Source organism: Amblyomma maculatum, chromosome 9 (assembly GCF_055883805.1).
Source record: "Amblyomma maculatum isolate TAMU_Amacu chromosome 9, ASM5588380v1, whole genome shotgun sequence".
NCBI lineage: Eukaryota > Metazoa > Arthropoda > Arachnida > Ixodida > Ixodidae > Amblyomma > Amblyomma maculatum.
In genome coordinates this window covers 118,341,613-118,485,791 of record NC_139352.1, presented here as the reverse complement: position 1 = coordinate 118,485,791, position 144,179 = coordinate 118,341,613, and the positions used below count along the sequence as shown (strand labels likewise).

At 47.4% G+C, this 144,179-nt stretch overlaps 1 pseudogene; it reads right to left on the bottom strand.

Annotated features, from left to right (window-relative positions):
• Positions 1-134,222: 134,222 nt before the first annotated feature.
• Positions 134,223-135,436, bottom strand: LOC146180226 (uncharacterized; annotated as a pseudogene).
• Between the last annotated feature and the right edge of the window lie 8,743 nt (positions 135,437-144,179).

Here is a 144,179-nt window from a genome sequence, read left to right as displayed (position 1 = left end):
TACCTCCGGCAGCGAGCTGCGCAGAGCAGCCTCCCATCTCTCCTGATGTCTTGGCCCTTGCCACGGGGGCTTGGGTTTGTTCGGGCAGTTCAGGAAGACGTGAGTAAAGTCGGCTCTGGTGCTAGGACACAAGTGGCAGTGAGCAGAGGTTTCGCCACGGTTTATAATAGAGAGAAGGAAAGGGGTCATGACTGTGGCCGTCTGAAGTCTGCGCCAGAACGCCTGGTCGCTTTTGGGAAGAGATTTATGCGGAGGAGGGTAGAGCAGGCGGGAATTTCTATAAAATACGGTGACGTCGTGGTAGTTAAGAAGCCGATCTCAGGCACTGCGAGACGAAGGCACCAGGTCGTTCTCAGCCCGGTTGACGAGTGGTCGGGCTTGGGAGTGAGCGGCCGTGTTGCCTGGGTGTTCGCTGTGCGCAGGGACCCAGAGGAGGGTGATGAGGTGATTCGGTGGAGGGGATGATGCCAGAATGTTTGCGGCCGGGGAGTTGATTTTGCGATGGGCTAATTGCTGTTTTGGAGTCTGGGAAGATATACTCAGCCGAGGAGTGTGTGATTGCTAGGGCAATTGCTGCTTCTTCAGCTTGCAGGGAATCGTGCAAATTTGGAATGGACGCACTGACTATCGTGCTGTGGAATCCATCCACGACGGCTAATGCGAAAGCTGGTCGGTTTGAATATTCGGCCGCGTCTACGTAAACTGCCGGAGCGCCAGAAGGGTAGTGCTTGTGCAAAGCCTTGGCTCTAGCTTTTCGTCTCTCACGATTATGCTCCGGGTGGGTATTTTTGGGAAGAGGCGGAATGTAAAGATTGTTGCTAACAGCGGTGGGAGGATTGCGCGTGGCCGAGGTATGACCGGGTAGGTTTATCCCAATTCGGTGCAGAAGAATTTGGCCGGTTTCGGTATGTGAGAGTATGTGGTACTGACTAATCAGGTGAGCTTCTACCAGCTCTCCCAAGGTGTTGTGAACCCCTAGTTGAAGTAGTTTTTCAGTAGGCGTTGATCTAGGGAGGAGGAGAGCGCTTTTTTAAGCTGTGTGGATAAGTCTGTTGAGTTGTTCGGTCTCCGTGGGTGTGAGGTAGAGGTAAGAGATGGAGTAGGTGATCCTGCATAGGCAAAATGCTTGAATGAGGCGACGTCTGTCTGCTTCCCTCATGCCGCGATGGCGATTGACGATACGCTTAATTAGTGAGGCTGTATTCAAAATGGCAGCATGAATTAATTTTATGGTCTCGGCGTTGGAGCCGTTGTCAGAAATACTGATACCTAAAATTTTGATTCTATTGACCCTGCGGATGGGGGTGTCGTTTAATGTGACTTGAACATTAGGGAGGTTTCGTTTTTTTAGGTCTATGACTATGAGCTCAGATTTAGCTGCCGAGCAGCTTAGACCAATGCTGCTTGCATGCGTAGCCACAGTGTTAGCGGCCAGCTGAAGTTTGGATTCTATTTCGCCATGGTTGCCGGTATTGACCCAGATGGTGATGTCATCCGCATACAAGGAATGGTAGATGGAAGGAATTTTGTCAAGATCCCTCGCTAACGGGATAAGAGTAATGTTAAAAAGAAATGGGGACAAAACTGCTCCCTGGGGCGTTCCCTTACTGCCTAGCGTGAAAGGGCAAGTTTTTAGTGTGCCTAATTGTAGGCAGACGGATCGGTTGCTGAGAAAGGCAGCAACATAGTCATGCGTGCGGTAGCCCACGTTCAGGTCGCTCAGTGATTGTAAAATGGAGGAGTGGGCGACATTATCAAAGGCCTTCGTCAGGTCCAATGCAAGTATAGCGCTGGTGATGTGAGGGAAAACGGGATTGAGCACATCCTCCTTAAGTTGTAACATGACGTCTTGAGTTGACAGGCCTGCGCGGAAGCCAAGCATGGTGGTGGGGAAGAGCTGGTTTTGCTCCATGTATCAGTTAAGTCGATTTAGGAATACGTGCTCCATGACTTTACCTGTGCAGGAGGTGAGAGATTGGTCTCAGATTCTTAAGGTCTAAAGGTTTGTTAGGTTTTGGTATGAAAGTTACCTTGGCTGATTTCCATTCCGGGGGCAGCGTGCCCTGGTCCCAGTGTTGATTCATGTACCTAGTGAGAGAGGCTAATGATTTGGCGTCTAAATTTCGTAGCGCTTTGTTAGTTACTCCATCAAGACCTGGTGCGGACGTGGTGCGGAGCCTTCCCAGGGCAGCCCATACCTCCGCCTCTGTGATGGGAGTGTCCAAGTCTGAATTGGGGGTTCCTTTGTAAGCCGGTAATGGTTCCTGCTTTAGGTCGGGGAAGTATGTGGCTTTAAGAGCTGCTTCAACGTCTTGCCCCTGTTTCTCCGCCTCATGCAGTAGTTTGGTGATTTCTTTATTATTTTCTGGCCGTGAGGAACAATTCTTAACTTAAACTTGAGGAGAAACATGGCTGTATAAATGCTTTCATAACAAAGGCAAACCAGACAGACGGTTCCGCAATCCTCCTTAGGCGTCCCTAAGGATTTTTACCTCGCCTCCGGTGCTAAGACCAACTCAAAGAGCACGTCCAGGTCGTAGTCCATGGCGAACGAGATGAGAGTCGCGAGGACCTCGGCCGTGGCGTTCTCGCTTCCGGAAGCGGCGAGGAAGTGGCCCTGCTCGCCCTTTCCGATAAAGAGCGCGCTGTCGATGAGCCATGGCGCGTCGATGCCCCGGTAGACCACCTCGGCGCACGCCACATAGCTCAGGGCTGCTTTGTCGAAAGCGGTCAGCTTCCTACTCGGGTCCAGGTACATCGACTGGCGCTCCCGCAGCTTGTCGTTCGCCGCCCAGTACACCCTCGCCTGCAGGACGAGAAGGTGCAATGCAGCCAGAGTTATTTGGCTCTACCGCTGGCGCGAATGCGTGAGAACTGCTGCTCGCCATCAGTCATGTATACGTGCAAACCCACCATGAACACGGTGTTGAGTCCAACATTTGGAGATTTCATCTATCTGTTTATAAGCTATGCTTATAGAGCGGGGCACACCATACGGACGCACTATGCTGGTTCTTCGTTTGCTCGAAAATGGAGGACTGATTTATCTTTTGGGCAGACGAAAGAAGCTGCAGAGGAGCGCATGGTACGAAATGTAATATGTGAGGTGAAGAGGAATCCTTCCAGCGATGGATCGTGAAAAAGCACTGATGCATGCAGTGCTAGTGCCGTAGTAATTTAGAAGCCACGAGCAGACCAGAAAAGCACACAAAATTGAAGAGTCAGTCTCAAGAGCTGCATGTACGGGCTTCTAGAAAACATGTCAATTGAGATGAAACCATATAGCACAGTATAAGATATCGTTATGCCCATGTTGATGCGAATGGTCTAAGCTTCGATGCGGGGCCAAGCTTTCTTTAAAAAATGTTTGTTTGCAGGTATAGAGTAGGTAAATCTGCCACAGAACAAACAATAGGCTGCGTTTTTGATAAGAATGGCGAGGCAGAGGAGTGTCAAAATTTGGGGAACTAAAATATGCTTTGAACCTAGTGATAGAGCCAAAGCTGTGAGTGTTGCAATGATAGCGCTGTGAAAGGGCAGACAAAGAAAGAGGGTTCATAGTGGAGGGTTGCGGAGTTTTTTCAACCGAATGGCGATGTTTGACGTGTACTGACATCACACATCACACAGAAGCCTCTCTCTTTCGCCTCCACAGAAACGCAGCCGCCGGCGGTCGGGTTCAATTCCAGGTACTCCGGAAAAATAGTTGGACATCTTAACCACTCGGCCACCGTGTTGGGGCCTGCCGCTCCATATTAGTTAGGTTTTGGGTTAAGGAAAGCGCAGTATACATTTGAGTGGATACTCATACTTAATTAGCTCAATTTCACTAGAAGGCCAAACTATAGTGCAACACAAAAAACGGCTCATCGTAGTCAAGCTTCGCTCCCCAGTACTATTCCCCCCAGTACTATTCACAGCTTGCTTAGAGGAAGTGTTCCGAGACCTGGAATGGGAGCAGTTAGGGATAAGGGTAGATGGAAAATACCTCAGTAATCTGCAATTTGCTGATGACATTGCATTGCTAAGCAACTCGGGGGATGAACTTCAAATAATGATTGATGACCTAGATAGGAAAAGTAGAAAGGTAGGCTTGAAAATCAATATGCAGAAGACTAAGGTAATGTTCAAAACCCTCGGGAAGGAACAGCAGTTTACGTGAGGTAGCGAAGCACATGGAAGTAGTAGGCGAATATGTCTACTTAGGACAGGTAGTAACCGCCGATCCGGACCATGAAAAGGAGATAACAAGAAGAATAAGATTGGGATGGAGCGCATTTGGCAAGCACTCGCAGATTATGATTGGCAGCTTACCGGTATCGCTTAAGAGGAAAATGTATAACAGTTGCATCTTACCTGTGCTCACCTATGGGGCTGAAATGTGGAGGCTAACCAAGAGAGTTCTACTTAAGTATAGGACAACCCAGAGGGCCATTGAACGAAAAATGGTGGTGGTAACATTGATGTTGGGAAAGGTTGATGGTCGCCGGAGAAGGGGTAGGCAGCGAACGCGATGGTTAGATGGCATCCTCGAGGCACTGCAGATGAAGTTATGTGATGTTAGGAAGATAGTGAGAGACCGGAAAGCGTGGCGTGAAATGGTCCATAGGGTCACGAAGAGTCGGACACGACTGAACGACTGAACTGAACTGACTGAACATTAAGAGATAGGAAGCGTGCAGATTGGGTCAGAGAAATAACTCAGGTTAGTGACATTCTAGTGGAAATCAAGAAGAAATGGTCATGGGCAGGACATGTAGTGCGAAGAAAGGATAACCGATGGTCGCTTAGGGTAACAAACTGGATTCCAAGGGAAGGAAAGCGTAGCAGGGGGCGGCAGAAAGTTTGGTGGGCGGATGAGGTTAAGAAGCTCGCAGGGGTCAAGTGGATGCAGCTAGCCCAGAACCGGGTTAATTGGAGGAATATAGAAGAGGCCTTCGCCCTGCAGTGGGTATAGTCAGGCTGATGATGATGATGATACCTAGCGCCGTGAAGCTTCTGCTTCAAAGTCACCCCCACACTTCGATGTACACAGGGGCTCCACGGGAGGCACCTGTGTACACTGAAGTGCCAACTATGCGGCAAAGAGCACTACACCTGGGACAAGTGGTGCAAAATTATTTTTCGCATCCTTTACATCGTTAAGAAACGCCAATTTTTGGAAAACCAAACAACAAGAGCCTGAAGAAGCGAAGCAACAATGCCGAAGGAGCTGTCGCCCTAGGGATATATCAAGCAGCACAACGAGAGACCGATGAACGTCCTTCCCTCAGCTACAAACAGGACTGCAACAACAACGCACGGAGTCAGCTGCAAAGGTGAGCTTGTCAGCTATAGTTTCCCAGGGCTCCGACATAGTTAAAAAATTCAGAGAGCTCATGAAACAACAGGCAGAGCAGATTAAGTCTCAAGCTACTTGTATTCAGAAGTGAGCGGACAAAATGACGGCTAAGAAATCCGCGGAATTGACAAGCCAAACAGGCACAGGCAACGCAGTCTATGCAGTTGAAGCAGAATAAAGAAGCAGAGGTTATGAAGGTGGAACCCCCCCCCCCCCCCCCCCTTAAAAATAAATGAAGTGGACTCAGATCTCGAGACCGAATTCGAACAACTAAATGACAAACAGAAACAGGACATGACTACTGAATGGAGCACTAATGCAATTCATGAAAGAAGCGAGAGAAATAATCACAGTGGAATATGAAAAGTCAGACGCAGCTCTCAAGGCGGATTTTGAGAGAAGAGACTAATAGATATGCGCGGAATTCCCAGCAATCAAAATGCCTTGACCAAACAACAGTAAAACTATCTGGCAATGGAACTGTAGGGCTTCCTGCGTAAACGAGCCGCTTTACAATCATTCCTTGCAAACGGAGACAATCGCGAAATTATTGTTTTACAAGAGTGCGGGAAAAACGCTAAGCTATCCTGTTAGAAATCGTACCTGACCCGAGCGGACAAAAAGCAGGTTGCCACCCCCATCAAACGGAACATTGCCACACGATACAGGACTCTTACACTTAGATCACACTCTCATTGAAATGCTACCGCGAAAGCGGAAAGAGAACATCTTATATGTTTTAAATGTATACAACTCTCCGAAACAGAAATAACTGCAGCTTCTACAGGCTATTCTAAAAAATGAAACAGATTGCGGGCAAAAATTCAATCGCCCTTGTAGGGGACGTTAACGCGCGTAACCCCGTATAACTCACAATAACTCACATCAAGGGGAGGGAACTCTGGGACAGCATTTTTCAGAATGAGCTAATCTTAATCACTGACTCCATGAAACCAACAAGACAGAGAAATAGCGTGAGCAGGGTCACTGCCCCAGACTTAGCACTTAACACTTCATATTCATTATAATCAACATAATCATCATCAGCCCGACTATACCCACTGCAGGGCAAAGGCCTTTCCCATTTAACCCGATCCTGTGCAAGCTGCATCCACTTCACGCCTGCGAATTTCTTAATCTCATCCACCCACCTAATTTTCTGCTGCTGCCTGCTACGCTTACCTCTCTTAGAATCCAATTGGGTACTCTAAGAGACCATCGGTTATCTTCTCTTCGAACATGCCCTGCCCATGCCATTCTTAACGGAGGCCAAATCGCGGCCAGCTGGTGCAACACGAGGGTGGACCTAGGAAACTATAAAAAAATTATTGAGATCGTGGTAGAAGCCAAGCCACCTGTACCGAAACCCCAAAATGTCGAAGCGCGGTTAACTGGGACTTATTCAGGGAGAGCCTTCTACCGAAGACAAAATCGCAGACATAGAATCTTGGGGCAGAGACATTCTCGCGGCAGTTAAAGAAGCCACTGAAGAGGTGGAAGCAGCCGAAGCGCAAGAAGAGATGGACAAGCGCTTGATAGATCTGTGGCGCAAGAAAAGGGAGCTAGAAGCTAAGCTTGCCCAAAACAGGGGAAACAGGAATGTACGCAAACTCCTGGCAAATTAGAATAGAGATATTGAGGAGCATGCGCTCTACTTAAGAAGCTAAACGGGGGCAAAATCTTCCAGCAGATAGACCGCGGAATCAGCAAAGCTAACATGTGGAAAATGTTGACAATTTTTAGACCCCCATACGACAAAACATGAGGCACGCAAACCACTACAGAAAGCCGTATATAAATACGAAGGCACTATAGCGACCAGCTAATTCCTGTAGTGAGGGACAAGTACTCACGATGGATACCCCCATACCCCCTCCCCGAGTACAAGGGCGCAGGGAGTCCAATTTTGATGGGCCCATCACCATCGCAGAGGTTAGGACGGAATTAAACATACTTAGAACAAGAACAGCGGCAGGTCCAGACAGAATCAGCAATAACATGCTAAGGAACTGGGATGATGCTTCTTACTAAGCTAACAGCGAGCATGATGGAATGTTAGGAGAAGAGCCAAATTCCGCGTACGAGGAAAGAGGCCAACCGAGCATGATGGAATGTTAGGACAATTAAAGAGCCAAATTCCACGTACGAGGAAAGAGGCCAACCAAGTGTTTATTGCGAAACAAGGTAAGAAACAATATCTCGAAAACCTGAGGCCCATTTCGCTTTCCTCATGTGTAGGTAAGCTAACGGAGCACATAATTCAAATGAGATCAAGCCCCGACACGAAGATCGGATTTAGGACACATCTTTCCATGCTTCAATTCAAAGAGCAAGTGCTAGAGAATCAAACTTTAGACACGAGAGTAATAGACAGGTTTAGATGCGGCCAAAGCTTTGGACAGCGTTAGCCACTTAGCCATACTAGAATGTATAGAAAGTCTAATGTGGGTAAAAAGATATAAAACATCAAACTTACTATGAACTAAAACAGGTATTATCTGCCTAGGAGGGAAGGATGAGAAAGAAATAAGACTATACAACAAAGTTACTCCCCAAGGCTCGGGTCCTGTCACCAACACTCTTCAGCAATGCAATGATTGACCTACCGTAGAAATTGGCAGGTATAGAAGGACTCAAGCACACAATATACGCGGATCACCTCACCCTATGGGATACTAAAGGTACATCGAAAACACCCTTGAAACAGCGATCGACGAAACGGAGTCGTACCTAAACAAAAAAAACTGAAATGCTATGCGAAGAAATCGAAAGCGCTCTTCCTCGATCCACAGAATCGACAAAGAAAGCCCAAGGACACGGGGTGACGCTAACGGTAAACAGGGACAACATACCTTGGGTAGAAATCATTAGAGTGCTAGGTCTTTGGATAAAATCAAAAGCTGAGAACATTGAAACGACAAAAAACCTGGAATAGAGTGTAGGCCAGACATGTAGGAAACTCAAAACAGTAGCAAACAAACACGCGGAAATGAAACAGAGTAACCTATTGAGACTATTCCATTCATTCTAATCATTCAGATCACATACGTGGCCCCATACCTACGGCTAGCCAAAGCAGAAAAGAAGAAGATTGAAATCCTAATGATGAAATGTGTCCAAACCATCCTAGGTCTCCCTTCGTACACATCCACCCAGGCTATTCTCAACATGGGGATTTCAAGCACACTAGACGCGTTTATGGAGGTTAAAATAGTAGCACAACCGCAACGACTCCTAGCAGCCGATTGGGGCTGAAATAGTAGAAAAGCTAGGCTTCGAATCTAGAGCAAGGCAAAAATTCACTGAGGATATGCGAACAGACATAAGAACAGAATAAGAATCCCACCACTCTCAAGGAATACGCATCCGATACACCATGAGTATAGAAAAAAGGACAGAGCGAAAGCTTTGCACGAAAAACTACCAAACAAACAGGACATGGTTTACATGAACGCGGCAGAATAAAATGCAGGACGGGTTTCGTAGTCCTACAACCAGGGATGATTGGGAACGATTATCTTGGTGCAGCATTCGACAGAGAGGCACAACTGCTGCGGAGGAGGTTGCCATTGGGCTGGCCCTAGCTCAACAGAATGTAAGGATGATTGTATGCGATCGCCAATCGACTGTCCGAAACTACATCGTAGGCAGGGCATCTGCCAAACAGTTAACATTCTGACTGCCGGACCATCACCGGCGGAGCTAATTAACCTCGTCTAGACTCCGGCCTACGATTGCCTGCGAGGTAACGAGACAGCGCCCGTACAAGCCCGAGGGCTCTCCAATTGAGATACTAGTGTGGTCTCGTCGAGCAGAGATACCCTTCAGAGTGAGAAACTGAAAACATATCAGGATATTCTAAATCATTACAGATCATAAAGATAGACACTACCTCAACCAGGCAAAAATTTGAGCGGAAAGGAAGAGGTAACATGTAGAAAGTTTCAGCCGGGGTTTTTTCCCAACCCACTCGCACTAAGCAGATGGCATCCGGCGATACAGCACCCGCGATGTAAACATTGTAACGGAATTGCAGGCATGATACACATGATCTGGACATGCTCTAGCTACAACGAGCCGGGCCGGAATAGGAATCCCGGGAGGTTTTCAATGATGCTATTTTTGATGGACTTGACGACGTGGGAGTTGGTCGCTGGCTGTGCCTGGGGATTGTGAGCTATGTCAGTGGCCGCTCAGGTTACATGACTACGCCTGATAGAGATACTACCCGCTATCAGGTCGGTCGTGGAGTTAAAAATGAAGGAGTCCTCAGCAAAACTTTATTAACGTTGCGCTAATTGGCCAACTAACATCCACATCAGTGTATACGATGACATCTGCATATGGCCTTCTGGTTCGACGTGCCCATAACTGCACGCGAGCTGTGTCATCGACATCGATCTACTTACTGCGTCAAGGTTTGATTATAGCGGCAGAAAAGTGTGCAGCAATCACATTTATAGGAAAATGTGTCAGCCGCTACCTGATTACTCATCATGGAGTCGTAATACCGTACGAGTCCAGGCACACATTCTTGGGAGTAATTATTGACCAGCGACTATTTTGGTCGAAACATGTTAATATGGTGAAGAAAAGGCTAATCAATTTTTGCCTTGAACTTCGTTTCATAGCTGGCATCAAATGGGGTCCAACTGAGCGCTCTTTAATACGGCTTTACGAGACTGTTTGTTGGCCACATCCGGTACAGTCTTCCAGTACTATCTAATATGAGCATTTCCTGCTTGCGGACTTTAGAGAGTGTGCAAGCGCAGGCAGTGAAAATATGCCTTGGAAGATGCACCTCTAACAAAGGCACAGTTGAAGAGGCACATGCACGCCCAATATCCATATACTTGTCACACGAAGCACTTCATGTATATTTACTAGCACTTACAAGACACAGGTTTCACCCACTCAGTAAGATTCTGGATGAGCGGCCGGACTACAGTTTTACAAGTGCACTCCGCTGCCATCAGTCGCAAGTACCGACAGGATATGCCCTCCCATATCGTCCCGCCCAACCACCATGGGTGATGTATAAACCTTTGGTACACCTTCGTGTTCCCGGAATATCAAAGAAATCAATGGTGTCACTTAGTGGTCTCACACAACTTACTATGGCACACATCTGGCCAGAATATTCTAATTACATTCACGTATACACCGACGGGTCAGAGTTAGCATAAGCATCCGCTGCAGCTGTGGTGATACCAGCTCAGAAAACGACTCTACATTTTCTTATGGGACATACTTCTACATCAACCCCTGCTGAACTTGCAGCCATTCTGGAATCTATTCGCTACATATGTGGGGAATCATCTCAAAAATGGTGTTTATTCAAGGACTGAAAGACTGCAATGCAAATTTTGCAAAACATCTTACGCCGCACTGCCTACCAATTCCTGTCACTAAACATTATGGAGCTTCTCACATCTTCCCAACTGTAAGGCCACAGGATAATGTTTCAATAAATACCTGCCCACTGCGGGCTCCATGGAAATGAACAGGGCAGATATTGAAGCGAAAAGCGCACTCAGCAATGGCCTCCAAACAACTGTGCCTTTTTCAAAAGCGGAAACGACGTGCCTTCTTACGAACTGTATGAAGAATCTACGGCAGATTACAGGGCCAAGCCAGACGTCCAACACATTCGTCTAAAAAGGCTCGATGGAACATCGAAATTTAGTGTTCCGTGTGATATTCTGCGTCATTATGCATGCTTGGTACATAAATTTTGTTTAAACGTGACTGTCATGCGCAGATACTCATATTTATCTGGACAGGTCGACTCCCCGGAATGTTCAACTTGTGGCATCCCCGAGACTGTGGACCACATATTAGTGGTTTGCTCAGTATATGCGCGTGAAATAAATGTGCTAGCCGCTTCCTTGAAGCGTTTGGACAAAAGGCCTCTGTCAGAGGAACTGCTCCTGGGCGCTTGGCAGAGCAAGGGGAAGGATGTCTAGGCAGTGCGGGCTCTTTGCCGTTTTTTGTGTGCCACTGGACTTGATTCGCGCTTATAAAGCAAGTTGCTGTGCCTGTATATATTTCATATGCCTTCTCCCACATCGTCACCCATCAATGATCTTCTTTCTTCTCCCCTTCCCCTTTTCCAGTGCACAGTAACAGGCCAGATTTTAATCATTCCGGTCAACTTCTCTGCCTTTTCTTTCAATAAATCCATCTATTTATGTATCTGGGAGGTTAACAATCAGCCAGAACGAAGACGTCCAAAATAGTCAACTATCTGGCTCTGGATACCGCTGAATCCCAAGGGATTCCAGCCTGCTCAAGGGGAGAAAGATTTCTTGAGGGGCTATACTTAAGTTATTCATCTGAAGAAGATGGTCAAATTACTCCATAGCCCTCAAATACTGCTTCTCTTTCTTTCTTTCTTTCTTTCTTTCTTTCTTTCTTTCTTTCTTTCTTTCTTTCTTTCTTTCTTTCTTTCTTTCTTTCTTTCTTTCTTTCTTTCTTTCTTTCTTTCTTTCTTTCTTTCTTTCACTCCTCCCTTCCCTTTACGGCGGGGTTCAGGGGTGCCAGCAAAAGAGTTTGGCATATACTGCGCCTTCCTTTTCCTATAAACCAACTTAAGTATGTCCTGCGCTTATAACGAGCAAGACCGCCACACTGAAACCCAAGGAGCGCGTTGCTGAAAATAAGCATAAATCTATAAGCTTGTAGAATGAGGATGTGTGAATATAATAGTTGCTAAAGTGAATATATACATGGGCAAATATCACATTGAAGAAAGTGTTTTGTAGAATTTGATGAGAATTCCTAGGTGTGTGCTTGTGTAATATCGCAGCCACTTCTTGGTTTTGATTCTATCAACGCTAAATTTTCGAAAAACACTTCTACTTATAGTTCCATCATACTAACAAAGATTTTTCAATGACACATGTACATTACCTACGCAATGGAAGATTGGGAAGATGGTTCCTTTTCATAAGTCGGGAAGCAAAAACATTGCCAACAATTATCGCCCCCTGTCTCTAACAAGTACATGCTGTAAGTTACTAGAGCACATAATCTTTAAAGCACTGACAATTTCTAGAATCAAACTCGTTCTTTACAATGGCACAACATGGTTTCCGTAATTCGTACTCATGTGAGACTCAGCTCTTACCTTTCACGCATAAACTGCACCATATTATGGATAGATCCTCATTCGCTGATTGCATATTTTTAGACTTTTCTAAGGCTTTCAACAAGGTTTGTCATAAACTGCTGCTTCACAAACTTCATCATCCTAACGTTGAGCCGAACGTTTTAAAATGGATTGATTGCTTTCTTACTAACCGCTCACAATTCGTATCAGTTAACGGTCATAACTCTTAGCTTTCTGATGTAAACTCCGGTGTACCTCAAAAATTCCGTACTAGGGCCTTTACTCTTATTAATTTACGTCAACGACCTGCTCTTTGAGATAACTTCTAGCATGCACCTCAATGCCGATGATTGCGTTATTTTCTGCAAAATTAAAAACCCAGATGATATTAACTGTCTTAAAACTGATCTCACTGCGATTGCTACCTGGTGTGAAAAATGGTTAAGGCAACTTAGTATTAGTAAATGTAAATGCATGCGTGTAACAAGGATTTCGAATGACTCGCATGTTTACTATTTGAATCATATTCCTTTGGAATCAACAAACTCATATAAGTACCTGGACATAATTTTTTCATCTTACCTCACGTGGACAATCCATATTGAATATTTAATTAGCAAATCTAACCGTATGCTTGGTTACTTACGCCGTAAGTTTTCCAGAGCTCCATCCTCATTAAAGTTATTGCTATATAAAACACTAATCTGCCCTAAATTAGAGTATGCATCATCTGTATGGGATCCAGGTTATGAAAAACTAATCACCGCTATAGAACTTGTTCAAAATAACTCCGTCCGTTTCATTTATTCGAATTACAGCCGAACCGAAAGTATCACAGCCATCAAGTCCGACCTTGAACTTCCATCATAAAGATGACGTCTCAAAATATTTCGCTCAGTCCTGTTCCACAAGCTCTATCATCCTAGCCTGAGTGATGAATTCTTTCTTCAACCACACTACGTATCCCATCGCATTGACCATCATCATAAAATCGGCCTCGATAGATGTTATACACACGCTTTCTTACAGTCATTCATACCCCCAACATGGAATGAATGGAACCACCTTCCCGCAGGTATTGTTTCCCTCAATGATAACTCAAAGTTTCGTACTGCTTTAGCTAATATTGTATACTGACAGTATTTTTGCACTGCTTCTTATTGTATATAATGTTTGCATTTATTGTTGTATTTTAGATATTTTTGAAATTCATACCCTTGTAAACGTCTCGGTTATGCTTATTTTGTTTTGTTATTAACCCACTCCCCTCTTCAATGCCTTTAAGGGCCCTGAGAGTATAGTAAAAAAAAAATAAATAAATAATGTGTAGCGAGTAAGCTGGAATGCCCAGTTTGTACACAATGTGTACAGTTTTTCAAGCTGGCGCCGCAAAATAAGCAATAATTGGTTTACAGGAAAGGAATGGCGCAATAGCTGTCAGAATGTTTTTTGTGAACACCGGAACCGCGCCTTCACGTGTCCACACAAGAAGTGTGACAGATAACGCGCGTTTACTTTCCTGTGAACCAATTATTACCAAACCCGCGCCATAAGTGAAGGAAGTTAAGTAGGATTGAAGGTGCAAAGAGCTAAAGAGGAGCTGTTACGGACTAATTGCGACCAGCCGGGGATCTTTATTGTACACTGACATCGCACACCACATGGACGGCTCTGTTTCGCCGGAGGCTGCCGAAACAGCTTCGTTTTGTGAGGCTGTTTGCCCACTCATTCTTTTTAAACCGCACCAGTGATGCTGGAATATTCAGTGGCAACAGGATGCTGAGAGAAGAAAATATGCGAAAAACAGCGTCCGCTTGTGAAGGCTTCATGTAATGCTGAACCCTTAATTGTAGACTGTAGGGAGGCAGCTCGGGAAATTGCAATAAACAAAAACGCCAAAAATTGGCATTCGTGCCCTACCGCTTTTTTTATGACCGCAGCAAAAGGTGCAAAACAACCGGGTCTAAAATCAGGCTATCTGCATTTCAATAATTCGCTAAGGAACTACTTTTTCTTGGCCTTTCTCGTTTTAATTCCTTTTTGGTGTTTTCGCCGAGAGCTCACCTCCATGTATCGGAACTGGTCTTCGAAGCGCGGGTGCGCTTCGGGCCAGTGTCCGCACACGTATTGGTAGAAGTCGTCGCACGGCTCAGCACCCAGGTCCATGGACTGGTGCAGCTCGGCCTGCAGGTTGTAGCAGTCCAGGCTGCTGCAGCTCAAAAGCAGCGCTCCCGACTGCGGCCGCGGGCTCCAGTAGGCGTACGCGGCGACGCCGACGAGCGTGATCAGCTCGAATACGGCGAACACGTGGGGACGAGCCTGCAGGAGCACGTTGCGCGTTGGCGGAGGAAGACTGTCGTCGCCCTGGCTGTCGCCCTGGCTGTCGGCCTGCGTTGTTGCAGCACGGAGTTAGCCCTTAGAGATAAACGTATATGAAGATGATATACTTTAATCGCTCATGCTCGCGGGCACGATAGTGACCGTCCGTTCGTCTGTAAGGCTTTAATTTGCTGAAGTCATCAATCATGTAGAATGTCGTACTGTGAAACAAATGATGACGCCATCAGAGGTGTAGTATGTCGTGCCTTGAAATTAACGATGATGTCATCAGGGGTGTAGTATGTCGTACCTTAAAATTGATGACGTCATCAGTGCAGTATGTCGTACCTTGAAATAAATTATGACGTCATCTGTGATGTAGTTTATCGTACCTTAAAATGAGTGTGACATGATGTCTATATTGGCGACCGTGACTTCATCACGACGACATATCCGGCCATACATAATAATCAGAGGTAACGTCACAATGACAATACATCAGGTCATGACGTCACGACTAGCGATGATGAAACCAGGCGATTAATAGTCGAAAACTATAAACAAAGCAGAAACTGGTGCCACCTCCGGATAAGAGTCTGAGCAACAAAGAGGCGACCGCATGACGGCGTTTACAGGCAGGAAATTACATACATCCGGCCTGACCCTATCACGTCTAGAAAGATGAGAGACAGGACGATAAATTTAAACAATGTGGGGAGACAGGGACCCTCAACCAGGTAACTTTGGAAGGCGCTCGCTTCCCAGGGGCTAATACAAAATAGATAGTAGAGAAACCCGGAAAAAAGCTTTCTTTGCCTTAAAACAAGCAATAACGAGTAAACCTGTGCTGCAGGCGCCTGACTACTCGAAGCCATTCGTTGTGCCGTGTGATGCAAGTGACCGCGGCCTGAGCGTGGTATTATGCCAGGGAGGTGGCGCAGATGGAGAGAATCCGGTACTGAATGCTAGCCGTAAGCTAACTCTACGGAAGGAAGAGTATAGCGCTTCGGAAAAGGAGTGCGCATGCCAATTGTGTGGGCAGTGCAGAAACTTGCCTGCAACCTCGCAGGCTCGAGGTTCATCATCGAGACAGACCAATGCCCTCTAACTTGGTTGCAGACTGTCTTTCAAAAACGGCCGACTGCTTCGCTGGAGCGTCGCGCTGCAGCATTACTCTTTTGACGTTGGGTACAAAATAGGTAAACTAAATGGCAATGCCGATGGCTTAAGTCGATGCCTTTAGTGTTATTGATGGTATCGGAGAGTCTGGCTTGGGTATGTTTTTTTTTCCTGGCATAGGTTTGCATTATCACCATTTTTGTTTTAATCTTGAACATTTTGTTTGTGTGAACCAATAATGTTCATGTTGTCTCAAGTGCTGAAGTACTAGTAAAAGGATTAAAATAATATTGGTATGAAAGCCTGGTGGGTCTCGGGGAGAGAGTCCTGGTGCTTGCCGTCTTTGCGGCTTTGTGATTTTCATGATGTTCAAACTGATGCTGTCTTTCCTGTGAATAAGCTGGACTTCAGAAAGCAAGAATCCCTCAATAGTCTTGACAAGAAGCAACGTGGAGCTGCAGAGACCGCCGGGGGCAGCAGAGCATCAGCAACAGTGAACCCAACCAGAACGACATCGTGTATCCCTCCGGACAATGGGTGCTAACCTTCGTGCATCGGGATCTTCAACTGCCGCCGTAAGAGCTGTTATGTTTCGAACTTCCAGAGTAACGAGACTGTCCACGTGTCGAAATGAGCGTTTTTCTAATAAGACTGCACGCTACCACCTCGGAGATCGCGGACCAGTACCACCGAGGACGCAGCGACGTGGTGTCGCATGTCGGCAGCGGCGGCAGCAGTTGTCCCAGTTTGTGTCCGGAGGATAGTGCACGAAGGCGTTAACGAATTCGATGTGTTTGAAAACAGCGGCGCTGCACCTGCGTGTTAGCACGAGGATAAAGCGGGTCAGCTCCCCTCCCTTGTTGAGAAGAGCGGTCACTGCATTCCTCTCCCGCGGAGTGCTTCCGCGCGAGGGGCCGCGTGGGTGGCGCACGGTTCCCACCTTGGACAGCCAGCAATCTTCATTGGGACCTCCATGCCTGTCTTCCCCCGGCGGAGTTGCCATCGTACGCGAGTGGAAAGAGTGCGCTGGGAGGACGTTTCTGGTGGGCGGTTCCCGAAATGTGCGCATTTCAGAAAATGGAATATGATTGGACTTTTATCAAATAGGCTAACTAGATATTTGGGGTAAAAAAAAGTTGTAAAAAACGAGACCACGAGTGCTCTCATGCGTGTACCTTCTCATATGTTCACAATGTAAATAAACCTTCGTTCAGTTCTTTTTAACTCTCGGCCAGTCTCTGCTTGGGCGACCATGCCCAATGTTCAAGTGCTTGCAGCCCGACGTCTGATTCGGCGTTTCGCTACCCGTTGGTCCGCTACTGGAGCAGACGCAACGCAACAGCCCTTTGGCAGCGTCGGGATGGACTCCTCTGGATTCATGGTTGCAAGGTTCAGTTAGTGCTTGGTTTTTCTTCACTGAGGTTTTACAAGGCTTTGTAGTAAGTAAGTTTACAAAAGTTGTGGGAATTGTTTATCGTTGTAGGGGCTTGAAAGTACGTGACGATAAAAGATTTGTTAAAGGAAGAAATTGCAGTACTCTGGACAACCATGAATTTGAAAGCGCTGAAAAAGCCGCTTTTACTGCAGTTGGCCAAAAGTCTGGGTTTGGATCTTCAGGACCAAACGAGAAAGCCAGATATTATTGAGGCTATTGATGCGCTTGAGGCAGACGACGATGAGCTCTAGAAATGTCTGGAGCTGATTGCTGAGAGAGAGAAATCAAAGAGGGAAGCAGAAGAAAAAACTGATTTATCTATAAGAAGGGAAAGACGCGGTAACTGTCTCACTCGTTTTTTGTGGACACCGCAACCACGCCGTAAGAGAAGGGAGGAAGATTGGAGTGAAAGTAGAAAGGGAGAAAGAGGAGCCGTAGTGGAGGGCTACGGAGTAATTTCGACCACCTGGGGATCTTTAACGTGCGCTGACATCGCACAGCACACGGACGCCTCTTCGTTTCACCTCCATCGAAACGCAGCCGCCGAGGTCGGGTTCGAACCCGGGTACTCCGGCACAGTAGTAGGGCTTCTTACCACTGCACCACCCCGGCGGGGCAAGCAGAAGAAACAAATGAGAAACGCATGGCAGAAGAGAGTAAGCGCTTAGAGCAGGAACTGGAGCTGAAGCGTCTCAAACTGCAGGTGCTAAAAGCTCGAAATGAAAGTGACGAGAGCGTAGCATCGGGCACAGTAGAACGCAAGTCGTTCCTCATGAAAGACCTTATGCAACCTTATCGGGAAGGAGAGGACATAGGTCCGTTTATGGCAAACGTCGAGTGCACGTGCAAGAAGGCAGGGTTTAGCGAAGAAACTTGGCCACAGTGCTTGATGACACTGTTGCCTTGTGAGGCAGCCGACGTGATAGCCTGCCTGACTAAAGAAGATGCTGACGATTATGACAAGGTTAAGTCTAGTCTGCTTAAAAAGTATAGGATGTCAGCGGAAGGTTTCCGGCAAAAATTTCGCAAAGCTCAAAAGCAGAAAGATGAGTCTTTCCCGGAGTTCGCGTATAAGCTCATGGCTAATTTAGGGGAATGGCTCAAAGAAGCCAAAGCTTATGACGAAAAAAAAAAAAGCTGCAATGCTTCGGTGTCGAGCAGTATTACGCTGGCTTGCCTGATGATGTAAGGCACTGGGTACAAGACAGGCCGGAAGTTACGACTGATTCGAAGGCAGCAGAACTGGCGGAGGAGTTTGTGTGGGGCCGTGCGCTGGACAGAAAGGAAAGTTGGAAAGAACACCAGAATAGGAAAGCAGCTGGATGGAGAGGGCAACCTTTAAAAGAGAAAGAGCAAGCACGAGGAGTAGGCGTCTCAGAAAAAAAGGCGGTTGTAAGAGAAGAAACACCAGAAGCGGAAGACCACCAAAAGAAGGCTTTTGAAAAGAGACGGTCATTGGTATGCTTTAACTGTCAAAAGCCGGGACATGTGGCGGCGGCCTCAAAAGCCTAAAGATAGTTTGCTTGTCAGTGGGCAGCAACGATGAAAATATGCGGCTTCTAGAGTCATACATCCCAGATTTCGTCGTGAACGGAAAGCCGTGTCGCGTGCTTCGAGATTTGGCAGCCACAGGAAGTGTGACAAATACTGCGCCTTTCCCTCCCTGTGAACCAATTATTACTATTATTACAATGGATGTAGTTCATCCCTCGTATGTAGAGCCAGGAAATTTCACTGGAGAGTGCGCATGAATTAAACAAGCTGTGGAAGCTGGTAGCGTGTGCATTCCAATCGCTAACATCAGCGTTCAAGGTCCATTTGGCGCACTTCATACGGACGCTGCTGTGTCTGCCAGTTTGTCGAAACAGTACCTCTATCTTTTTTCGAACCGATCTGACGAACTCTTGCAGCAGAAGGGGCTGGTGTTTGGAGAAGGGGCTGTTCACGCGTTGACTCGCTGGAAAGCACGAAAGCGGGCGCTAAATCCATCACACTGGAAGCATCAGGTGACGTTGACGCGACATAAAGTGAGCCGTTAGACACGACAGATGCAGTCCACGCTCCGACTAGCGAGGAAGTGAACATCCCAGACATGCCAGAAAGTAGCGAGGATTGCATTGAGTATAAAGAGGCCTGCGGTGAGCTTCTTATAACGCCGGCATCTGACAGCTAGCAAAGATTGCTGGGGGTGGACCGATCGTCCCTGACAGCCGAGCAAATAGCCGTTTCCACATTGCAGAATCTTAAGCACATGAAGAGAGGAAGTATCGCGAAGAAAAACGTGATATTTCTAGAAAGGCATGGGGTACGTTAACGAAAGTATCTTGGTCGCAGAGGAGTGCAGTTCGACCGATTGAGCGTACTAAAACGCTACCGCGGTGATCTTTTGCACTTGGTTCTCGGGAACTCGTGGTTGGGTCATTTAGGGCACAAGAAAACAAATAATCGTTTGCTGCAGGAATATTGGTAGCCGGGATGTTTTCGGGAGGTGTTAAATTTTGTAAAGGCCTGCGACTCATGTCAACGGGTGGGCAAGGTGGGAGATAAGGCGAGAGCTCCAAAGTAGTTAATGCCTGTGATCACGGAGCCATTTCGACGACTCGTGATCGACACTGTTGGTCTCCTATCAAAAACTTAAGACTAGTTACAGCCACATTTTGACAGTAATCTGTCCTACCACTAAGTTTTCTGAGGCAGGGGTCCAGAAAGAGTTAAGCTCGTTGGAACTTGGCATTTGACTTCACAAGACGTTCTCTTTGCTTACCTCCTAGTTGCATCCGAAAACATGCCTGTGAGGTATTCATTACACCTAAATCTGAATTTGGCTGCACATTGTGGAGTCATCAGCATCACCTAATTGATTCACTTGAAAGCATCCAGAATCGGCCAGCTCGCTTCATTTGCTGAATATATGATACAACGGTTAGCGTTAGTATCATAAAATCGTTCATTGATCTCGACTCATTAGCTCATCGAAGAAAGTCATCATGGCTGGGCTTATTCCATAATATGTATTATAACCGCCCTGACCTTCGAGCCACCCTTTTATTACCACCCGCACCATCATCACGCCGGCGTTTTAATTCCCTTAGTCTGCAGCGCATAACTGGCTTCACGAATGCCTTCAATACATCATTCTTGTCATTGTCTATTGATGGATGGAATTCGATTTCTGAATCTATTGTCCGCAAACGGGAGAAATCGTTATGTAGAGAGTTAATATCGACACATTTTGGTATATTAAAATATAAAAACATTTGGTTTATCAGTTTTTCTTCACTACTTTGCTCCAGCCTAAAACTGAATTTCTGCTTTGTTAGCTCTTTTTCACTTCACTAACATACTACCTGTTATTTCCGTGTTTGCATACTCTTTTTTTGCATATTTGATAATCTATTTTAAATATTCTGCCAGCATTTACCGGCCTGAATGCATTGGTGCTCTTATGTGTTTTGCATTTTTGCGTTGCTGAGTTGCCTAGAAATGTCCAAAGTTACCATACCTTTTTTGCTAGTTTTTTCTCTGTATAAACATTTATGACCATGAACAATATTTTCTGCTTCTCCCTCTGTCCCCCTTCTAATATAATGGCCTGCCCGGGGCCCTTACGTGTCAATAAATGATGATCATCATATGAAAGAAGTACAAATAAAGAAGAAAAATACAACAGAGGAAATACAGAGCACAGAGACTTGTAAAACAGGGGAGTATGGCGTATATCATAGAAGAGCGGCTGCAGTCAAATAAAACTTTCAATGATAGAACTTCTGATAGCTTAGAGTGTAGAACGAAGAACGTCAATGGTCAGATCAATCAGCCTGTTTAAACGTAATCGTAGTGTATAGCTGAGCATTTGATGGCTGTAATTTGTGCGTGCAACGGGTAATGTCCAGTGTGGTTTGTGACGTCGGGGTTATGGACTATGAAATTGCTGCAGTGAGGCTAAGTGAAAAATTTTGTTCAAATACATTTTTGTGTACACATATTCAGTACGCCTACGCTACCGTATGCACAAAATGAGTGTTAGGTTGCGTGTCTGTATTGCAAGTTATGGGTTATTCTGAGCACCACTTCTCTAGTCAGGATGATTCTTGTAGGTTAGTCTCAGCTGTCGTAGGCCACACAAGTCTAGAATATTCTATGTGAGAGCAGAATAAAGTTCGGCAAAGAACTAATTTAGCTATGTGTGGCAGGGCGTTTTTATGGCAATAAATGAGACTGACACATCTTGATACTTTTATTACAACACCACGGATATGTTCGAACTACTGCATATTTTCTGAGAATACTACGCCTAATGATCTTAATGATTTTACAGAACGTATTTTCTCGGGGTTTTAGTGCAATCCATTGGAGACGTTGAATTGTTTATTCTCGGATTGGAAAATTACAATCTTTTTCTTTCGCCACTTAACGGAGAGTACACTGACATTTGAGCAGGATTCTAATTTCTTCGGCATAATTTGCACAGAGATAAATATGCTCGAATCGTGCACATAAATAATGGGTTTTCTAGTGAGTAACGTAATGTAATAATCAGCAAATGAGTTAGCAAATGCTTTGAACTGGGTTAAAATTTGCCTTACTAATTTCTGATCATTGCACCTGAACAGACGGCTGTTCCGTGCGAGATCAGGTTTCTGAAGGCGAAAGGCAGGGTGATATGAAATCATTTTTGGGAGCCTCAGTCGCGTATCACTGATATGCGACTGACAGATATTTGTGGTGATCAGGGATATCCCCCATATACCAATAGCGCCTAGTGAATGCTTTCACCTGAAGCGTCACTCAGGCACAGGGGTTGGGGACAGCACCGAGTGCAGTAAGACGCAAGACCACGGTATGAGAACATCATGATGGGGAAAGGTATTACCCGTTGCGCCAGCGCACGTTATAGTGAATCTGCTGGTCCAGGGATACCTCTGGCTCTTACTCTAGCCGCTCTAGGCGATTTGCATGAAAAGCGCAGACATAATTCGCCTCGGCCCACTATGAAAAGACGCTAGCAGAAGTTGCTTTCTCTCTCAAGTGCAGAATGTTGCCCTTACGTCTTCTTCTGGAATTTCTTCACCAAAGTCGCTGTCTTCAGTGCCCTCTTCCTCCTGCATTGTTAAAGACGCCTGCGCTTGCAGCGTCCGAGAACAGCCCCTGCGCAAGGCCGCCAGAGCAGTAAAGATTATTTCGCTTTGGATGCAGCATTGGCGACTTCGACACAATCACACACTGGAGCACAATCATTTTGAGAGTAAACATCTCAAGATGTGTGGAATTAGATGGTGTACAAGTAGAAATAGAAGCCAAGAGTCAGCGCAGCTAAAGAAAACCTACGGGATTGTGTTATAACGTAGATATCTGGACGAGTTAATAGGAATTCATAGCTGAGAGCATAAACACTTACGACAGATAAAATAAAAAGGGCCTGTCTTGTCCCCTATTGTCTCTAAGGTCTGCGCTTATGCGCTCTTGTTAGCGATGGATTCTGTTATTTTTAGTTTTTTGCTATTGACTTGAATCATTAAAATTGCCACACCGCTGTCATCTTCTGGTGCCACCAACTGGCCGAACTATATCTTGACACGTGGCCGAGCTTCGTCTTCTCTCTCTCTCGAGCTTCGCCTCATTAAAAAGGCCAGCTCGGTTGTTCTGCTGCTTGCCACGTTTGTCGGTGACATTCGGTGGCCGTGGTGCTGGGTGAAAAATCTAATGTACGTTGGCCCCGAAGACATCAGTGACGTTGTTTACCGATGCGTGGACGCCACTCCCGTCCATAAAGCGAGCCATTACCTCCGAGGCCTCCAACCCGAGTTCGAACCACTGACCACACCGGTGTGAGCCGTGAATTCACTACGGGCAGCCAGACAAGTCAGTATTCCAGCAACGCCGCACCGTTCGTCCTTCTCACATCTCGATCACCCCATCATTCCACGGTGACCGGTTCGAGGATGTAGAAGACTAACTGGCCAGGTTTGTCCGTGTAGTCGCGTTCAACCAATGAGACAATGAGCGGAAGCTGATGAATGTCTAGTTCGCGCAGCAAGACTAGGCCAAGACATGGTTTGAGAACTGAGGGGCGTCTTTTGACAACTTGGCAGCTCTCACCGTGAGTTGCTTGCAACATTCAGCTCAAGCGCGCGGAAGGAAACGCAGAGATAGCCATTCATTACAGGTCTCGCAATCCAATGAGATCGTGGCCGTGTTTGTCGCAGACATGACGCGACTTTTCAAACGGGCCGAGCCTACCATACCTGAGGTAACGAAGTTACGGCGCCTCATGCGTGGGGTGAAAGAACAGCGTTTCGCTGACCTCATTCGCTACCCTCCAAGAACTGTCGCAGATTTCGCGAGAGAAGCTGACAGTATGGAACGTCCAGTGCAGGACCGGAGTGCCCGATACTTCCGTCAGGCAAGCGTAGCGTCCACACACTACTGCGCGTCCGTGCCATCAGCCAGGGACAAGGCATTGCGAGTGCTTGTGAGGAGCATTGTCCACAAAGAGCTGCAGAACCTCTACTCGGATGCTCCACCTGGAATGAATTCTTGAACCGGGGACGTCATCCGTGATGAAATCCTGCGAGTGGTGCAGCCGCCATCCGCACCATTTACCGGAGCCATGCATTATGACTTATAATGATGTTCTACGTCGACCTGCTCCCGAGCCACACCCATTCATCCCCGTTGCCGGACCACCTCCTCGCTACCTGCACCCCGTCGAGCAGAAACAAGACTGTGCCTTGTCGAACCGCAGAAAGAACTGCATCTCGCTATCAGCAAAGCGCACTTGCGGCGCACGCCCAACAGACGGCGGCTATGTCATCCATATTCTTCGCAATTGCACAGTCCGCAGAATAGGTTTGAAGGGATTTCCACCGAATGCGCCTCGGCCCCATTATGACGAAAGACCACAGGAGATGAAGATTACCTGACCGCTCACGATGTGCAGCCGACATCGCCACAACAGCACTCGCGATCGTCATCCCCGAGGCGCTTTGCTTCACCAAGCCGATCCTTCTCCTCTGGGAAATTCAGAGGCATGTCCCCTCGCCGGGAAAACTAAACATGGAGACCTACTTATCCCACCCATCGATTTCACGCGACGACCCGAGCGGCGACAACCCGAGCCGACGAACTCACCGACGTGCTATGAAAGCATGGTTTGCGCTGAAATTTTTGTAACCACCGACAGTTGTGATGGGACGGCACTCGTGGATATTGGTGCCGATGTTTTTGAGATGAGTAGACAGCTAGCCACGGCACGATGATGCGCACCGCCGGTGGCCATGCGATGACGCTGATTGGCATGCGCACTTGCCGCATAGAGCTCCGCGGCTTTACTTTCACTGGCAGCTTTGCCGTATTACAACAGTACTCAAAAGGTTTGATTCTCGGCATGGATTTCCTTCAGTATGGTGCGGTTGCAGACCTTCTGCAGCATCAAATGATAACGTTTTCAACCAACGAGCAGTTGATAGCGACACAGACTTCAGGAAAACAACGTTGCACGTCTGTGACGCCCACGTAACGATCCCTCTGCGCGCGAGCAAGTTCGTCCCTGTCGAAGGTCATCACAGCGCCGGCATGCGTGGCATTGCTGAAATGAACAATTCATTGCTTCTTAGTCGACAAGTTTGTGCAGCTCGGGCCTTTGCCGAATTTGTCCATGGGCGAACTGAAGTGCTGGTAACAAACTTCACGTGTGAATTCCAACATTTGCGGTGACCACGACAGTAACTAATTTTGAAGACTTGGAGAGTGTTCAGGGCAGTGCGCTTTATCCAACACGTAAGACCTGGACAATGCGACGTCTACACCCATTAAGACTGATGTGAACCCTCACCTGTTGACCAGTCAGAAAGGCTGTGTAGTGGATTTTGTCAATTATTCCGCGGTTGTTTTGCATCAACCTCCAATGTCCCAGAGACACCACTAACGAAGAACCGAATTATAGTTGCCGATGATCAACGTCCACTATGTCAACGTCCTTACTGGGTACGTGTCTTCAAATGAACGTTGTGCTATCCGCTGCCAAGTAACCAAAGTGCTCCAGGACAACGTCATCTAACCATCGACGATTTCCTGAGCTTCGCCTGTTGCCCTCGTTACGATAAAGGATGGAACCTTAAGGTTCTGTGTGGATTATGGAAGCCTCAACATCGTCACGAAAAAGATGTGTACCCACTGCTACGCATTGACGACGCCCCACAACTGCCTTCGACTTCCACTTACTTTTCGTCACTTGACTTCCGCAGTGGGTATTGGCAAATAGAGGTTGATGAGGAAGACCGAGAGACGACAAACTTTATTACGCCGGACGGATTGTATGAGTGTCTGTAGCTGAGACACCTCTGCTGCCTCGTGCGGATAGAGGAGATGCGGAGGTGGCTCAGCAAAACCTCAGCAAAAAGCCAGTAGCCGGCCCGTGCATTTACGTTTCCTTTTTCCTATAGTCGCAACAACAACGTTCCAATTTAATTAGGGACACTGCTTTTTGGGTGAAGGACTCCAACGTAGAGAACTCATCACTTCCAGACCTCTAACAGGTTTTAGGGCGTAACCTCCAATATACTCGGGATAAATGAAAATTAGCTTAAAGTAAAAGTGCAAAACCTTAGCGGTCACTGAAGAAACTGCACTGGGAGAATGCGAAATACCCGGCATGGTGGCGCAGTGGTTAAAATGTCCGACTACTGTACCGGAGTACCCGGGTATAAACCCAACAATAGGTTGCGGCGTTTCAATGGAATCTAGCAAGGTTCAAGGTCGTCTGCGTGTGAGTTGGTTGGCAAGCGTCGTCATCAATAATTGTCCGCATTCCTGAGCGGTGCGATGAGGCGAAAGGTTTTGTTTCAAATGCCGATGAGTCCCGCTTTACTGCGCCTGCTCCTGCATGCTTAGCGGTGCGGCGTTGGAGGAAACGCCAATGAAAGGCGCAGTTCGGTCGCCTGGATGAGACGCCTGGCGGGGTCACCTTCATATCTGTGAATCGCCTGGTGATGTCAGGTCATGATGACGTCACATCCGGCCATGACCGATGAAGGTGTCAGGTGATGACGTCTTGCGATATCCTGCAGAATCTCGCGAAGGGCGACACTTCTCGCGCACGCACACTCATAAGCCTATAAAGGTTTTCGCTTTAATACGTTTATCATGTGCCAGGTGATGACGTAACATCTCGCGATATCCTGCAGAATCTCGCGAATGCTGACACTTCTCGCAGACGGACACTCATGAGCCTTTAAAGAATTTCGCTTTATTACGTTTATCACGTGTCTGGCACGGCTGTCATGATGATTGGCAGCTATGACGTCTTTTCGATTTGCCTGCACTACCTGAACTAGTTCACTTTGTGCTGCACTTCGCCATTCGTTTCCCGAGTGCAGCCTAGCGCCCTCTGCACGACGGTATTATTTTCACGCAAGTGCAGATGTCGTGCAGGCCTAGTTCAGCAAAAATCTGCACTTTCTCGACAGCACGTGCTGAGTGCGTGCAGCAGTTCAGTAGCAGACAGCAGCATGGGAGCAGATGACGGCGGCATATATGCGATGCTGGATGGAGTGAGCACGTTAATGTTGCCAGTATCGCGCTACGCCTGCACGTCTGAACTCGCGCTGCATGAGTGTAGCATTTGCACGGCACTTGCTGTGCACTGCATGAACTAGTGTAGATCGTGCAGGGTGAATCGAACGGACCTATAGTGTGACAGGTTTTGCCAACGGACGGTCATCAATGAGCCATTAAAGGCTTTCGCCTTAAAACCTGCATGACAGCTTGGCTAGATACAATGATGCAAGCAGTGGGCTACTTTGCGCAAGCTTTGCAGCCACCACCCACGAGCTTCCTGCCAAAGGGTCTTTCAGGTTTTGGGACTTGCGACTCGAGTTCAACAGATGGCATACTTGCTGACCTAATGAGTCAATAGAGAAGCCAGTACCACTACTATTTAAATCGGCTGACTAAAAGGTGACCAACACAGCTATGTTTGAATTAGCGCCTATCAAATGCCTTGAGGAAGTCATGTGCCGACAAAATAGAAGCCAGCCGTAAAAGAGCACGGCTTGGCAGAGCGGGTTACCTCCTGCACTTGCTGGTATCCGTTTCCAAGCAGATGAAAAAGGCCTTGATGCAGGCTAAAAATAGCAGCAGGTTGAACAAAAAAAAAGGAAAAAGGCCTGTAGTGGCCATACCTTATATTAACAACGCTTTACATCGCTTAAAAAGAATTGGCCGAAAAATGAAAGATGGCGCAGCTCTGCTACGCCTTGATACACGTAACGAAAAGCAGTGAGTACCTCGAGATCTGAAGAAGCAATTTCTCCAGTCTTCTGCGCCGTTCGCCAGCCGCTAAATTCTCCTTGGCTTCCATATCGGGCGCGTCTAAGTTTACCGACGTTCTATAATTCGTTTACAGGAAAGGAAAGCCGCAGCATCTGTAACTCGATGGAATGGATGGATGGAATATAGGAGCGTCCTCTTTGAAACGGGGTGGTAGCAGTTGCTATGATGCTCATTCCCCCCCCCCCTTATATCTTAATTATAATTTTAGATTGGTCAACTCTACCATCATTCTATTTATTGAATATTTCTTTATACATTACTGCCATAATGTCACTTTACTGCTTTTAAGTCACCAATCTTTCAATCGTTTTTTGCTAGCTTCCCCCGCAGATTCATTCCGCCGGCCATTGGTATCTCGAAACCCCACAGCTTCAGGAAGAGTGACTGCGCCAGCATCGACTTTTGGATGGATACCATTACATTCGAGTATAATATGGTTAATTGTTTCTGTGGATTTACCACATACTGCAAGTGTGTCATCTTGCCTGTTAAATTTCTTGTTGTAGCGGCGTGTTGTAAGATACCCTGATTTAGCTTCAAAAAGTAGGGCACTGCCACTTGAGGTATCAAAGAAAACTTCCTTCCAGATCTGCCTTTTTCCTTTTCGGTATAGTTCCACCCCCTGTTTCTTTTCCATTGAATTTATCGAATTTTAACCTTCTGTGTTTTTCACCTGTTGCTTCATCATCATCATCATCAGTCTGACTATACCCACTGCAGGGCGAAGGCCTCTCCCATATTTCTCCACTTAACCCGGTTCTGTGCTAGCTGCATTCACTTGACCCCTGCGAACTTCTTAACCGCATCCGCCCACCTAACTTTCTGCCGCCCCCTGCTACGTTTTCCTTCCCTTGGAATCCAGTTTGTTACCCTAAGCGACCATCGGTTATCCTCTCTTCGCACTACATGTCCTGCCCATGTCCATTTCTTCTTCTTAATTTCAACTAGAATGTCGGTAACCTGAGTTATTTCTCTGATCCACTCGGCACGCTTCCTATCTCTTAATGTTACCCCTACCATTTTTCGTTCCATAGCCCTCTGGGTTGTCCTCAACTTAAGTAGAACTCTCTTGGTTAGCCTCCACGTTTCAGGCCCATAGGTGAGTACAAAGTAAGATGCAACTGTTGTATACTTTCCTCTTGAGCGATACCGGTAAGCTGCTAGTAATATTCTGCGAGTACTTGCCAAATGCGCTCCATCCCATACTTATTCTTCTTGTTATTTCCATTTCATAGTCCGAATCTGCGGTTACAACCTATCCTAAGCAGACATATTCGCCTACTACTTCCCGTACTTCACTACCTGATGTACCTAATGCTTAACGCTCTTTATTTCTTCGTTCGTGGGACCAGCATACTTACTGGTTAGTTTCCTGGTTCTTTTCCTCCATTGTGAGTCAACGCTTTTTACGTACAGGTATTAAATACTTTAGCTGCCCATCTGGTTCTCTCCAATTTCCTCAGGCGTTCCTCATATATTTTACTCTGAGCTTCCCGTACTCCGAAAGATGCCCAGCCCATATCTCCCTGTCGCCTCATTCGTGGTTTTGCCATGAGCACCCAGTGCTAATCGTCCAACGGCTCTCTGATTTATTTCTAATTCCAACGGCTATCTGATTTTAGGCCCAAAACCTGATTTCCGAAGTAAGCCCGGGCACAATAATTCCTTTCCAAATACCCCTCACTCGCGGAAGGCAAGAAACGCCGCTAGGCGGCTTTGGAGCGCACTCGTTCTCGCTTGGTCCTCATAGCTGACGGCAGACGGGTGACGTCACAGCCATGACGTCACCCTAATTGAGTGACTGAACTGTACTTTCAAATTGCGCGCCAATCGCAGTATCTGTCACCCACGTCTCGCCTGCTGGCGATGGGCGTCCACAATACTCTTTCAGAACTTGTGAGGCCCACCACGTGGCACAACTCGATCGTTTATCTCGCACCCCCCTGGCAGAGGCCTTATTACTTCCCTTCGCTTGACCCCTGTCTCCCCCGTCTGTGTCACCCATCCCTTGCTCAACTCCCTCTACTCCATGCTCACTGTCAAGCCCCTTCCTAAGAACATGCACCCTGAGCATCATGCCGCTCGCCATCTGCCCGCGCCTCCACCCTCTGGTGCCAGTACGGTACATGGTCTGACGCTGTGTATGTTGATGCGGCACCCTACCTCTCGCACCCCACCTATGCCCTGGCCACTGTTCCCAATACACGAACCCTCCTCTCCATTCCCACTATCCCTGCTCTCACTTCTACTGCCGCAGAGAAAGCAGCCATCACCCTCGCCATTGCCAACGCAACGTCCCTTTTCATATTTAGCGAATCTAAGACCGCAGTCCGCAACTTTGCAAAGGATAGAATCTCTTCCTCAGCGCTCAACATTCATAAGCACTCCCCCACCCCCCTTCTTATCCTATCCAACTCTTCTTGGTTCCGGCTCACGCACGGCACCCTGGAAATGAGGCGGCAAATTCCCGCTCGCGAGATGACCGACCGAGCTGGCCCCTCCACTCCAGGATGGATACGCGTGACTCCCTTCTCACGTTCCATGACATCACTCTCCACTACTGCAACTCCCGCTTATCTTCCCCTTACAAGTTCCTATCTAAAATCGAACAGAATACATGGCGCTATTTAGAGGCCCACACTTTCCTCTCCCCTGCACGCCTTGCTCTTATTCACCTCAGGGCCTTCTCGCCCAAATGCATGCTTTGCAGCTCTCCCCAAGCAGACTATGCTCACATTCTTTACTCTTGTCTGGCGCACTTTCCCCTCGTCTCCTGGCGAATAAAGAGCCCACAGCTGTGGAAGGCTGCTTTGGCCAGCTCGAAGTCGCATATACAACAGCGGCTTACGACCTGGGCAGCGGAGATCACCGCCAGGCCTGTCCCGGAGGCCACGCCCAGCAGCCGGAAGGCCATCCATGTAACGGCGGCAACATAATTTTATTTATTTTTTGGCCTTCAATTAATAAAAGTTTTACCACTACCACCCCTAACAAACTGAAAAGTCTTTCCAAACGAGTGAATGCTAACGCTGCAAAAAACAAAACAAAAGAAAGTGATGCACTATAAAACATTAGTCCTCATCTGTAGAATGTTCCAAAGGCCTTGTTTCTTCGTTGCCTGTGAAATGTGGGAAGAGTACGTTGGAAAGAAGAATAGGTGCACGAATTAAAGACTTCTAGAACACTAAAAGAGAATCTAGTAACCATCCAGAAACCTAGGGATTCATTGCAGAGACTGGCCCTCAAAAATTTGAGCACGTGAGTTCAGCAAATGCAAAGCCATTGTCAGACAGAGTGCTTGCTCTGAGAAATTATAGACGCAGCTTCGATAGCGAAGCTGAGCAACAGTTTTATCAGCAGAATAAATTTAGCGTGTTAAAATGTGATTCGCCTATTTTATTGTAAATCGTTGCTTGTCATTTCTTGAATGATATGGCTGTGGCGCATATGATTTTAAGTATGACGTAGATGTTATAAGTCATTTAATAATAATAGTTGGTTGAAAAAACAATAACAAGGGTTCAACGCTGCTGAACCAAATATTGAGCGAAAACATTAGCTGCAGGTGACCGAGTTCTTCTTCTCTTTTTCTTCTTTCTTAACCCACATATAAAGCCCCACTTTAACCAAGCCATATGAACGTGCCTTAGTGGCCTATAGGCTGATTCTGACATAACAGTCCCATGTGAAACGAGCGACCCAAGTTGGCAGTTCCTGCCGACCGCTTGTGTTGGTAGCCCAGCTCTCAACTTAGTGTAGCGTGGGGTGTGACGTCACAGCGTCACGTGGGTAAGACGTGGCTACCAGCCGCGCTACGCTGAAGGCTCGAAACCTATAGCAGTATTGCTTTCGCAATAAAAAAAAAGGAAGGGCGCAGTGTCTGTCGCTCTTGTTCTGTACCCCGCCGGGGTGGCGCAGTGGTTACGGCGCTCGACTACTGTTCCCAAGGACGCGGGATCGAATCCTGGCCTCGGCGGGAGCTTTTCGGTGGAGCCGAAAAGCAAGCCGCCGGTGTGCTGCGCGATGTCAGTACCCGTTAAAGAACCCCAGGTGATTGAAATTTCCGGAGTCGTTAAGCCCCACAAAACCAAAACTAAACACTTGTTCTGTGAACACTTGACCCGCGCTGCAAAGGAAGGGAGGAAGGTTGAGTGAAAGTGGAAAGAGAGAAAGAGCAGCCGTAGTGGAGGGCTACGGAGTAATTTCGAACACCCGGGGATCTTTAGACGTGCAATGATATCGCACAGCACATGGATGCTTCTTTGTTTCGCCTCCATCAAAACGCAGCAGCTGGAGGTCGGGAACGAACTCGGAACTTCTTCGGCTCTCTAGTCAGGCGTCTTAATCTCTGTACCACCGCGGCGGGGCAAATCGTTTTCTCGAAATATGAACTAAGTTGTAAGTCAGCGCTTGTGTGTTGTTACGGATGTAGAAAGAAGGAAAAGAAAATACATGAGCTTGCTACTGGCTCTGCAGCTAATTGATAATTTTAAGGGCAATATGCACCAACTTGCACATACTCTACGGGATCAGTATCTGTGTCAAGTTCAAGACACCCGTGGACAGGAATATCTCTAGGCAAGCAGAGATAATCTGGATTTGGATCGTCCGTTCCAGCTCCATGATCTGCGGGCAGCTCTTGCTAAAATGAAACGGGGTACCGCTCCCGGCAGGGACAAGGTTACAGTCAAACATTTGGCCAAGCATCCTGATCCGGCGTACTAGTCCCTGCTGAATTATATGAACGCAATCTGGAAAGAAGAAACACTCCTCCCCCTAGAACGGAAAACAGCGCTTCTCACCTTCATCCCTAAGCCGGGTAAGCCGATCAATACCGATCACCTCCGACGTCTTGCGATCACCCTAACGTCTTGCGAGCCAAGCTCATGAAGGCCATGGTTCGAGATGGCCTCTCTGAATATCTGGAGGCCCGCAATACTTTCCCAGACACGATTTTCGGATTCCGACCTCAGAAGTCAGCACAGGACATTCTGCTTCAACTCAGCGACGAGGTACTCATGCCTGTCGAGCACCCTCACAATGACAAGCTGGTTCTCTTCTTGGATTTCAAGGGTGCTTTCGACAACGTGAAACACTGTCATCCTCGCTCACCTCAGCGAGACACAATGCGGACACAACAAGTTTAATTACGTAAAACAGTTCTTAACGGACCGTGAAGCCTTTATCCGCATTCAGGACAGGGAGCACGGTCCTTGCACTATGGGTACGCGGGGCACGCCTCAAGGCGCAGTGCTGTCCCCACTGCTCTTTAATTTGGCAATGCTTCATCCCCCTGCCCAACTAGGTGAGGTTCAAGATTCACAGCATGCGCTGTATGCTGACGACGTAACCATCTGTGCTACAGAGAGCAACATTGGTCAACTGGAGGACTGCCTGCAAATAGCGGCGGGCATATTGGATCACTATGCTACGTACTGTGGTCTCCAGTGCTCTCCTCAGAAATCAGAATTCGTGCATCTACGCCCCTCGCCGAGAAGAAAGACACCAATACTTCTCTCTCTGGCTAGTGGACCCATACGCGAAGCCACAGAGATTAGAGTCCTCGGACTCTTTATTCACCAAAATCGTCACGCTCACACAACACTAGCCAAGCTTCGCAACGTTGGCGACCAAGTGGGCCGCATGGTCCGCCGCGTCTCCAACAAGCGTGGGGGTCTCAGAAGCAGGGATGCGATGCGTGACGAGTTGAATTCTTTATTCAACTCCATACCTGCACTTGCGCAAGCATGATGAAGAGATCCTGAAGGTCACTCTCCGCAAGATGATCAAGAGGGCGCTCGATCTCTCGATCTCTACCTCGAATGACAGGCTCCTTGCATTGGGGGTGGTGAACATCTATCGGGAGCTACGAGAGGCGCACCTCACTAATCAATACACGCGGCTTGCCCAGACCGTGTCCGGTCGTCGCCTTTTAGACCGGCTACATATACAATACAACAATCACACCGAGGAAAGGGTATGAGTGCCAGAGCTATAGAGAGGCGCCCTCCGTGTTCGACCCCTTCCTACCAAATTGGACAGAGAAGACCACAATGGACGGCGTCAGGCGCGGGCGAATGCCCTGCACCGCCATTATGGCTCTAAACACTATGTTTCTATATGGATGTTGCGGGCCCGCACCATTCCAGGGGAGGATGGTACACGGCTACAGTCGTTCACGAGGAAATACAGGTGGATGGTCTCAGTTTTAAGGCCCCTAGCGAAACCCACGCGGAGGAGGTAAAAATCGCCTTGGCTGCCTCCCACCCTAAATCTAAATTCATCCTATCCGACTCGCGAGGGGCCTTTCGAATTATGAGCTGGGCTGGATAACGCCTACAGCACAAAGAATACTTCGGAGAGCAGCTCGGGATCAGGATCCCCAGGCCCGATTTCTCATTTGGACAGGCCACCAGGGCCTACCAGGAAATGAGGCCGCCAACTCGGCCGCCCGCGCACTCACTAAACGGCCCACCAGCGATCTGGACCAGAACCTGTGATCTGGACCCTACCTATCTGGACCAGGACACTTATCCTCTCTTACCTTTTCAAGAAATCTGTGCCTATTACCGGAACTCGCGCCGTCAGTACCCGGCTCCTCTCAATGGACTAGGGAAAGCGGCCGAAATAATACTTCTTAGACTTTTTACTAATAATCTACAGCGCCCGGCAGTACTCAAGCATTTCGACCCTTCCTGTTCTGGCTTCTGCCCTTTCTGTGGAGAGGTGGCTGACATCTTTCACATGGTCTGGGCATGCCAACTAAATCCTTCTCTTTTACTCATAACCCCTTCCCCTACCCGAGAGGACTGGGAGGCGGCCCTGCTCGGCTGCCTGGATCTAGCGGCACAACAAGCGCTGGCCCACCGAGCTCGTGTGGCGGCCCAGACCAATGAAGTCCCGGAATAAGGGACTCCACCTAGAACCTCTCCTTTTGCAATAAATGCTTTCTACCACCACCACCACCATCACCGCTGCCTCACGCGGAAACAGCAGGAAATAGAGAAGAAAAAGGAAAAAGAAGAGAGAAAGAAATACACGCGTTGCAGTAGGCTTCATCCACCATCTAAGCAATGGCGGGTGCAATGACGGCCTACAACAGGTACAACCGCCGCTCGAAGGCGAGGCCCCGCCGAAAACGGCGGGGGCCTACCGTTTTCAGCCCCGTAGGGCCAAGAGTAGCCACCCCCCTTTCTCTTGTCTCACGTCCCGTTGTTTTCTTGTTTCGCGCTGTTTTGCTACAAATGAATAACCACCTTGCCCAAGCTGCTGTCCTGGTCACAGATTACCATGACGCGATCTTTTATTCCGAAAGCATTACTACTCTCATGAACGGCCTTTCGCGTAGCGGCGGCCGGTAGCCCACGTTTGACCCTTAGAATGACCTCTGACGTCATACCAGGGTGAGAGACGGGCTACCAAGTCGACATGTCGCGTAGCGGCGGCCGGTAGCCACGAGTGAAGACGCGGTGCATTGCGTTCCTCCCACGGAACAGCGGCAACATGTTTTTTTTTGTCTTCACTAAATTAAGTTTTTATCACCACCACGTATTGAGTTCCATCTGTTGGAGGCGCTGTGCTCGCTTTGACGTCACAATAGAGAGATAGGTGGCGGAGCCGGGGATATATATACTCGCGTTCACCATCTGTCAAGTCAATCGCCATGCCTCCGCACAAGAAGACGCGCCGCCTGGCTGCTTTCGCAACCTACCAGGCTAAGCCCCAGCCAATTTTTTCCCGAAGCCCATGATTATTACCAACATGCTGTGCAGACTACTGCTACTAATATACTACTACTACTATTACTACTATTACGACTACTACTACGACGCCGACAGCATTTCGACCGAACGAGCTCTGTAAAGTATCGCTTAAAAAGCAATTTGGAGGGGAGAAATTCTTACGCGATGCGGGCTTGCGCTGCAGAGTGCGGCCTCAGAAGAATTATGGAACGTGTGGTGGCTCAGGGCCTGTTTTCTTCTTCTGGTCCTCTTCTTCGTCGTCTTCGCTTTAGCCATCAAGTTCGTGACTACTTTTAGGAGAGAATTATTCGTGAGAAAATTCGAACGTAGGTAAAACTGCTATATTGCATGACGATGACAGACGGTCAGCAACTGAACCAAAGAATGAGAAACTATACAATTCAGTTTTAAATGTTGTGAACAAATATAGAAGATGCATATTATCTGTTCCTACCTGCGATATGTTTTAAGGTTGGCGCCAGGGTAGCGTGCTCTCAGCTGATGAAACCTCTGCTCACAAGGCGCATCTATCCGAAATTCATCTAGTGCATTAATTCTATTGCTAGTACATGGCGCGTTCGAGACTCCAGGTGACCATAGCGTCTAGTGCCAACTGTTGAATTCCACGAGATATTATAAAGGCACCTTGGTCAGTCAAACAACCTGTCTTCTACGGCATCAAACAAGCAGGGTTCACTTGATAGGTTGTGCTTTGATGCCAGTGAAACTCAAAGCCCAGAAATCCTTTTCTACTAACCGGAGAAGAATTAGCTGATTGAATTGAGCTGCCTAGGCCTATGAGGCAAAATGGTCATACTCAGATGTTCATGTAGGAATAGAAGACACTGAGGGTTCAAGGACATTTTATTGCTTTAACGCTAGCCAATGCTGAGCCGATGGCGAGCCGATTTTGAGCGTCGTGGAATGGAAGGTTGATGCTTCATCTTTGCTACCAAGAAGGTTGCATGATATTTGATGCGGCCTATTATGAAGCACTTCGACATGTAGATGCGACAAATTATTAGTCGATTGTGTTTATTTGCTTCAACTTAATAAGAAATGCCTAAAGTTCTGATGTGAAAAGACTACACATACTAATTTCGCTATTTCCAAAGCAGGAAAGCACCGAATGGAGCGATATGTTGAAGCGTACATACATTACATGCATTGAAAACGAAAAAAATAGCATTTGACTCAGTAGAAACATCGGCAGCCATGCAGGTAATGCGAAATCAGGGTGTTGTTGTTGTGGATGTAAGAAGAAGGAAAATAAAACGCTATGGCCCGCTACTGGTTCTGTAGCTGAGCCACCTCCGTTGCCTTATGCGGAACGAAAGTAGAGAAGAAAAAAATTTCCCACGATTACGTTACTTCCTAAGGCGAAATTTGAGTGCAGCTTATCAGCTATTTCGCCTTTTCGATAGATTGAGGAAAAGATTTTGAGCAAAACACGTATTTAAAATTACAGACAGCTTTTTAATTTTTCGCACGTGTTCCACGAGACCACTCCACTAATAGTTCATGGCTCATATGGGCATCTGGGCTCATCTGCAGCGCGGGGCTCATATGAACGTTTCGCGACGATAGCTGCGGCTAGCGAGTGAAGCGAGTGAGAACGGGATGCACGCACTGTGATCCGCTAACAGCGAGCCGGCGTTTCGGCAACCGGAGAGCACCCTCGCCGAAACGCAGAAAGAGGGGGACACCCTGCTCCTCTTTCTGCATGGCGGCGACAGCATGAGGCGAAACGAAGAGGCGTCGTGTGCTGTGCGATGTCAGCGCACGTTAAAGATCCCCAAGTGGTCGAAATTACTCCGTAGCCCTCCACTACGGCTCCTCTTTCTCTCTTTCCACGTTCACTCCCATCTTCCTCCCTTCCCTTACGGCGCGGTTGCGGTGTCCACAGAAAAACAAGTGAGACAGTTGCCGCGCCTTTCCCTTCCTATAAATAAATCAGTCTTTTTACGCAGTCCTATGCAGGCCTACGCAGTCAGCCCCCGCCGGGGTGGTGCAGTGGTAAGACGCCCGACTACTGTGCCAGAGTACCCGGGCGCGAACCCGACCTCAGCGGCTGCGTTTCGATGGAGGCGAAACGAAGAGGCGTCCGTGTGCTGTGCGATGTCAGCGTTGTTGTTGTGGCAGTATAGGAAGAAGGAAAAGAAAAATTTGGAGGACGCTTAAACTTCGCCTTCAAGAGTGGAACGCGATAGCGTTATTGCACCTCGTCGAGAAAACTTATTAAACGCAAGGGTATTGGGTCATCCTCGCGCCGGTACCCGCGCGGCCTGGAGGGGAGAAGCGGGTGAGCGAAGATAGTGATCCAAAGAAAGGAAAGACGCTTGAATCTACAACCCATGAGGGTGCACGGCGAAACGTCAGGGGCGAGTGGTGCGCCACGTGTCGGGGCAGCGCCGCACATTGCGAGGAGGGGTTCTTCTGTGTTTGCCGCAAGATGGCTCTGCATGTGCGCAGAGCGCAGAAGAAATGTAGCGGAAACGTACTTCGCTACTCGTGTAACTGCGACTTCTGTAAGTAACATGCTGATAATTACCGATATGCACCGCAGTATAACGTTCTACGGCACGTTTCTAAGGCAACACCGCATTCACTAGAAGCGCTTTTGTACCGCTTTCTAGCATAGAACTCGTGGCTGAGAGGTCAAAGCAGGTGGTCAACCGGTTTTTGTTTTTTCGGGATGCTTCGGACCCTTTCTTACGCACCGTCTGCCAAGTTAGGCTACGGCGCCTACTGCCGGAGTTTGTTGTCTCCACCGAAGAAGCTACGGGTGGGATTTTTGGTTATTACAGGGAGGTCGTCGCTAGTGTAAGATTTCTTTCAGTGCGTTTTTCTAATGAATATTTGTCCACTGTAAAACGAAAAAAGCTGTATCGCGATTTATGTGACATTGTTTTGCCACAACCCTTGTACAGAACCTTATACAGTGGAGGTCCGGGAAGAGATGTCTTGAAGAGAGTAAAGAAAATGCAGGTGTCGCCAGGAGCTAAGACATTTTTCTTTAAATTACACACCGGAACATTATCAGTAAAGAAGTTTTTGGAGGAAAGGAATTTTTTTTTACCGTGGGGGGCGCACTGTTTAATCTGCAAGCAGCCGGAAACAATAGACCATGTTTTTTTGCATTGTTGGGAAGGGGTTTATTTCTGGGATGTTTTGCAACGTACGATAAAGAAAGAATTTCCACTAGACTCCCACGGCATCCGGTATTTAAGCATTGATAATGAAGATGGCGTTCCGTATGATTTAATCATGCTCATGGGCCTCCACTCTATATGGCGCTCCAGAATGGCGGGCTATCACTGCGACAGGGATGCTCGACCCGCTAGAATATACTTTCGAGAAAGTGTGAATTGGTTTATTGCCATACAGAAAGTGGCTGCTGAACCTCCCGAATGGCTCTCAAGGGTAGAGCCTTTGCTGTCGTTGCGGGAGTTTTAATGTACTGAGACGAAGCCAGCCTGACATTGGCTGATGATGACCTTCCAATATGTACTTTGTTTTGTGTTATTCGTGTTGTGTTCTTGTGAAATGGTATGAACCAAAGCCAGGAAATAAAGAAAAAAAAAAAGAACTCGTGGCTGAGTGGTAGCGTCTCCGTCTCACATTCCGGAGACCCTGGTTCGATTCCCACCCAGCCCATCTTGGAAGTTGCTTTTTATTTATGAAGTGCATGCCGGGATTTATCGCTCACGGCCAACGCCGCTGACGACACCGGCTTTTCTGCGACACGAGCTCCTTAACGCTACCGCGTTAAAATGCTCGGGCCTGCTACTGGCTCTCTAGCTGAGCCACCTCCGCTGCCTCGTGCAGACAGGAGAAATCTGATTTATTTATAGGAAAGGAAAGGCACGGTAACTGTCTCACTTGTTTTGTGTAGACGCCACAACCGCACCGTAAGGGAAGGGAGGAAGGTGGGAGTGAAAGTGGAAAGAGAGAAAGAGGAGCCGTAGTGGAGGGCTACGGAGTAATTTCGACCACCTGGGGATCTTTAACGTGCGCTGACATCGCACAGCACACGGACGCCTCTTCGTTTCGCCTCCATTGAAACGCAGCCTTCGAGGTCGGGTTCGAACCCGGGTACTCCGGCACAGTGGTCGGGCGTCTTACCACTGCACCACCCCGTCGGGGAGACAGAAGAAGACAGAAGAAATAGAGAAGAAAGAAAAGGAAGAGGGAAAGACGCGCGCCGCCACAACAGCCGTCGTCCACCACCGAAGAGGTGGCGGGTGCAATGACGGCCTACAATAGGTAAAAATTCGGACAGGCTAGGCCCACCGCAAGCGGCAGTGACCTACCTGTCCCAGCCCCAACAGGGGATTTTCCTAAAGATCCCCAGGTGGTCGAACTTACTCCGTAGCGCTCCACTACGGCTCCTCTTTCTTTCCACTTTCACTCCCACCTTTCTCCCTTCCCTTACGGCACGGTTGAGGTGTAAACAGGAAACAAGCGAGACCATTACCATACCATTTCCCTTCCTATAAACCAATCAATCATTTTACGCAGTCTTGTTGTCTGGACTCGCTAGCGGCGGCAGCGGCATCAGTCAGTCGCTGCTAACGCTGTCTTCGGCGACTCCCTCCCCTTTCCTTTCCTCGTGCTCTACTGTTGCAGCACGCTCTCCTGCCCTTATCCTTCACCGCTGAGTGTACCCCACTCCCCTGTTCCTGTGAGACCACGGTTGCCGAAGCGCCGGCTCGATTTGGGGGGATGGAAAGGGGGCGGAGCTGGTTACGAGGCCGACGCGGTCGACGCCGACGCCGACGCGAAACCCAGGCACGGGCGCCAAAGAGTTGCGCTCTAAAAGAAGAGGGAGAGGAAGACGCGCGCCGCAACAGCCGTCGTCCACCACCTGCAGCTGGTAACGCATTCATTATCGCCCGCATTACCTATGTCATGCCATACCCTCCGCTTCGTAAGCAGGAGAACACTCTTGTCAGAAAAGCGGTAAAAACAGCCCTGGGGCTGCCCCAATGCACATCTACTGACCGCTTACTCCAACTTGGCGTTCATAACGCCATTGAAGAGTTACATGAAGCACATCGCCTGGCGCAACTTGTTCGCTTAGCGGCCTCGTCTACTGGAAGACATGTCCTTCAAACTCTCAATATTGCCCCGCCCTGTACCACCCAAACCACGAAGATCTGCCACAGTATATCCGCCGTCATTACCGTCAAACTTCTCCCCAAGCACATGCATGCAGAATATCACCAAGACCGCCGACAGGCAAGAGCCACTCACCTCTCTCGAATATGGGACAGCCAACCGAATACTCTGTACGTAGACGCTGCTGGCCCTGTTAACGGACATATGGCCATTACCGTGACATCTCCAGCGGGCAGTCTCCTCAACTATGCCTCTCTTCGCACCACCGAGCAGATTATTGCTGAAGAAGCAGCCATCGCTCTCGCCGCCGCCACTAATGCACAAGCTACCATCATGTCAGATTCTCGCACCGCCTGCCGTAACTATCTTCGCGGATGCATCGGGGCCGCCAGCCCCCGAATCCTCGTCGCTAATCCTCCGAAAAGGATCGGTGTGATCTGGATTCCGGGACACCAGGTGATGCCCGGCTATAATGCTGCCCATCGACACGCTCGCGCGCTCCTCCTCCGAGCCTCCCCTCTTCCGGATCACACGTATGCCTCCGCGATACTTAAGTACACAGAACTGCTTGAACACTACAGGCTGTCTCGCCATACATCACCTCCCCCTTCTCCCACCCTGTCTACTTAAGAAACAGCAACTTACCGCCGCCTGCAAACTAATACCTTTATTACACCATTTCTCCTAAACCTCCGGTACCCCTCCCTCTGTTCCCCTGACTGCCCACATTGCGGTGAGCAAGCAAAGCTCTACCACATGGTTTGGGCGTGCCAAGTTACCCCTTCTCTAAACCCTCTCCCACCCCCCTGCATGGAAGATTGGGAGGCCGCCCTGCAGGACCCCTGCCCGAAGCGCCAGCAATGGCTGGCTCGCCGCGCTGTTACTGCAGCCACGGCCAATGGGACCCTGGACTGAGGGTCCGCCCCCCCCCCCCCTCGCTGAATAAATAAATCAATATGTTTTGTCCTCCTCCTCCACCACCTAAGCGGTGGCGGGTGCAATGACGGCCCACAACAGATACAAATTTGGTGGCTAGCTAGCCCCCGCCACAAACGGCGTTGACCTACCGTCCCAGCCCCGTAGGGCCAGGAACTGCCACCCTTCACCAGCTCCCTTCAGGGGGTAGACGAGCCGTACGTGAAAGTGCTGGGAGATATCTGTAGTGGCTGCAACGGAACCATAGTTCTGCATAAGGTAACCAGTGTCATAAAGAAAGGTGTTAGGCCAGGACACAATCTCCCCTGTACTATTCACAGCTTGCTTAGAGGTATTATCCAGAGACTTTGAATGGGGGCAGTTAGTCTGGCCGTCTAGCGCATTTCAGTCGGTTATAGCAATAACAGTCAGACAAGCTTTTTCCAATTCCAAAACAGTCTTCACGAGAGTTGACTTGATTCAATATTGACTACAAGAAGAATTTGTGCTACATCTTTATATGCTGACAGCAAGGACTTGGTCATGAAGACATGCGCTCTATTTGCCGTTTCTGAAGAATTTGACGCCGTCCCAGCCAGTGATTCCCCTTTGAAATAAAAGAAATATAATAATCGGTTAACGGGAAAGGCAAGGCGCAGTATCTGTCACACTTGTTCTTTTTTTTATTTTTTTATTTATAGGAAGGGAAAGGCACAGTAACTGTCTCACTTGTTTTTCTGTGGACACCGCAACCGCGCCGTAAGGAAAGGAAGATGGGAGTGAAAGTGGAAAGAGAGAAAGAGGAGCCGTAGTGAAGGGCTACGGAGTAATTTCGACCACCTGGGGATCTTTAACGTGCGCTGACACCGCACAGCACACGACGACTCTTCGTTTCGCCTCCATCGAAACGCAGCCGCCGAGGTCGGGTTCGAACCCGGGTACTCCGGCACAGTAGTCGGGCGTCTTACCACTGCACCACCCCGGCAGGGCGCGGGGCAAGGGGACACCTGCAGCGCACCTTAAGGGAAGGGAGGAAGGTGGGAGTGAAAGCGACCAACTGGGAACCTTTAACGTGCACTGACATCGCACAGGAGAGAATGGGTGGCTGCTCCTGCGCGTACGGGGCTAGGACTGGTAGGTGATCGCCACTTAATTGCAGCGGGGGCTAGCCAGCCAGCGGATTTGTATCTGTTCCGCCACCACTTCGGTGATGGACAACGGCTGTTGTGACGCGCGTCTTTCTCCCCCTCTTCGTTGTCTTTCTTTCTTTCTCTACTTTTTCTTCTGTCCGCACGAGGCAGCGGAGGTGGCTCAGCTATAGAGCCAGTAGCAGGCCCGTGCATTTTCTTTTCCTTCATATCCTTCTTCGTGCAGTCGCAGCAACGTCGCACAGCCCACGGACGCCACTCCGTTTCGCCTCTATCGAAGCGCAGCCGCCGGTGGTCGGGATCGAACCCTGGCACTCCGGCACAGTAGTCGGGCGTCTTACCACTGCACCACCGCAGAAGTAAAAGTATTGCTGCAGATTAATTTCGTCGACCATCAATGTGACATATCTTAAAAACCCTTCATCGTTTGGATCCTTTGCAGGGCTGGCATTGTAATGACTACATACCCTCGTGAATGTTGATCAGTGTTGTAGCGAGATGTGCTTCCGTAAGCACGAACGCCAACCAGACACACCACCGCTCAGCAGGCCAAAGACCCCAGGCTTTATTGCACCCAAATATATATCCGGGGAAGCAGTGGTGCCACGCAGCGTCACTCGCACACACTACATCCCCCTTTGTCCAAGAAGGAAGTATTCACAGCAGAAGAACGGAAATCTGAGCTAGTTGGTGCATTGCAAGATCAAAAAACAGCGCGGCTACTTGGGACAAACAGCTTGTCCCAAGTAGCCGCGCTGTTTTTTGATCTTGAAGTATTCACAACACAGCACCGCGCGTCTAGTCCCTTCGGCACTCTCTCTCTCTCTCTCACACACACACACACACACACACACACACACACACACACACACACACACACACACACACACACACACACACACACACACACACACACACACACACACACACACACACACACACACACACACACACACACACACACACACACACACACACACACACACACACACACACACACACACACACACACACACACACACACACACACACACACACACACACACACACACACACACACGCACACACACACACACACACACACACACACACACACACACACACACACACACACACACACACACACACACACACACACACACACACAGTCATTTTAGCCTCCGGATTATTCTCCCAAACCGGAACACACGAACGGGTGAAGTAGCTTGTGAGTCGTGTGAAGCAGACGAAGTCGAGGTGGTGGGCCCTGCAGTAGTGGACTCGCTACCGGATGGCTCTGTTTCGGGCAGCTCCTTTCTGGCGACAGGTTCGGCAGGGCCGTCTCTTACCCTGAGGAGTTGGTCATTGGGACAAGGTGGAGGTGATTACGGTGGAGGAGACCCTTCGGGGTCTCCACGACGTACGACCGGATGTGCTGGGCTGGTCCCAGAACCATCGCAGAGCTATTTACACCCCGCCTCCAGACTTGCTCACCAGTCCGAAGTGGGCGCTTTACTTGGGCTGCATGCCTCCGGATAAAATCCCGTGCCTCCGTCCTCCAATCAAGTCCTCCAATTTCGCTGGTTAAAAGAATGCGACGAGAGCCAGCCTGGCTCGAGTTGCTGTGCTATCTTGGGAACTCTTGTCTGTAGGCATCTGCCCATGAGAAGTTGTGCAGGACTCACACCGTTGATGCCAGGATTGTCCCTGTAGGCCAGCAGAGGGCTTTGTGCAGTAGGTTTTTGACGGTTCGCACCATCCTCTCCACCTCCCCATTGGACTGCGGATAACGTGGGCTGCTGGTGACAGGCCTGAAGCCATAAGCCTACGCAAAGGCAGTCATTGCATGCAAACTGTGGACCGTTGTCGCTGCGGACGACGTTTGCATAGCCGTTGCGTCTAGACGCTCTTAATGGCTGCGATAATTGCCGGTGCTATTGTAGAATGCAGAGTGATGACTTCTGGGAAGTGGGACCTGTAGTCAACCAGTAGCACATAATCTTGACCATTCAGATGGAAAAGGTCTGTTCCTACCTCTTGCCAGTGCCAGGGAGAACTTGGAGTTTGTGAAGACAACATCGATTCTGCGCGTTGAACGCGTTTTTCAGCGCACTTGGCGCAGTTAGAAACGAGCGTTTTGATGTGGCTGTTTATTCCAGGCCACCATACTGACTCTCGAGCAATAGCTTTGCAACGGTTAATACCTTGATGCCCGTCATGAATGAGGTCAAGCATGGAACGCTGAAGAGCCAAAGGCACAACAATGCGGCCTCCCTTCAAAAGCCCTTCACAAACATTGAGGTCCCCCTGATGCTGCCAGTACTTCGTAATGTGAAGAGGCAGTCTTGACTACCTGGGCCAGCATTCAGTGCAGTATTCAAGCAGAAGGGTGCACTCACATCAATGGCTTGTGCCAGGCGAAGGTCTTCTTGATGTGTAGAGACGAAGTCTTGGAGTGAGCGAAGAATCGCTTCCACAAAGAGCTCAACTTGATCAGCTTGCCTTGACAGTGAATCATCCACTGGTGCCCGTGAGAGCATGTCAGCAGTAGCTAACAACTTGCCGGGTACCTAGATAACTTGGTACTGGAAGCGCGTAAGCTTCATTCGGAAACGCTGTATCCGTGAAGGCAGTTAGTCTATATCCATAGATCCCATGAGCGCCAGAAGTGGCTGGTGATCAGTCTCCACGAAAATGTTTAGTCCACGGACATATTCCTCAAAACAACGCACTCCCCAGCTTGCTGCCAAAGCCTCCTTCTCAGTCTGGCTGTAACGGCGTTTCGTTGAAGTGAGTGAACGCGACGCGAAGGCAACTGGACGACGCTAACCGGAAGGCTGCTCTTGTAGTATACGAAACCAAGACCGAAGGAGCTGGCATCAGCTGATACTGCCGTCTTTTACGCAGTGTTGTACCGAGCAACGCAAAGGTCCGAGCAGAGCAGTTCCTTGAGGTTGGTAAAGGCAGACTCTTGAACGTGGCCCCAAGTCCACTCAGACGCCTTCAGCAGCAAACGTCTACGGATACCTGTGACGTCTTGCGGCTCCGGCATCGTTTTTATTGCAGCGACCTCGTCCGGATCAGGAGAGATTCTCTCAGCGCTAACAATAACACACAGAAACTTGACACTGCTGTTTAAAGTGATCCCCGCTTTCGTTAGCCGATTTAGAACTTCCTACAACCGACGGTCGTGCTCTGCATGCGTCTTGTCAAAGACGAGAATATCGTCGATTATGTGCGCAACACCCCACTGGCCTTCCAGGATACGGGCGTCACGAAATCGGCCCACATTTTTATTAAGCTGGCGCGGCGCGAGGCCTACGCGGCGTCGCATGGAAAGTTCGAGAAAAAACCTCCTTCCCCGCGCGATATACCGTGTAGCTTTGTACGTGTCGCCGTCGCCCTCTTTCTCATCACCCGGCGATGACAGTGACTCATCACTCTGAAAGATGCCAGAGGTCTCCAGAAATTTCTACGGGACCTGGCCAATGACGACACGCAGCTCGACGGGAGGGAAAGGGAGCGCTCTAACCAGTGAAGCTAAGTGTGTGTGCGCTAGCCTTGGCACGTGTTAACAGACAGACGCGGTGTGCCCTATTTATTGAGGCCGCGCCGCTTGTATAGTCAGTCAGTCAGTCAGGGTTTGCGACGTGTTCGCTAGTGCTTCGGCTGGACTCCCGGGGATCACCCGCTGCTGGCATGCCCACGGACCTGCGAAGGAGCGGCGCTCGTCTTGTATGGCGGCCACATCTTGACTTTCGAGGCGTCGGACTGCAACAGTGCCCGGTGAACAATTTGGTGTTCGATTATGTGACTCTCTCGCGTTTGATCTGTGTTCTAAAGCCTCTGTGTTATTGAATACCTCTGTAGTTGCATGCTTAGCGTTTGTTTTCTGTGAGCCTCTCGTCTGTATATTTTTAAGTGCTCTTGTGTATTCCTCTGTATCGTCTCTTGCTGTGCATAAAGTGTGTTTTGTTTGTTACTTCTGCCTCCGACCCTTACTCTGGCTTGAAACGGCGACAGCTGGGCACCAAACGGCCACCCCCTTCTGTCACTACAAGGTTTCGGTTGAGCTTGCAACGCAGGTCGAGGGCATCTCCTTTGCGACCGGAACAGCTACCCCCACTCACTCTAAGGGTGTCGGAAGTGTGCGGGCCGTTAAGGGCGCATCGTTAATAATACCTTCATAATTATTAATGCGTGACAATTATTCTGGCGTCCGCGACAGGACGTTTTGGTGCACTCAAGCTCAGAGGACAGAAAATGATTGGGAAGAGTTTACGAAGAGGTCGTAAACAGTGTAACAGCAGAGCGGTAGCGAGTGGTACCGCACTGAAGCGGTTGTGAAGGTTCATTGAGAGTGCTATGTGTTAGCATTAGGCAGTTCAGACTGAAGATGAATCTCAAGGAGATTATTGCGTTGGGCATAGAGAAAGGTCTTTAAGGAGATGAACTGCTTGAATGGGTGGACCGAAAAGAAGGGGAGGTTCTAGAACAAGCTAAGAAGGAAAGTGAAGAGGCTGGGAAAGAGAGGCAAAAAGAAGAACGAGAGAGAGAGAATGGCAGAGGAAACAAGCAGAGGCAAAGAGACAAGAAGAAGAAAGAGAGATATAATGGCTCAGGAAGCAGGCAAAAAAAAAAGAATTATTAAAAGAGAGAGATATCCTTCTCAAGAAGCTGGCTGAGGTTCTGCGTTTGAAAGGTATTACCGAGCCTCCGGAGGTTATCTTTGCTTATATTAGGAGGTGCAGTGAAACGAGTGATTCGTTGACAGCCACAGGTGCTGTGGAAACCAGCTCCGGACGTCAGAGTAAGGTAGCAGAACAGCCCGTTCCTGCAACTGAAAGTTCAGAAAAAGAGGACATAACTGGAGCTAAGGTTTCTCAGGAAAGTGATAATGTGCCCTCCGAAATGACAGGTTGCGCCGAAGCTGCGAAGGCAGTTGTCGAGCCAGAAATCTCATTCATGTGCTCGTCGCCTGAAGAGGAAGGGCATGATTCTAGCTCCATGTCGGAGTGCATGAGTGACCCAGAGGAAGAGCTGTCGAATAACAGCCAACAGGAAAGCTCAGATGGAGCCGAAGCTCAAGACAGTACTCTTTCCTCCAAAAATTCAAGAGCCTTTTTCTAGCGCTGGCTCGAATACCGAGGAGGTTCTTCGCACTGAGAAAGATGAGAAACCCCTTCCCACCGAGGAAACAGAGCAAGCCTTTTTCTCAGAGGAGAACGGCAGCGCAGATCCAAGACTGATAGATTCAAAAATGGAGGAAATCGAGGACTGCACTGCATGAAAGATTTCAAGGAAAATTTTAGTGAAGAAGTAATACAAATTGAGGAGAATGAGTCTCCAGTGGAAAATGAGCCCTGCTGTAAAGAGGTACTAGCGAAGGTCGCAAAAAGAAGGAAGAAATTGGAAGGAATTCATAGTGTGATTTTAGAGAGGAAACATCCGATGACTGCGAAATCGGAGCAAACGGGTCGCGTCAAAAGGTTAGAAAGAAACCAAAGATGAAGAGAAAAGAAGCCAATTCTGCCAAGGCAAGTGGAGAAGAGCAGGAAAGCTCACGAAGAAAAGCAAGGAAGAAGTTCCTGAAGGACTGGAAGCGCAAGCGCAGTCACAGGTCTGTTTTCACCGCCATGCAAAATTTTTTACTAGAATCAAATCGTTTGCCGTCCTAGATATTTAAACATCACTTGTTCTACAATTGCAGTGTCAATCTCCCGTTTGTGTTACCACTTTTCATTTTATATTTAACTTATGTCCCGTTTTGTTTCCTTTCCTCTACCCCTCAAATTATTTTTTTTTATGCAAGAATATTTCAAAACTTTTCTTTGCTACGCAATTCTTGGCCGATCCCCCACTGTGGGTATGTACCGTAAGTTATTTGGACAACAACAACAACAGCAAGCGCAAGGAGAACAGCCCAGGCCCAGAAGAAGAGAAACGGTCGACAGGAAACCGTACTAAGCATATTAGCGCTACCACTCTCCGCAAGCGTCATACTGGTCGCACGAAAGACAAAGGCCTAATTTCCAATCGGGGAGCAGAACTCAGCAGTAGAGACAGGAGCGAGAACTCAAGATGGAAAAGTTTCTATAGTAAAAGGAAAAAGAGCCGAACTCGCGAGAGGAAGAAACGACAGTCTAGTAAAAAAAGAGTACCTCGAAGGTGGAGAGGAACTGATACGTTCCAAGGAGCAGGTGCATCCCGAGTGTGGAAATATAGGCGAAAGTATGCCTTAAGAGGGCTCCTCATTGAAAAAAAAAAAAAAAAACTGCGCTTCTGTGTTACAAATTTTTTTGGGTATCTTGACAACACCAAGTTGTGTTTGTGAACATCATGGTATTGATGTGTGCATTGTAATGTATTATTGCAGTTTGTGAAGTTGGTGCAATGTATTTGCGTGTATGTGTGCCGTTGCCCGATTTATGCTGTTACTTTGTGAGCGCTTGCATCTGCGCGCGATGTTCGTGGGTATTGTGAATATTGCAGGACAATATTCGTTAATGGAGGGGCAGTGTCACGAAATCGGCGCACATTTTTATTAAGCCGGCGCGGCGCGAGGCCTACGCGGCTTCGCATGGAAAGCTCGAGAAAAAACCTCCTTCTCCACGCGAGAGAGCGCGTAGCTTTGTACGCGTCGTCGTCGCCCTCTTTCTCATCAGCCGGCAATGACGGTGACTCATCAGTCTGTAAGATGCCAGAGGTCTCCAGGAATTTCTACGGGACCTTCGCAAGTGCTTCGGCTGGACTCCCGGGAATCACCCGCTGCTGGCAAGCCCACAGACCTGCGAGGGAGCGGCGCTCGTCTTACAAGGAGGCCACATCGTGACTCTCGAGGCGTCTGACTGCAACAGTGCCCGGTGAATAATTTGGCGTTTATGTGACTTTCTCGTGTTTGATCTGTGTTGTAAAGCCTCTGTTATTAAATACCTCTCTAGTTGCATGCTTAGCGTTTGTTTTCTGTGAGCCTCTCGTGTGTGCATTTTTAAGTGTTCGTGTGTTTCCTGTGTATCGTCTGTTGCTGTGTATAAAGTGTGTTTTGTTTGTTACTTCTGACTCCGACCCTTACTCTGGCTTTAACCCGCGACTACTGGGCACCAAACGGCCACCCCCTTCTGTCACTATAAGGTTCCGGTTGAGCTTGCAACGCAGGTCGAGGGCATCCCCTTTGCAACCGGAACAGCTACCCCCACTCTAAGGGTGTCTGGGAGTGTGCGCACCGTTAAGGGCGCATCGTTAATAATACCTCCATAATTATTAACGGGTGACAACGGGACATCTGTCGCTGGAAGTACTCCGGTACAGTCGCGATCCCAAACGGAAGCAGGAGAAAACATTAACGCCCGAATGGAGTTATGAACGTTGTGTACTCTTGCGACTCGGGAGACAGCTTGACCTGGTGGAAGCTCGACGTATCATCCAACTTTGAGAAAACAGTGGCATCCCCCAGCGGACCAAGTTACTGTTCGACCGTGGGCAACATATGGCGTTCCCGCGAAATGACTTTGTTGAGGCGGGTTAGATCAACACCTTCTCGACTTTTACAAGGCCTGCTCACATACTCCTCTCCCCAGCTGTCTACGTCACGCTAGAGGTCCTTTTCTCCCAACACCGTTGGCGTTTCGACGGTACACTCCCTACAGCCACCATAGGTACACCATCGCTCCTGTCGCGTGGCGTTCCTTGGCGCGCGTTGTGGGATTGCAGACGGCAGGAACGCTAAACAAAATGAGACTCCTGGTTGCTCGCTTCAATTTTGGTGGCTGGTGATGCCACTTCTCCGTCGACCAATCAGGTGCGCTGCTCGCTCGGACAGCTTTGTTCGACAACAGTATGAGCCAATAAAGGCTTTCTCCGAACGCTCCCGGAAACAGGTTCAAGCTAAATTGTTTGAGCAACTGAATATCAGCTTTTTAGTCGTCGCTGCCTACTCTCTTGGTTACGTTTGGTGCAGAGTAGGCGGGAGATGCACAAGGGCTTGCACATAAAACGTTTGCCCAAGAACATGCATCCAATACATCACGAGGACCGCAGGAAGGCAAGAGCCAAAGCTTTACATGCTAAGTACGGGAAGTACAACGGGGCAGTCTATGTAGATGTCGCCGAGTATAAGGACAAGAACGCATTTTCAATTGCGGTGGTGGACGGGCGGGGGCGCTTTATCGCCTCCGGATCAGTGAAAACCCGCTCCCCAGAAACTGCAGAGGAAGCGGCGATAGAACTAGCTATTACTAGTAGTAATGCTGACCTGATCTTCAGCGATTCAAAAACAGCCATCCAAAATTTGGCGAAGGGCAGAATATCTGTCACAGCGGCGAGATTGCTGAATTGGGCCGCGGGGCGAGGGACTACGGAGGCGGAAATTGTCTGGGTACCTGCATTCTGGGAACCTGGGAACGAGACGGCTCACATGAATGCTCGAGGTTTCGTCAGCCGAGTAGGTGAGCCGGACGTTCCGCGAAGGTCCACGAGAGATGGGCTGGTATCCTTTCATGAAATTACTAATCATTTCAAACTTGAGCGGAGAATTTACCCACCCCCGGATAAGCAATTGGTGAAGGCGCAGGAATGCGTCTGGCGGCGATTGCAGACTAGATGTTTCTTCAACCGATCCGTGTTGAGCAAACTCTACCCGGACATTCAGCCGGAGTGCAAATTATGTCACGAATTGGCAACCTGTGACCACATATTATGGAGCTGCAGCATAGCACCGCCACCGGCGGATATTATGCGTGATCCTTCCCTCGAGCAGTGGGAGGCCGTGTTGGCCAGCTCAGACCCGGTCGTCCAGACCAGGGTCGTGGAGTGGGCCACCCAGGTTGCCGTCAGCCATGGGTTGATGGCCATCTAACACGGAATCGTCCGCACATGCTCTCTGACGAAAATAAAGGTTTTCCATCCATCCATCCATGCACAGCTTCGCGTCGACGTTATTTTTGGGTTGCTTTCCCACGCTCAAGCGTGCTTTCAATCGTGTGCATGCATTTTTGCATGTATCAGTATGTGCAAAATATTGGTGGGGCCGCATCACCGGTGCTTGAAACGAGGATATGGCGTTGCGCAGAAGACTGCACTTGACGTGGCGTAACATGGGGCGGTGTTGTGTTTCTGGGTGTCGCGGGAACTATGACACTGGCCCCAAAGGCGTGTACTCGCGTTTCCAAAGGATTCCAGTAAGAATGAAGCGTTGTCCTTGTGTTTGTGTGTGCTTCTTATGTTGTGTGTTGTTACCTGCTTTGCTGCCTTCTTCCAAGAAACGAATCTTGGAAGTATTTCACACCCATGCAGCGTGCATTCAATGGTGAGAAACTGAAGTTTATGCCGTACTCTTTATGTCCCATGCGATCGAACAGAAGTTTAGATAGTGCTTACTGTTTGACGTGAAAAGACTGGCAGTCAGTGAATTTGACCAGGCCAGGGGTAATGAACAGAAGTATGCAGCACTGTGCTGGACTGCTTAATAACACGCAAATTATGTAATAGTGTGTCCATATGCCGTCAATAAGCGACTACATATTTTTCATAGATTGCGCAAGTTTGTGAACTTCACTTCCAAGAGAAAGACCTAATGAAGTAGCTATCGCACTTTGATACAGCAGCAGGAATGACTTTGACAGTTGACAGTGACAGGTTTCATGGTGTCCAATGCCGTACCACCTATTTACCCGAACTGCACAGCTTACTTGAACCAGTCCCAGTCCCGTATGGCCATGCCGTTGTCCACCACCGAAGCGGGGGCGGGTGCAATGACGGCCTACAAGATACAAATCCGGTGGCAGGCTAGCCCCGTAGGCATTTAATTTCTGCGAGATGGTCGCCTTGGAAACCTGTAGGAATGGTCACACACCAGAAACTCTAGTGCTCCATGTAGTGCGTGCCGCAACAAACGTTACTATGAACAACTTTTGTAAAATGAGAAACGGCCATATTCAAAGTGCAGCGCCAAAAAAAAATCTCCGGATAGAAAAATGAAGACGCTAAGCAAGAAATGAAATTGGCCGCTTCCAACCCTTTCTGTCAATAAAACCATTTGTACAAAATCATTTGCGACCAGACATGGGCATCCTCACGAGGGTGAATCCTCATGAGGGCGTCCTCACCCTCACCTCGTGAGGATCTGACTCGGTGAGGTGAGGGCGAGGGAGGATCGGCGCTGAAAAATTCGTGAGGACGAGGGTGAGGGAGGGCAGAGGCGGTGAGGGGAGGGTGAGGGAGGGGAAGATACAGAGTTTGAGGGGCGAGGGTAAATGTTCCACGAAAGGCGTAGTTTCTGCAGTAAGAAAAAACAGGCAGCAACCCGAAAGGCATGAGGGACAACACACTTCTCCTCCACTGGGCATGTGTTGTATAGAAAACAGATGTAATGGAACGGGGCACAGGCGCTGCAGCTATAGAAGATGCCGGAACGAAAGCCACAAAATTGCCCCGGCGCTCGTGGTGAAGAAAAGTCTAAAAACGACCCTAGGAAGCTCCAGGAAGTCACCGAGAACGATGTCGCCTTTTCCAGCCTCACAGAACACGACAGGACCGGCAAAATACACAGGACCCCCGTTTCTAACTGCTAACGTTTCTTTGCCATTTAGGAAAAAACACGCCCAGAAAAAAAAAAGAAAGCGCGTCTAAAGTAGAGGGGACGCGCAGAGAAACGTTGAACACAAAAGACCGAGGTGGGGTGATCTTATCTGCTGGGACCCTGCCACATGTTTTTTTTTCTCGTCCAGATAGCTTGCATGAGTAACCGACGCATGCGAAATGTTCCTTGACAGTGTTACTTGACTGTTTGGTTAGCAAGGTTTTACATGAAACTTTCATAAGTTGTGTAAATTACAATTCGCAACAAAACCAACCGAAATAAACAAACAGCACTGAATTTGTGCTGATAATAGCTGCAATAAAATAAACCGCAGTCCAATATCCGTTGCAATCTTTGTCATGTGTTTGCAGGAACAAGAAATATTTTCTTATTTATTTTATCGATTTTCTCCTTGTTGTGAATTATCAAAATTGTCAAATCGTTCATTAATATGTGCGGCTGGTAATTACAGCGCATTGTTTTTTCCGCAATTTCAATAGCATTAAGTTTTACTTTTTCTATTTTCTTAAGACAGTTTTCTTGAGATGGGTGTTAACATAGCATCGATTTGAAAGTAATAACTACAGCGTGTGAGCATTGAGCACAATTTCGCGAAAGAGTTGTTTCATTTCCAGTATCCAAAGTCTATTGAGTGGTCTCATTTCGTGCTAACCTGTTGAAGCCCTGCACCAGAGAAGGTTCTTTAATATTCTTTGATTTTAGCGTCTGTTCTGTATTCAGAATAAGTTTAATGCATCGGAATGCCCGACGATCGTAAGGCTGAATGCTGTCATAGACTCACGCATGAGGGGGATATGACAATACTGTACCAGGTTTAATTCTTTGCCGAATGCGCTTTCGGGTTGGGTGCGCAAGGGTGCTTGCAGTTCTTAGATACATGTGTTGCTGTTCGCAAAATCAAACCATGCTTGAGGTATCAGCCTCGCTATAAAAAAAGGAAGGTATTTTAAGCCAGCAGTTAGCTCATTCAAAGGTTTCTAAGAAGAGCATTGCTAAAACTACCTGTATGCCGCTCTTGACAAATCCTGCCTACGGGGAATGGCACATATAGCGTGGATGTCTGGCTGCAAACACTGAGCAGTGCAAGATTTGCCTCTGAGGTGGTCACCTTTGTTTTAGAGGACCTTGCCAGGGATGCTAGGGATGTAGAGCAGCACCGCTGTGCTGAAGAAGCGCAAGGTACAAGATCCGTTGTCATTCCATATAACTATCAAATTTCCCACCGCTTAAAAAACATGGCTCGGAAAGGTGACGTACTGGTAGTCATCACTGTACACGAAAAACTGGCTAGCTTGTGCAATATAGTGCAAGGAAAGAACAAGCAGCTAAGGATGCAGTATCAAACACTTAGGCAGGTTCGTGCCGAGGGAGAGTGCCGTCATTTACCATATACCAATCTCCCGTGTCAGAAGCTACACAAAACAAATTGGATGTTGCAGAAACGCCGCGCTTCAGAGCTCCACGCAGGATTAGACGCACTGGCGGGGTGGTGGGAAACTGGCCGTATGTCGTCAGTGTCGTTGTTCTGTTCCAAAAACGTGCACCTCCATTCTGCGAAATGACAATCTTAAAGAAGTTCGCGTCCGAAACAAGCAGAAAAGTATACGAAGCATACTACATTAAGATGGAATTAACCACTTGTGTTAGCAATTGAAGCCTCCGTCGCCTTATCCGATAACTTGAGTCGCACGTACGGCAACGTGCCAGTGTTCTTACTTTGCCATTACTTAATTTGCCAAGATCAGCTTCACTCTAGGGGTGGACCACGTTTATGCCGGCTTTCAACACCTTCTTATCCAAAGCATGATTTACTGTGCTTGGTACGTCACGATATAAAGCGAAAAAGTGATGTAGGCTCAATGCTGCAAAATAGGGCAACCGCTGAACTGGAATTTTTAAATGACGTAAAGCAGGGTTTTAGATTTCAGGAAAGCTACAAAACATCAATTCACATTTGGTTATAGAGGTCCGCACTGAGTGCTTTTGACCTATGCGATGAGAGGGTGACGTCGAATTCCAGCCCTCCAGGACGCTTAGACCTCGAGTAAGACCCACTGCCTCAAAGCCAAAGCTTCGGACTTTATGAGAACGTTTTAATAAGTGTCCCTACATTTTCTTAACATAAAGATGACCAGCTGAGATACATGCCGCTAAGGCTAAAGTCGCACCAGAGAGCACCTGTTTCGCATACTGTTAAAACGTCTACCAGGTCGGAAGAAGAGGAAGACTTTAGGGAAGAAGGCTTCGAGGGTTTGCGTGATACCTGCTCTCGAACGCTCAACACTACCTCTCATCTTCAGCGCCCCACATTCACTCTTAGACTGAGTCAATATTAATAAACAAGACAGCTGAGATAAAAGTAAGCCCAATTCCGCGTAGTCGTGGTATGTCCTAGGATCTCCAGCTGGCAGGTTGAAACTATGGCAGCCCTAACTTTTGTGCACCTTATTGTGCTTAGCCATTTCTGTGGAAGGAAAGAGGCCTCCTCTCTTCCGCGGATTTCCCATGTTGTTGTGCAAGCGGTTGATTGCTTCTCGTGTGAAGCAGTGAACGGGTTCAAGAATGGGTTCGAAGCAGTGTGAAGTGTGAATGAAGCAACGAACGCCACTGCTCGTACTAGGCCGCGGGAAGATGTTCCATTCGGCGGGGTATACAGTATTCCACAAGGCTGTAAGCCGGAACGTTGTTAGCCGGGGTGCACCTCAGCCTGCATGCCCGAGAGCTTTGGTTAGCGGCGCTTCGTTTGAAGTCCTCTTGGGAGGGCGACAGATAACGCACAAAACAATCAGTGTGCGCCTAGCTTTGCACCCTGTGGCAATGCGCCGACGACAGGCGCTTGACTCCCCCCCCCCCCCTGCCATAGCGAGGGCAGCTGTCATTATGAAAGCTATTAAAAAAAGAAAAAAAAATATCAGAGCGGTGGGCAGACCACGCACGCTGGTCCACGGCTGGGCTCAAAAGGCGGCTGTGGCTGGTCTTATCAGATCTCCCTGAGGCACCGGGTGGAGACATGGATGGACGTGGCAGCATTGCTCTCGGAAGGATACACACGCGTCCACTACAGCGCGGTCCTTTCCCGCTCTCTGTCCGAAGAAAGGGTCTTCCTTCAACTCAGTCCCCCTCTTCAAAAAAAAAAAAAAAGAAACAGCGAACGGCAGGAATGGCTGGGGAAGCCCTTCAGTTTGTGTTGCTGTGTCCTTTCGATCGGACCGCTCAAGTTGTTGACGCTTGTTGAAACAACACTTTGGTGTGCTGTTGTAAATTCTATATGCTCAAGGACGTCTGTGTACTATGTGCGCGAATAAGTTTCCATTGTGACAGTGTCCTCGGATATTATTGGGAAATGCGCGGTCCAAGTGAAAGGTGTGTAGGACGTCATGCAGGTTCCGGGTGAGTTTCATTTTTTTTTTGCCGCTCTTGCCTTCACAGTGCAGACAATCCGTTTTCCGGCTTTTGCATATGCGGGTTTGTCCGGAATGAAGCAGATCAGCTATGGAGATGTGAACTTAGGCGAATTAATGCAGTGCTGATTTCGGCTAGTTGGCGCATATGTGTTGCTCTTCTGTTCCCGTTCTATAAGCACTGCTTTTTTCATAAGTGATCCTAGATTTAAGCACACTATTCAGGAAGCATAATCAAACCTTATGCATGAAATTCTGGCCTGTTCACTTTGCACATCGTACTGTTCTAGTTAGGCGCTGTCTGTTCCTATTCTCGTATAGCTTTAATAGAAATTGAAAAAAAAAAAAAGATTTTACGCAATACTGAGGCGGCGTTCGTGAAAACCAGAAGCGCAACAGAGGTACGTGTTTCACTTTGCGTTTTCGGTTTGTTCTTGGACGAAAGCGGGATGCGATACGGCGCCGTGTCCTAACAACCGCATTTTTACGCGGCGTTTCCCAAATGACACTACATGTACATGTCTGGAATTATCGCGCACGGCCCCGGGCTCGCATGCTATGTCCCCCCATCCCAACCCCCTCTGCGAAGCGATCGAGGGTCATGACCCCCTGACTACCTCGAAATTTACGCTCCTGTGTGATAGCGTTTTTCTGTTACTTGAATTAGATTACATTGTTCTGTTGTCTAATATGCCGTATATGCCTCATGCCTTCCGTCTGCGGCTGGTTAGAAGTTAGAACCTCCTCCGTCCTCATGCGCTGTGTAAATGTATTTGATCACTCTATCTCCTTCAAACACATGGCGTGTGAACCGATGGGCAGGTTTGCCCGGTAAACTATGGCAGTGGTTATTTTCCTTCCTCCTCGAAGTTTCGCCTTTGATTAGCATGCTTAGGGCACAGCAAGAATTGTTCTTTGCACTTTTCACAGCATCTGGGTTCTATGTGCAGTGCATATCTTAATTTCAGCAACTGTCGGAACAAGTACCAGATGGCTCTTGCCAGTGATACGCTACAGCATGAACGCAGCCCCGTCATTTATTTAAGTGCATTGTTAGCTTCGAAAAATTCGGATTGCTAAATGATCAACGCGGCTTGACACTGCCAAAAACAGACGCAGATAAGAATAGTTTGCGCCGACTTTGACTCGCTGTAACGTTGTCATAGATCGAAAATAATGGAAAATAACTAAAATATTCAAACTGCTGGGCATGAGGTTGAGGGTGAGGGAGGGCGAATGAGATGAGGGTGAGGGTGAGTGAGGACCAGCAATATTTTTTAAGTGAGGATGAGGGCGAGGGAGGGCGAATAATTTTTTTTTAAGTGAGGGTGAGGGTGAGGGAGGGCTGCCGATTGTAAATTGAGGGCGAGGGAGGAAAGGCCAAAATGAGGGCATTTGCCCACCTCTGTTTGCGACTATTCCAGAACGCTGTTTACAAGTCTAAAAGCTGCCTTAGATGTTGGTGGTGCATGCCTCAATGGTGTGAAAAAAATTATACTGGAGTGTTAGTCAAGCTCCCTTAATAATTACCGAACGGAAAAATCCCTGCAACAGACGCGCTTTGAGGTGTCATTATAACAAGCAGCCGCGACAGATTCAACGCGAACGCCATGCGGCCGAAGGCAGCGTGCGTGGTGCCGGGGGCAACTGGCGTGACGTCACGGCCTCCGTGGAAGGGCCTTAGAGAAGAAGGTGTTGGTTAGATCCGCGCAACGCCTGAGGCCGCCGGTAGCCTTCGGAACCACAACCAGTCCAGCGCATCAGTCCGTAGGTGTGTCGACGCGACGAATAACGCCATCCCCTTCCATCTTGTCCAGCCCCTGCTTGACTGCGTCCCGAAGAGGTAGCGGCAGGCGCTGGGAGCGCTTAGTGAGAACGGCGTAGCGTCTGGTTTCAGTCGAATAGTGTAGGCCTCTGGAAGCGTTCCAAGTCCTTCAAAAAGGCTAGCTTCCAGACGAAACTGCCCGGATGCTTCTGAAACGCGGTCTAGAAACTTGCAGACGCCCAAGGCTTGTATCGCTGGTAGCCCTAGCAGAGGAACTGTGTGCTGCCAAAACATAAAGACGCTGTTTGACAGACTTGCCGTGCCACGTCAAAGTAGCATTATCAGTTCCCAGAACTGGCAGCACATTGTTACCGGGCCCCTTCAACTCGCCCTTTGGGTCCTTAAGCTTGGCAGGAATGCCAGGAAACACGTTCGAAAATACTGACACTTCCGCGCCGGTGTCTACCTTGAATGACAGGGCACGTCCGTCGACAAGCACCTCAAGTGGTGGTACAAACTTTATTCAGTGAAAGCCAAAAAAACGTATGTTGCCGCCGTTCCGTGGGTGGCATTCCGGCTGCTGGTCGTGGCCTCCATGCCATGCCTGGCGACACTTCCGCTGCCCAGGTCGTCGTAAGCCGCTGTTGAATATGCGGCTCCGAGCTGGCCAAAGCAGCCTCCCACAGCTGCGGGCTGTTTATTTGCCAGGAGACGGGGGGAAAGTGCGCCGGACAAGAGTAAAGAATGTGAGCAATGTCTGCTTGGGGAGAGCTGCAAAGCGTGCATTGGGGCGGGAAGGCACCGGGGTGAATAAGGGGCCCAGGCATGCATGGGAGAGGAAAGTGTGGGCCTGTAGATGGCCCAACGTATTCTGTTCGATTTTAGATAGGGGCTTGTGAGGGGGATGGAGGGATAATCTGGAGTTGCGGTAGTGGAGGGTGATGTCATGGAAGGTGAGGAGGAAGTCTCGCGTGTCCATCCCGGGTTGGAGGGGGCCAGCTCGGTAGGTCATCTCGCGAGCGATAGAATTGCCGCCTCATTTCCAACGAACTTCGCGTTCTGGCGACAGCTTTCCGCAACTGCGTGAAGCTCCACCGAATTTTCCGCGTCTGCTATCCTTCTTTCTTTTTCTTCATGCAGACGACTTTCAAGTGACCACTCTTGCCGCAGAAATTGCAGGAAGCACGGCGAGCTGGGCAGTCTGAACGCGGCGTTGGACGCGCCGCGTTATTCTGTGGCACGCGAAGGATGGGTAGGCTTATCAACCGACGATAGCTTCCCTTTTCGCATGCTCGCTGCGTCCACAGCAAGCGAAGGCGATTCTACTGTCACGAATTCTGCGTTCGTTATGAGCGTTTTCGTACTGGCGTGCTTGAGTTAAAGCCTCTTGCATACTTCGGACTTCGAAAAAGTAGGTCTGAAAGCTTGCGGTCCAATAAACCGATGACGAAACTGTCGCGCACAGGCCTATATTCTGTAGCTGACGAAGAGTAGTTGCAGCGCTTCACCATGGTATGAAGCGCGGTGAAAAATGAATGATCTCACCCGGTTGCTGCGTTCGGCGATGAAAACAGGCAGACTCGTACAACTCGTTGAATGGGTGGACGAAATGGTCTGTGCACGCCTTCTTGACAGCTGCTACGTCATTGGCGTCGACCTCTGCCAGCATCGTTGATGCAAGAACCGTTCTTACTTGCGGCCCCATGCAGTATAGCATGGAACGCACCTGAACTTCCTGTGCAGCGGTAGACAGTCCTGTCGCAAAACAAAAGTCCTCGAACTGCAGCAGCCATGTCGGCTGGGTCCCTGGGCTGTCGAAGTCGAACGGCGGCGGTGGGCGAAGCACTGCCCCAAGTGAAGCGGCGGCGGAGTCGTTTATGGTGAAGTACCGAAGATCGCCGAGGCAGTGGCTTCGTGATCCCACTTCTGACATCGTGTACCGAGATGGCTTTCGTAAGCACGAGTAGAGGGAATTTATTGTCTTCCACACAAAGAGGTACTTGTATATACACACACACGCACTGTATTACATACATGGGAGGACAACGAAAGGTGCAATACTAGCAACAATCACATATTAGTTATTCCGTGTTCATCAATACCTACAGAACGCAAGCTCAAAAGGAATTACAATGAGAAACTTAATGATAGATGATTAAATCTTATATGTCAATACACTTCCTCATGATTCGAGGTACGTAACAAAGGTGGGGGGGGGGGGGTTAGTATGACAAAGCTGGCACAGCAAGCCTGCCGCCCCGAACGATGAAGAAACGGGTGTGCCAGCGCTGCAGAAACCGCGCCTCTCCATCTCTGTCCAGTTTATCAGATAGGTACTTCCACAATAGAAGACGCAGTCGCTGCAGCGCTGGGTAGACAACCAGCCCTGGCTGGTTGTCTACGGACTTAGGAAAGGCGACGCCTCTTCCACAGCACAAAATATACACAGGCGACTACTAGCCGCGCAAAACATCCGCGTGGTGGCCTGGCGCCAGGACCACCGTGCAGGGAGAACATCGTTCTCACTAAGCGCCACGTCAACTGGCCATGCAAAGAACGCGTGTCTCAGTTTGGGCATTGCTCATTCGGCACGACATGCCACATGGCGAGGCGTACTCGCGTTAATGATGGCTTAGCTCTGCTATGCCTGGATATAGGCAGCTAAAAGCAGTGACTACCTCGGGATCAGAAGTTAATTTCTCCAGTCTTCTGTACTGTTTGCCTGCAGCTAAACTCGTCTTGGCTTCCATGTCGAGCGCGTGTAAGTTCACCGGCGTTCTATAATTTCTTTACAGGAAAGGAAAGGCGCAGGATCTGTCACTTGGAACGATGGATGGATGGAATATAGGAGCGTCCCCTTTAAACGGGGTGATAGCAGCAGCTATCATGGTCATTGTTCTCCCTATATCTTAATTATTGTTTTAGATTGGTTAACTATACCATCATTGTATTTATTAAATTTTTGTTTCTACATTACTAACATTATGTCACTTTTCTGCTTTTACGCCACCAATCTTCCAGTCGTCTTTTGCTAGCTTCCACCGTCGGTGTATTTACCCGGCCACTGGCATCTCTAAACCCCAGTGCTTCAGGAACAGTGACTGCGCCTGCATCAACTTCCGGATGGATACCATTACATTCGAGTATAATATGGTCAATTGTTTCACTGAAGTTACCACATACAGCACATGCGTCATCTTCAACGTTAAATTTCTTTTTGTAGCTGCGTGTTCTAAGCACCCTGATCAAGCTTCAAAAAGTAGGGCGCTGCCTCGAGTTATCAAAGAAAGGTTCCTTTCTGATCTGCCTTTTCCTCTTTCGGTATAATTCCACACTCTGTTTCTTTTCCATCGAATTTATCTAATTCTTACCTTCGGTGTTTTTCACCTGTTGCTTAACGCTCTTTATTTCTCCGTACTTGTGACTAGCATACTTACTAGTTAGTGTCCTAGTCCTTTTCCTCCATTGTGAGTCAACACGTTTTAAGTAGAGGTATTTAAATACTTTAGCTGCCCATCTGTTACTGTCCAATTTCGTCCGGCGTTCCTCATATAATATTTTGCTCTGAGCTTCACGTACTTCGAAAGATGCCCAGCCCATATATCCCTGTACCGCCTGATTTGTGGTTCTGCCGTGGCCACCTAGTGCTAATTGTCGAACGGCTCTCTAATTTATTTCTAATGCCGACTGTACCTCTGATTTTAGGCACAAACCGCATTTCCAAAAGTAATAATAATAATAATAATAATAATAATAATTGGTTCACAGGAAGGGAAAGGCGCTGTATCTGTCACACTTTGTAGACACCTGACTTAACTGATTTATTTATAGGAAGGGAAAGGCGCGGTAACTGTCTCATTTGTTGTGTAGACACCTGAAAAAAAAACTGATTTATTTATAGGAAGGGAAAGGCGCGGCAACTGTCTCACTTGATTTCTGCGGACACCGCAACCGCGCCGTAAGGGAAGGGAGGAAGATGGGATTGAAAGTGGATAGAGAGAAAGAGGAGCCGTGGTGGAGGGCTACGGAGTAATTTCGACCACCTGGGGATCTTTAACGTGCGCTGACATCGCACAGCACACGACGCCTCTTCGTTTCGCCTCCATCGAAACGCAGCCGCCGAGGTCGGGTTCGAACCCGGGTACTCCGGCACAGTAGTCGGGCGTCTTACCACTGCACCACCCCGGCGGGGCAGTGTAGACACCTGAACCGCGTCGTAAAGGAAGGGATGAAGGTGGGAGTGAAAGCGGAAAGAGAGAAAGGGGAGCCGTAGTGGAGGGCTACGGAGTAATTTCGACCACCTGGGGATCTTTAAGCTGACGTCGCACAGCACACGGACGCCACTTCGTTTTGCCGCTATCGAAACGCAGCCGCCGAGGTCGGGTTCGAACCCGGGTACTCCGGCACAGTAGTCGGGCGTCTTACCACTGCACCACCCCGGCGGGGCAGTGTAGACACCTGAACCGCGCCGTAAAGGAAGGGATGAAGGTGGGAGTGAAAGCGGAAAGAGAGAAAGGGGAGCCGTAGTGGAGGGCTACGGAGTAATTTCGACCACCTGGGGATCTTCAACGTGCGCTGACATCGCACAACACACGACGCCTCTTCGTTTCGCCTCCATCGAAACGCAGCCGCCGAGGTCGGGTTCGAACCCGGGTACTCCGGCACAGTAGTCGGGCGTCTTACCACTGCACCACCCCGGCGGGGCAGTGTAGACACCTGAACCGCGCCGTAAAGGAAGGGATGAAGGTGGGAGTGAAAGCGGAAAGAGAGAAAGGGGAGCCGTAGTGGAGGGCTACGGAGTAATTTCGACCACCTGGGGATCTTCAACGTGCGCTGACATCGCACAACACACGACGCCTCTTTTCGCCTCCATCGAAACGCAGCCGCCGAGGTCGGGTTCGAACCCGGGTACTCCGGCACAGTAGTCGGGAGTCTTACCACTGCACCACCCCGGCGGGGCAGTGTAGACACCTGAACCGCGTCGTAAAGGAAGGGATGAAGGTGGGAGTGAAAGCGGAAAGAGAGAAAGGGGAGCCGTAGTGGAGGGCTACGGAGTAATTTCGACCACCTGGGGATCTTTAACGTGCGCTGACGTCGCACAGCACACGGACGCCACTTCGTTTTTCCGCTATCGAAACGCAGCCGCTGAGGCCGGTTTCGAACCCGGGAACTCCAGTACAGTAGTCGGGCGTCTTACCACTGCACCACCCCGGCGGGGCTCCAAAAGTAAGTCCGGGCATCATAATTGGTTTCCAAATAACCCTCAAAACCTCTTATTGTTGCATCCCCACAATGCCCTATGCTTCATTATCCCGGCCTTTCTTCGCCCTTTGGCCTTAAGTGATTGCTTTTGCTTTCCAATGTATACCAATCCTTCGTTTACCCATACCCCCAGATATGTATATTCTGCTACTCTGGGTATTTCATAGCCTTGTAATTAAGGACCCTGATCTCGCGGAAGGCAAGAAGCGCCGCCCGGCGGCGTTGGAGCGCACTCATTCCCGCTTGGTCCGCATGGCTGACGGGAGATGGGTGATGTCACATCCTTGACCTCACCATAATTGGAAAGGCGATTACACTGAGCCCTGCGGCATGCCTTTGCTTTCTAACTCTATCGTAGGAGATTCTAAATTTTGAAATATCATGCAGGCTTTTTTGCCCGATTAGAAGTCTTTTATGTTGTTGTACGTTCTCTCCCCTACTCCGAGCACTTCGAGCCCTTCGATGATAGCTTCGTGCCTAACATGTCGAAGGCCTTGGTGAGGTCTAGGCCCAGGATCACTTTGACGCCTTTCCTATTCAACGTGGCGATGAGAGGCCTCCCGGGTAAACTTAACCGATATCAACCTCTGGATTAACCATAGGAGCGATGCGAGTACGGAGGGTCGCCTGCAGGCAGCGACCGACATCATTGTCGATTACGCGGCTAAAAGGGGACTTTCGTGCTCCCCGCAAAAATCTGAGTTATTCGTATATACCCCAAAGTATCTCCACTGCAAGAATAGCGGGGAGTTTCATATTCAGGTAGAGGGCCAACCGGTTCCAAAAGTAGATCAGATCAGGATTTTGGGGATAGCCACCCAATCTCACGGCCATAAGGTAGAGGTCCTGAAAAAATTAGATAGTTACGCGATGCAAACCCTCGGGCTCTTGACGAGGGTCGCCACTAAAGGAAGAGGCCTCAAGGAGAGACGTTTACTAAAACTAATCCAGGCGTACGTAATAAGCAGAATCAGTTACGCAACGCCCTACCTGGATATCAAGGCCGGCGAAAAAGAGAAATTAGACTGCCTGATCCGAAGATGCGTTAAGGCGCTAGGACTACCCACGGGTACCTCGAGCGAACGACACCTCGAACTCTGGGTGCACAACACGTGGGCAGAATTGGCGCCGGCAGTGCGAGTCTCCCAATTACAAAGACTAAGCACGACCGAGACGGGCAGGGTAATCCTTGCAAAAGTAGGTCTCAACCCAGAGAGAGAAAAAAAGTCACAATTAGTAGTAGGGAAAGCAGGAACGCCTCAGTAGCCCCCCCCCCCCCCTCCCCTTGCCTAGAAAATGCATCCAGTATTTAATGTCGAAAGAAGGACCAAACGAGCCGAAGCTCTAGAGCGACGGTTCAAGAACATGGGAGCGAAGGAAGTAGTTCATGTTGATGCGGTAAGTCCATAGAAGAACAGGTGCGGTGGTAGCTTCGATAGTCGATGGCCGAGGGGCACCGGTATCCCCGGCAGCCATCAGAGGCTGCAACATAGAGACTGCGAAGGAAGTTGCGATAGTGCTGGCTTGCGTAAGAACGGAAGACGAGTTCGTAATTAGCGACTGCAAAACTGCCATTCAAAATTTTGGAAAGGGGAGGATACTGCAGAAGGCGGCCAGAATCCTCATCCAAAGAACGCTGAATACGAAAATTCAGTTAATGTGGACACCCGCTCGCGCTTCCGTCCCTGGTAACGAGGGGGCTCACGATCTAGCCCGAGCTCTCTACTTCCGGGTAGCCGTCGAGCCCTCCGAACACTGGGCATACGACGAGCGTCTGAAAATTACGGGGAAATCATCGACCATTATAAATTGGGACGTAGACTGGTACCCCCTCCAAATGTTAGCCTAAATAATACAGAAGCTGTCGCTTGAAGGCGGCTACAAACTAATACGTTCATGAACCCGGTCTGGGCGTTTCACGCGTTGCCAGACCTTAGGGACACTGTGGGGCGAGAGGGACCCTCGGCCACATAATTTGGGAGTGCCCTTAATATCCAGGAATAGGACAAAATATTACGAGTAGCCTGGGATACCCTGCTGCGAAGCGGTGGCCCTGCGATCCAGCACCGCACCGTCCATCTGGCGGAAGAAAATGCAACAAGCCAAGGGCTACCTGCCAGCCTCTAATCCGCAGGCGCACGACTCCCCGTCTTCCCCGGCACGCGTACTGGGGGTGGGGAAGAGGACGCCCATTTGCGATGAAAACAAAAGTTGTGCAACCAACCAATCACCATAATTGAGTGACTGAACTAGTTTAGTCTGTGGTAGTTTCTAATTGCGCGCCAATCGCAGTACTTGTAACCCATGGAATCCTGCTATCATCCTCACGGTAGACAAGCGGAATTGCGAAGAGCGTTTCACGACCCGGGACGTGGCTAAACTCTCCTTGGCTTCCATGTCGAGCGCGTCTATGTTCACCGACGTTAATTATTATGTTCACCGACGTTAATTATAATATTGGTTCACAGGAAGGGGAAGGCGCAGTATCTGTCACACTTGATTTCTGCGGACACCGCAACCGCGCCGTAAGGGAAGGGAGGAAGATGGGATTGAAAGTGGATAGAGAGAAAGAGGAGCCGTAGTGGAGGGGTTCGGAGTAATTTCGACCACCTGGGGATCTTTAACGTGCGCTGACATCGCACAGCGCACGGACGCCTCTTCGTTTCGCCTCCATCGAAACGCCGCCGCCGAGGTGGGGTTCGAGCCCGGGTATTCCGGACAATAGTCGGGCGTCTTACCACTGCACCACCCCGGCGGGGCGTTGACTGGCGTTCTATAATTCGTTTACAGGAAAGTCGCTCGGAATGGAATGAATATAGGAGCGTCAACTTTGAAACGGGGTGGTAGCAGTAGCTATCATACTGATGTTTCTCCCCATATCTTAAATATTGTTTTAGATTGGTTAACTATACCATCATTGTATCTATTAAATTTTTGTTTCTACAATACTAACATTATGTCACTTCTCTGGTTTTAAGCCACCAATCTTCCAGTCGTTTTTTGCTTGCTTCCACCATCGGTGTATTCACCCGGCCACTGGTATCTCTAAACCTCAGAGCTTCAGGAAGAGTGACTGCGCCTGCATCGACTTCCGGATGGATACCATTACATTACATTACATTACCATTACAAGTGCGGGCTTGGCAGCAGCGCATCGGAAACGATATTCAGGAGCCATTTTTGCTTCGTTCTTCAGGTACTGGTAGGACTGATGCAAGTACAGCCACCCCTCTTCTGCTTGCCTGGAATGCCTACCGTCATCGAGGATACCAACAACGAACTATCGGCACGTGCTGATGTGACAAGAGTCAGCAAAATCATCGAAACGGCAGTCAGGATTTCTGCGCATGCCCAGACGTCTGGGACGGCAGAGCACGTGGTCCACCTAGCCTTTAAAAGGAGCCCTGCATCTGCGTTCATCTTTAGTGGGCTTGGTAGCAGCGCATCGGAAACTATGTTCAGGAGCCATTTTTGCTTCGTTCTTCAGGTTTGTTCTTATATGCCTACTAAATGCTTCCGCAGCGATAACCGCTGCTTATTGCTGCTGCCTTGCCCACTATGTATTGCGTATTTTTTATCGGATGTCTGTTCATTCTCAAAGGATCTATTATTATGCGGTGACATTGAACCTAACCCCGGTCCAACGCAGGAAGAAATGTTGCTTCAGCTTGTTGCAGGCCAAACCAATATGACTGCCTCTATTAACATGTTACTGGAAAAACAGAATAGGCTCGAAAATAAAATCGGCGGTTTAACTGTTCGGATTACCAACCTGGAAGACAAACTATCCTGCCTGGCAACAATAAACAAAGTGGTCAGTGATCTAAAAGCAACGGTAGCTCAGCTTGAAGAAGATAATTCATACATGCTAAAAAAAATTGATGATTTAGAAAACAGAAGTAGGAGAAACAACTTGATTGTTTTTGGAGGAGGACGATGAAGAAAATCCTACCAGTCTTCAGAACGCAATCAAGAAAGAACTCTATGAAGAAAAATTGGAAGTTGAAATCAATAGCGTAGAGAGGTGTCACAGGCTGGAAAAAAAGAAGAAAGATCGAAGCCGTCACCCCGCCGGGGTGGCGCAGTGGTTACGGCGTTCGACTACTGTTCCCAAGGACGCGGGATCGAATCCCGGCCTCGGCGGCCGCTTTTTGGTGCAGGCGAAAAGCAAGGCGCCCGTGTGCTGTGCGATGTCAGTGCACGTTAAAGAACCCCACGTGGTCGAAATTTCCGGAGTCCTCCACTACGGCGTCTCTCATAGCCTGAGTTGCTTTGGGACGTTAAACCCCGGAAACCAACCAACCAACCATAATTATGAAGTTTCAGGACTACAGAGAAAAACTTGCGGTGTTACTGGCATGTTCGAAGCTGAAAGGAACCAAATTCTCTGTTGCTGAAGACTTCTCCAGCCGAGTTCGTGAAATTAGAAAAAAGGTGTGGCAAAGCTGCTCACTGGAGAAGGGTAACGGCGCTAAAGCCAAACTGATATTTGATAAGCTAGTTGTTGGCGGTTCTATGTTCGGATGGGACGAAGTGAAGAATGAGCGCTTTCGTATATCAAAAAAGAGGGAATGACGGAGACATATTACGAACAAAAAGTTCACACTGATAAACGTCAACTGTCGAAGTATTGTCAGCAAAGCTACGCAACTTGAGGGCCTGCTTTTCACACATGATGTAGAAATCGCTGCACTCACTGAAGCATGGTTGGGAAAACATCTTTTTGACAGAGAATTCGTGCCACAAAACTACGAAGTTTTTCAAAAAGACCGAGATGGAAGAGGCGGTGGAGTGGCCATACTGTTCAAATCTTCATTGCAAATCTTTAGAATGCCAGATATTGACGATGTAGAAGGCATCTTTTGTAAATTTTACAAGAATAATGTTCGTTACATTTTAGGAGCCGTGTACAGGCCACCTAATTCCTCTGTGGAACTCCTACTGAATCTAAAAAAATATATTGAGCGCCATATAAAACAGAATGATAGGCTAATCTTGACTGGCGATTTTAATTTACCAAACATAGACTGGACTGCCTTTTCGTATTCTAATAACATCATTGAGCAAACTATGCCTGATATTTCCATTGACTTTGGCCTGCTTCAGGTAGTTAAAAATTGTACTAGAGTTCACAATGGTTCACTTTCAATTCTTGATCTATTTTTTGTAAATGGTATTATCAAAGGAAACGTCGAATGCTATGTAATGACCGGTATTTCTGATCGCAAAGCTGTTGTACTAACATTGATGAATTCAAACTTTGATCGCCGAAATACTGTCAGTTTCTTTCCTAATTTTGCTCGTGCACATGATGAATCTATTCGTGATATGCTTGACTTTCATTATGACCGCTTTATAAATTTTAATGGAAATGTGAATGACTTGTGGCTATTTTTCAAAAGTGTCGTCTTTCATGCATTGAACGCTTCGTTCCAAAAATTGCCAAAAAGTTTCCAAAATGTAACCCGTGGATTACACGAGAGACATTACGCTCACAACGAAAACTAAAAAGAATAAAAAAAAGATTAAGAGTAGGAAACTGTTCCCAAACGATCATTGATGAACAAACAGAAAAACTAAAACAGCTGATTGCCCATGATAAGAAAAGGTACTTTTCTACTCAGCTACCTACCTTCATTAAAACATCCCCTCAGAAATTCTGGAGGCAGATAACTCCAGCTTCACGATCTCATGATACTTTTAAAATAAATGGTATGTGTGAACGTGATGATGCTTTGGTGTCCACGGCTTTCAATGATTACTTCAAATCGGTGTTTACACAGGATGACGGCTCTCTTCCTTGCTATTCCGTGAATTTGCCTTCAATTCCTGATGTTCTGATTTCCGAGGCAGGTGTTCTCAATTTATTATTGAAGCTTGATTTAAAAAAATCTCCCGGACCAGATGACATTCCCAACGCATTCCTGAAGCGTTATGCAGAATGGTGTGCCAAGTATTTATGCATCTTATTTACCAAATCATAAAATGAAGCCTCATTACCGGATGACTGGAGAACGGCAAGAATTAAACCAATCCATAAAACTGGAGACAAAACATCTATTCAGAATTACCGTCCGATATCATTAACATCTACAGCATGCAAGGTTTTAGAACACATCATTCATAAACATATAGCAGATTTTCTTGAACAAAACGAGTTTCTAACTAATGCACAGCATGGCTTCAGACGAGGATTTTCCACTGCCACTCAGCTAGTACAAACTATACATGATTTTGCGCAGGCAATAAATGAAGGAAAGCGCAGACTGACGCTATATTTATGGAATTTAAAAAAGCATTTGATAAAGTTTTGCATAATAAGCTTCTTCACAAATTAGGCAACGTAAAAAATGACAAATTACTCGCTTGGATTGCAGCCTACTTAAGAAACCGTTGTCAGTTTGTAATAGTAAAAAATGCCTCTTCCTCTCCAGTTCCTGTAGATTCCGGCGTTCCCCAAGGATCTGTTCTTGGGCCACTCCTCTTTTTGATTTTTATTAATGATTACTACTGCTGAGGACCAAGTCCGGTTAAATAACGATTTCACTAAGGTAATAGCGTGGTGTGACCAATGCCAAATGTGTGTTAATTATGATAAAACAGTGTTCATGCGTATAACTCAGAAAAAGAAGCCTCTCTTGTTTAACTATACTGCTAAAAACAATGTTCTCTCTCAAGTGTATACATACAAGTACCTTGGCCTGCGGATCTGCCATAACCTCTCCTGGACAGACCATGTTAACAACGTTGCAGCAAATGCCCTGCGCAAACTATTTTTCCTCCGACGTGCTCTGAAGCTCAGCCCCCCCCCCCCCCCCCCCCCGAGTGTACGTTCACTTTCATATAACACTATTATTCGCCCTATGCTAGAATATGCCGACATAATACGGATCCTTTCACTAAATCTAACATTTCTAAATTAGACAGTGTCCGAAAGAAAGCAGTACGGTTTATTTACAATTCATATAACCGCACATCTATCACTGCTCTTCTTAATCAAAGTGGTTTGCTTTCAGTCTCTCACAGAAACCGCATCTGTCGCCTAAAGTTCTTTTTTCAGTTAATCAAAGGCCAGTACAATATTGACAAATCCAATATTATATCGTTCTCCTCGGGGTACACCACTAGACAAACGGCATAATTTTACAGTAACACCATTACACGCACGAGTTAACACCTTTAAGTACTTCTTTTTCCCCAGAACCATTACAGATTGGAATAATCTAACTAATGATGCAGTAACGCAAACTTCACTAAAAAGGTTTGAAAACCACCTTTAATTTTTTTATATTGTTGTACCGCTACATTCCTGTGTTTCGTTCGTACTTTTGCAATTGTGTTGTTCATATTTAAGATCGTTGTGTTGTTTCCAGCACTGATGTACTTCCATATTGTGTGCCCACCCTGCGAAGGTCTTGTAAAAGATCGCAGTATCAATAAATAAACAGAAAATAAAACAAAAATTCGACTATAATATGGTCAATTGTTTCACTGGAGTGACCACATACAGCACATGCGTCATCTTCATTGTTAAATTTCTTTTTGTAGCTGAGTGTTCTAACGCACCCTGTTCTAGAATAAAAAGTAGGGTACTGCCTCTTGAGTTATCAAAGAAAGCTTCCTTCCTGATCTGCCTTTTCCACTTTCGGTATAATTCCACACTCTGTTTCTTTTCCATCGAATTTATCCAATTTTTACCTTCTGTGTTTCTCACCTGTTGCTTAACGCTCTTTATTTCTTCGTTCTTGTGACCAGCATACTTACTAGTTCGTTTCCTAGTTCTTTTCCTCCATTGTGATTCAACGCTTTTTAGATATAGGTATTTAAATACTTTAGCTGCACATCTGTTACTGTCCAGTTTCGTCAGGGTTCCTCCTATAATATTTTGCTCTGAGCTCCCCGTACTTCGAAAGATGCCCAGCCCATATCTCCCTGTACCGCTTCATTTGTGGTTTTGCCGTAGGCACCTAGTGCTAATCGTCCGACGGCTCTCTGATGTAATTCTAATGTCGACTGCACCTGTGATTTTTGGCACAAAACCGCATTTCCGAAAGTAAGCCAGGATACCATAATTCCTTTCCAAATACCCATCAAAACCTCAAACCTGTTGTATCCCCACAATGGCCAATGCTTCATTACCCCGCCATTACTTCGCCCTTTGGCCTTAAGTGATTGCTCATGCTTTCCAATGTATGCCAATCCTTCGTTTAACTATACCCCGATATATTTATATTCTGCTACTCTGGGTATTCATGGCCTTGTATTTTAAGACCCTGATCAGTTGAGCCGTTGAAAATCATCAGACCTGACTTAACTGCGCTGAAACTGAGCGTCCCCTTCGTCTCCGCAATACTTAACTAGAGTTTGCAATTCCTCCAGATTCTCAGCTAGCAGCACAATATCGTCTGCATACATCAAACCAAGAGGCGCTGCTCTACCGCCTTTTCACCTATCCATACGACAGGTTAAAACTTAGGTTACTTCCTAGTGCCCTCTGTCCCAAATTTATTATATAAAGCATGAACAGCAGCGGTGGTAGAAGACAACTTTGTCTCAATCCTTTGCATACCTTGACAGCTTCCGTACTTCTTATCCCTTCCCATATAACTTCTACTTTGTTATCCCGCTATATTTCCTGTAGAAACTCTATTATCTGATAACGGATACCTTCTTCTTTTATTATGTTCTACAGGAGTTCCCTGTTTACATTGTCGTACGCCCCATTTATGTCCAGGAAGGCCGAATACTAAGGTCTATTTTCCACTCTATATATTTCGATGTATTGGTAAGTAGATTGGTCATTTCTAAGCTGCTCTGTATTCAGCTATCTTGTGTTGCTTCCTGATTTGCGGAGATTACCCTATCGTCGCTCTTAAATGACTCGGCTATAACCGATGTAATGTAGTTCACTGCGTTGTCTCCTTTTAAACAATTTCCCTCGTTATCTTGAGTCTGATCCTGCTTTCTTTGATTCTTTTTTCCTAGCCAGCTTATGTGGTTCCAGAATTTTCTTGCTCCCCCTCTAGAGGCATCGTGTATGTCAGCCATCTAGGGATCGGTGGGCTGCTTTATTTTACTTTGGACGAGTGCCTGTACCACAAGCTTCTTTTGTCGATATATATGATTCCCATTTTTGGTCGATTTCCTCCTGAGGTACCTGTGCTTTTTTTGCCACTCGGTGTTCCCTTGAAGCAGCCCGTCGTTGTTCAATAGCTTCCCTGATTTCCTTATTCCACCAGCTCCGTGGCTTCCTCTTTCCATTCAAGCGGTTTGCTACTTTAACCTCCTTAATTTTCCTCCTTATGAGTAGTTCTACCTGTCCATAATCCCAGTCTTCCATGGGGCTTTTCTCTATTGCTTCCTGTATGTCTGCTGCTATCTGCGCTATTTGATCGTCGTCTAATTTTGCGTTTACTTTTTGTTTAACTTCTATTTCTCTTTTCATCAAGGGCCCCATCTGCAGACTAATACGTTTATGATCATTTCCCTGACTACACTCCCCTTCTTCGTCTATTTCAATTTTTGTGACCTTGCTATAAATTCCCTGCGACATCACACAGTTGTCAATGGTCGTCTGCCTGTTGCGGAATTCCCACGTGATTTGTCCTTCGCACTTTTGTTCTCTATTTACTATAACTAGGCCGTGTCGCTCACAGAAATCTAGCATTAGCTTCGCGTTACAATCCTTGTATCCATCCAGATCGTCGATGTGGCCGTTCATGTCACCCAGCAGAATAATATCGACCCCGTCTTTAAACTGACTTATATCGTCACTGAGACATTCAACAAGATCCTTGTTTTCTTGCCTGCATTGGTGTCCTGTTGTCACGAAATCGGCGCACATTTTCATCAAGCCGGTACGGCACGAGGCCCGCGCTAGCTTTGCGTGGAAAGCATGTAGAGAAAAGCCCCCTTCCCCGCGCGGGAGAGCGCGTAGCTTTGTACGCGTTGCCGTCACCCTCTTTCCCATTGTCCGGGGAGGACGGTGGTTCATCGGACTGGAATCAGCCAGAAAATTCCAGCATCTTCTATGGGACCTGGCGAATGGCGACGCGCGGCTCGACAGGAGGAAGAGAGAGCGCTATAACCAGCGAAGCGAAGTGTGTGTGCGCGCTAGCTTTGACGCGTGCTAACAAACAGACGCGGCGCGCCCTATTTAAAGAGACCGCGCCGCTTGATGGGTCAGTCAGTCAGTTCGTTAAGTGTTTTGCGACGTGCTCGCCTGTGTTTCGGCTGGACTCCCGGGGATCACCCGCTGCAGGCAAGCCCGCGGACTTTCAAGGGAGCGGCGCTCGTCTCGTATGGCGGCCACATCGTGACTCTTGAGGCGTCGGACTGCAACAGTGCCCGGTGAACAATTTGGTGTTTGTTTATGTTACTCTGTCGTGTTTGATTTGTTGTAAAGCCTGTGTTATTGATTCATTCTGTAGTTGCATGCTTAGCGTTTGTATTCTGTGAACCTCTCGTCTGTGTATTGCAAGCGATCTTGTGTATTCCTTTGTACCGTCTCTTGCTGTGCATAAATTGTGTTTTGTTTGTTACTTCTGACTCCGATCCTTACTCTGGTTTGAACCGGCGACCGCTGGGCACCAAACGACCACCCCCTTCTGTCACTACAAGGTAGTTGAATTCCGGCTGAGCTTGCCACGCAAGTCGAGGGCATCTCCTTTGCGACCGGAACAGCTACCCCCCCTCACTCAAAGGGTGTCTGGGAGTGTGCGCACCGTTAAGGGCGCATCGTTAATAATACCCCCATAATTATTAACGGGTGACACCTGTTCCTAAATAAATTACCCCTAGCCATGTCGTTATGCCGGCAATTGTTCCTGATACCCAGATATGTTCTTTACAAGATGATTGTATTGTTTGCCAATTCGCGCCCTGGTGTATCAACATACCTACCCCTCCACTCTTCTTTTCCGTTCTAGTTCTGTTGCACCCTTCCCAGACGAAGCCATCTATAAACGGCGGACCTTCTAGATCCCTGAGATGAGCCTCGCATAGAGCGTACACACCTATTTTGTCATCCTTCAACTGCTGTTATATCTCTAGCGGAAGGCAAGAAGCGCCTCCCGGCGGCGTTGGAGCGCACTCGTTCCCGCTTGGTCCTCATATGCTGACGGCAGATGGGTCTTTGAACTCACCCTAATTGAGTGACTTAACTATTTCAGTCTTTGGTACGTTCAAATTTCGCGCCAATCTCAGTATCTTTCACTCGCTTAATCCCGCTATCATCCTCATGGTAGACAAGCGGAATTATGAGTAGCGTTTCACAACCCGGGGCGTCGCAAGACTGTAAAGCGCTCGGCGGGGGATCCAAGGGATGGAAGTTTGATTCCCAGATGAAGATAAAGTTTTTTTTTTTTTTTAATGGGGAGGTTTCGCATACCTCTTAGCTTTTCCTAGTGACATCACTCAGCGGGTTCGCGCATGCGCAGCTGTGGCTAAAAGGGATTACATGCAAGCCAGACCCAGTGTTGACTAGCCTAGCGAAGCTTTTCGCTTCAGAACTACTTCAGCCTTTTCTCGCGGCAATAGTTCGTCACTCTCTAGGTATTCGAGGAGTGAGAAAAGCAAACCGAAGCAAGATTTCAATTGTTCTACTTGCTGGCCCACATTTGGTGCTTTAAATTTCTGCACTGTGTCTAAGGTAGACGGATAGTGCGCAAATCATCAGTTCTCAAGTGACGTCACTAGGCAAGTTCGCGCATGCGCAGCAGTGGCTAAAAGTGGTCACACGCACGCCAGACCCGGTGTTGACTAGCCTAGTGAAGCTTTTCGCTTCAAAACTACTTCAGCCTTTTCTTGCGGCAATAGTTCGTCACTCTCCAGGTCTTCGAGTAGTGAGAAAAGCAAACCAAACCATGATTTCAATTTTTCTTCTTGCTAGCACACATTTGGTGCTTTAAATTTCTACACTGTGTCTAAGGCACACGCATAGTGCGCAAATCATCAGTTCTCAATGGAACCGCGACTTTACCTCAGGAAAGCCGACTTTTGTTTTCCAAAAGGCTGCAATTTCTATGCGCTCGTTGATCACTACCGAGCGTTCAATCTCTTGTGGCCCAGCACTACAGTCAACAGGCACATTTAAGACACACTTATCGCCTTGTGGAAGCGTCCAATATTCAGAAAGTTTAATTTCTTGCAGCCTTGAGAGCAGATTTTCAAATGAGGGTAGCTTGTTTTTGCGCTCCTTTTCATCGTGCGCAGAAATTTAAAGCTGGATGGCTTCTTGCAACAGCGCTTGTTCACTGAGCTTTCTTTTTTCCTCCGGCTCTGGACTCACTGGTTTGCTGTCCGACAGGACGGTTTGGAAAAATTGTGGGTATTGCGTCTGGAGTCACTCTTGCAAGGCCCATGGGTACTAACCACTATTGTAGTGCCTGTGTCGTCTGTGTAGACAGACTTTTTTCTCAGAAACTCGGGTTTGAAATGCGGCTCGCATACCTGCAAAGCACCGGACGGAAAATGTTCGTGAGAAACCACTGTAATACATTAACACCAATGGTTGAATCATTCACTCGACAAACACTACACTTACTGTATTCTGTCTAAATGTTAGATCAAGGGGAAAGAACACAAAATGTACACATAGGCCTACGCAGTTTGAGAGTATGTATTGGCATTTTTGAATACATTTGCAGTCGCCAAAAGAGAAGTAACTGAAATACCAATTGCCGACGATTACGTTAACTTCTAATGCGAAATTTGAGCGCTGATCACCAGCTGTTTCAGCTGTTCGATAGACTGAAGCAAGGAATTGGAGCAAGACATGTGTGTACAATTAAAGATAACATTTTTTATTTTTCATACATATTCTTTCTTCAAAAACACTCTACTGACAGTTATTAACCGGAACGCATATGTGGCCTGCGCTAAACAAAAAAGGCGACGGTGGCAATAGACAGAGTAACTGTGCACGCAGCGGCAGAAGAACGACTTCCACTGGCTGCTTCGCGCATGACTTAGAAAGAACTGGCAGAAAATAAATTGTGAAGAGGAAGAAGTACACGAGGAACATTGTAGGCAGTGACATCGTGATCGCTGCGCGTGTTGGACCTGACTGTGTTCGCTGTCGCTGTGCCCGCCGCTGATCTGCCCAGTTCTCCTGATCGAGTCGCTGATCTGATCATTAAACCCCAATCTTACAAACCTTTATATAGGCCGACGATTCTCAGTGGCGAATGGCGGTGATTATACGTTTAAGCTCGGGCCGCGGTGAGGGCTACCGAGGGTTGCATCGAATCCAACGCATCTAACTTCCCCGGCGTTCTAGGCAGAATCCCCTCTCGGTTGCTTGGTTGGTTGTACAACTTGGGCTTCCTCTTCCCCGTGGGAAGACGGGGAGTCGTGCGCCCACGGATTAGAGGCTGGAAGGTAGCCCTTGGCTTGTTGCGGCCTCTTCCGCCAGATGGACGGTGCGGTGCTGGATCGAAGGGACTTAATGGATCGCAGGGTCCGCACTTCGCAGCAGAATATCCCAGGCTTCTCTACTTGTAATATTTTGTCCTATGCCTGGAGATTGTGGGCACTCCCAAATTATGTAGTCGAGGGTCCCTCTCGACCCACAGTGTTCGCACAGATCATTGTTCCTAAGGACTGGTAGCGCGTGAAACGCCCAGACCGAGTTCATGAACGTATTAGTTTGTAGCCGCCTCCACGCGACAGTTTCTCTATTATTGAGTCTAACATCTGGCGGAGGAACCAGTCTACGTCCGAATTTATAATGGTCGATGATTTCCCCGTAATTTTGCAGACGCTCATTGTATGCCCAGTGTTCGGGGAGATCGACGGCTAGCCGGCAGTAGAGAGCTCGGGCTAGCTCGTGAGCCGCATCGTTACCAGGGACGGCAGCGTGAGCGGGTGTCCAAATTAACTGAATTTTCCTATTCAGCGTTCTTTGGGTGAGAATTTTGGCCGCCTCCGGCGATATCCTCCCCTTGCCAAAATTTTGAATGGCAGTTTTGCTGTCGCTAATTATGAACTTTACTTCCGTTCCTACGCAAGCTAGCGCTATCATAATTTCCTCCGCAGTCTCTATGTTGCGGCCTCTTATGGCTGCCGCGGATACCGATGCCCCTCGGCCATCAACTACCGAAGCTACCGCCGCACCCGTTCTGCCACTTGCCTCATCAACAGACTACTTCCTTTGCTCCCATGTTCTTTAACCGTCGCTCTAGAGCTTCGGATCGTTTGGCCCTTCTTTCGACATTAAAGTCTGGATGCATATTTCCAGAGAAGGGGGGGGGGGGGGGGGGGCTTCAAGGCATTGCTGATTTCACTATTAATTGTGACTTTTGTTTGAACTCCTCTGTCTGGTTTGAGGCCTACTTTTGCAAGGATTACCCTGCCCGTCTCGGTCGTGCTTAGTCTCTCTAATTGGGAGACTCGCACTGCCTCCGCCAATTCTGCCCACGTGTTATGCACCCCGAGTTCGAGCAGTCGTTCGCTCGAGGTACCCATGGACCTTCTTAGCGCCTTCTTAACGCATCTTCGAATCAGCCAGTCTAAATTCTCTTTTTCGCCGGCCTTGATGTCCAGTTAGGGCGTTGCGTAACTGATTCTGCTTATTACGTACGCCTGGATTAGTTTTAGTAAATTTCTCTCCTTAAGGCCTGTTCCCTTGATGGCGACCCTCCTCAAGAGCCCGAGGGTTTGCATCGCGTAACTTTCTAATTTTTTCAGGACCCCTCCGTTATGGCCGTGGGATTGAATAACCATCCCCAAAATCCTGATCTGATCTACTTTTGGCATCGGTTTGCCCTTCACCTGAATATGAAACTCCCCGCTATTCTTGCAGCGAAGGTAGTTTGGGTTATAATCGAATAACTCAGATTTTTGCGGGGAGCACGAAAGTCCCCTTTTAGCCGCGTAATCGACAATAATGTTGGTCGCTGCCTGCAGGCGATCCTCCGTACTCGCATCGCTCCTATGGTTAATCCAGAGGTTGATATCGTCCGCATACATGCTATAAATTTAGCCCCTTGATTTGGTTAAGTTTACGCGGGAGGCCTCTCATTGCCACGTTGAATAGGAAAGGCGATGGCACTGAGCCTTGCGGTGTGCCTTTGCTTCCTAACTTTATCGTAGGATATTCTAAATTTTCAAATATCATGCAGGCTTTTCTGCCCGATAAGAAGTCTTTTATGTAGTTGTACGTTCTCTCCCCTACCCTGAGCACTTCGAGCCCTTCGAGGATAGCCTCGTTCCTGACATTGTCGAAGGCCTTGGTGAGGTCTAGGCCCAGTATCACTTTGGCGTCTCTCGACCACGAGTCTATGATATCATGCTTTAGTCGGAGCATTACGTCCTGCGTGCACACGTGTGGTCGGAATCCGACCACTTCCTTCGGCCACAGGTTGTTTTGCTCCATGAAGCACGTTAATCTCGTCTGTATTACGTGCTCCAGCAGCTACCCTTCGCATGAGGTTAAGGAAATTGGTCTCACATTTTCTATTTGCGGGAGTTTTCCCGGTTTGGGTATTAGTATATGTTTGCCGTTTTCCACTTATCTGGCAACTGGCTCGTTTCCCAAACTTTTCCAATGAATTCCGTTAGAAGACTAATAGAGTCATCCTCCAGATTCCTTAGCATTTTATTGGTGATCCATCGGGGCCCGGGACTGATTTAGTTTTTATTCTTACAATTTCCGCCCTTACCTCTGCCTCCGTCAAGCGCCTCGCTGGGCGTGTCACCGTAGCTCGGGAGTGGGGAACGCCGGTTGTCTAAATGTTAAATTGGTTCACAGGAAGGGAAAGGCGCAGTAACTGTCACACTTGCTCTATGGACACCCGAACCGCGCCGTAAGGGAAGGGAGGTAGGTGAGAGTTAAAGTGGAAAGAGAGAAAGAGGAGCCGTAGTGGAGGGCTACGGATAATTTCGACCACCTGGGGATCTTTAACGTGCGCTGACATCGCACAGCACACGGACGCCACTTCGTTTCGCCTCCATCGAAACGCAGCCGCCGCGGTCGGGTTCGAACCCGGGAACTCCGGCACAGTAGTCGGGCGTCTTACCACTGCACCACCCCGGCGGGGCGACCGGTTGTCTGCAACGTACGTTTTTACTAACTTATTCATAAACGCGCATCGTCTCCTTCAAAGGCGTGTCCAACTTTTGCCAATGTTATTCCCGATTTGGTTTTCGAATTTGTTGGGTCCAGCAGATGCCGGAGCATGCCCCACGTTTTGGAGAGATTCATGCCTCCCTCCATTTCGTCGCATCTGCTGAGCCAGTTTTGTTCGCACAATTTGATCGCGTAGCTTTCAATTTCCTTGTTATGCCTCGCGATTCGTCTTCTAAGATTCTTGTTCCACTTTTGCTTTTTCAGCCTGCGTTCCATGCTTTGTTTAGCGTCCCACAAGTGGAGCAGTCTGCTATATGCTATACCAGGAGCGTCGTCTCCTACCAGCGTCTTTGTCGCCTCCCCAACGTGGCGTTTGAGCGCCTCCGTCCATTCCTCAATGTTCTCAATCCGTTCTAATTTCGCGGTTGCCCTGATTTCTCTGAATTGATCCCATTCCGTAATGGCCGGTTGGCACGCCCTGTGCGTCTTGACGGCCTCTTTGAGGACCTACGCAACAATGAAAATGGTCACTGCCAAAAGTTTGGTCCGAATTTTGCCACTCTAAACCCTGTAAGTTTTTTGAAAATGTCAGGTCTGGGATGTGTGCGCACATACGCTGTTACCCGTCCTCGTTGGATCGTCAGGATCCGTATGGAGGGTGAGACCTAGCTCGTGCGTGTCCTCTCATAGCTGCCTACCTTTGGTGTTTTGTATAGTATAGCCCCATTCTTGATGTCTGGCGTTAAGGACACCAACGGATTATTCCCGGCCGCCTTGATGGCTTTGCGCATAAGGGCCCTAAATCTAATTTTCTTTTGCTTGGGTGAGCTATAAATGTTAAGAAGGAATAGACTGGGATCCTTCTTTCGTCCCGTTAATATCTCGAGAAATACGTTCTCGATATCTCTCGAATTCAAATCGTGTTCTCTCACCGCTACGTTGCGCTTGACAAAAGTCGCCACCGTCGATTTCGCGCCTCTATCACTGTTGAACACCTGGTATCCCATTAGTTTGGCTCCCTTCCCTGTTTCCTGAAGGGCGATTTGCGAGGGGGGTCTCAGTTATGAGTGGAAGGTATTGCTGCAGCAGCGCTCTCTTGCGCTGGAAGCCGCGACATTTCCACTGCCAAATTTGGTTTTCATTTACGCGCCTGGCCATTTTGCAGATGGGCTAGGGTTTGCTCGACATTCTGCTGCCACGTGTTGATGGCTATGAGCTCAGTTCGAACTCTTTGCACTTCCCATGCAAGTGCCTGTACCTGGCTCTGAATTTGGTTCATGAATTGGGTCATTTGGCTCATGAATGAATTCACTTTTTCGTCAAGCCTATTTTCGAGTGCTTGGAACGGGTCTGTTTCATTAATTTTGCGCTTCACCGGGGGCGGCCGAGACGCCTCAGTCACCATTTGCTCATCCCCTTTCACCGGTGGCGCCGCTTGTGGCGGGGCGACTGGCTGAGCAGGTGGCAGCTACTTCGCGGTAGTGGGAGGCCCTTGCTTTTCCGTATGCTGTTTCGAATTTTGATTTTGCGTTAGCTTTTTAATCACCCCCCTAAGCTCAATTTCTTTTTTAAGAATTTCGACTTCTTCGTCTTATCTTTCCTAGGTTTAGCCTGGGAGGCCCCGCTGTTGAAGCTTATATTTTTCCGGTCTCCGCTGGCGTTCCGCTTGGTCCATGGGCTGGCCGCGTTCTTCGAACTCGAGCGTCTCCTGGACCCAGACCTGGAGCGTCCCATGGTGCGAGAACTGGAACGTCCTCGCTACTGCGGTGGCGTCTCGTTGGCGGTAGATTCCAACCTTGGGAAGGAGTCTCCTCTACCGCAGAAGTCTCCTCTTCCTTCTTGCTTGACTTTCGGTCGCCCTCTGTTGTCGTCGTGTTCTGTCTTCTCCTTGACTTTTCGCTCCCATTACTGCTTCTTCACCTCGTACGGAGTCCTGTATATTTCCTTACATTTTTGGTCACCAAGCAGGTGGCCCTTGCCGCATATCTGGCATTTTGCCTCGCACTGGTGACCTTGCGGCGGCCTCTCCATTCCACAGCTCCTGCACCTGAGGTGGTTCGGGTCCGGACAGACATCCTCCCTGTGACCGAGTGTTCCGCAGGCATTGCATACTTCATATTTTTTCCGGTAAAGTTGACACCGCTGCGCCATCGGAGTCAGGCGAACCCACCGTGGTACTTCTCTCTCTTCAAAGAGAATTAGTACAGTTCTGGAAGTTTTGCCGAGTCTCCGCACACCGAAAACTGGCGGGTTGCCGTGGATTCTCAGCCTCTCCATGATGATCTCGTCGGTATAAGTAAGTGGCACGTCATGTACCACGCCCTTGCCGCAATCTTCTGGCGTCGCCACGTAGGCTGTCAATTCGATCTTCTCCCCCTTGAACACGAGATGGGTTAGGCTCGCGTAGCGTCTCTTCCTTTCGGCGCTTGTAGTTGCCACGAGGATCGAGTGCTGCTTAATATTTGTCGAGATGTCCTCCCCGGCCTCGCCCGGGCGGATACCAGCTGCCACGATTATTGAGTCAGCCAAGATTGCGTTGCCAAACTTGAGCAGACGAACGAGGCCGCCACGTGGCCTCAAAATGATCTTCTCGACGCCATCGGGTAGGCGAGCATGCTGTTTTTCCACCGATTTCGCAGCTATTTTTAGGGCCGGAGCCTCTTCATCCGTTGGAATAAATAAAAAGTTCTGCTCTCTCTCTCTTCCAAAATGCTTCTCAGCAGCTCGCTGCATCTCAACTTGTTGCACGGTTTTCTCGAACCTATCTCTTCTTCTTGGTGGTATACCACTGGCCAGGCACTTGAAATTCCTCCGTATCTACCGGCGTTCCTTCGACAATTTCCATTTTTTTAGCTTTAGTCGGCTTCGCGAGGCTAGGGGTGGGTACCCGACGGGGCCGCCGCGATCCCAGGCTTCCGCGAGACGCTAGGCCACGTTAGTCCTAGCTTCAGCACGTAGTTCACCGAACAAAAGTCCGAAAAAATCGGAAACTAGAGTCCCACCTTGGAAAAACTGGTATTCCTGTGGTCCTCTTGATGCGTTCCGTCGATTCGACACAAAATTCAAAAACGGCGAGCCGATGAATTGCCCAAAGTACCCGAAATTGGCGGCGCCCATGGAAGGCACGTCCGTTCGATTCCCTGGCCACAGCTGGCCTCCATCCCCTCTCAGGAGCATCTGATGACGACAGACGCTTTCCCGCTCCACTGGGTAACTGGGTAAAAGCGCGGCGGCGCGCGCATGGGCAGTGCAGGACGCCTGGTTACGAGGGACAACGCCAAAGGCAACGCCTTGAAACGCACGAACGGACGCAAAGAGCTGCGCCTTGAAAATGCGATATACCTATGAAAAACGCTGCCTCGCATATGATAAACAAATCTATTATTATTACCTGCAGGTTAGCAAATGTCGCGCCAACATGAATTTTAATACAACTCTGTATCAGAATATTAGTACAGCGGTTATGCATTATTACCCTTGAAAGATTGCTACGAGGCACAGCAACAACATACCTTATGGTATCGGAGTGCAGGTGTCAACGTCGTCGCGACGAATGGCACTCTCCCACGTGATCCTACGATCATCATTTGGGAATGAAAACACACGCACCTTCAGCCCGTTGTCATAGTTGCCTTTGCAGTTAGGAACACAGCAGCGACCAATCTTGCCTTGTCAGATGGAAGGAATGATTCACTATTGCTCACCGGACTCAGGCCGCGCACAAACTCACATTCTAAAATCACACGGAATTTTCCACTCACACGTCATGAACGCAGCACCGCATGCTGATGCATCCGGCTACACGAGGGCACGCACTGTGAACACGTGCAAGGAGGCGCCTCATCGCCTGTGGAATATGGAGGTCGCTCGCGCGTTTGACGTATCAAAGGACTTTTGCAGTCCGATTCTGAAGCTTCGCCAGTGTACGGCCTGCGCTATGGTGAGAGAAAGGGCTGGGGGTGTATATTCCCTTCGTTTCTCCCGGTAGGGACTTTGTTGTTTTTGTTGTTGTTGCTGTAGGAAGAAGGAAAAGAAAATGCATGTACTGGCTCTAGCTGAGCGAGGAGCGCCTGCTCTCCTTCCGTGATATTGCCCTGCACTACCGGGACAAACGAAGAGAATATACACCCCCAGTCTCCTCTCTCATCATAGCGCAGGCCGTACACTGGCGAAGCTTGCAGACTCGGACTGCTGCATACCCTACACTTCTACATGCCCGATAATCAGACTAGAAGTGCACGTTAAAGAACACCAGGTGGTTACTCCACTATGGCATTTCTCATAGCCAGAGTCGCTTTGGGACGTTAAACCCCAAAACCAAAACGAAACCAAACTTCTTACACATCCTTCTTACATGCCCCACCTTTACTCATCCCTCATTACCGAACGTAGCAGAGTCCTACTGGGATTGTCTCATGAAGGCACCTAAGTCGAGACCAACGGAAGATTATTTCCAGTGCAATGAGGAGGATTGCTATTCAGACTTTCTTTTGTCTCATAAGGGTGTCTCCCATGCAGTAGGGGAGCACACAAGTGCCATGAAGGGGGCTTCCCCCACTATTTGTTTCAACGCCGTAAGGGAAGGGAGGAAGGTGGGAGTGGAAGTGGAGAGAAAGAGGAGCCGTAGTGGAGGGCTGCAGAGTAATTTCGAACACCTGGGGATCTTTAACGTGCACTGACATCGCACAGCGCACGGACGCCTCTTCATTTCGCTTCCTTGGAAAAGCAGCCGCCGAAGTGCGGTTCGAACCCGGGTACTCCGGCACAGTACCCTGATTGATTCACAGGATTTATAGGAAGGGAAAGGCGCGCTAACTGTCTCACTTGTTTTCTGTGGATACCTCAACCGCGCCTTAAGGGAAGGGAGGAAGGTGGTAGTGAAAGTGGAAAAAGAGAAAGAGGAGCCGTAGTGGAGGACTATGGTGTAATTTCGACCACCTGGGGATCTTTAACGTGCGCTGACATCGCACAGCACACAAACGCCTCTTGGTGGCACAGTACCCTCGTGCGGACAGGAGACGAAGCCGAGAAGAAAGAAATAGAAGAGGGAGAGAAAGACCCGCGCCGAAATAGCCGTCGTCCACCACCGAAGCGGTGGCGGAGTTGTGGCTGTAGGAAGAAAGAAAAGAAAATGCACGGGCCTGCTACTGGCTCTGTAGCTGCGCCACCTCCGCTGCCTCGCGCGGACAGAAGAGAAAATAGACAAGAAAAAAAAAGAGGGAGAAAAGGACGCGCGCTGCAACAACGGCCGTCGTCGACTACCGAAGTGGTGGCGGGGGCAATGACGGCCTACAACAGATAAAATTCAGTGCCAGGCTAGCCCCCGCAGCAAGCGGCGTTGACCTATCTGCCCCAGGCCCATCAGGGCAAGAGGTGGTGAAGGGTGGCAGTTCCTGGCCCTACGGGGCTGGGACGGTAGGTCAATGCCGCTTGCGGTGGGGGCTAGCCAGCCATCGAATTTTATCTGTTGTAGGCCGTCATTACACCCGCCACTGCTTCGGTGTTGGAAGACGGCTGTTGCTGCGGCGCGCGTCTTTCACTCTCTCTTCTTTTTTCCTTTCTTCTCTATTTTTTCTTCTGTCCGCACGAGGCAGCGGAGGTGGCTCAGCTACAGAGCCAGTAGCAGGCCCGTTCATTTTCTTTTCTTTCTTCCTACAGCCACAACAACAACAAGCGGTGGCGGGTGCAATGACGGCCTACAACAGATAAAAAGTCTGTGGTAGGCTAGCCCCCGTCGTAAGCGGTGGTGACCTACCTATCCCATCCCCATCAGGGTCAGGAAAAGCCACCCTCCCCCACTTTAATTTGTTGTTGTTGTTGTGGCTGTAGGAAGAAGAAAACGAAAATGCACAGGCCTGCTGCTGGCTCTTTAGCGGAGCTACCTCCACTGTCTCGTGCGGACAGAAGATAAATAGACAAGAAAGAAAAGAAGAAGAGGGAGAGAAAGACGCGCGCCGCAACAACTGCCCTCGTCCACCACCACCACCACCGAAGCGGTGGCGGGTGGAATGACGGTCTATAACAGATACAAATTCAGTGGCAGGCTAGTCCCCGCCGCAAGCGGCGCTGATTTACCTGTCGCAGCCCCATCAGGGCCAGTATCAGCCACCCCACCGCCTCAGCTGCCTCGTGCGGACAGAAAACTGATTTATTTATAGGAAGGGAAAGGCGCGGTAACTGTCTCACTTGTTTTCTGTGGACACCGCAACCGCGCCGTAAGGGAAGAGAGGAAGAGTGGAGCGAAAGTGGATAGAGAGAAAGAGGAGCCGTAGTGGAGGGCTACGGAGTAATTTCGATAACCTGGGGATATTTAACGTGCGCTGACATCACACAGCACACGACGCCTCTTCGTTTCGCCTCCATCGAAACGCAGCCGCCGAGGTCGGGTTCGAACCCGGGTACTCCGGCACAGTAATCGGGCGTCTTACCACTACACCACCCCGGCGCGGCTCGTGCGGACAGAAGAATAAAGTACAAAAGAAAGAAGACGGAGAGAAAGACGCGCGCTGCAACAGCCGTCGTCCACCACCTAAGCGGTACTTCAATAAAACTGCCTGTCCTTGTTTTGCCCGTCCTTGTGTTCCCTTCTTCTCTGTGGATTGTCTTGTTTTTTTGCGCTCTTCAGTTCTGTAGAAAACACTTAAGCGGTGGCGGCTGCAATGACGGCGTACAACAGATAAAAATTCGGCGACTGGCTAGCCCCCACCGCAAGCGGCGTTGACCTACCGTCCCAGGCTCGTAGGGCTAGGAACAACCACCCTTCACCACTTCCCCTCCCCCCCCCCCCCTTTAGTTTGACAGTCCGAGGGTCAAAGTTGTGTGATGTCGCAGAGGGAAAGGAGGAAAGCATGTGGCCTTGAAAATTATAGGTGGCACTGGCCCGCTCCACTTTGTGCCTAAAATCAGAGGTACAGTCGACATTGGAAATAAATCAGAAAGTCGTTGGACGATTAGCACTAGGTGCCCACAGCAAAACCACAAATGAGGCGGTACAGGGAGATATGGGCTGGGCATCTTTTTGGAAGTACGGGAAGCTCAGAGTAAAATATTATATGAGGAACGCATTAGGAAATTGGACAGTAATAGATGGGCAGCTGAAGTATTTAAATACCTGTACCGCCGGGGTGGTGCAGTGGTAAGACGCCCGACTACTGTGCCGGAGTTCCCGGGCTCGAACCCGACCACGGTGTAGAAATATTTCTTACACTGTGAACCCGACCGCGGCGGCTGCGTTTCGATGGAGGCGAAACGAAGTGGCGTCCGTGTGCTGTGCGATGAAAGCGCACGTTAAAGATCCCCAGGTGGTCGAAACTGCGTAGCCCTCCACTACGGCTCCTCTTTATCTCTTTCCACTTTCATTCCCACCCTCCTCCCTTCCCTTAGGGCGCGGTTAGGGTGTCCACAGAGCAAGTGTGACAGTTACTGCGCCTTTCCCTTCCTGTGAACCAATTATGTATTATTAAAAAGCGTTGACTCAAATGGAGGAAAAGAACTAGGAAGCTAACTAGTAAGTATGCTAGTCACAACGAAGGAGAAATAAAGAGCTTTAAGCAACAGGTAAAAAACACAAAGGTAAAAATTGGATAAATTCGATGGAAAAGAAACAGAGTGTGGAATTATACCGAAAGTGGAAAATGCAGATCAGGAAGGAAGCTTTCTTTGATAACTCAGCAGGCAGTGCCCTAATTTTTGAATCTAGATCAGGGTGCCTTAGAACACCCAGCTACAAAAAGAAATTTAACAATGAAGATGACGCATGTGCTGTATGTGGTAACTCCAGCGAACCTATTGACCATATTATACTCGAATGCAATGGCAATGCGCCGGCATCCGGAAGTTGATGCAGGCGCAGTCACTGTCCCTGAAGCTCTGGGGTTTAGAGATACCAGTGGCCGGGTGAATAAACCGGCGGTGGAAACTAGCAAAAAACGACTGGAAAACGACTTAAAAGCAGAGAAGCGACGTAATGTTAGTAATGTAGAAACAAAAATTTAATAAATAGAATGATGGTTTAGTTAACCAATCTAAATCAATAATTAAGATATAGGTAGAAAAATGAGCATGATGCTATTGCTACCACCCCGTTTCAAACGGGACGCTCCTATATTCCATCCATCCATCTTTCGGAGCCGCGGATCCTGGGGCTGTTTCTACAAGCAGATGGGTACAACGATACAACGGCAAAGAAGCTGAATGCCTTCACCACGCAAGTCACGGGTCTGGTCAGGAGAATCGCACTCAAGGGTCGGGGCCTGAAGGAACGAAGCCTCCTGAAGCTAATGCAGGCTTACATCAGTAGCCGCATATGTTACGCCACACCATTCCTAAACATCAGATCACATGATAAGCAGAGAATAGACGCACTCATCAGACGATGCGCGAAGTAGGCTCTGGGACTACCCAGTTGTTTTAGTTGTGTATTTGTTTATATTTTTCTGTCTTAGATTTTGTTTGTTCCCAGGGGAGGATGTGCGGGACTAGTGTAGAAATTGTATCAGCGCTGATGCGCATCAGTAATGCGCAGTATGGACAGCGCGCACGTTTGCGCATTTATAAGCTGTGCTTGCAATAAACGGGAGCGTTATTGCATTGACTGTCGTTCTGTACGCGTCGTCCATTCAAGTGGTTACTATAATGCCACCAGAAAAACCAAAGTGACGTCGCATTAGCCCATAAGCCAAAAGTAGCTTTATAAAGGCGTGCGTTAAAGACCAGCGTCACTGAAGCTTCCTTTGTAATTTCTTTCGCTCGTCTGTTTCAAACTGACACTTCAATATAGGCACTAAGCATCGTGTCATGCACTTTTTTAACCTAACTCTACACAACACCAAAAGCCCGCCGCGGTGTCAGAGTGGTTACGACGTTCGACTACTGTTCCCAAGGATGCGGGACTGAATCCCGGCCTCAGCGTCCGCTTTTTAATGGAGGCGAAAAACAAGGCGCGCGTGTGCTGTGCGATGCCAGTGCACGCTAACGAACCCCAGGTGGTCGAAATTTTCGGTGTCCTCCACTACGGCGTCTCTCATAGCCTCAGTAGCTTTGGGACGTTCAACCTAACAAACCAACTAGCCAACCTACCATCACAACTCCTAAACCTATCCCATCGTCTATGGTTTTCACTGTTCAAGCTTGACCAAGTGCTTAAAGTACGGTAGCCAGAGACTACGACAGGCCGCAGTTGCCAAAGCTTGTCGAATGAGGCATTCCTGGCAGCCTTTAGCATTAAACCATTTTAAGAACTCCGACAGTGTCATCGATGACTGATTCAATCGACCATTTGGACGCATGCAGTTTATGAGCTCTCGGCAACCTAGACGCAAGGAATGTCTTGCTTTGCTGTAATTAATTTCTCTCAACGGTATATGAGACATGAATGTAGGAACTAGAAGCACTATTCCATTTGATGAGAGATTCAAACGAGCACAGATTAAGAAGACCACCTTCGTGTTGCACGCAGACCCCTGGAAGCATATTCACGCAGTTTTGTCCTATGCGCCGTTGAAGGCACAAACTCCCCTTTTCTGTCGTACGTCACTCAGTCGAAGTCAGGACTTAGGCGAGGAGACGTCTGGAGCAGCCTGGACCTCAATGGCAGCGTCTCCTAAGGCACCAAACCGCGACTTGCTCTCTTCAGGCCGAGCTCGGTGCCTGAACCTTCCGTCGTCGTCGTCGTCGAAGCCGGAAGCGTTGAGACGTGTCTCCGAGCGAAGCGCGGCCTCTCTGGAGGCATTCGCATAAAGCCTGTTGGGCTGGTTGCGCGGAGACGTGGTGATGAGCCACACTATGAGCACTACCAGGACGATGATCACGGAGCCGATCGTCAGCACGGAGCCGATGATGACGCGCCGCTTGTCACGCGCCTGGCTTCGCTGCATCACCTCGAGAATGACGGAGAGCGAGGGTGAACGCGAGCTGTGAGCGCTGCTTCCAAGAAATACCTGTGCCGGCGTGCCAGCTTGGCTTCCAGCTCCAGATCCGGGGGTCACGACGCCCTTGCCTGGACTGCGACTTTGACTTGGTAGCCGCGACGAATTCGGCGAGCTTTGGCGCTGGTCCTGTGCCATTTTCACTAGGTGATCCTTTATAGCCCCTCTTCAACAGAGCTTACTTGCGGGTTCCCCTTCTGCTTTTTCAAAAGCCGACACGCGCTCACGAGTAGTCCTGGTCACCGCACGAGTGATTTCTTATTTTGTTGACTGGTAGCCTGCTTAATACGATGGAACTAATATGAATATTATTGCAGTATGAAGAGTAGATTTATATTTTTACTTCATTTGGTTTTGTTTAGCGTTCTTAGAATTTGATTTTCTTGAATAAACAATTTTAGCTGAGATCGAAGAATTACAGGGTGTTTTGGGCACGCGTGGAGAAAAAGAAAATTTATTTCTCACAAATACCTTGATCGGAGCTTTGGAGCACCTTCAGCAGTGCTATTCATTATTTGTATCTATTTATTAGTACCCTAAAGGGCAACAAGCGGAGCATTGCATGAGGTGTGGCTGAACGCTTAATACTCTTTTCTTAACGGTAGGCTCCACCAACTTCTTTGTCCCCACTGGTAGTCTCACAGCGAGTTAAAGGGCGATTGTCGCTGAGAGGTTTGAACGCAACCTAAAGGTAACAGAAACTCACTGAAGCCGAAAATCATTACTGTGAAGGTAACTGCATAGTGTAACCGTTTCCATGCCGTCTCCTCCTGGCTCTGTTCAAGGCTGGCTTTTCGGCTAATAAAGAATCAAGAGTATCACATAATGCAGCATAAAGGCGAACGTTCACACACCAGGAAAGATGTTACTAACTTATTTTAGTGTTGTGAAATAAAACAAACCCAGAAAACAATTGCACTACAGGATTTGAACAGAGGTTTTAGTGTCTTAACTGCTGAGATAATAAGTGTTAATCCGTTGCATGAAACAAACGTTTTTTCACTTTATTGCATGGAAGTACTTCAAGTCCCATTTAATAAGGTCGCATACCGCAACCTATCATACACAGTCACAGAAACGACGGGAACAGCGGGATTTCAATGCGCTCTTATTCATTTCGACAATATTTCCGCTATTTGTCACCAGGTGACGCTGCTCAGGGGGCCTTATAGTTGACAGGGGGAGCCGACAGTTGATAGCCATGTGGTGCGGACGCGTGTTCCATCCCTCCTCCGATTGCACGTGGCTACCGGAAACGGACGGACTGGCGACAGCGGGAGCTTCCAAAGCGTCAAATAGATGAGTTCTTTCTTTTATTACCTTTATTTCGTTTTCAGCTAGTTAGGTTAGGTGCAGCCTAAAGAATAGATTTTAGCGCTTGGTCCTAGCGGCCTGGTTTTTCGTGTCAGCAGCTAGGTTTTCTTGGCGTTCATTATTTAGCTATCTTGTTTAGATAAATATCTTTTTTTTCTGGGCTATTGGCATTCGCAGAATTGGTTTTTAACGCGTGTTGCTAGTCGTTTCTTGTGTCTTCTTTTGGCAATTTGTATATTCTGAGAATTCGTAATAGATATAGTTCAGTCGATGAGCGCTTAAGATGTGCAATCAAAAAAGGGTAAAGTGTACTCAGTGTGAGGCGCAGGTTAATCTCAAGGAAACGCGTTTTAGAGCGTAGCTCTTTGGCGTCCGTTCCTGGGTTTCGCGTCGGCGTCGTCGTCGGCCTCGTCACCAGCTCCGCCCCCCTTTCATCCCCCCAGCGCTGGCAGCGACCGACTGATACCGCTGGATGCCGCTGACGCCGCTAGAGAGTCAAGATAACGTGACTGCATAGAACACCGTCGCCGCCATGCAGAAAGAGGAGGGGAGGGTCCCCCCCCCCCCCCCCCCCTGTTCCTGTGTGGCGGATAGGGTGCTCTTCAGTTGCCGACCCGCCGGTTATTTCACGTAGGCCCCGGCACGTCGACGAATACGTGACCACCTTCCCACGGCTAGACCTGGTTCTTGGCGCTGCGGAAGCGAGGGTGTCATATTGTTTGCGTCGGCATCGGCGGCGTTGTCCCTGAAACCAACTCCGCAGCTGGGGTTGACTCACTATCGGCGTCAGCAGCATCAGTCAGTCGCTGCTATCTCTTCCCTCCTCCCTTTATCGCGTTGTCCGCTTGCTGCGCGCGCTTCTGCCCCCATCGTTTGCCGCTGGGTGTACACGCCGCCCCCCTCCCCCCTCTTCCTGCGAGTCTCCGGTTGTCAAAGCGCCGGCTCGAACTTAATTCCTTTCTTCGCTCCTCCTCCAATGCAACCCCTGTGCGGTGACAATCAGAGAGCCAGATCGGTGGCGGCGGATCTGTATGTGTGCACCGCCCGAGCCGAAATTGCCGCTGCCGTTCGCCACTGCGAAATTATCTGCCAGTTCTTTCTGAGCCATGAGCGAGATGAATGTTTACATAAAGACAAACAGGAATTTCTTCACACTTATGCGGGAGAACATCCCGTTTCTCTCGCTCGTAACGCGTCCCACGGCTGTGACAACCTCGCGAGGCACTTGTATAGATCTCGTCTTAGAGAATCAAGCATGGGTGTACCAAGTCGAACATATATCCGTCTATTTCTCCGACCACAAAGCTTCCTTCATGACTGTCAAGAACTGTTAGTGGAGTCTTTGTTAAAGGAATACGTGTGAAAAATAAAAAAAAAATTCTGTGATAGCGCATACATGTGTTGCTCGATTTCTTTGCCTCAATCTATCGAAAAGGTAAAACAGCTTATTTGCTGTGCTCAAATTTTGCATTAGGAAGTAACGTAATCACCGGTAATTTTTTACTCTGTAGGTGAAGCGGAAGGCAGCGACTTTTTGTGTCGGTGTTGCGTACTGAGTGCGCGTCTAGATAGATTTGATCAAGAAAGGGTCAGTTTAATGTCTCGTGTGGATGATTTAGAAAATGAAGTACGTTTGTCAAGAGCGGAAAATCAGAAACTGCTTGGACAGCTTACTCAAATTGAAAAAAAAAAGGGGGCCGAATTTATCCTTGGAACCAACGAGGACGAACATTCCAATGCGGGACACGTGGCTGGGGCCAGCACTGGCATGAAAGGCATAAGCAAAGAAGGTCAGGCGGATCCGAACCGTCAAATTTATTTAGAAGCAGCTAAGACGCCGGAAAAAAAGGAAGAAGTAAGGAAGAATGAAAATCCCAGAGATAAGGACACAGATAACCGAAAGCAGGAGCCAACAGTTCGGAGAGGGAGAGAGAAGGCACAGGTGCTTATCGCCGGAGATTCTAACATGAACAGGTGCAAGCGAGATATCTTGGAACGTGTAAGGGGTGGTAAGAGAGTGTTGGTTGGAGCATTCCCAGGGAGAGCAATGAGGGCAGTGCTAAAAGAGAGTAAAAATAGGCTATTGAAGAATTCCGCAGAGCGCAGTATGGCAATAGTAGCCGCGGGGCTAAACGATGTCCTAAATTGTGACGCTGCAGGAGTGGGGGAAAGTTTAGCTAAGGGAGTTGACGAGATCAGGGAGATAGCACAGCAGACGCAGATAGTTGTATGCACAGTACCAGGGATGCTAGGATTGAACCGAAAGCTGGAAAAGGACGTGGTGACAGTTAATCAGGACATAAGAAAGTTAAGCCTGGAGAAGCGTTTCGAAGTGGTTGAGGTAAACAGGGAGGTGCATAAAGCAGGTTTTGGTAGGGCTTTTCAGCGAGATGGCATTGATTTTAACAGAAGGGTGGGAGCAGAGATCGGCTGGCGCCTGGCAGGCAGGGCTGTAGCTATTTTAGGGGGTCCACGAGGGCTCCGTGCACAGCGGTAGTTAGAAGTGAAGTAGAAGAAAGTGTAATAACGGAGGCTGAGCCTCCGAAAATGGCAAGGAGGAGGTCGAGAAAGAAAAGTACAAAAAAGAAATTTAGCACTAGGAGCAGCTACATAAACAGCAGTTGAAGGATGACAAAATAGGTGTGTACGCTCTTTGCGAGACTCATCTCAGGGATCTAGAAGATCCGCCGTTTATAGAAGGCTACGTCTAGGAAGAGTGCAACAGAACGAGAACAGAAAACAAGGGTTGAGGGGTAGGTATGTTGATACACCAGGGAACAAATTGGCAAAGAATTAAATCATCTTGTAAAGAACATATCTGGGTTTCAGGAACAATTGCCGGCATAAGGAAATGGCTAGGGGTAGTTTATTTAGGAACAGGACATCAATGCAGGCAAGAAACTAAGGATCTTGTTCAATGTCTCAGTGACGATATAAGCCAGATTGGAAACGGGGCCAATATTATTCTACTGGGGGACATGAACGGCCACATCGACGATCTGGATGGATACACGGATTGTAACGGCAAGCTAATGCTAAGATTTCTGTGAGCGACACGATCTAGTTATAGTAAATAGAGAAACAAAATGGGAAGGCCAAATCACGTGGTAATTCCGCAACAGGCAGACGACCGTTGACTATTGTCTAATGTCGCAGGAAATTTACTGCAAGGTCATAAAAATGGAAATAGAAGAAGAAGGGGAGTGTAGTCTGGGAAGTGATCATAAACGTATTAGTCTGCAGATGGGGCCCTTGATGAAAAGAGAAATGGAACTTAGACAAAACGTAAACGCAAAATTAAACGACGATCAAATAGCGCAGATAGGAGCAGATATAGAGGAAGCAATAGAGAAAAGCCCCATGGAAGACTGGGACTATGAACAGGTAGAACTACTCATAAGGAGGAAAATTAAGGAGGTTAAAGTAGCAAACCGCTGGAATGGAAAGAGGAAGCCACGGAGCTGGTGGAATAAGGAAATCAGGGAAGCTATTGAACCACGACGGGCAGCTTCAAGAAAACACCGAGTGGCAAAGAAAGCACAGGTATCTCAGGAGGAAATCGACCAAAAATGGGAATCATATCGACAAACGAAACTTCAAGGGCAGGCCCTCGTCCAAAGTAAAGACAGTCCACCGATCGTTGGATGGCTGATATACACGATGCCTCTAGAGGCGGAGCAAGAAAATTCTGGAACCATATAAGCTGGCTAGGGAAGAAGAATCAAAGAAAGCAGGATCGGATTCAAGATAACGAGGGAAATTGTTTAAAGGGAGATAACGCAGTGAACTACATTACATCAGTTATAGCCGAGTCATTTAGGAGCGACGATAGGGTAATCTCCGCAAATCAGGAAGCAACACAAGGTAGCATAATACAAAGCAGCTTAGAACTGACCAATCTAAACTGGAAAAAGGCAGAAAAAAATATTCCTAAAAACACATCTACAGGAATAGATGGAATTCCGATCAAGTTGATTAATGAACTCGGTCCAAAAAGTAAGGAAACGTTGTTAAAAGCTCTGGAAACAGTCATAACGAATAAGCAAATTCCGGACAGCTGGCGGCAGAAGTAAAATGAATTTGATTTATAAAGGGAAAGGAGACAGGATGCACATAAAATCCTACAGGCCGATTACCATAACATCTGTTATGTACAGGTTAGCCATGCAGGCGGTGAAATTAAAGGTGCAAGCATGGGTTGAAAGTAACAAGATACTCGGAGAACATCAGAACGGCTTTAGAAATGGTAGGCGCTTAGATGATAGCCTGTTCGTGCTTACCCAATGCATCGAAATATCTAGAGTGGAAAATAGAACTTTGTATTTGGCCTTCCTGGACATGAAAACGGGGCGTACGACAACGTAAGCAGGGAACACCTGTGGAACATATTAAAAGAAGAGGGTATCGGTTATGAGATAATAGAGTTCCTACAGGAAATATACCGGGATAACAAAGTAGAAATTGCGTGGGAAGGGATAAGAAGTACGGAGGATGTCAAAGTATGCAAAGGATTAAGACAAGGTTGTCCTCTATCACCGGTGCTGTTCATGCTTTATATGATAAACCTGGAACGGAGGATACAAGACAGTAACCTAGGTTTTAACCTGTCATATAGATTAGGTGGAAAGGTGGTAGAGCAGCGCCTCCCCGGTTTGATGTATGCAGACAATATTGTGCTGTTAGCTGAGAGTCTGGAAGTATTGCAAACTCTAGTTAAGTATTGCGGAGACGAAGGGGACGCTCTAGGCTTCAGTTTCAGCGCAGTTAAGTCGGGTCTGATAATTTTCAACGGCTCAACTGATCAGGATCTTAAAATACAAGGCCTTTAAATACCTAGAGTAGCAGAATATAAATATCTGGGGGTATGGGTAAGCGAAGGATTGGCATACATTGAAAAGCATGAGCAGTCACTTAAGGCCAAAGGGCGAAGGAATGCCGGGATAATGAAGCGTAGGGCATTGTGGGGATACAACAGGCGTGAGGTTTTGAGGGGTACTTGGAAAGGAATTATAGTGCCCGGGCTTACTTTCGGAAATGCGGTTTTGTGTTTAAAATCAGAGGTACAGTCGACATTAGAAATAAATCAGAGAGCCGTCGGATGATTAGCACTAGGTGCCCACGGCAAAACCACAAATGAGGCGGTACAGGGAGATATGGGCTGGGCATCTTTCGAAGTACGGGAAGCTCAGAGTAAAATCTTATACGAGGAACGGCTGAGGAAATTGGACAGTAACAGATGGGCAGCTAAAGTAATTAAATATTTATATCTAAAAAGCGTTGACTCGCAATGGAGGAAACGAACTAGGAAACTAACTATTAAGTATGCTAGCCACAAGGACGCAGAAATAAAGAGGGTTAAGCAACAGGTGAAAAACACAGAAGGCAAAAATTGGAAAAATTCAACGGAAAAGAAACAGTGTGAAATTATACCGAAAGTTGAAAAGGCAGATCAGGAAGGAAGCTTTCTTCGATAACTGAAGGGGGAGTTCCCTACGTTTTGAATCTAGATCAGGGTGCCTTAGAACAGTTCAGTTCAGTCGTTCAGTCGTGTCCGACTCTTCGTGACCCTATGGACCATGTCACGCCACGCTTTCCGGTCTCTCACTATCTTCCTAACGTCACATAACTTCATCTGCAGTGCCTCGAGGATGCCATCTAACCATCGCGTTCGCTGCCTACCCCTCCTCCGGCGACCCTCAACCTTTCCCAACATCAAATCTTTCTCCAGCGACTCCTCTCTTCTCATCAGATGACCAAAGTAGCTGAGTTTTAACTTTAGAATTTGAACCCCAATGAGCAGTCAGGGTTTATGGTCGACAATATCGACTGATTTGATCTTCTGGCAGTCCAAGGAACTCTTAAGAGTCTTCGCCAGCACCACAATTCACACGCGTCAATTCTTCGGCGGTCAGCCTTTTTCACAGTCCAACTCTCTAATCCATACATCACAGCTGGAAAGACCATAGCACGAATTATACGGATCTTGGTTGGCAGACTAATGTCTCTGCTCTTTACTAGGCGGTCAAGGCTAACCAATGCTGTCTTTCCCAGAAGCAGGCGTCTCCTAATTTCATGGCTGCAGTCTCCTTCTGAGGTAATCTTGGAGCCCAAGAAGAGAAAATCTGTCAGCTTCCACTTCTTGTCCATTGATGCTCCAGGACTTGATAGGGCAAGGCGCCATGATCTTTGTCTTTTTAATGTTAAGTTTAAGCCCAAACTTCTCACTCTCTTCTTCTACGCGCATCAGAAGTCTCTTGAGTTCTACTTCACTTTCTGCCATTAAAGTGCTATCATCCGCATATCTAAGGTTGTTAAAACGTTTTCCAGCTTTGTTCTTAGCAAGGCTGGCTAAGGACCATTTAACTTCACTCTTCAGGATGCCCAGCTCGAGATCAGTAATCACAACCGTCTTATGTTGGGTTTGCACATTCGGGTCCTTCTTGTACAGTTCTTCTGTGTATTCCTGCCACCTCTTCTTTATCTCTAAGGCTTCAGTGAGGTCCTTGCCTCGTTTGTCCTTTATCACGCCCAGCTTAGCACACAAGCTTCCTTTGATATCTTTGATTGTCTTATACAGAGCTCTTGTGTTCCTTAATTGGCTGTTGTCCTCAACTGCTTGGCACTGTATGTTCAGGAAGGCATTCTTATCTCTCCTTGCTATTTTCTGAAAATCCGCATTGAGAATTTTGTATTTTCTCTTGCCCCCATAACTTTTGCCATCCTCCTTTCCTCAGCTGTTTGCAAAGCCTCTTCAGATAACCAGTTTGCTTTCTTACATTCCTTTTGCTTTGGAACTACCTTAGTAGCAACTTCTTGTATTAAATCACGAACATCAGTCCACATCTCTTCGGGCTCTCTGTCTTCTAGATCTAATTCTTGAAATCCATTCCTCACTTCCACAGCATATTCTAATGGAATTTGATCCAGATCATACCTGAAAGGCTTTCTAGTTTTCTGCGTTTTCCTCAATCGAAGCTTAATTTTTGCAACAAGAACTGATGATCGGTGCCACAATCGGCCCCAGGCCTTGTATTTACTGCTTGTACAGCGCTTCTCCATCTCTGCCGGCAAAGAATATAATCGATCTGATTCCTGTACAGACCGTCCGGTGAAGTCCATGTGTACAGGCGCCTCTTGTGCGGTTGAAAATGAGCATTCGCTACGGTCAGGCTGTTTTCTTGACAAAACTCTACTAGCCTCTGCCCAGCTTCATTTGGCTCACCAAGACCGAACTTGCCTGTAATTCCGGATATTTCTTCACTCCCGACCTTAGCATTCCAGTCTCCTATGAGAAAAACGACGTCTGATGATGGGGTGCGGTGTAAAAGGCATTGTAGGTCCGCATAAAATATCACAACGTCAGCTTCTTCAGCAGTAGTGGTCGGTGCATAGACTTGGATAACTGTTATGTTGATAGGGTGACCTTGGATGCGAAGTGAAATCATTCGGTCGTTTTTGGGGTTGTACCCTAGCACTGCTTTGTCCATTCTTCTGTTTACTATGAGAGCGACCCCATTCCTTCTCTTGGATTCGTGCCCACAATTAAAGACATAATGTTCTCCGGAGTTAAATTCTCCCATTCCGGTCCACTTGAGCTCGCTGATACCCAAGATATCAATGTTTAATCTGTCCATTTCTCGCTTGACGACATCCAGTTTACCTTGCGTCATAGATCTTACATTCCATGTTGCTATCTGATATATCTCCTTGCAACATCGGACTTTCCGGTCGCTTCCCGACACATCCACAACTGAGCGTCCTTTTGAGCCCAGCCGCTTCATTCGCCCTGGAGCTACTAGGAATCGCCCTTTGTTCATCCCCAATAACATGTGGGACGCCTTCCAACCTGGAGGGCTCATCTTTCGGAGCCATATTTTTAATGGTATTGTGACTGGCCATAGGGTTTTCTTGGAAGGAAATACTGGAGTGGGTTGCCATTACCTTCTCCAGTGAATCACTTTTTGTCAGAACTCTCTGCCGTGACCTGTCTATCTTGGGTGGCCCTACACAGCAGAGCTCACGACTTCATCGAGTTTCGCAAGCCCCTCCGCCACGACAAGGCAGTGATCCACGCCTTGTCGTGGATCAGCTACAAAAAGAAATTTAACAATGAAGATGACGCATGTGCTGTATGTGGTAACTCCAGTGAAACAATTGGCCATATTATACTCGAATGTAATGATGTTCATCGGTAGTCGATGCAGGCGCAGTCACTCTTCCTGAAGCTCTGGGGTTTAAAGATACCTGCGGCCCGGTGAATAAATCGGCGGTGGAATCTAGCACAAAACGACTAGAAGATTGGTGGCTTAAATGCAGAAAAGTGACATAATGTTAGTAATGTAGAAACAATAATTCAATAAATAGAATTATGGTATAGTTAACCAATTTAAAAGGATAATTAAGAAATAGGGAGGAAAATGAGCATGATAGCTACTGCTACCACCCCGTTTCAAAGGGAACGCTCCTATATTTCATCCATCCATCCATCCATACCGTTGAGAGAACAGAATCACGTCGGCTGAACTGAAGAAACACATACATACGACCGTGATCCTGGCAGGCGTATTGCTATTCCCCTAAAACGCAGCAACCGAAGGGCAGTATGCGTCACTAAAACACAACAAAAAGCAAGTCAATAAGGCTATATGCTTTGTTGAATACAATATGCACTACATAAATTAAAGTGCGTACGCAATAAAATAGTTTACTGGATTCAAATTCTTGCAGTAATCCGCTGATCATGCCAGTTGCATCCGTATTTAGTACGTTGAATATGTTGGATGTGCGATCTAACGCCCGCATTTCACGCCGTTTCCGATGCACAATGGATTAACACTATTTATCTCAGCACTAAAACATATGCTCGAACCCTGTGAGTGCAATTTTATTTTTTTATTTTAAAATTCAAACAAATTACTAATCTGTTTCCTGAGGTGTGTTCCCTTTTAGGCTGCATAATGTGATGTTATTGATTCCTAATAGCCGCAAAACCAGCCGTCAAGACAGCCAGGAGGTGACGGCATGACAACGGTTGCACTATGTGCTTACCTTCACTATAATCAATTCTAGCCTTTACTGAGTGTATGTTACCTTTATGCAGCGTTTAGAACCACCTTTGAGCTACACTCGCCGCTTAACTCGCTGAGAGACAACCAGTGAGGAGAAGTGGCGGTACCCTACCCTTGAGAAAACGGAATTACGCGGCGCAGATATTCAAGTTATTCAAGGCAGCAAAGACGGCGCGACGGAACCAATCGGTGCATTAAGCTCTCTACTGTGAGGAATGTTAATCCACAAAACTAATTTATTAATAGTGCTTTTCAATTGGCGTACTGCGCTGTATGCTCCAACAAAGCGTAAGGCTTTATTGACTTGCTTTTTGTTGTGTTTTATTTTAGTGAAGTACCCGGCACTTTTGTTGCTGCAGTTTTCGGGGAACGGCATTACGCTCATGGCAGTGCATCGCTCTTTGAGGCTCGCGCTGGTGCGCTCCCAACTTAGGAGTATGGCCACCACTCTGACGCAACACCGGATGTGAAGAAAGCACGATGCCGTGCGTGTGGTGATGCGGAGGAGACGTTCATTATCTTCAGATGTTGTTCCAGGAACTCCGTCCGCAGCCGTCGATGACATCACTTTTCCACGTGCGCTCGATTTCCATGACACTGAAATGAGTGGCAAGGATGGGAGCCATCAGAACAAGAACAGTGCAGTGAATGTAGTAAACATCAACTGGCTGAAGGGTGGGGGGGGGGGGGGGGGTTGCTTTTTGTTTGTGCACATTGGCCCGGGCACCCAACGCTATCAGCGCGTTACAAAGGGCATGGCTTGATATATCTAGTATCTATCTACCTAGCTGACAACAGGTATTCTTCTCAATAAATCATTTTCGGCGCGTACAGCCGTACTGAATCTCTGCTGGAAAACTGTTCCAGTTGTTCGCTGTTTGTACAAAGAAAGACTTCCAGTGGGTAGATATCGTCTGGATGTAGTTTACATACTTGAATCGTACTTAGTGACCGTACGCAAGGGTCATAGCGGGCTGATTCAGGCGTGAATGGTTAAATTTGTGAAAAAAGACATAGAGTGATCCTTTTCCTGCAATATTCTAGGCTGGGAAGGTCAGAGAGATAGACAGAGAGCAAACTTTATATAGACCAAAAAGTAATGTAGAGCTCCCGTGGTTGGGTCCTCATTACAGAATTCCCACGGCCTTTGCTGGCCGGCTGGCCCGTTCAACCAGCCAAAGCTGGTCTTTCGATTCCGAACTGGACAGCGCAGCCTCCCACTGCTCCGGCGTGGCGTTGCGGATTATAGGCATTACATCTATTGTCTTGCAGGCTCATATAGTGTGATAAAGTTTCGTTTCTGTCCACACCAGGAACGTGTGCCAGTACACTGGGAAGGTCAGGTTTACTTATTTATTTTATTTATATATACATACTTATATACATACATACATGGGGCTATTGCTGGAGTGGGTTACGCAAATCTATTACCAACGTCGTACAAAATAAGTAAACGATAAAATTAAGACAATTACGGGAAACAAGGCACAGGACAAAAATATAATTCAGAATAATATACTACCAAAACGAGGATGTTGCAATACAGTGCAACAACAACAAAATACGCAAACTCAGATGGAATCAAATTTTAATAGAAGCTCGTATAATGACAACGATCTCATTGTTTCAGAGCTTAAGTTCCAGAATTCAATAGTGCGTGGAAAAAAACTGTTTTGAAAATAATCAGATCGAGGATAGTAAGATTTATTAGGAAGGCTATGATGACTCCTACTTGACCGGGCAATATCTGAAGAAATATATATGAGATATGAGACACGATAAGAAAAATTGACAACGCCATGCTGAAACTTCAATGACTCAATGTGACAGCGTACAGATAAAGCGGTTAGGTTCATAGAAGACAAGGCACGAGAGTGTTAAAAATGTTGATCAGAGTGATGATATATGAACGTAATAAATTTTCATTGCATGCTCTCATTGAGGCTTATGTTTCAATCCTTATGAGAGTTCCAGACAGGAGAAGCGTAATCTAGGATTGGATGAAAAGAAGATTTATACATTAGTAACTTTGTCTCCTTTGGAGAATCGTTGAAATTGCACCTCAAATATGCAAATTTACTGATTTCTTTAGTGCAAACAAAACTGATATACTTTGACAAGGACATGTTAGTGGTAAATATGACATCAAGATACTAATATTTCGAAACCCTCTGTAAGGATAAGTCATTGAAAGTGTAATTGAAAAATGAAGGAAACGTACTGTTAGAAAATAACAATATAAAAGTATTGGTAAAATGTATTTTGATTTGCCAAATGTTACACAAGGTAGAGAAACTGAAAAATGAGGAATTGAGTTCAAGGTGATCTTCTGGTGTGTTAATCATGAGATACAAAACACAGTCGTCTGCATAAAGGCGTATGTGTTAAGTGATGCTTTAAGGTAAGTCATTAATGCATAGTAAAAATAATAAAGAACCAAGAACCAGTCCTTGTGGCACACCAGATGGCACGTCAATAGAAGAAGAATTAGTTGAATTTTAACATATCAATTGTGACCAATGCGAAGGAAACTGGCAACCCAGCTAACCAAGTGAAGGTTTTCTCAAAATCATATTGAGCTTTATGAACAGGTTAGAATGCAGAAACGTATCTAAAGCCTTTGAAAAATCTATAAATATAGCGTCGATCTGAGTGCCGAAATCAAGGACGACGAGAATGTCGTTGAAAATTCGACTAGTTCTGTTAAGTGGCTGTAACATTTTCTAAAACCGTGCTGAAAGATGAAAGCATGTTATTAGATTCTAGAAATTCGATTATAAGTTTGTGAATTATGTGCTCCAGCATCTTACATAAATATAATGTTAATGAAATAGGTCAGGAACGCAGCGGTGGCGTTGCAAAACGGTAGAGCATCCGCCTCACATGCAAGAGGACCGGTGTTCAAATCCCGGTGCCGCGCAATTCTCCACCGGATCAAAAAAAGAAATCCGCGTGTCGATGGAATTGCATAAAAAGGTTTGGGGTGTGACCTAGCTGATGCCGGTGAACACCTCCGGCAACGCACTCCCTCACCAGAACAGGAGTTGGCCACCCTGGTACAGTAATTGGCCATAAGCTCCATAAAACCCCGGCCCTCAGTCACCAGCGGCTGCGGAACAACGGACCACGGCGGCGGTCAGACCTGTGACGCAGCAGGGGGTGTTAAGAATTCCTGGCTCCGCTGGACAGGCCGACATAGGAAACTGACCCTGGCAACGCTTAACGCTAGAACCCTAGCTAGTGAAGCTAGTTTAGCAGTGCTGTTAGAGGAACTAGAGGGTGTGAAATGGGATGTCATAGGGCTTAGTGAGGCTAGGAGGCCGAATGAGGCATATACTGTACTGAAGGATGGGCATGTATTGTGTTATCGAAGTTTACCAGAGAGGCGACAACTAGGAGTAGGTTTCCTTGTCGATAAGTATATAGCGGGTAATATAGATGGATTCTATAGTATTCATGAGAGGGTGGCAGGTATCGTAATTAGGCTTAATAAGCGGTATAAACTGAAGGTTGTACAGGCCTATGCACCTACATGTAGTTATGATGACCAGGCAGTTGAAAGCTACTACGAAGATGTAGAATCGGCAATGCGAAACGTAAAAACGCAATACACGGTATAAATGGGCACCTTCAATGCCAAGGTAGGGAAAAAGCAGGCAGGAGACCAGACAGTAGGTGGCTATGGCATTGGTTCTAGGAATAGCAGGGGGGATTTACTAGTTGAGTTTGCAGAGCACAACAACTTAACAATCCTGAATACCTTCTTCGGCAAATGGAAGAACCGGAAATTGACATGGAAAAGTCCTAACGGGGAGACTAAAAATGAAATTGACTTCATAATGTATTCAAGCCCCGCCATTATGCAAGATGTAAAGGTAATCGGGAAAGTGCGATGCAGTGACCACAGGAGGGTGAGGTCCCGAATTAGCCTAAATCTGAAGAAGGAACGCAACAGATTAGTAAGAAAGGAACCCATCAACGAACTAGCGGTGAGGGGGAGGATAGAAGAGTTCAGGATCTCGCTACAGAATAGATATTCAGCTCTAACCGAGGATGGCGACATTACCCTAGAAGCAATGAGCAATAATTTCAGAGATATCATTACTGAGTGCGCGGTAGAAGTAGGCGGTAGGATAGTTAGAGAGGATACCGGTAAGCTGTCTAAGGAGACGAAAGATTTGATTAAGAAACGCCAGAGTATGAAAGCTTCCAATCCAACAGACCAGATCGAATTGGTCGAGATATCAAAGCTAATCAATAAGCGCAAGGTGGCCGATAGAAGGAAGTATAACATGGAGAAAATTGAGCATGCTGTAACGAACGGGGGAAGCCTTAAAGCGGTAAAGAAGAAATTGGGCATAGGCAAAAACCAGATGTATGCGATAAGGGCAAGGTGGGCAACGTCATCACGAATATGGACAAGATAGTCAAAGTAGCCGAGGAGTTCTATACAGATCTCTACAGTAGCCAAAGTAGTCAGGACCGTAATGAGATTGGCGATAGGGAAAAACAGTCAGACGTTCCACCAGTGACGAAGGACGAGGTCAAGAAAGCACTAGAAACTATGAAAAGGGGGAAATCAGCTGGAGAGGATCAGATAACTACAGATTTGTTGAAGGACGGGGGGGGGGGGGGGGTGTCATCGGCGGTACCGGAACCATGGAAGAATGCAAACATTATCCTCATTCATAAGAAAGGGGACTCTAAGGACCTTAAAAATCACAGACCAATCAGCTTACTGTCTGTTACGTATATGGTATTTACTAAGGTAATCGCTAATAAAATCAGGACAACCTTAGACTGCAATCAAGCAAAAGATCAAGCAGGTTTCCGGAAACGGTACTCTACTATTGATCACATCCATACCATCAATCAGGTGATAGAAAAATGCTCGGAATACAACCAGCCCTTATACATAGCATCCATTGATTACGAAAAAGCATATTGCAAAATCAGGGGGTAGACGAGCCGTACGTGAAAGTGCTGGGAGACATATATTGTGGCTGCACAGCAACCATAGTTCTGCATAAAGAAAGTAACCAAATTCCCATAAAGAAAGGTGTTAGGCAAGGAGACACAATATCCCCAGTACTATTCACAGCTTGCTTAGAGGAAGTATTCGGAGGCTTGGAAAGAGAGCAGTTAGGGATAAGGGTAGATGGAGAATACCTCAGTAATCTTCGATTTGCTGATGACATTGCCTTGCTAAGCAACTCGAGGGATGAACTGCAAATAATGATTGATGACCTAGACAGGAAAAGTAGAAAGGTAGGCTTGAAAATCAATATGCAGAAGACTAAGGTAATGTTCAACAGCCTCGGAAAGGAACAGCAGTTTACGATTGGTAGCGAAGCACTGGAAGTAGTAGGCGAATATGTCTACCGCAGATCCGGACCATGAAAAGAAATAAGAAGAATAAGATTGGGATGGAGCGCATTGGGCAAGCACTCACAGATTATGACTAGCAGCTTACCGGTATCACTCAAGAGAAAAGTATACACCAGTTGCATCTTACCTGTACTCACCTATGGGGCTGAAACGTGCAGGCTAACCAAGAGGGTTCTACTTAAGTTGAGGACAACTCAGAGGGCTATGGAACGAAAAATGGTAGGGGTAACATTAAGAGATAGGAATCGTGCAGAGTGGGTCAGAGAAATAACTCGTTACCGATATTCTAGTGGAAATTAAGAAGAAAAAATGGGCATGGACAGGACATGTAGTGCGAAGAGAGGATAACCGATGGTCGCTTAGGGTAACGAGCTGGATTCCAAGGGAAGGAAAGCGTAGCAGAGGGCGGCAGAAAGTTAGGTGGGCGGATGAGGTTAAGAAGTTCGCAGGGGTCACGTGGATGCAGCTAGCACAGAACCGGGTTAAGTGGAGAAATATGGGAGAGGCCTTCGCCCTGCAGTGGGTATAGTCCGGCTGATGATGATGAAATAGGTCTGGCACGACGAATAAATGAGCGTGAGGCGAGTATAATTTCTTGTGATCGGATAAAAAATTGCAGACAATATCGTTGAAAAGAACGCTGGTTGCTTACCATAATTAGTACGGATTTTTCGAACAATAAATATTTATGTTTGTGTTCGACAGGGGAAGATAGTCAAAGTAATTTAGTTTAAGTTCCGAACTACCGGATTCAAATATAAGTAGCGCTAAAGTAAGCTTATGTTGAAGGTCAACAGGAAGAATATTTAAGTTAGAGTATACATTTAAGGTAGCCGATCTGAATCTGGCAGAAGTGATTATCCAGATTGCTTGATATTGCTAATGACGAAGGCATGAAAGATGTGTGTTGTATTGCCCCTCGACGATAAGCAATAAATTAGATATCTATGTAGAAAGAATAATAAAGAGAGAGAATATTCAGCTGAAAATAATGATATATATTAAATTACCGCGGATTCCAAAGGGCAATTTTATATCTTAGAGATCTAATATGTGCGTCGAACGTTAAGTTCGATCCAAGGACAATCCCATGAAAAGTGACGGTATACCTGATGCATAAATATTTATATAAATATATTATATTTTTATTTACTTATTTGCAATACTGCCAGTGTCTAGTTGAGACCATAGCAGTTGGGCATTCATAATATCGACAAAATTATGGTGACAAGAATTAAAGCAGCCTACAAAAATACAGTATTAGGCAATTCTTAAAGCACAAAGAACTGAAAATGTGTTATCAAATTCGCGCAAACAGCTCACAAATAAAGAACACATACAAGTTCAGAAACGAAACATTGGGATAACAGGCTGTTGACTGCGTTAAACACGCGAGCGAAAAAAAGAAAGCGAAATTTGTAACCGAATAAATTCAACTGACACCGTGGCTTAAGTACGAGCCTTGACCGTCCAAATAGGCGCACATGCCAATGACTGAAGAAACGGAACCGGCAGTACGCTGTCGAGGTGATAAGAACGCGGAAAATGTGGTCGACGCAGATTATGACGCAGTGTTTTCTCACGAAGCTTTTTTTATTTTAGTACGTACGAGAACGATAAGCAAATTATAAGAGTGTGGGGAATTTTAAGAATGTCAGCATTTTTTTGGAAACCCAGTACTGAACAGATGCGGTGTGCCAAGCAGACGTGAGTACTGCAGACATCAAGGGTCTGGAAGACAAAATCAAAGACAAGCATCTGAGGACATCTTTGCGTTCAGCAATCTTTACTGAAGAAGCTTTGCAAGGTTACGATGACAGATTGGTCCTCTACACTTAGCTGCCAACATTTCTAATGCTGCTTTCCCTGTTTAGGTTTAGTTAATGACCACATTTCTTACCTTCAAGTCCGCCCGATCAAATTTTTGGTTGATAATATTGCTATTCTCCTTACCCATATTTTCAATATTTGTCTGACAAGCGGAATATTTCCAACAAAGCTTCAATGCGCGAAAGTATGCGTTCTGCACAAAAAAGGGGACAAAAACAATTTAGCAAATGACCGACCAATTTCATAATAACTATTGTTTCTACAATTCTCGAAAACGCCGTTCATTCCCGTCTAGTGTCATTTACAGATAAAGACAACAATATGACTGAATCTCAATATGGTTTCAGGAAAAACCGTTCCACTGAGCTTGCCCTGCTTCATCAAAAAGAGTTTATTCTAGAAAAACTTGAAGAAAAACGGTATGTACTGGCTGTTTTCGTAGATTTCACAAAGGCATTTGATTCCCTTAACCAGGGTATTTTACTGAAGAAATGAGAATTTTATGGTTTACGCGGTGTTGCCTTGAAACTGATTGAATTGTATCTTGTAAATTGTATGCAGTCTGTTAGTATAGATAATAGCTTCTCCTCACTTAAACCTACGTTTTTCGGTGTCCCTCAGGGTAGCACTTTGGGACAGTATTTATTTAATATTTATATAAATTATCTTGTTAACATTGATGATGACCCAAAATTTATAATTTACGCCGATGACTCCAGCCTGTTTTTTGGGGGTAATGATTACGAAATGCTTGTCAATCGCGCTAACAGTACTTTAAGCAAACTTCATTCTTGGTGTGCTTGCATTGGATTGATTGTTAATGCACAAAAAAACTAAGGCTATTGTCTTGCGAGCTAAAAGCAAAATAATCGTATCAAACAGTTATCTACATATAAACCAGCAGCCTATTGAAATCGTCAGCGAATTTAGAACTCTTGGAGTATTTTTCTCAGAGTGCATGCTGTGGGATGCTCACACAAATCACGTCATAACGAGCTTAGCTCGCATTATAGCATTATTCTATTGAAATCTGGATTTATTTCCGCTTAGCGCAAGACTGCTCATCTATCATACATTGTTTTTACCACACGTAAACTACTGTTTTTTATTATGAGGCAAGACATCATCATCATCATCATCAGCCTGATTATACCCACTGCAGGGCGAAGGCCTCTCCCATATTTCTCCACTTAACCCGGTTCTGTGCTAGCTGCATCCACTTGACCCCTGCGAACTTAATCTCATCCGCCCACCTAACTTTCTGCCGCCCCCTGCTACGCTTTCCTTCCCTTGGAATCCAGTTTGTTACCCTCAGCGACCATCGGTTATCCTCTCTTCGCACTACATGTCCTGCCCATGTCCATTTCTTCTTCTTAATTTCCACTAGAATGTCGGTAACTTGAGTTATTTCTCTGACCCACTCTGCACGCTTTCTATCTCTTAATGTTACCCCTACCATTTTTCGTTCCATAGCCCTCTGGGTTGTCCTCAACTTAAGTAGAACTCTCTGGGTTAGCCTCCACACTTCAGCCCCATAGGTGAGTACAGGCAAGATGCAACTGTTGTATACTTTCCTCTTGAGTGATACCGGTAAGCTGCTAGTCATAATCTGCGAGTGCTTGCCAAATGCGCTCCATCCCAATCGCATTCTTTTTGTTATTTCTTTTTCGTGGTCCGGATCTGCGGTTACTACCTATCCTAAGTAGAGATATTCGCCTACTACTTCCAGTATTTCGCTACCTAATGTAAACTGCTGTTCCTTCCCGAGGCTGTTGAACATTACCTTACAGACAACAGACAGACAACATTACAGACAACATTACAGACAACATTACAGACAACATCAACAAACGTTATAAAACTTTCGGTAATGAAAAATAAGGTAACCCGGATTATTACAAATTCCAAACCAAACTGTTCCGCAGATAGGTTGTTAAAAAAATTGAGACTAATTAACATGGAGAACCTCTATAACTATCGCGTTTGTAAAGTGCTAAGAGATGAAAACAAACTGAACATTAAACCTTTCACTAATCTAGCAAACGTACGAAGAAACAGGCATTTTTATACAACTAGGCATCCTGAGCTCTGGGTAAAGCAGCGCAACCAAACTAACTATGGCGACAAAATGCTACGACAAACAGTACCAAGTATATTAAACGATTTATATCAAAAAGATGTGACTTGATGAATGTTCCAAAATCAGTGTTCAGAGATTTATTCCTTCAGTAAACATTTAATTCTGCTTTGTTCGTTGCACTATACTTCATAAGCTTTGTTTTTTTTTTTTCTTTTTTTCCTTTCCTTTTCTGCTCTGATTTTTGTACTGAAAGAAAGTGAATTTATTGTACTTAGATATCGTTTGCCTTTTTAATTTTGTATTATGCTTTCAAATGACAGGGTCATGTTGAGCGTGAATGTATGGTGTTTGGGTGTGGGTTTCATGGAGGTTATAGTTAATTCTCAGTGATTTAGTACTGAATGGATTTATCACTGTATTATTTTTGTACGGATGATCTGTAAGGACACGTCTTTTGTGCGCTCTGCTGCTGTCTGTGTGAATACGGGGGTTGAAAGCTTGTCAAGCTGCTGCCTAGCAGCTTTTTCTTTCATCTTCCCATGTTTTGGATAAACATGAAATAAACAGTATCTTATTCAGGGAAGTATTCCCCGACGCTGTTTCCGAAAATGATTCTTTTTAATGAGACTGAGGCTAGGATGACCGTATCAGGATTTGGTATACCATTTTTGAGTATAGTTCTCATCACCATCGAGAGTATGCAACAATTGGTTGAACGTGCTCTTTTATCGCATCGCATCTCTTGTGCACTGGTCTGGTAAAGAAAACAGGGTCAAGAAAACAATGAAGAGTCATGAAGTCTATAGTATTAATGAGAGTGTGGCAGGCATCGTAATTAGGCTTAATAAGCGGTATAAAGTGAAGGTTGTACAGGCCCATGCACCTACAGGTAGTTCTGATGACCAGGCAGTCGAAAGCTTCAACGGTGATGTAGAATCGATAATGCGAAAAGTAAAGACGCAGTATACTGTACTAATGGGCGACTTCAATGCCAAGATAGGGAAAAAGCAGGCAGGAGATCAGGCAGTAGGGGACTATGGCATTGGTTCTAGGAATAGCAGGGGGGAGTTACTAGTTGAGTTTGCAAGCGCAATAATTTGAGAATCATGAATACCTTCTTCAGCAAACGGAAGAACCGGAAATGGACATGGAAAAGTCCTAAAAATGCTAAAAATGAAATTGACTTCATAATTTGCTCAACCCCCGCCATTGTGCAAGATGTAGAGGTAATAGGAAAGTGCGACGCAGTGACCACAGGATGGTGAGGTCCCGAATTAGCCTAAATCTGAAGAAAGGACGCAACAGATTAGTAAGAAAGAAACCCATCAACGAATTAGTGGTGAGGGGGAGCGCAGAAGAATTCAGGATCTCGCTAGAGAATAGATATTCAGCTCCAACCGAGAATGGCGACATTACCCAAGAAGCAATGAACAATAATTTCAGAGATATCATTACTGAGTGCGCGGTAAAGGTAGGCGGTAGGATAGTTAGAGAGGATACTGGTAAGCTGTCTAAGGAGACGAAAGATTTGGTTAAGAAACGCCAGAGTATGAAAGCTTCCAATCCAACAGACCAGATCGAACTGGCCGAGATATCAAAGCTAATCAATAAGCGCAAGGTGGCCGATATAAGGAAGTATAACATGGAGAAAATTGAGCTTGCTGTAAAGAACGGGGGAAGCCTTAAAGCGGTAAAGAAGAAATTGGGCATAGGCAAAAACCAGATGTATGCGATAAAGGACAAGGCGGGCAACGTCATCACTAATATGGACAAGATAGTCAAAGTAGCCGAGGAGTTCTATACAGATCTCTACAGTAGCCAAAGTAGTCAGGACCGTAATGAGATTGGCGGTAGGGAAAAACAGTCAGACGTTCCACCAGTGACGAAGGACGAGGTCAAGAAAGCACTAGAAACTATGAAAAGGGGGAAATCAGCTGGAGAGGAGCAGTTAACTACAGATTTGCTGAAGGACGGGGGGGATATCGTGCTAGAAAAACTGGCCACCCTGTATACGCAGTGCCTGGTGTCGTCGACGGTATCGGAACCATGGAAGAATGCAAACATTATCCTCATTCGCAAGAAAGGGGAATCTAAGGACCTTAAAAATTACAGACCAATCAGCTTACTGTCTGTTACGCATAAGGTATTGACTCAGGTAATCTCTAATAGAATCAGGACAACCTTAGACTGCAATCAAGCAAAGGATCAAGCAGGTTTTCGGAAACGGTACTCAACTATCGATCATATCCCTACCATCAATCAGGTGATAGAAAAATGCTCGGAATATAACCAGCCCTTATACATAGCATTCATTGATTACGAAAAAGCATTTGACTCAGCTGAAACCTCGGCAGTGATGCAGGCACTGCGAAATCAGGGGGTAGACGAGCCGTACGTGAGAGTGCTGGAAGATATATATAGTGGCTGCACAGCAACCACAGTTCTGCATAAAGAAAGTAACAAAATTCCCATAAAGAAAGGTGTTAGGCAAGGAGACACAGTCTCCCCAATACTATTCGCAGCTTGTTTAGAGGAAGTATTCAGAGACTTGGAATGGGAGCAGTTAGGGATAAAGGTAGATGGAGAATACCTCAGTAATCTGCGATTTGCTGATGACATTGCCTTGCTAAGCAACTCGGGGGACGAACTGCAAATAATGATTGATGACCTAGGCAGGAAAAGTAGAAAGATTGGCTTGAAAATCAATGTGCAGAAGACTAAGGTAATGTTCAACAGCCTCGGGAAGGAACAGCAGTTTACATTAGGTAGTGAAATACTGGAAGCAGTAGGCGAATATGTCTACTTAGGACAGGTAGTAACCGCAGATCCGGATCAAGAAAAGTAAATAACAAGAAGAATAAGATTGGGATGGAGCGCATTTGGCAAGCACTCGCAGATTATGACTAGAAGCTTACCGGTATCGCTCAAGAGGAAAATATACAACAGTTGCATCTTGCCTGTGCTCACCTATGGGGCTGAAATGTGGAAGCTAACCAAGAGAGTTATACTTAATTTGAGGACAACCAAGAGGGCTATGGAACGAAAAATGGTAGGGGTAGCATTAACAGATAGAAAGCGTGCAGAGTGGGTCAGAGAAATAACTCAAGTTACCGACATTCTAGTGGAAATTAAGAAGAAGAAATGGATATGGGCAGGACATGTAGTGCGAGGAGAGGATAACCGATGGTCGCTGAGGGTAACAAATTGGATTCCAAGGGAAGGAAAGCGTAGGGGGCGGCAGAAAGTTAGGTGGGCGGATGAGATTAAGAAGTTCGCAGGGGTCAAGTGGATGCAGCTAGCACAGAACCGGGTTAAGTGGAGAAATATGGGAGAAGCCTTCGCCCTGGAGTGGGTATAATCAGGCTGCTGCTGCTGCTGATGATGATGATGATGAATGAACAGTAATTTCAGAGATATCATTACTGAGTGTGCGGTAGAAGTAGGCAGTAGGATAGTTAGAAATGATACCGGTAAGCTGTCTAAAGAGACGAAAGATTTGATTAAGAAACGCCAGAGTATGAAAGCTTCCAATCCAGCAGGCCAGATCGAATTGGCCGAGATATCAAAGCTAATCAATAAGCGCAAGGTGGCCGATATAAGGAAGTATAACATGGAGAAAATTGAGCATGCTGTAAACAACGTGGGAAGTCTTAAAGCGGTAAAGAAGAAATTGGGCATTGGCAAAAACCAGATGTATGCGATAAGGGACAAGCGGGCAACGTCATCACGAATATGGACAAGATAGTCAAAGTAGCCGAGGAGTTCTATACAGATATCTGCAGCAGCCAAAGTAGTCAGGACCGTAATGAGATTGGCGGTAGGGAAAAACAGTCAGACGTTCCACCAGTGACGAAGGACGAGGTCAAGAAAGCACTAGAAACTATGAAAAGGGGGAAATCAGCTGGAGAGGAGCAGTTAACTACATATTTGCTGAAGGACGGGGGGGGATATCGTGCTAGAAAAACTGGCCACCCTGTATACGCTGTGCCTGGTGTCATCGACGGAATCGGAACCATGAATAATGCAAACATTATCCTCATTCGCAAGAAAGGGGAATCTAAGGACCTTAAGAATTACTGGCCAATCAGCTTACTGTCTGTTACGTATAAGGTATTTACTAAGATAATCGCTAATAGAAGCAGGAAAAACCTTAGACTGCAATCAAGCAAAGGATCAAGCAGGTGTTCGGAAACGGTACTCTAATATCGATCATATCCATACCATCAATCAGGTGATAGAAAAATGCTCGGAATATTATCAACCCTTATACATTGCATTCATTGATTACGAAAAAGCATTTGATTCAGTTGAAACATCGGCGGTGATGCAGGCATTGCGAAATCAGGGGGTAGACAAGCCGTACGTGAAGGTGCTGGAAGATATATATAGTGGATGCACAGCAACCATAGTTCTGAATAAAGAAAGTAATAAAATTCCCATAAAGAAAGGTGTTAGGCAAGGAGACACAATCTCCCCAGTACTAGTCACAGTTTGCTTATAGGAAGTATTCAGAGACTTGGAATGGGAGCAGTTAGGGATAAGGGTAGATGGAGAATACCTCAGTAATCTGCGATTTGCTGATGACATTGCCTTGCTAAGCAATTCGGGGGATGAACTGCAAAACATGATTGATGACCTAGACAGGACAAGTAGAAAGGTAGGCTTGAAAATCAATATGCAGAAGACTAAAGTAATGTTGAACAGCCTCGGGAAGGAACAGCAGTTTACATTAGGTAGCGAAGTACTGGAATTAGTATAGGCGATTATGTCTACTTAGGACAGGTAGCAACCACAGATCCGGACCATGAAAAGGAAATAACGAGAAGAATAAGATTGGGATGGAGCGCATTTGGCAAGCACTCGCAGATTATTACTAGCAGCTTATCGGTATCGCTCAAGAGGAAAGTGTACAACAGTTTCATCTTACCTATACTCACCTATGGGGCTGAAACGTGGAGGCTAACCAAGAGAGTTATACTTAATTTGAGGACAACCAAGAGGGCTATGGAACGAAAAATGGTAGGGGTAGCATTAGGAGATAGGAAGCGTGCAGAGTGGGTCAGAAAAATAACTCAAGTTACCGACATTCTAGTGGAAATTAAGAAGAAATGGGCATGAGCAGGACATGCATTGCGAAGAAAGGATGATCGATGGTCGCTTAGGGTAACAAACTGGATTCCAAGAGAAGGAAAGCGTAGTAGGGGGCGGCAGAAAGTTAGGTGGGCGGATGAGGTTAAGAAGTTCGCGTAGGTCAAGTGGATGCAGCTAGACCAGAACCGGGTTAAGTGGAGAAATATGGGAGAGGCTTTCGCCCTGCAGTGGGTATAGTCAGGCTGATGATAATGAAGATGATGAAAACAATGACGATGGTCTTCATCGGTCCATTGGACTTTGGTCTCGAACTTAATCCTATTTTTCGCTTGTTTCGAAGTTTTCATTCACAGGCCAAGCTCATACCCCTCTCGGGCAAAGGCGTTTTCATGTGACCAGTGCCATAACAAGCGCCATAACGCCTGCCCCCGAGCACAAGATAAGGGGATGGTGCCAACACACAGCTTTCATTATATCCTGGCAGCACTCAGTTCTCCTTTTTCTCTCATTTTCCAGCAGTCACTCGACACAGCATGCGTGCCAGAAGATTGGAAATTTGCCTGCGTAATTCCAATATTTAAATCTAGATCCTCTCCAAACAACAATATGCCTATATCGCTGACTCAGTATGTTGAAAGATATTGCAACGTATTTTCAACACTCAAAATATGGGTCATTCTAATCCTTCATATTAACAAGGATGGCTTTCGTAAACGTCTATTAAGTAAGACACATCTATTTCCGTTAATAACAGACCTCCATCAGGATTTGGACTCGTGCTTATAAGTTGACTCTGTAGTCATTGATTTCTATAAAGCTTTTGATTGCGTGCCGCATATCAACCTAATTATAAAGTACATAACATGAAACTAGACAAACCTTTCTATACAGTGAATCGATGCGTTTCAAAACAAACCGCTTTCAGTTAGTCAAAGTACAAATCCTTTTATAAACCCTAGCTCTCCTGCGTTTCTTCCGGAGTCCCGCAGAGATAGGCGCCGGGTTTCCTGCTTTTCACAATTTATATTAATGACCGTATGGTTAACAATTTTATCGACAATACAATTATTTGAAGACGTTGGGTAATTTACCGCCCCATAACTATCTTGCTGACATCATTGCTCTACAGATTGACCTTTGTCCTTAGTTAGCTGAATCTTTTGTGAGGAAAGTGGCAAAAGTTAATTAATGCCGGTGCAGCCAAACACGATAAATTTACTTCCGCTACTAGCAAGACTCCAAACGACTATTTAGTACAGAACACGTTTATTAATACAGTGACTTCGCTGAAGTACATTGGCGTTAAATTTATTACACTGGAACACTAATTATTAGTTCATCGCTTCCAGAACCTTAAACAAACTTGGTCTTCTTAAGCGCCGTCTGTATCTACCCACCAGAACCAGAACACAAGATTACATTCATTCAACTCGCTCATTAGGACCGCGTTGAATATACATCAGTGATTTGGAATCGAATCCTCATCATGCCCATTAACATGTTGGAATCTGTCCGAAACAAGGCTGCTGTCATCCTTTCGCTGTACAATCGACATCTAAGCGTACCCTCAATGAAAATATCACTTATTCTCCCCCACTAGCCATGCGCGGGAAATTCAGCCCTTTATCCTTTTTGTGCACTCTACCACAGCAGCACACCGTATGCACTTTCCAGCCTTGCACCAGTGCCCCCATCACTGCTCGTGTGAATCACGGTCGATGACATTAAACATCTTTGCACGCACAGAACGATACCAGTGTTCTCCTTTGGTCCTGTCAATTCATGAATGAAACTTGTTTTCATCTAGCACTGCATTACATGCAACACATCATTTAAGCAGCACATCTATTGCACCTATAATTCTGTAACGTCCAGTGATGTGTGTTTATCTTTTCAGAAAAGTTCACTATCTTGGGTATGTTATGTATGTGTAGCTTGGGTCGACTGTTATATGGTTTGCGACATCACGCTGTTTTATGTGTGCGCAATTCCTATCTATGGTATTTTTTATATCGAAACTGCTGTATTTGACGGTCTTTCTGGATGAGTATTTCCTTATTGGTCCAGGAACCTGTTTTCTGCCATCTGCATTATTATTTCTGCTTGAAGTCTTTTTGCTCTATCATGCACAACGTATTTTCCATTATGAAAACCCCCACCTATTTAATTTCTCAGGAACCCCAAATATATAATGTCGGAAAGGAGCTGTGACACTTTTGTCCGATACATATGGGGCCGCTAAGTGCCATCATGGATAAATGTGGACTACTTCAGCATCTGACTGTGGCCTCTTGCCCTTCATACAGGTTCCTGAGGAGACAGATGAGGTGAATTGGAACTCCCATCTCTTGGCGTGACATGGTCCATAGGGTCACGAAGCGTCGGACACGACTGAACTGAACTGAATTGAATTTCAGCTTCTATACAAATTCTAGGGGGAACATTGAACTATTTTTATTACTTAAGGAATGGAAATGCGCAAACAAAAACGGACAAAAAGAGCGCAAGAACGGGCACACACTAACTACTGACTTTACTCAGAAAAAAGTACACATTTGGAATTTCATGCCATTGCCTACAGCACACGTGCCAGCAACTTTATTCCATATTTATACAACTTAATAGAGACATCACTTAAGCACTTATCAGCTGAAATGTCCATGAAAACAGCCTCTGCAAGCTCACGTGCCATCTGGTCACGACTGCACCTCAATATTTTAGTTCTCTCCAGCAAAGGCCAACACGGATTATCAGGCGTAGCTGAAGAGCATGCGCCGCACTGTGAGGGCTAACTGGACCCTTTCCCGTCATTCATTGAAAGCTGAGGCGTCCCCAGTCGCTCACTTATACAATGGTCCGTTAGGTCTATGTATACTTTTCTGCATGCTAGGGGGATTCCATATTCGACCCCAACTGAACACCTGCGTGACATTTCGTGCATTCTCGCACGCACCTTTCCCTCGAGATGATCCGGGAGCACAAGGAAGCTGACCTGCGCGGTGCAGAGACAACCACCGGCACATCGTAGCGATTGACTACATTCTTGAAGTTGTGAGACGCCCTGTAAATATAGGATACAAGCGCCGGTCTGAACTTTGGTTGATCGCCACCTTCGGGGGGTGTTCCTATTTCGAATATTTGCAGAAGCTTCTCTGCCACAGCGACTGTTAGTGACATAGGGAAGCCAGCTTTCTGTAATTTGCCAAGCTGATGTCTGAGGCTGTCGCTGACCAGGTGAACGCATGACTTTTGTAAGGCCTCCTTCATAGATAACACAGTAATGGCGCGTTTTACTGTCTTAGAATGCGCAGATTCAAACAGCAACAGGTCTTTTCGGGTATATTCAACAAGTGTGATCTAGTGTTGTAGCTACTATCCAAGAACTGCACTCTATTATCGCCAGTTAATTCGTAGGTGAACGTTATACCCGTGTCATGTCGTTTAAAAGCAGTTAAAGTTTCTTGCATGGAGTCCGTGTGTGTAATACCGGGTTGCATTTAAAAAAAATCTAATAGTCTTCCATGTACCTAAAAAGTTCAAGCACTACATTGTTGTCTAACAGCTCACCAGATCATGGTCAATGTCGGCCAATCAAAGTTGTCAGAAAATTTCTGTTGTAAGTGTAAGAGCCTAGAACGGTTTTTGCTTGAAAGAGGCACAAAAATTATAACCCGTTTCGTTGCATCGTGAGGGGTTCTTCGCAACGGGAAATTAGCACTTTTGTACAGAAGTGCTTAAAGTCTTTGCTTTTTCACGACCCTTTCGTACTAATGAAGTCAGGTGATGCGGTCTCATTCCTACAGAGATCTTCAGCTGTGTTTACACCTTCTTGTTTGACATCGAAAACCTATTATTTTCCGTTCCGCATAATGTGTTATTTCCGGTCATAACATCTTGCATAGAGAATAACGATGTCATGGATTTTCAGAACACTAGCGAGTGTAAGGGACCGACGGGCACCAGATTAGCGCGGGCCCCGATGGAACGCTGTGGCGAACGCACTCGTGACGACAGGCGGGCGGGTCGTGACAAGAACGCTCTGTTCTTTTCTTTCCTTTTTTTGGGGGGGCACGCCGGGTTGAACGCGCTGTCTCGACTGCGCGGAGGCAGGTGAGACGCTCATTCATGAAGTGCCCAATGGAAGGACGCGACCCGAGGAGTTTTGCCTTTTATTTATTTATTTATTTGAAATACCCTAAAGGCCCAATAGGGCATTACATAGGGGGGGATGTGGAAGCAAATCAGGGTAGAACAAAAACAGATTAACAGATGATGTTATGGTGGTATGTGAGGGAAGTATATAACTAGTCATAGTAATCTTTATACAAAACTAAAAAAAAAAAATAGTCGGGCAAGCAATATTTCAACATAATAAGAGAACTGTAAAAATATGAAAATGTGCAGCGATTTCAGCAAAAGGGAAAAACTTGCACATCGCGCATGACAGACACTACAAAGCTGAAACTAAAACCAGAAGAAGATAACAAATGAAACATATGAGATCTCACTGGCTCAGACACACAGATTACACCGAAAGAATCAAGGAAAGGAAGCTCTATACAGGGAACGACAAAACCGCGCAAATTGACTACGATGCGTCTGAAGAAGCTAGCAATGCTGCTTGAAACTCTGATAAATCAGTCAAAAGAGCGATATTTGACGCCAACTCATTCCATTCATTTATTGCTAAAGAGAGTGGTGAATATTGGTATTTTTTTGTTCGTGCGAACAGTGAGAGGATTTTGTTCGCATGGTCAAGCCGGGATGAGACGTGAGGAGCAGGAAGAAGATGGGAGCGAGCAAATTTAGAATTGCTATAGTATAATGTGTGAAGAAATGATAATCTCGCAAACTTCCTTCTGAAAGCGAGCGATGGTAGGTTTAAAACTTCTTTAATTGGTGATACGCTCTGAAATCTTGAGTAGGAAGATGTAATGAATCTTGCTGCTTTATTCTGGACGGATTCAAGAAGATTCGAAAGGGAGTACTGGTGAGGATGCCATATAACGGAAGCATATTCTAAGGTGGGCCTTATTAGTGTAGTGTAAGCTTGATGTCTTGTGGTAGAATTTGCGAGGTGTAAACGGCGCCTTAGCATGCCAAGTTTTCTGAAAGCTTTGCCGGTGATGAAGTCTATATGAGTATTCCAAGAGAGATTAAAATGCAAATGAACACCCAGATATTTTATAGAAGAAACAGATTCAACAGCTTTACCGTTGATTGTGTACACGCTAAGTAACGGCCCTGGAACAGAAGAAAATCTTATATGTTTAGTTTTTTCTTCATTAATTTCCATTTGCCAAGTACGGCACCATTCAGTTAGCCTGTTTAGATCGGACTGGAGCGTATGTGCATCTTCCGCGTTAGATATTGTTTTATAGATTACGCAGTCGTCTGCAAAAAGGCGAATTGATGAGTTGATGTTACTTGCTATGTCATTTCTGTAAATTAAAAAGAGCAAAGGCTCGAGAACTGTCCCTTGTGGGACACCTGATTTTACACGTGCAGGGTTAGAGATGCAATCATTTATCTTAACTGATTGGAAACGATAAGTCAAGAATTCAGCGATCCATCTGGCCGTGTTATCATCAAGCTGCAGATTTTTAGTTTTTAACAGTAAACATTTGTGAGGAACACGATCAAAGGCTTTTGAAAAATCGACAAAGATTGCGTCTGTGTCAAGGGACATATGTAGCGCATGATGTAGGTCAGTAACTAATTCAAATAACTGCGTTTGACATGATCTTTTGTACCGGAAACCATGCTGGTTTTCTAGAAGCAGATTATTTAAGTTTAAATGGTTCATAATGTGAGAGAACAAGATGTGTTCTAATAGTTTGAAGCATATTGATGTCAGGGAAATGGGTCTGTAGTTAGTAGGATCAGAACGAGCTCCCGCCTTATGTATAGGAATGATGTGAGCGATCTTCCAGTCGTCCGGGACGCATCCTGAGTCAAGTGACTGCTGAAATAGCAGCGACAAAAGAAATGCAGATTTATGGCACGTTAGTTTGAGAAGTTTGGAGGTGATGCCGTCGGGGCCAGGTCTGGTGGAAAGGGGAAGTCGGTCAATCGCCTTCGCTACACCGTTTTCAGATATTACAATTGGGGGGAACTTAAACTGTGTACACGAAGGAGTGAGTACATGGGAAATGGTAAGTGGCATCTCGTCTGTGAACACTTGACGAAAGAGTTCACTAAACGTTTCAACAATAAATGGAGAGGAATAGGCACAACCATTCTCGTCCGTTAGGATAGGCGCAGTCTGGTCGGGTTTGGGATTAACTGAGCGCCAGAATTTTTTAGGGTTGGTTTTAAGCATATTGGGAAGAGTCCGGCTAAAATAGTTTTCCTTAGCTTCCAGGATTGCAGCTGTAGTTAAATTCGAAAGGTTATGGTATCTTTCCCAGTCAAGCGGTGAATTGGTTCTACTAGCTTTCTTATAAGCCCTCTTTTTTTTTGTTCAGGCTTCTCTTCACATGGGCTGTGAACCAGGGGTCATTGGATCTTGCTCTGATTGTGAATTGTGGAATACAAGTAGATTCAATTTCTTTGAGCTTATCACGCAATAGGCTCCAATTCTCGTTCGCGGATCGCATTTCAAGGGTGTCTGCAAACCAGGGGGAAAAGCTAGAAAATATATGATTAATTTTCTGCATATCGGCATGAGCGTAGTCACGCAATCTTTTCTTTTCTTTTCTTTTCTTAGTCCGAGGCATCATTAAGGAGCAGTGAACCAGCCTATGGTCGCTAAACTCCTCCAGGACACGCGTTGTAGCTTGTTCGGGATGATTAGTTAAGAGTAAGTCTAAGATATGACTGCCGCGCGTGGGTTGCTGTACCAGCTGTGAAAGGTGATGCAGCTGAAGCAAGTGGAAAAAGCGAACGCATTCAGAGCGATTATTCTGAGAACATATAGAAGAAGACAACCAATCGATATATGGATAATTGAAATCGCCACCTAAGACAATAATACACTTTGGAAACTTTGTTGTAATGTGTTCGAGAGCGTCGTTCAGGAGTTCAGAAAAATCAGATCTGCTATCAGGGGGACGATAGCAAGCCCCAGAAATGCATTTGATGTGCTGAAAGCAAGCAGATACCCAAATCAACTCGAGAGGAGTGTCAATCTGCACAAGAGAAGGTTGGTAATCATCTTTAACTGGGATCATAACTCCGCCACCTCGGTGGTTATCTCTGTTTTTGCGGAAGAGCACCAAAGAACTCGGAAGCGCAAGCTCGCTGTTGGAAACTTCGTCAGATAACCACGTTTCTGTGCCGATAATTATGTCAGCGGAGCATGTGTGCAAAAATGATTTTAAAACATCAACCTTTGGAAGAATGCTGCGAAAGTTAGCTAGAAGAATCGAAATTGCTGATACATGAGTGGCTTGAGGTTGACGCGAAGAAGGCAGTCAGTGCTCGGAGGGATTCGTACGTGTGATCAGCTCTACTCTGCCTGTGGATGAATTGTACTCGTAGATACAGCCGCGTAGGTGAAGCTTGTTGAATCGAACACTGAAGCGCTCCTTCTCGTAACGGTTCGCTTTAGCGTAGTCACGCAGCATCTGTCGGGCATATTGTACCCTGGGGGAGAAATCGTCCTCCAGCCAAACCTTAGGAGTATCGAGGTCTTTAAGTTTGTAAGCGTTACGTAGTGCCTCAGCCTTTGATTTAAAGTTTAGAAATTTGACAATCAAGGGGCGGTGAACGTTGTCTCGGCGCTGCCCTACTCGATGGGCGCGCTCAATGTCGCCAGCATTTATCTGAAGATGATCGGAGAATTCCCTCACAATTTTTTCTGATTCCTCATAGTCCTCGTTTTCTTTTTCTGGGAGACCTTTGATTAGGAGATTGTTTCTTCGCATTCGGTTGTTGATATCGTCCACAACATCTACGATTTCTTCATTCGTTTTTGATATACCGGACTTCACCTGTTGTAGCGATTCATTGACTGCACCGACATTGCTTTTCACATCAGACATGCTACCAATGCTTTGTTCCAAGGAACTAAGTCTTAACTTAATGTCCCCGATATCCTTTTTAATGTCAGCTAGGGCAGAAGTAGTCTTTTCATGGCATTCCTTCACTAGCGCGAGAACGTCACCAATCTTAGGGCCAGGATTTGATTCACTATCACCTGAGCATAGCAGAAGGAGAGCAAAGCATGACGACAAACATATAAGAGATAGTCTAGGGCAAGGAACACGGATGAATCCCGGAATTGGGCAAAAACTATCGGCATTGCTATTTCCCGTCCCTCGGCACGCAAAAAATGTGCCAATTCGCAACCGGTATGTGCAGACGTCGATACCTATCTTGTTCACGAAAAACGCATAAAACACTCAGAATGGGGATAAGCAGCCACAGGTGAATGAAGTAAAAAATAATAAAAAAAAATAAAATACTACCTAGAACAGCAATGGCACAACTTAGCGTCGGCAATTCGTGGCCGCAAATCCCAAGAACACAGTGGCAGGTGATCCTTTAAGTAGTGCACGGTGGCGCTGTTTCCCAGAGTGATGACACGGGCTGCGTCGCAGTGTTTGTCAGCACGCTGTAGATGCCTGATAAGATGCAGGCCGCGATTTACTCCCTGCGATGAATTGCAGATGGTGGTCGGTCCAGCAGGAAGGGCAGGGGGCACGAACGATCTTGGAGCGCTAGAACAGGAATGGCACAACTTAGCGTCGGCAATTCGTGGCCGCGAATCAGAGAGAGGGTTTAGTCATCTTAAAGTTGAAGGGGGCGTTGGACATCAGAACCAATCAATACGTTCGACGTTGTGTGGTGATTGGTGGTGACGGAATTTAGGGCTTGACCTAAGGGGGTTAAAACCAAGCCCGAGGGCACGGTCCGGCGTTCCGGGAGAGGTTTTGATGCTCTGCATCGTCGGCTATGCCGAGGTGGGAATATTTCCATTTTTGCCGGTTCCACCTTACATCTCTGTCGTAAATGTTGCAAATATGGGCTGTGTGTATAAATATTCCGTTTCTTTTTCTTCTCGTCAACCCCTGCCTTCAAGTCTTCACTCATACCGGCTGTGACAGGACGCCTCTGGCAAAAAAAACATCCGCTGAACCACATTACCGTCTCTGACGGCGCACCACTGGTGCACAGAGAAGAAGAACCACCATCGGAACTTTACTGGCGCAGCCGACAGGATGTCTCTACGGGCCAAGTAAAGACAAAGTAAGGCAGCGGAGAAGACGGAGGAGGTGCAGGCGGCGAGAAGCGGCAGCAAAGGAGACCAGAAGAGAGGTCGCAGCAGAGACTACAAGACGGACCAGGAACGCTGCATTGAAGCTGGTCAGGAAGAAGCAGCGGGACGAGTCCATAACTCGCTGATCACCAACGGGTGGAAGCAAGGCGTCGCCTCCCGCAGAAAAGGAGCTGGTGCCAGACGTCGGACGGCTAGCAGCAACTTATCGGGAGTAGCTACCTACAAGCGACAGCGGTGCTACACTGCAGTGGTGAGTCCTCTCCTCTCTTCGAACCGGCGCGAGTGCTACTGTCCGATTAAGGCTTTAGAAGGCGCATGGAAACACGCTTCGCTAACTGAACCCAGACATGCGAAAACAGCAAGCAATGAGCGACGAGGAGAACAATGGGGCGCGAGACGCCGATCCAGGGGCGCAGCACCCAACCAGAACGGAGCCGGGCGCGCTGGGAAGCCAGATAGAGACAGATTGTGCTCGCCAGAGAGAAGCGGCTTGCCGCAGAACGACAAATTGAGCTCGAAAAAATTCAGGCCATGCAGCGGAGAGGCGCTGGAGAGGGCTTGTATTCTACGGGCGCGTGGGACGCACACGGCGAGGTGAGACGCTTTTCAAAGCTACTCGCAGGAGCACTTCCAAAATTTCAGACGGACGCCGAGGTTCCGGTGTGGTTTGAGTCCGCTGAGAACACGCTTCAGGCGTACGACGTCCCAAGAGGCCGATGGGGTCAAATAATTTTCCCATTGATAGCAGAAAAAGTACAGTTTCTTTCTACGCGGCTGACACCCTCTCAGCATAAAGATTTGATGCGCTCAAAAGGACGGTTCTTGAAGAGCTAAAGCTTTCGGCAGGCGAATAACTCAACCGATTTCGATGGTCACAAAAGAGGGCAAATGAGGGATGGAGACCTTTCGTCACATGCCTACAAGGTTACTTACATTTGTACCTAGAGTCGAGAGGAGTCAAAACCCTAGAAGGGCTAACCGAATTGCTGGTGGCAGACCAGGTAAAATGTCATCTTTCAGAAGAGGTGCTTAAGTACGTAATCCTTCAAGAAGGAAAGGGTTGGGTGAGGGCACCCGAGATGGCTTCACTCCTTCAAACGTTTGAAGAGGCTGAGGGCAAAAACAGTGCCGGGAAGAAATCGGAGCTGAGTTGAGGCGAGGGCGCTAGCGGAAGAGCAGTCACGCAATTGAGAGAACCAAGACGCTCTAAACCACAGGCGCTAAACGCTAGATCCCGGTCCAAAGGCTGTTTTAGGTGCGGCTCTACAGAACATCTAAAGGTTAACTGCCCACATAACCAAAACCAAACCCACCAGAAGGCGCCCACACGAACGGGGACAGCCTTTCTGCACGGGCACAATGGCAGATGCATCAAGCGTGCGTATTGAGCTCACACATTTGACCCTTTATTGTAGGGACGAGAAAATCAGTGCTATTCTCGACACGGGGGCCGAGATTACAGTCGTAAGGGAGAGTGTTGTGCCAACCGGGTTGACGCAGCCCCACGGGTCGATAAACCTGGTTTCTGCCTTCGGTGAACAGGTAAAAGCTAAGCTCGCGCAGGTACCGCTAACTATGCGTAGCGACAAAGGGGTTTTCGCTGAGGTGGCGGAAGCCGTGCCGGTGCTCTGCGCCCTCACTGTCAAGCTGGTGGCGCAAACAGATTGTCTGTTCTCCCAAGAGGCGTGGGAATCCCTGAAGGAGGCAGGCGGATTCAAAGGAGTCGTAGCTCCCGGGGGCAAGGAAGCCACGACCGACACAGACGAAGCCGCGACCGATACAGACGAAGCCGCGACCGGCATAGCGGCGGAGGAGGCAGAGCGCACCACGGAGCAGACCGAAAGGGCCGTAATCGCGGTAACTTCGGTACAACAGACAGAAGCAGACTCACAAGAGGTGGCACAGGCCGAGGTCACTGCGTGCGACACGGGGAAAAGCAAAGCGGAAATGTTTCGGGAGCAACAGCGAGCAGACGCAACTTTGGAAAGGGCATGGAAGGACGCGCATGCAGGCAAGGGAGGTATGTCAGTGGTAGACGGGTTTCTTTATCACGCGGACAGGTTGATGGGACAACCAGTATCGCAACTTGTTCTACCTAAATCTAAGTGGGAGGAAGTCCTACAGATGGCCCACGAATAGAGTTGGGGAGGTCACTTAGGATTTCGTAAGACTAAGGCTAGAATAAAATAGTTTCTTTTGGCCAGGGATTGAGCAGGACGTGAGACGCCACTCCCATAGTTGCTGGGGTTGCCAGATGAGATCGGACTTACGCAGGGCGCACAACATACCCATTCAACCATTGGTGAGACCCCGCTATCCGTTTGAACAGGTGAACGTCGACGTAATCCAGCCGCTTGAGCCTCCGTCGGGGAGGGGTCACAGGTATGCGTCGTCCATCATCGATCTGTGCACTCGCTGGCCTGAGGTGGTATGCCTACGCTCACTCAGCGCAAAATCTACCTGCGATGCCATCCTGATGGTGTTCAGCCGGACTGGTGTGCCGGAAATAGTCGCGTCTGACTGCGGCACAAACTTCACCGCCGAGCTCATCAAAGTTTTAACTCGGTAGCGTTAAGGAGCTCGTGTCGCAGAAAAGCCGGTGTCGGCGGCGTTGGCCGTGAGCGATAAATCCCGGCATGCACTTCATAAATAAAAAGCAACTTCCAAGATGGGCCGGGTGGGAATCGAACCAGGGTCTCCGGAGTGTGAGACGGAGACGCTACCACTCAGCCACGAGTTTTTTTTTATTGCCTGCTTAGACATACATCGCTACACAACAAAAGTGAAAGAACACATGAGAAGAACGTACATAGCGTCGGTATGGGCTAAAACTTCCAGCCAAACCTTGACTGATGCAAAGGGGCTAAAACCTCTTCATGTGCATAAGGGGCTCAATTCTCGATACCCATTCGGGCACCGGGTACACATTCTTGTGGGTTGCCACGAACGCCGCAACGGATTCGCAGAAGTACTGGCCTTGCATCAATGTCGGCGTGTCGCGCTGCCATGCAGGCTTTCCACATACAGTGCAATCCCATCAGCATTACTGCGTCGAAAGGGACGCCTTCATCATTTTCCACAGCTAGGAAACGAATTCCTCGGGGGTCTAGAGGCAGGTCTTTTTTCAGTGTTCTTTGCAGTATGTCCCAAAAGAACACGCCACCCAAACACTTCAAGAACCCGACCGCGGCGGCTGCGTTTCGATGGAGGCGAAACGGAGAGGCGTCGTGTGCTGTGCGATGTCAGCGCACGTTAAAGATCCCCAGGTGGTCGAAATTACTCCGTAGCCCTCCACTACGGCTCCTCTTTCTCTCTTTCCACTTTCATTCCCACCTTCCTCCCTTCCCTTACGGCGCGGTTCGGGTGTCCACAGAGCAAGTGTGACAGTTACTGCGCCTTTCCCTTCCTGTGAACCAATTTAATTTAATTTAGACGTGCTCGACGGTTTCGGGCTTTCTGCATAAAAAACAATGCACACCCCTGGGAACGTACAGTCCCTTTTCCTCCATCAAGGTTTTTACCTCTAAGGTTCCGGTGTGGAGCCTAAAGAAAAAGGACTTTGCGCCTGGGCCACATGTATTCTCTTTACGCGCTTTAAAACGTCGCTACCGGGATTGGCACTGTACATGGTGCGATACAGTGGTACAGGAAAAACTACGTATGCAAGGTCCTTGTACAACTTTTTGCGCTTTACTACAGCTAAATAATCGCGTGAGAATCGCGCACTTAAGAAATTACAGGCCGCTACGACCTCCTTGAGAAAACCAACAACACGTGCTGTTACGTATTCGGTAGAAACAACAAAATCGGGTAGGAGTTTGCTTAATCTGATCTGTAACACAGTGCGTAAAAAAGGGTCCTTCACGTCTCGAAGGAAGCAGAAACGATTAATTACCTGCCCCAGGTATAAATGCGACAAGCCAAGGCCTCCATTACCAACACTACGGAAGAGGTTTGTACGGCTTGTCCTCTCCCATACCGACCCCAACACAAAGACAGCGAATATGCGGTGAAACTTTTGCACATTAGCGCGCGAGCAGTGCAGAACACTTAGCACATACCACAATTTACTAACAAAAAACACATTGCACACAGTGCTGCGTGCGAACATGGACAAGTCCCAACCTTTCACCCTCTCCGTCCTATCACGCATTTCCCCAACTTGATTCCGCCAGTAGGGCTCACTGTCGCGGTAAAACTCTAACGGAGCGCCTAGGTACTTCGCGGGTGTACTAAGCCATTGCATGTTGGCGAAAGTACCAGGGGTCTCTGGCCAAGTACCATGCCAAAATCCAAGGCACTTAGCCCAATTGACAGCACTTCCGCTGGCAGCACAGAAACGCTTCACAATATCCACAGTTTTCAAAATGCTCTCATAGTCAACGCAGAAAACCGCAATGTCGTCGGCATATGCAAGGAGTTTGACCTCGGCTTGCTGTAGTTTGAAGCCTTTGATATAGCAAGTCCCGATGATATTGAGGCAAAGGGGTTCTATGTACATCTTCTTCTTCTCCTTCTTCCTTGATATTTGGCACATACCCACGAAGGGGGATTGGCCAGGGTTCAGTGTGGACTGCCAAATGTCCTACACAAACTGAATTAATGTAATAAAGTAATTGACAACTAAACAAAAACAAAAGGTTTTAGATCACAAAAGTTATTGAATGAAAAAATATGATGCAAAAATTTGTAGTTTTGTAAATTTGGAATGCAATTAGCAGGGGAATCTGTCCGTAGCTGTTATGTAGTTATGTAAGTACTGACAAATTTGAGGCAACGCAAATCCTTTCTCACTCGCACCGAAGGAGAGTAGAAGCGGGACCGATAACGTAAATCCCAAGCGTGCAATTGGACTTTCTAAATGCACCCTCCTCTGATGTGAAAACCTTCGGCAAGCGAGAAGGAAGTGATCGATATTTTCAATTTCACCGCAAGCCTCACAAAGGTTTGTGGGGATGATCCCGCATCTACATAAATAAAGATTTAAGCGAGGAGTCCTGCATCTCAGAAGAGTCATCGTAACCTCACACTGCCGTGATTTACATGCTCGAACTTTCCATGAGTATATGAGATGCTGGTATTCGGCTGTAGATAGCAAAGAATCATTGCATGTAGCGGCTAGGTATTGATATCGCTGGAAACGGGACATTCCAAAAATGGTGATATTAGGAATGGTACAAGAAACAGATGCATCAAGAGCTGATTTAGCCAGGAAATCTGCAGTTTCGTTATGAAAAATACCGCTGTGTCCGGGGACCCAGATGAAGCGTATTTCTTTCACCCACCCCGGTATGAAATACTTTAGTGAGCGGATCAACTGAGCATCCCGTGCTGACTCCAGTGACAACAAAACAGAAAGAGAGTCTGATAGAAAAATTATTTTTGATTGACTGCAGGGAACTTTTAGTAGCGCTAGCCCAATTGCCATAAACTCTGCTAGAAATATCGGTGTGTAATCCGGGACACGCACCGAAAAACTCCAGGAAAGAGACTCCGAAAAAATTCCAATCGCAGCTTTGTGCGCAATCACAGACGCATCAGTGGCAATTACAGCGTGATCAGGGAACTTTTCAAGGTGTTCACATAGGAGACTGGATATTAAATTTGAGGGCAAGTGCTTCACATTAGATGGAAATATAGAATCATAATTTATATCCACAAAGGACGTTGAGCAACCAATAGGACATATAGAAGCAAGGTCCACACCAATGTTTGTTAAAATGCTTTGCGTATAAACAACCTGGGGCTTGCAGACCCTTGGCCACTGGTGAGTGAGAAAGAGGGCGGGGTTTGACACAAAAATAGGTATAGCCACACCGGGAGTAGTCTCAAATGATCGCAAGAATGATCTGACAGTTAGAAGGTGGAAACGGGAGTTAAGGTCAGGAATGCGGGCCTCCAAGTACAGAACGGTGGTAGAGACTGACTGTGGAAGCCCTAGGCAGAGGCGCAGCGCCCGTCTTTCTAAAAGCAGCAAAGGATGTAGCTTATATTTTGGACACCCAGAAAAAAGAATGCAGCCGAATTCCAGAATCGGTCTCACATAGGCTTTGTACAAAAGTAGAAGGGTATCTCGACGCATACCAAATTTCCTGTTACTTATCCGTGTCAGCCTACCAAGGGCACGTTCACCTTTCCGAACATTAGACTTAATGTGAAGCCTCCAATCCATACTAGCATCATACGTAATGCCTAAATACCGCACAGATTCCACTTGAGGTATTACATCTGAGCGGTAGTTTAACGAAACATATAAAAGGATTACGGTTTTAAAAACTAGCACACTACTTTTGGACACATTTAAAACCAATTTAATTTTGTCAAACCAGACCTCAAGTGCATTTAGGTAAGCCTGCAGTGAACGATATAGGTCATGAATATCTTTTGCCGAGGCGAAGAATGCTATGTCATCTGCATATACATATACAGTGACATCAGGATGAACCGGAATATCGCACATTAATATATTAAAAAGGAGTGGGGAGAGCACAGAACCCTGAGGCACCCCTCTTGTCTGTGCATAGGTGTCTGAGGTTAATGTGCCATCAGTGCAAAAAAATTCTCGTCCTTTCAAAAATTCCCTGATCCACGCATAAATGTAGAACTGAGGACGTAATAATGACAACTTGTTTAGTAGAATGGAATGTTCAATGCTGTCATAGGCCTTAGCAATATCGAGCGTCACTAACGCTGATACCTCCTTGTTGTACATTGCAAGGCGAATCCTACTTTCTAAATCTACATGTGCAGACCATATTGAGCATCCATTGCGGAAGCCTATTTGGGAAGAACTCAAAGCATTAACCTCTGAGATATGCTTTGAGAGGCGGCCATGCACAATTCTTTCTATTAATTTTACTAGATTCGAAGTCAAAGCTATCGGCCGAATGTTTTCAACATGAAATCCTTTACCAGGGTCTTTCAAGAGCAATATAATTTTCGCCACTTTCCAGACGTGAGGCAGCCATGCAGATTCTAATGATTCATTAACCAGATCCAGGAGATCCTGAGTGAAATCATTTGCTAAAATTTTGACCATACCTACCGTAACCCCGTCCCAACCTGGAGCCGAGTTTCTCATGGAAGAAATCACAGATAGTAATTCTGACCTATCAACCTCAACATACTCTGAGCAGGAAATGGGAGCGTGCAAGGGAACTCTGCACTGCTCCTGGAAACGTAATGCTAGTCCTTGCGCAATTTGTTCTAACTCATCCTTTGCCTCCTGTGGGGATAACACTACTGAACTTAATGACTGTGAAAGGTGCGAGTTTCTATTTCGTTCTATGAAACGATACAAAGCCTTCCTGTGCTTAGGGTTTGACAAATAAGTATTTAAATTTTCGTTGTACTCGTCCTTTGCCTGCGCTATGGCTCTTTTGAATGACGCCGAACAAAATTTGTAGTTTATCCAGTTTACTGGGCTCTGGTTATAAGAGAGGCTTTTCCATGCTGCTTTTCTACGGCGGAAGGCTTTCTCACACGCGTCATTCCACCATGGGGATGGCGACTTATTGTTTACTGTAGACCGCACAGTGAACTGGGAATCTACAGTAGCATTCGCGATTGAGGAAAATACCTTTTGTGCTTTGTCGGTCCTACATGAACAAAGGTTTGATTTGAGGGAGGAGCGTAGCGAAGCTGCATATTTGGCGTTGTTTACTAGTTTACGGTCCAAAGTTCTATCTCGTGTTGTGCTCATCATGATGGTAAATGTTATTGGAAAGTGGTCGCTAGACGTACCACTATCTACTGTGGACCATCCTCCTATACCTATCCCACCTGCTGCCAGGGATAAATCGACGACAGATTGTGAATTTCCGCGCATGAAGGTTATAGCCCGAGAATTGCAGCAGCGCACAGCATTTGACGACATCCACGTCCATAACAGCTGTCCACATGCGTCGGAGTAGTTATCCCAAAGAGTATGATGCGAGTTAAAACATTGTACATATTGTGAGCCCTCCACGGATCTTCTTTCATTTGTACATACCATGATCTTCGTCTTCCTCTTGTACATACCATCATCATCGTCCCGCGGCGCCGGCTCCGGCGCGCGCTTGGGTTTTTCTCCATCAGATTAAACGCTGACACGGCATACCTTGCCTTGCCTTCACGACCTTGCCGCCTGGACCTGGCCTTCTTTCACAATATCAAAGAGTAGAGGCGAGAGGGGGCAACCCTGGCGCACAGATTGTTGCACCTCGATGCGTGCTCCCACCGACTTGTTGATTATTAGCCGCGTCGTGCAACCACTGTACGCCATTTTGACACCCTCTGTGATGACTGTTCCGACGTTTACATGTTGCAAAATGGTAAACAGAATTTCATGTGGCACTCGGTCGAACGCTTTCTCCAAATCGAGCTGGAGCATTGCGACGCGCATGTGTAGAGCATCGCAGCAATCCAGCACGCATCTCGCCGTGTGGATGTTTGTGAATATTGATCTGTCTCTGATACCGCACGTCTGATGTGGTCCAACTATATCCTTCATAACCGTTTGAAGTCTTTTAGCGAGTACTTTCATGTATATCTTATAATCAACATTGGTTAAGCTAATAGGACGATAGGCAGTTACTTGCCTTAATGCGGCTCGATCATCTGTTTTGGGGATCAGAAGTGTATGAGTGGACAGGAATGAAGGCGGTAGACGCTTTCGTTCGTAAGCATCATCTAAAACTCGAACCAATATAGGCGCTAGTTCCTGCTTAAAAGCTTTCTAAAAATCGGCGCTTAATCCATCTGGCCCCGGGGGTTTCCCTCGTGCTAAGTCGTCAATTGCCAACTCTATTTCATCGGCTGTAATCGGGCGCTCTAACCTCTCTTTTGAGTTGTCATCAATTCTGGGCATCAAATTCAGGAATTCTGCCTTGAAGCTGTTTGAGTCGACCCTCTACGCATGAATAAGGCTGTATAGAAAAGTGTGAAAGCGTGCTCGATGTCGTTTTTTCCTTTTACGATAACTCCGTCCTGCTCAATTTCAGAAATCATGTTCTTGCTGGCCCATTTGCGTTCCATTGCCAGGGTCCTTTTAGTTGGGGCCTCACCGGTTGTCACTTTATCTGGTCTTGCTCGAACAAGCGCCCCGTGATAACGTTCGATATCTATCTGCTCCAGCTTTTGCTTGAGTTCACAGATGTCGGCTTGAATGTGCCGGGGGCTATATTTTCTTCATTTATTAGCATTTGCAAGGTTTTCGGCAATTCTGCCTCATACTTATTCTTCGCATGCTTTATGACACTGGCTCGTTCCAATGCCTTCATTTTTGTTATTTGTTTGAATGTTTCCCATTGCTCGCTTATCGCTGTGGCCGTGTCGTTCTCAATTTTTTCAAGCATAACTGACACCTGTTCTCTGAAAGCATCGTCATCCAAAATTTTCGCGTTCAATTTCCACAGATCCCATGGTTGGTTGGTTTCCTTTTTTGCCTTATGTCTAATGTTAACCCTTACCAGGCAATGGTCACTGAATGAAACAGCACCTTTTCTTTGAAAGCATCGTCATCCAAAATTTTCGCGTTCAATTTCCACAGATCCCATGTGAAGATTTCCTTTTTTGCCTTATGTCTAATGTCAACCCTTACCAGGCAATGGTCACTGAATGAAACAGCACCTTTTCTTTGAAAGCATCGTCATCCAAAATTTTCGCGTTCAATTTCCACAGATCCCATGTGAAGATTTCCTTTTTTTGCCTTATGTCTAATGTCAACCCTTACCAGGCAATGGCCACTGAATGAAACAGCACCTTTTCTTTGAAAGCATCGTCATCCAAAATTTTCGCGTTCATTTTCCACAGATCCCATGTGAAGATTTCCTTTTTTGCCTTATATCTAATGTCAACCATTACCAGGCAATGGTCACTGAATGAAACAGACTTCACTTGGTACTCACGACAAAGCGCAATAAGTTCGGCCGACACGTACACCCTATCTAGTCTGGCATGACTTGCTGCTTGAAAATACGTGAAGCGAACGCACAGCTCGTTTTCTAGGGATTCCGCCACGTCTTCGAGCCCAAATTCGTCAGTTATTTTGCTCAATACTGCCGTGCTGGCGTCTCTGTGCGGTGTAACACTCGCTTTATCACGCGCCGATAGCTCGCAATTAAAGTCGCCCATCAGTACAAGTTTACGGTCAACACTCATAAAATTTCTGAGACACTCAAAAAACTGTCGTCTTTCCTCGAGCACATTAGGAGCATACAAACATGTCACCCGCCACTCTACTGAGCCAAAAGCAAAATAGCATACAACCGTGCGCCCCGACATGTCCGTCCTCACTGCTTGGACATCCAGCCCCAAATGTTGCCGAACAAAGAGTGCACACCCCGCCGATCTCCCGACAGCATGACTAACACATGCGTAGTACATTGACGTGAAAGAGAGCACCATACTCTCGGTCTCATCGTCGCCTTCGATTTTAGTTTCCTGTACAGCAAGGATGTCTATATCTTGTTCCACTGCCAACCTATGTAACTGCCGTTGTCTCCTCCTCGCTTTAAGCCCTCGAACATTGATTGTGGCGAGTCGCAAGGAACTATCTGGTAGCGCCATTATAGCATGAAAATAGACCGAGAGTACGGTGCTTACCTTGGACATCAGGTCCCGAGGTGCAGGATCCAGCGCATGGCATGTGCCTGCGCTTACAACTACGAAGTAGGTGGCGGCGGAGGTGGAGCCGGCGGCGTTGTTGCCGTCAACATCCGCTTGGAAGCGTTGTTCGGCCGTAGGCGTAACGACGGCCGACACATGGGACCTGCCTTTGAAGGTGGTTCACCGGTGGCGTTCAGTCCAGGAGACGCTCCCTCTGGCTCGGCGCCTTAGTGCGAGCGCTTAGTTGCCGAGACGGCGGCGCCTTCCTTGGAAGTGTCCATGGCCTCCTGCACCTCACTCACGCTTTCCACCGACAGCACGGTGTTGTCTTTTTCTTGCACCACGGCTGGCGTACTCGGATCCTCTGTTGACGCAAGTGCGTCTTCTTCAAGGTTTCGCGTTTCTTCCGCGACTGGGTTCCCTGATGTATGCTCGGCAGACGCCTTTTCGTCCTTAGCAATACTAGCCTCTACCCTTGCTGTTGCTTCAGCATCAGCCTCGTCCATTAGGAGGTCCGAGTTATCGTCACTTCCCATGGGCCCTGCGAAGCTGGCGTAGGTGCGCACGCACTCCGTCTCGTCGTGGCCAAAACGACGACGCAGCACGCAGCGCGGTACCTTGCAGTCTCGACGGATATGACCGGTGCTCTGGCAGCGCAGGCAGAGTGGTGCCCTACCCGGCACCACCACAAGGGCCAGCTCACCGGCAATTCTCAGCTGATGTGGTGTGTCCTCCGGCGTCACCCCCCCTTGAGTTTCAGCGTCACGGTTCGTGTCGTCGAACCCTTGTCCGAAACACCGTTGACCCTCCAGCGTTCCTTCACCACTTCAGCCGTTCTTCCGTATGCGAGCAAAGCTGCCCGTACGTCGTCATCAGGTACGGTGGGAAGCAACCAGTGCAACTTCAACCAGATGTCTTGATTCGACGGGTCGATGAGTACGCAGCGATGACTCTTCACTTGTACTTCGGCATTCTCGAGCAACCTCTTTGCACCTTCAGCACACTTGAACGTGACTGCCCAAACGTGATTCATTTGATACGCCCCCAAGGCCGAAACCTCGGGGAGCAGTTTCAAACGGGCCAGCGTATCCCTGAAGTCTTCCACACGGTAGGGCCGGGCTCTCACATCAGCATGCACAAACACGGTATTCAAAACCACACGCCCTGAAGGCAGACTAGGTAGAACAACACGGTACTCATCATTCGATGAAGCAGAAACCCTGTTACCGCGGCCAGAAACGGCCGCTGACACCGCTCTGTTGGAGCACATGATAAGCAGGTCCGCTCGCTAGCTCGGCCGGAACTCAGCCACGAGTTCGATGCTTGAAAGCGGTACAAAAGCGCTTCTAGTGAATGCGGTGTTGCCTTAGAAACGTGCCGTAGAACGTTATACTGCGGTGTATATCGGTAATTATGAGCATGTTACTTACAGAAGTCGCAGTTACACGAGTAGCGAAGTACTTTCCCGCTACATTTCTTCTGCGCTCTGCGCAAATGCAGAGCCATCTTGCGGCAAACACAGAAGAACCCCTCCTCGCAATGTGCGGCGCTGCCCCGACACGTGGCGCGCCACTCGACCCTGACGTTTCGCCGTGCACCCTCACGGGTTGTAGAATCAAGCGTCTTTTCTTTCTTTAGATCACTATCTTCGCTCACCCGCTTCTCCCCTTCGGGCCGCGCGGGTACCGGTGCGAGGATGCCCCAATACCCTTGCGTTTAATAAGTTTTCTCGCTCTCTCCCCTTCCAACATCCAGCGTGCGTCACTCGAACAGTGGTGTTTAGGCGACGCGGCTCCTCTTTCCGCTCAGAGCGCGATTGCTAGGTGCAGCGTCTGATGCCGGACGCCTCTGACGTGATCGCTGCGCCGTAGCGCTTCTGCTGGGAAAGCGTCCCCTGCGATGTGTGCAGAGCTGCTTCCGAGGAATCATGCTTCTGCGTGGTGCTCCCAAGCGAGATAGAGGACGATCCCATCAAGGCGTCAGCCCCATGATCGCGTCCGCCTTCATGGCGCATCGCTGCCCGGCTTTCTCCCTCCGAGACACCGAGTTCTTTGGTTCGTTCCGCTTGCTCAGGCGCACGTTTCGTTGCCGCGCCGAACGCTGCGTTGCTCGACGCTCACCGTTGCGATAATGTAGATTGTGAGAAGCACTTGTTTGAACAAATAATTAGAAAAACGTTGTACAGTGCACTTAGAAGTGTTGAGTATGAAAACTATGTCTTTGTGTGACTCAAGAGCATACCGAGCGAATGAGTGGGCGGTGCGAACGAGGTGCAATAACGCTATCGCGTTCCACTCTTGAAGGCGAAGCTTTAGCGTCCTCCAAATTTTTCTTTGACAAGGCTAGGCTGTTCGCCAAGGTTTTCAACCCCAGGCCACCCGGAGAGCAATGGGGCAGTTGAACGGTTCAACAAAACTTTTAAGAACATGCTGTATCATGTGATACAAACGGGAGGTAGGAATTGGGACAGGTATGTTTTTTTCTTCTGTGGGCCTACAGGGAAGTGCCCAACGACACTAAGGGGTTGGCTCCCTTCCAGCTGCTTTACGGTCGACAACCGACAGGCCCGTTAGCTATTATGAAGCGGGCGTGGATAGGCGAAGCAAACGTGACCCCGACCCTAGCGACATCCCCCTCGGAGTACCTTAAGCAGCTGCAAACGCATTTAAGGCAAGCGGCGGAGACAGCTGAGTTGATTAGCGAGAAACAACAGAACGCGTATGCCTGCTATTTTAATAAGCGGACTTTCAAAAAAGTTTCGAGGTGGGAGAAGCGGTGTTGGTCTTCGACGACCAACGCAAGGGGAAAATGCTCCCAAAATGGAAGGGGCCGGGAACGGTTACGGGCCGGTATAGGGACCACTCATATTTTGTCCAAATGCCCGAAGGTAGCCGAAAGCTAGTTCATGCCAGTAAGCTCCGGGCCTACCATAGTAGGGCAATGGCGTTGAGCGTCATGTTCGAGGAGGACGGTTCTTTCGGGGAGGTAGAATGCATACCTCGGCTGCCGGTTCGCCCAACAGATCCCGAACTATTACCCGTGGACATGACTGCCCACCTGCAGGGCAAACTGCGAGAGCAGATCATGATGATATTCGGAGACTATAAAGACTTGTTTGACGGCAAGCCTGAGTAGCCAATGTAAAGCAGCATGACATCATCCTGGAAAGGGGCTTCACGCCAAAAGCATTGCGCTTGTACCGGGTGCCAGCGAGCTTAGAGGGGAAGTGGGCAAACAGGTAGATGAACTGCTGAGCCTTGGCTTAATCTTCCCGTGCGAAAGCCCACATGCTCATCCCGTCGTCTGCGTATCCAAACGAGATGGCAGCATACGGTTATGCGTGGACTTTCGCGTGTTGAACGCGGGTACGGTGGCGGACGCCTACCCGATGAGTCTGCCCCGAAGAACTGATAATGCAAGTAGGCAGGGCACGATTTATCACGTTGCTCGACCTACGAACGGGGTACTGGAAAGTGCCATTGGCCCCCTCCGCCCAGCTCTTAACAGCGTTCGTGTGTCACCGAGGACACTTTGCGTGAAAAGTGATGCCCTTCGGGCTAAAGAACGCAGCGCAAACGTTTCAGAGGGCGATGGACAACCTCTTGCGCCCACATTCATAGTTCGCGTGCGCATACCTCGATGACATTGCGGTGTTTAGCGGAACGCTAGAGGAGCACCTGCAACATCTACGCCAGGTTTTTGAGGCTCTAAGACAGGCCAACCTCAGGGTAAAGGTAGAAAAATGTCAGGTGGCGCGGGGGTCGATACGCTACCTGGGACACATTGTCGGATCAGGGCGGCACGCGCCAGATCCCGATAAATTGGCTGCAATCAAAGGGCTGGAAGCCCCGACGCCTAAAAGAGAGCTGCGGAGTGTCCTCGAATTGTGCGGCTACTATCGGGAGTATGTGCGCAACTATGTTGAGATGGCGAGGCCGTTGACAGAGCTCACGAGAAAAAAGGGGCCGAACAAAATTCCGTGGCCTGCGGAAGCCGAACGGGCGTTTCAGTGTCTCAAGAATGCGCTGTGTCAGGCCGCTTCTCTTGGGACGCCGGACCCGAGCAAGCCATTTTGGCTTTACACCCACGCCTCAGCGTTCGCCACAGGGGTTTTCTTATCTCAGCGGGATGAAAACGGCGCAGAAGTCACGATCGCGTTTGCGAGTCACAAGTTTTCTCCGACGCAAACCAGATGGCCTACGATCGAGAGAGAGGCATTTGCGGTCATTTGGGGATTAAAGAAGTTTGACGTCTGGCTCTTCGGCGCCCCGGTTACCGTGTTTCTGACCATAATCCCCTTTCGTTTCTCACGCTCAGCACTCCGCCAGGAGCTAAGCTAACATGCTGGGCACTAGCGTTACAGAGGTACAATGTAGTGGTGCAGCACCGGAAAGGGAGCTCGCATGGTAACGCTGACGCATTGTCTCGGCTGCGTGATAGTTGCTGGAATTCGGACAGTGGCGCGCGGGCCGGGCGGAGGCGGGGGAGGACTCCTTCTCACGGCAAAAGTGAAGTGATCAAGAAACTCGAGGGTGCGAAACAAGTGAACAATGCATGTGGAAGTGGACACAGTGTGGTTTCGTAGACTGTCCACATATTCGTAGCTGCAATTGGGGCAGAGTTGTCCACAGATGTTGGTGTGAAGGGACCACTGTAGCCTTTTAGTTCTGTTTTTTGTTTTATGATTGTGAGCATGATACTTTGTTTTTTTTTTTTTTGTTGTGGTGCTCCCACAATATGTGAGTATTGTTTGTCCGTATCTAGTGTTGGAGTTGTGGTCGCATTTGGGCATTGGCGCTAGGCTTCATCGATCCTTTGAAGGAATTAATTCTAAACGGCGCCATCGGGCACCGCGTAGAATCTTCGAAGGGGCGTGTAAGAGCGCGGGCCCCGATGGAACGCTGTGGCGAACGCTCTCGTGACGACAGGCGGGTCGTGACAAGAACGCTCTGTTCTTTTCTTTCCTTTTTTTTTTTGGGTACACCGGGTTGAAGGTGGTGTTGGTTGAACGCGCTGTCTCGACCGCGCGGGGGCAGGTAAGACGCTCATTCATGAAGCGCCCAATGGAAGGACGCGACCTGAGGAGTTTTGCTTTTCCTTTTTTGTTTACGAGAGAGAGGGTTTAGTCATCTTAAAGTTGAAGGGGGCGCTGGACATCAGAACCAACCAATACGGTCGATGTTTTGTGGTGATTGGTTGTGACGGAATTTAGGGCTGGACCTAAGGGGTTTAAAACCAAGTCCGAGGGCACGGTCCGGCGTTCCGGGAGTAGTTTTGATGCTCTGCATCGTCGGCTATGCCGAGGTGGGAATATTTCCCTTTTTGCCGGTTCCACCTTACATCTCTGTCGTAAATGTTGTAAATATCGGCTGTGTGTATAAATATTCAGTTTGTTTTTTTCTTCTCGTCAACCCCTGCCTTCAAGTCTTCACTCATACCGTCTCTGACGGGACGCCTCTGGCAAAAAAAAAAGCATCCGCCGAACCACATTACCGTCTCTGACGGCGCACTACTGGTGCACAGAAGAAAAACCACCATCGGAACTTTCCTAGCGAGTTAAGCCTGGACAGTTTCATGACGCTCCTAGAATTTTGTTTCGAGCCTACCTTTGTATCTTTTGACAACCAGGTTCATGTCCAACGCCAGGGAATTTCTATCGGGTCATGTGCCGCACCTACTCCGACGGAAATTTTCATGGGCAACAGTGCCCGTAATCTGGTGAGAACTAAAATCTTGAGACGCAGTCGTGACCAGACGGCACGTGAGCTGGGAGAGGCTTTTTTCATTGAAAGCGCAGGGGATAAACGCGTAAGTGACGTCTGCATCAAGTTGTATAAAAATGAAATAAAGTTACGGTCAAGTGCGATATAGGCAATGGCATGGAACTATAAATGTGTATTTTTTTCTTAATAAAGTCAGTCGCGAGTATGCGCCCGTACTTGTGCTTGTCTTGTCCGTGTTTTTTTGTCGCATTTCATTCCTTAAAGAAGTAGAGATACCAACGTTTAGAGTTCAGGTTGTATGGTTTTGCTTGATGCCTTGGAACCCAGTGATAATAGAATGTGGCAAAAAAGTTCCACCTTGCCACGAATAATTAATTACACAGTGATTTACCACAGTCAGTTTCGGTTTCCAATATCAGCAGCACGAACTGCGACATGACGCAGATGACGTGCGCGCGCAACGAGTTAGTGATAACGTGACCTCAAAAACGTCTGACGTCGAGGCGTAAGCATTCGTCTGCTTTGAAAAACAAGTGCGCGACACATCATATGCATGCGTCCGCGCTGACGATGACATCACCGTCGTCATCGTTTCCATCTTGGCCGTCCTCGCCGTCATCAAGCGACATTGATTATATATGGGAGGACTATTTTGCCGCCAATGTGGGCCCACAGAACCACTGTCGGTTTTACCCGCTGGCGAGCTCGTTACCAAGCCCGCCCCCTGATGGTCCGGGCAACACTTCTGAGAGTGAGGAAGCAGGCGACCACGATGGTCCCCCGAGTCAACAACTGGTAAGTAAGTGGTCGATGCACCGCATGATATTGTACCGCTGTGTTATGCAACAGCTACATGTATCATTTGGCATTCGTTCCTAATTTCACGAGAACGTTCCGTGTGGTTTTCGGCCAGCGCCATACGCGAATGATTAAAAAAACTCCTAATTGTACATGAGCGTAGAGAGTACGCGTGTAAGTCACGCACACGTTTTCGGCCAGAGCCATGCCAGTGATGTTAGAAAACGCTGCGAAATGCATGACTAAAATAAGTATATGTCTTAGGCGCGCGAACTTTTTTTTTACCGATGCAATAACTTCATGCCTATGCGTCTGTTTATTCGCTGATCATCGTGCGCGCTATGCGTGAAGCAAGGGCGGAAGTGAAAGTTGCCGAACATTCTCTTAGGTGCCGGTGCAGCGGGTGCCGCCTTATGAACACCGAGCGGGAAAGCCTCTGCTGCCGCGAGGTGCGGCGTGTGAATGCCCTGGTGCAAGACGATGCAGAATGCACCACCGAGCACGCTGTTTTTAATGCAGCAGTGCTAAGCATCTACGCTTTAGAGGTCGCCTATTACACACTAATGAATAACCGGCCGGCCGCTGTGGAGAACCAGCGGGAGATAAAATCGTATGTGTTGTGTTGGGTTTAATGGTGCATAAGCAGCTCAGGCTATCATGCGCCAAGCACAAGATTGTAAGTGGCATACAATATTTATTCTACAGTTTCCGTGAAACATTTGCTTCCTTTAAAAAGCTGAAAACACATGATTGATCGACAAGTCCGCTTTCACCTAAAATCAAAGCTGGATGGAAAGGAACGTGTTCATCGTAAAATCGAGTAAAATACTTTTTCCTTAGCATTTCAAATCTTGTGCATGATAGTAAAATGTGGTTTATGATGAGTTCCTGTCCTCATTCTTCACACAGAGGTTTGTTTTCTTTTCTCAACTAAACGTTGTGTGTCATGTGTGTGTGGCCAAAGCGGAGACGGCATAAAATCACTTCTATAAAACGTTCTTGATGGCGACATGATTTACATTCCCCTAAAGTGGACTCCATCAACTGCAGCTTATTATTTACCTCCCTACTCTATGATGACTGCCATTCGTCCTTTAGTTTGTTGTGCACTAGCACCATACAGTCTCTGTATGGCATATCTATGTTCTTTATTCGTTTTTCATGGGCTTGGGCAGCTTAAAAGTCTGCTCTCTCATTGCCTCCAATGCCGACATGACTCAGGACCCAACAAAACGTTATTTTAAGCCCTCGAGCAGAAGGTATTGATATGTTCTGTATAATTCCCCCGAGTAGTGGTGCAACTGCATTTTTGTGGTGAAGGGCTATGAGAACACTTAAGGAGTCTGTGTATAAAATACTGTTTGTAATGTTCTCGTTGACTATTTTGCTTACAGCCACTGCCAGAGCATAACATTCAGCTGTGAAATACTTGTACACTGAGGTAATCTCAGTTTTTTTTTCCTTTTCCATGCACTATTGCACTTCCAACGTGTTTTGCTGTCTTGGATCCATCCGTATAAAATTGTGTGTAATTGACATGCTTTTCTTTAAGATCTAGAAATTCTTGCAGGATGTGTTCAGGTGGTGTTTTATGTTTAGAAAACTGAGTGTGAAATAGCACACAACAGGAAGGCTGTACCATGGTGGCAGTGAAATTTGTCTTGATGCAATATTGGAGTGGGCGTTTAGTATTCCTAATTCTTCGCATTTATTCTCAAATCTAAGTAACAAGGGTTTGACTGCGGCCTATTTTTGGACAATAGTCGGGAGGCACATTTAGTGGCAATGGGGTAGCATATATATTTTGGCAGGAAGCGTATTTTCAGGATATATGAAAATGTGAGCACGGTCCTTCTAAGTTATAGGGATGGTTTGTTTGTGTCTACATAAAGACTTGCGATAGGGGATGTCTTATAAGCTTCAATAGAAAGACGCAAACCTGAACTATGTACAGGGTCCAAAGGCTTCAAGTATTCAGGTCTTGCTGACTCGTATGCAATGCAGCCATAGTCTAGCAAAAGCGAATGACTGAGCGGTAGATGTGCAAAAGGCACGTCCGGTCAGACCCCCCAGTGTTTGCGTGAGAGGACTTTGAGTATATTGAGAGATTTGGAAGCTCTCTTTTTCAGGACGGTCATGTGAGGAAGGAAAGAGAGCTTCCTATCAAAAGGTAGACTTAGAAATTTGTGTTCGTGTTTTAGTGGTAGTGTGATTTCATTTAGGTAGATGGTGGGGTCGGTGTGCAGTCCTCGTCTAAGAGAAAAGAGAACAGCCACAGACTTTTGCGTGGGAAATCTGAAACCATTTTTATCTTCCCGTGATGCCAGCTTATTTACAGTCAGCTGAATCTGCCTCTCACATGTTGCTACGTTTGATAATGTGCACGCAATTTGCAAGTCGTCTATGTAAACTGAGTACATAATGGACTTCTGTATTATTTTCGCTATAGAGTTCATTTTTACTATGAAAAGCGTGGTATTTAAAATACACCCTTGGGGCACACCAGTTTCTCGTGTGAAGTTTTTAAAAAGGATGGAACCAAGACGTACTTGAAAGGATCGGTTATGTAAAAAGTCAGCTTGACATTTTAGCATCCTGCCGCGAATTCCAAGCTCTCCCAAATCCCGTAGGATCCCAAACCTCTATGTGGAGTCGTAGGCTTTTTCAAGGTCAGAAAGATGGCAAGGCAGTATTGCTTATGTAGAAACGCTTCTCGAAATGTATTTTCGAGGCGGACAAGGTGGTCAGTAGTGGAACATGTTTTCCTGAAGCTGCACTGGTGAATGCCAAGCAATTTTTGGGATTCGAGGACAAACATCAATCTTATATTTAGGATACTTTCAAAGCACTTTGCAAGACAGCTCGTCAGGGCAATTGGCCTATAACTACCTGGAGAATTTGGCGACTTTCCAGGCTTCAAAAGTGGCACTATGATGGCCTTCTTCCAGGTCTCAGGAATTTTCCCAGATACCCAGATTTTGTTAAACAGTTTTGACAATGCTTCTACAGAGGTTTCTGATAAATGGGCTAACATTTCGTAGTGAACATCATCGGGTCCTGGTGCAGTGTGTTTGCCAGCTGACAGTACTCTATGCATTTATTCTAGTGTAATTAAAGCATTAAAAGGTTCATTTACGCTACCAGTCATTGGGAGATTTTGTTTTTCAGCTGTTGATTTGCACTTTAAAAATTATTGTGTATAGTGTGTAGAACTTGCAACTGCAGCAAAATATTCCCCCAATATGTCTGCTTGTTCCTCTATGCTGGTTTGTGTCCCAGAGGTTGTGAAAAGTAGAACTATAAAGGTGAAGTATTTTCCATCCCGTTTATGAACGTTTTCTCACATGGTTTTGGATGCAACCGAGGTGTTGATGGAAGATACATACCTCTGCCATGATTGTTTTTCAGCTGTGCGACGGATATACCGAGCTTTAGAGTTTGCCCTTTTGACATTTATCAGCTTTTCATATGTTGGGTAGCGGCGTAAAATTC